Source organism: Procambarus clarkii, chromosome 84 (genome assembly GCF_040958095.1).
Source record: "Procambarus clarkii isolate CNS0578487 chromosome 84, FALCON_Pclarkii_2.0, whole genome shotgun sequence".
In the NCBI taxonomy this organism is placed as follows: Eukaryota; Metazoa; Arthropoda; class Malacostraca; order Decapoda; family Cambaridae; genus Procambarus; species Procambarus clarkii.
In genome coordinates this window covers 8,745,094-8,888,209 of record NC_091233.1, presented here as the reverse complement: position 1 = coordinate 8,888,209, position 143,116 = coordinate 8,745,094, and positions in this window count along the sequence as shown.

The window sequence follows — 143,116 nt, the reverse complement described above, 5'->3', positions numbered from 1 at the left end:
ATATTTAACACTTTGACATTCTATTAATTAATACAATATTTACCAAATTGAAAGGGGAGGGATCACCCACTCCATACACGCCCACACTATACATGGCTAAATGGTTCAGACTCCACTAGCTCGTCAACACTAAGACACCCAATTAAGACAATGCATTACTGACACTCTTACCTCACAACTCAGACGGATGCACCCTGAGGGTGCCGGGGGGTGTCACCCGTCAGGGTGAGGAAGACTGGCTGGTCACCTTCTCTCTGTCCAAGGCGGTCGCTAACTGAACCTACCAGCCATCCCCAACGTGGGGGAAGCTGTGTACTCTCTTCCTCATGCCCAAATAAGGCCTGATAAGCAAAACTAACCCTTATAGGACCCAGGCGGGTCCTGCAGTACACAAGGCTCTCTTTGTTGAAAGTACTGCCGTCAGCAAAGCTGTGCCGGCTCACTCTTCCACTACCGCACGCCTCTTCACCAACACACACACACACGCACGCACACATACACACACCCACCCACAATTATAATTCACAAATATACATGAAAGAGTGCAAAATACTTGCACTGTTACATGTCTCTCGACCTGAAGTGTATGATTATGGGGGCCCTGGACCTGCTGTGTATGGTTGTGGTTACCCTGGACCTTCTCTGTATGGTAGTGGTTGCCCTGAACCTGCTGTGTATGGTTGTTATGACCCTGGACCTGCTGTGTGTGGTTGTGGTGGCCCTGGACCTGCTGTGTATGGTTGTGGTGGCCCTGGACCTGCTGTGTTTGGTTGTGGTGGGCCTAGACCTGCTGTGTATGGTTGTGGTAGCCCTGGACCTGCTGTGTATTGTTGTGGTGGCCCTGGACCTGCTGTGTATGGTTGCGTTGGCCCGGGACCTGCTGTGTATATTTATGGTGGTTCTGGACCTCCTGTGTATGGTTGTTGTGGCTCTGGACCTGCTGTGTATAGTTGTGGTGGCCCTGGACCTGTTGTGTATGGTTGTGGAGGCCCTAGAGCTGCTGTGTATGGTTGCGTTGGCCCTGGACCTACTGTGTATGGTTGTGGTGGCCCTGGACCTGCTGTGTATGGTTGTGGTGGCCCTGGACCTGTTGTGTATGGTTGCTTTGGCCCTGGACCTGCTGTGTATTATTGTGATGGCCCTGGACCTACTGTGTATAGTTGTGGTCGCCCTGGTCCTGCTGTGTATGGTTCTGGTGGCCCTAGACCTACAATGTATGGTTGTGGTGGCCCTGGACCTGCTGTATATGGTTGTTGGGGCCCTGAACCTGCTGTGTATGGTTGTGGTGGCCCTGGACCTGCCGTGTATTGTTGTGGTGGCCATGGTCCTGCTGTGTATGGTTGTGGTGGTACTGGACCTGCCGTGTATGGTAGTGGTGGCCCTGGACCTGCTATGTATAGTTGTAGGGGCCATGGACTTGCTGTGCATGGTCGTGGTGGTCCTAGACCTACTGTGTATGGTTGTGTTGGCGTTAGACCTACAGTGTATGGTTGCTGTGTCCCTCGACGTGCAGTGTATGGTTGTGGTGGCCCTCGACCTGCTGAGTATGGTTGTGGTGTAACGGAGGGGTGGGGTAAATAGCTCTATCTTGTCCATTATTCCACCCCCCCAGTTAACTAACGAGGCCGGGGGAAACAGCTCTCTCTAGTCCGTCATCCCGTCCCCAGTTAGCTAACTATTCTAGAGCACTCCCAGAGTTCCTAAGGCAACCTCTCTCGTTCAACACCTTGTAACCTAAGTATTCGACTACCTAGGTGCTAAGACTACAAGGTGCCGTAACTGGATCAGCTACCCGAAACTCTAGAGAGAACTCTAGAATACATTTCACTGCCATAAACGTATAAGAGAAAACGAAAGGGAAGAAATGAATAGTGAAGTAATTAGTGAGGAGGGTCATTAGTTGATAGTGAGAGTTTAGAGAGGGGTGGAGGGAGAGGTGTAGATAGGTAGAAGTAGAAGAGTAGATAGTAGAAGTAGAAGAGTAGATAGTAGAAGACGAATTGCTGCCACCATCCATTCATGATCATTACATACAAGACAAGGAATGGAACTTGTCTGTATCACAATATTCTCAAAAGATGTTATTACCATGTATCAACTCCAAACATAGGGGACACAGTTAAAGGCCATTTAAATAATAAATTCAATTATATTTCACATACTAAGTATCATAATTTAAGCAATGTTCAAGATATATATATGTAAAGTGAGTCATCCTCCAAGAATCTGAGAACACTACAACTGACTGCCCCTGATCATCACACAACATATGTAAACACGACCAAGTCACCTTAATGTTCAACTCACCAAGTGCCTGCCTATAGCTGGATAGAGAGGGGGGGGGGGGGAGTCTGCAGATGTCAGGCAGCTTCACCCCCGTCCAGCGACAGCCTGTCTCGGCTGTTGTCGTCCTGCTCTGCTGCCTGGTCTTCTGTCTTGTTAATGCTAATGCTCTCGAATCGATAGCTCTCCGAGTTTATATTGGGAAACCTAGTAGCTAACTCCGCCCACAAGTAGATAGCCTCCGGCTCTCTACAAAGCCACTCCTTAAACGTCGGCATGATTGAAGGCTACCAGGCTCCAATTATGAGATTAGTAGAAGTAAGGTGAAATTCGCCTGATCTGACCTCAGGTCACTTGGGGTCATTAACTCTTAGAGGTGTGAGACTCAGGCCGAGCAAGCTGGCGCCTTCCCAAATTTTTGTATGTGACTCATGTATCTCTATGTATATTTTAAATAAACTAAACCAAACACTGTTACAGTGGTAGCCCTGGAACTGCTGTGGTTGCGTTGGCCCTGGACCTGCTGGGTATAGTTGTGGTGGCCCTGGACCTGATGTGTATTGTTGTGGAGGCTCTGGACCTGCTGTGTATGGTTATGGTGGCCCTGGACCTGCTGTGTATGGTTGTGGTGGCTCTGTACCTGCTGTGTTTGGTTGTGGTGGCCCTGGACCTGCTGTGTATTGTTGTGGTTGTCCTGGACCTGCTGTGTATGGTTGCGTTTGCCCTGGACCTTCTGTGTATGGTTGTGATGGCCCTGGACCTTCTGTGTAGGGTTGTGGTGGTCTTGGACCTGCTGTGTATGATTGCGTTTGCCCTGGACTTGCTGTGTATGGTTGTGGTTGCCCTGGACCTGCCGTGTATGGTTGTGGTGGCCCTGGACCTGCTGTGTATGGTTGTGGTGTCCCTGGACCTGCTGTGTATGGTTGTGGTGGATCTGGACCTGCTGTGTATAGTCGTGGAGGTCCTAGACCTACTGTGTATGGTTGTGTTTGCCTTGGACCTACAGTTTATGGTTGTTGTGTCCCTCGACCTGCAGTGTATGGTTGTGGTGGCACTCGACCTTCTGAGTAAGGTTGTGGTGGGCCTCGACCTGCTGTGTATGGTTGTGGTGGCCCTCGACCTGCTGTGTATGGTTGTGGTGCCCTGGACCTTCAGTGTATTGTTGCTGTGTCCCTGGATCTGCAGTGTATTGTTGTGGTGGCCCTGGACCTGCAGTGTTTGGTTGTGAGGGCACTGGACCTGCTGTGTATGGTTCTGGTTACCCTGGACCTGCTGTGTATAGTTGCTGTGGCCCTGGACCTGCTGTGTATGGTTATGGTGGCCCTGGCCGTGCTGTGTATGGTTGTGAAAAACCTTGACCTGTTGTGTATAGTTGCGTTGGCCCTGGACCTGCTGTGTATTGTTGTAGTCACTCTGTACCTGCTGTGTATGGTTGTGGTAGCCTTGGTCCTCCAGTGTATGGTTGTGGTGGCCCTGGACCTGCTGTGTATGGTTGTATTGGCCCTGGACCTACAATGTATGGCTTTGGTGGCCCTGGACCTTTTGTGTATGGTTTTGGCTGCCCTGGACCAGCTGTGTATTGTTGTGGAAACTCTGGACCTGCTGTGTATGGTTGTGGTGGCCCTGGACCTGCTATGTATGGTTGTGGTGGCCTTACACCTACAATGTATGGTTGTGGTGGCCCTGGTCTTGCTGTATATGGTTGTGGTGGCCCTGGACCTGCTGTGTATGGTTGTGGTGTCTCTGGACCTGCCGTGTATTGTTGTGGTGGCTCTGGACCTGCTGTGTATGGTTGTGGTGGCCCTGGACTGTGTTTGGTTGTGGTGGCCCTGGACCTGCTGTGTATGGTTGCCTTTGCCCTGGACCTGCTGTGTATGGTTTTGATGGCCCTGGACCTCCTGTGTATGGTTGTGGTGGCCCTAGACTTGCTGTGTATTGTTGTGGTGGCTCTGCACCTGCTGGGTATGGTTGTGGTGGCCCTGGACCTGCTGTGTATGGTTGTGGTGGCCCTGGACCTTCTGTGTATGGTTGCATTGGCCCTGGACCTGCTGTGTATGGTTGCGTTGGCCCTGGACCTGCTGTGTATAGTTGTGGTGGCCCTGCACCTGCTGTGTATTGTTGTGGTGGCTCTGGACCTGCTGTGTATGGTTGTGGTGGCTTTGGACTTGCTATGTATGGATGTGGAGGCCCTGGACCTGCAGTGTATGGTTGTGGTGTCTCTGAACCTGCCGTGTATTGTTGTGGTGGCCCTGGACCTGCTGTGTATTGTTGTGGTTGCTCTGGTCCTGCTGTGTATGGTTGTGGTGGCCCAGGACCTGCTAGGTATGGTTGCGGTGGCCCTGGACTGCTAGGTATGGTTGTGATGGCCCTGGACCTCCTGTGAATGGTTTTGATGGTTCTGGACCTGCTGTGTATGGTTGTGGTGGCCCTGGACCCGCTGTGGATTGTTGTGGTGACTCTGGACCTGCTGTGTATGGTTGTGGTGGCCCTGGACCTGCTGTGTATGGTTATGATGGCCCTGGACCTTCTGTGTATGGTTGCGTTGGCCCTGGACCTGCTGAGTATGGTTGTGATGGCCCTGGCTACAGTGTATGATTATGGTGGCCCTGGACCTGCTGTGTATAGTTGTGGTGGCCCTGGACCTTCTGTGTATGGTTGCATTGGCCCTGGACCTGCTGTGTATGGTTGCGTTGGCCCTGGACCTGCTGTGTATAGTTGTGGTGGCCCTGCACCTGCTGTGTATTGTTGTGGTGGCTCTGGACCTGCTGTGTATGGTTGTGGTGGCTTTGGACCTGCTATGTATGGATGTGGAGGCCCTGGACCTTCTGTGTATGGTTGCGTTGGTCCTGGACCTGCTGTTTATGGTTGTGGTGGCCCTAGACCTACAATGTATGGTTGTGGTGACCCTGGACCTGCTGTATATGGTTGTGGTGGCCCTGGACTTGCTGTGTATGGTTGTGGAGGCGCTGGACCTGCCGTGTATGATTGTGGTGGCACTGGACCTGCTATGTATGGTTGTGGTTACCCTGGACCTGCTGTGTATGGTTGTGGTGGCCCTGGACCTGCTGTGTATGGTTGCGTTTGCCCTGGACCTGCTGTGTATGGTTGCGTTGGCCCTGGATCTGCTGTGTATGGTTGTGATGGCCCTAGACGTACAGTGTATGCATATGGTGGCCCTGGACCTGCTGGTTATGGTAGTGGTGTCATTAGACCTACAATGTATCGTTGTGGTGGCCCTGGACCTGCTGTATATAGATGTGATGGCCCTGGACCTGCTGTGTATGGTTGTGGTGACCCTGGGAATCCCGTGTATTGTTGCGGTGGCCCTGGACCTGCTGTGTATGGTTGTGGTGGCCTTGGACCTGCTGTGCATAGTCGTGGTGGTCCTAGACCCACTGTGTATGGTTGTGTTAGCTTTGTACCTACAGTGTATGGTTGTTGTGTCCCTCGACCTGCAGTGTATGGTTGTGGTGGGCCTCGACCTGCTGTGTATGGTTGTGGTGGCCCTCGTCCTGCTGTGTATGGTTGTGGTGGCCCTGGACCTACAGTGTATGGTTGCTGTGTCCCTGGACCTGCAGTGTATTGTTGTGGTGGCCGTGGACCTGCAGTGTATTGTTATGAGGGTCCAGGACCTGCTGTGTATGGTTGTGGTTACCCTGGACCTGCTGTGTATGGTTGCGTTGGCCCTGGACCTGCTGTGTATTGATGTGATGGCCCTGGACCTACAGTGTATGGTTGTGGTGGCCCTGGACCTGCTTTGTATGGTTGTGGTGGCCCTAGACCTGCTGTGTATGGTTGTGGTGGCCCTCGACCTGCTGAGTATAGTTGTGGTGGGGTTCGACCTGCTGTGTATGGTTGTGGTGGAACTCAACCTGCTGTGTATAGTTGTGGTGGCCCTGGACCTGCTGTGTATGGTTGTGGTGGCCCTGGACCTGCCGTGTATGCTTGCGCTTGCCCTGGACCTGCTATGTATGGTTGTGATGGCCCTGGACCTGCAGTGTATGGTTGTGGTGTCTATGGACCTGCCGTGTATTGTTGTGGTGGCCCTGGACCTGCTGTGTATTGTTGTGGTTGCTCTGGTCCTGCTGTGTATGGTTGTGGTGGCCCAGGACCTGCTAGGTATGGTTGCGGTGGCCCTGGACTGCTAGGTATGGTTGTGATGGCCCTGGACCTCCTGTGTATGGTTTCGATGGTTCTGGACCTGCTGTGTATGGTTGTGGTGGCCCTGGACCCGCTGTGGATTGTTGTGGTGGCCCTAGACCTGCTGTGTATGGTTGTGGTGGCCCTCGACCTGCTGAGTATAGTTGTGGTGGGGTTCGACCTGCTGTGTATGGTTGTGGAGGAACTCAACCTGCTGTGAATAGTTGTGGTGGCCCTGGACCTGCTGTGTATGGTTGTGGTGGCCCTGGACCTGCTGTGTATGCTTGCGCTTACCCTGGACCTGCTATGTATGGTTGTGATGGCCCTGGACCTGCAGTGTATGGTTGTGGTGTCTATGGACCTGCCGTGTATTGTTGTGGTGGCCCTGGACCTGCTGTGTATTGTTGTGGTTGCTCTGGTCCTGCTGTGTATGGTTGTGGTGGCCCAGGACCTGCTAGGTATGGTTGCGGTGGCCCTGGACTGCTAGGTATGGTTGTGATGGCCCTGGACCTCCTGTGTATGGTTTCGATGGTTCTGGACCTGCTGTGTATGGTTGTGGTGGCCCTGGACCCGCTGTGGATTGTTGTGGTGACTCTGGACCTGCTGTGTATGGTTGTGGTGGCCCTGGACCTGCTGTGTATGGTTATGGTGGCCCTGGACCTTCTGTGTATGGTTGCGTTGGCCTTGGACCTGCTGAGTATGGTTGTGATGGCCCTAGCTACAGTGTATGGTTATGGTGGCCCTGGACCTGCTGTGTATGGTTGTGGTGGCCCTAAACCTACAATGTATGGTTGTGGTGGCCCTGGACCTGCTGTATATGGATGTGGTGGCCCTGGGCCTGCTGTGTATGGTTGTGGTGGCCCTGGGCCTGCCGTGTATGGTTGTGGTGGCCCTGGACCTGCTGTGTATAGTCGTGGTGGTCCTAGACCTACTGTGTATGCTTGTGTTACCCTTGGACCTACAGTGTATGGTTGTTGTGTCCGTAGACCTGCAGTGTATGGTTGTGGTGGCCCTCGACCTGCTGAGTATGGTTGTGGTAGGCCTCGACATGCTGTGTATGGTTGTGGTGGTCCTGGACCTGCCGTGTATGGTTGTGATTGCACTGGACCTGCCGTGTATGGTTGTGGTGGCCCCGGACCTGCTGTGTATGGTCGTGGTGGTCCTAGACCTACTGTGTATTGTTGTGTGGGCCTTGGACCTAAAGTGTATGGTTGTTGTGTCCCTCGACCTGCAATGTATGGTTGTGGTGGCCCTCGACCTACTGTGTATGGTTGTGGTGAAACTCAACCTGCTGTGTATAGTTGTGGTGGTCCTGGACCTGCTGTGTATGGTTGTGGTGGCCCTGGACCTGCTGTGTATGGTTGTGGTGGCCCTGGAAATGCTGTGTATGGTTGCGTTGGCCCTGAACCTGCTGTGTATGGTTGTGATTTCCCTGGACCTACAGTGTATGGTTGTGGTGGCCCTGGACCTGCTGTGCATTTTTGTGGTGGCCCTAGACCTACAAAGTATAGTTGTGGTGGCCCTGGACTTGATGTATATGGTTGTGGTGGCCCTGGACCTGCTGTGTATGGTTGTGGTGGCTCTGGACCTGCCGTGTATGGTTGTGGTGGCCCTGGACCTGCTGTGTATGGTTGTGGTGGCCCTGGACCTCCTGTGTATGGTTGCGTTGGCTCTGGACCTGCTGTGTATAGTTGTGGTGGCCCTGGACCTCCTGTGTATGGTTATGGTGGCCCTGGACCAGTTGTGTATGGTTGTGGTGGGCCTAAACCTGCTGTGTATGGTTGTGGTAGCCCTGGACCTGCTGTGTATTGTTGTGGTGGCCCTGGACCTGCTGTGTATGGTTGCGTTGGCCCTGGACCTGCTGTGTATATTTATGGTGGTTCTGGACCTCCTGTGTATGGTTGCTGTGGCTTTGGACCTGCTGTGTATAGTTGTGGTGGCCCTGGAGCTGCTGTGTATGGTTGTGGAGTCCCTAGAACTGCTGTGTATGGTTGCGTTGGCCCTGGACCTACTGTGTATTGTTGTGGTGGCCCTGGACCTGCTGTGTATGGTTGTGGTGGCCCTGGACCTGTTGTGTATGATTGCTTTGGCCCTGGACCTGCTGTGTATTATTGTGATGGCCCTGGACCTACTGTGTATGGTTGTGGTGGCCCTAGACCTACAATGTATGGTTGTGGTGGCCCTGGACCTGCTGTATATGGTTGTGGTGGCCCTGAACCTGCTGTGTATGGTTGTGGTGGCCCTGGACCTGCCGTGTATTGTTGTGGTGGCCATGGTCCTGCTGTGTATGGTTGTGGTGGTACTGGACCGGCCGTGTATGGTAGTGGTGGCCCAGGACCTGCTATGTATAGTTGTAGGGGCCATGGACTTGCTGTGCATGGCCGTGGTGGTCCTAGACCTACTGTGTATGGTTGTGTTGGCGTTAGACCTACAGTGTATGGTTGTTGTGTCCCTCGACGTGCAGTGTATGGTTGTGGTGGCCCTCGACCTGCTGAGTATGGCTGTGGTGTAACGGGGGGTGGGGGAAATAGCTCTATCTTGTCCATTATTCCACCCCCTAGGTAACTAACGAGGCCGGGGGAAACAGCTCTCTCTAGTCCGTCATCCCGTCCCCAGTTAGCTAACTATTCTAGAGCACTCCCAGAGTTCCTAAGGCAACCTCTCTCGTTCAACACCTTGTAACCTAAGTATTCGACTACCTAGGTGCTAAGACTACAAGGTGCCGTAACTGGATCAGCTACCCGAAACTCTAGAGAGAACTCTAGAATACATTTCACTGCCATAAACGTATAAGGGAAAACGAAAGGGATGAAATGAATAGTGAAGCAATTAGTGAGGGTTTGGGGTGAGAGGTAGGGAGGTGGGAGGACTGAGGAGGGTCATTAGATGAAAGTGAGAGTTTAGAGAGGGGTGGAGGGAGAAGTGTAGATAGGTAGAAGTAGAAGAGTAGATAGTAGAAGTAGAAGAGTAGATAGTAGAAGACGAATTGCTGCCACCATCCATTCATGATCATTACATACAAGACAAGGAATGGAACTTGTCTGTATCACAATATTCTCAAAAGATGTTATTACCATGTATCAACTCCAAACATAGGGGAAACAGTTAAAGGCCATTTAAATAATAAATTCAATTATATTTCACATACTAAGTATCATAATTTAAGCAATGTTCAAGATATATATATGTAAAGTGAGTCATCCTCCAAGAATCTGAGAACACTACAACTGACTGCCCCTGATCATCACACAACATATGTAAACACGACCAAGTCACCTTAATGTTCAACTCACCAAGTGCCTGCCTATAGCTGGATAGAGAGGGGGGGGGGGGAGTCTGCAGCTGTCAGGCAGCTTCACCCTCGTCCGACCGACAGGGTTTCTCGGCTGTTGTCGTCCTGCATAGCTGCCTGGTCTTCTGTCTTGTTAATGCTAATGCTCTCGAATCGATAGCTCTCCGAGTTTATATTGGGAAACCTAGTAGCTAACTCCGCCCACAAGTAGATAGCCTCCGGCTCTCTACCAAGCCACTCCTTAAACGTCGGCATGATTGAAGGCTACCATGCTCCAATTATGAGATTAGTAGAAGTAAGGTGAAATTCGCATGATCTGACCTCAGGTCTCTTGGGGTCATTAACTCTTAGAGGTGTGAGACTCAGGCCGAGCAAGCAAGCGCCTTCCCAAATCCTTGTATGTGACTCATGTATCTCTATGTATATTTTAAATAAACTAAACCAAACACTTTTACAGTGTTACAGTGGTAGCCCTGGAACTGCTGTGGTTGCATTGGCCCTGGACCTGCTGTGTATAGTTGTGGTGGCCCTGGACCTGATGTGTATTGTTGTGGAGGCTCTGGACCTGCTGTGTATGGTTGTGTGGCCCTGGACCTGCTGTGTATGGTTTTGGTGGCCCTGGACCTACAGTGTATGGTTGTGGTGACATTGGATCTGCTGTGTATGGTTATGGTGGCCCTGGACCTGCTGTGTATTATTGTGGTGGCTCTGGACCTGCTGTGTATGGTTGTGGTGGCCCTGGACCTGCTGTGTATGATTGTGGTTGCCCTGGACCTGCTGTGTATGGTTGCGTTTGCTCTGGACCTTCTCTGTATGGTTGTGATGGCCCTGGACCTCCTGTGTATGGTTGTAATGGTCTTGGACCTGCTGTGTATGATTGCGTTTGACCTGGACTTGCTGTGTATGATTGTGGTTGCCCTGGACCTGCCGTGTATGGTTGTGGTGGCCCTGAACCTGCTGTGTATGGTTGTGGTGGCCCTGGACCTGCTGTGTATGGTTGTGGTGGATCTGGACCTGCTGTGTATGGTTGTGGTGGATCTGGACCTGCTGTGTATAGTCGTGGTGGTCCTAGACCTACTGTGTATGGTTGTGTTTGCCTTGGACCTACTGTGTATGGTTGTGTTTGCCTTGGACCTACGGTTTATGGTTGTTGTGTCCCTCGACCTGCAGTGTATGGTTGTAGTGGCCCTCGACCTGCTGAGTATGGTTGTGGTGGGCCTCGACCTGCTGTGTATGGTTGTGGTGGCCCTCGACCTGCTGTGTATGGTTGTGGTGGCCCTGGACCTTCAGTGTATTGTTGTGGTGGCCATGGACCTGCAGTGTACGGTTGTGAGGGCACTGGACCTGCTGTGTATGGTTGTGGTTACCCTGGACCTGCTGTGTATGGTTGTGGTTACCCTGGACCTGCTGTGTATGGTTGTGGTTACCCTGGACCTGCTGTGTATAGTTGCGGTGGCCCTGGACCTGCTGTGTATTGTTTTGGTTACCCTGGACCTGCTGTGTATGGTTGTGGTGGCCCTGGCCGTGCTGTGTATGGTTGTGAAAAACCTTGACCTGCTGTGTATGGTTGTGAAAAACTTTGACCTGTTGTGTATAGTTGCGTTGGCCCTGGACCTGCTGTGTATTGTTGTGGTCACTCTGTACATGCTGTGTATGGTTGTGGTGGCCTTGGTCCTCCAGTGAATGGTTGTGGTTGTCCTGGACCTGCTGTGTATTGTTGTGGTCACTCTGTACCTGCTGTGTATGGTTTTGGTGGCCTTGGTCCTCTAGTGAATGGTTGTGGTGGCCCTGGACCTGCTGTGTATTGTTGTGGAAACTCTGGACCTGCTGTGTATGGTTGTGATAGCCCTGGACCTGGTATATATGGTTGTGGTGGCCCTACACCTACAATGTATGGTTGTGATGGCCCTGGACTTGCTGTATATGGTTTTGGTGGCCCTGGACCTGCTGTGTATGGTCGTGGTGGTCCTAGACCTTCTGTGTTTGGTTGTGTGGGCCTTGGACATAAAGTGTATGGTTGTGGTGGCCCTGGACCTGCTGTGTATGGTTGCGGTGGCCCTGGACGTACAGTGTATGATTGTATTGGCCCTGGACCTGCTGTGTATGGTTGTGGTGGCCCTGGACTTAACGTTTATGGTTGTGGTGGCCTTGGATCAGCAGTGTATGGTTGTGGTGGCCTTGAACGTGATGTGTATGGTTGTGGTTGCCTGGGACCTGCTGTGTATTGTTGTGGTCGCCCTGAACCTGCTGTGTATTATTCTTATGGTCCTGGACCGGCCGTGAATTGTTGCTGTGTCCGTGGACCTGCAGTGTATTGTTGTGGGGGCCGTAGACCTTCTCTGTATGGTTGTGGTTACCGTGGACCTGCTGTGTATGGTTGTGGTGGCCCTGGACCTTCCGCGTATGGTCGTGGAGGGCCTCGACCTGCTGTGTATGGTTGTGGTAGCCATCAACGTGATGTGTATGGTTGTGGTGGCTCTGGACATGCTGTGTATGGTTGTAGTGGCCTGGACCTGCTTTGTATGGTTGTGGTGGCCCTGGACCTGCTGTGTATGGTTGTGGAGGGCCTCGACCTGCTGTGTATGGTTGTGGTAGCCATCAACGTGATGTGTATGGTTGTGGTGGCTCTGGACATGCTGTGTATGGTTGTAGTGGCCTGGACCTGCTTTGTATGGTTGTGGTGGCCCTGGACCTGCTGTGTATGGTTGTGGTGGCCCTGGACCTGCTGTGTATTGTTATGGTGGCTCTGGACCTGCTGTGAATGGTTGTGGTGGCCCTGGACCTGCTGTGTATGGTTTTGGTGGCCCTGGACCTGCTGAGTATGGTTGTGGTGGCCCTGGACCTGCTGTGTATTGTTATGGTGGCTCTGGACCTGCTGTGAATGGTTGTGGTGGCCCTGGACCTGCTGTGTATGGTTGTGGTGGCCCTGTACTTGCTGTGTATGGTTGTGGTGGCCCTGGACCTGCTGTGTAAGGTTGTGGTTACCCTGGACCTGCTGTGTATGGTTGTGGTGGCTATGGACCTGATGTGTATGGTTGCGTTTGCCCTGGACCTGCTGTAAATGGTTTTGATCTCCCTGGACCTGCTGTGTATTGTTGTGGTGACTCTGGACCTTCTGTGTATGGTTGCGTTGGCCCTGGACCAGCTGTGTATGGTTGTGATTGCCCTGGACCTACAGTGTATGGTTATGGTGTCCTTGGACCTGCTGTGTATGGTTTTGGTGGCCCTAGACCTACAATGTATCGTTGTGTTTGCCCTGGACCTGCTGTATATGCTTGTGGTGGCCCTGGACCTGCTGTGTATGGTTGTGTTGGCCCTGGTCCTGCCGTGTATGGTTGTGGTGGCCATAGACTTGCTGTGTATAGTTGTGGTGGCCCTGGACCTGCCGTGTATGGTTGTGGTGGCCCTGGACCTGCTGTGTATGGTTGTGGTGGCCCTGGATCTAAAATGTATGGTTTTGTTGGCTCTCGACCTTCTGTGTATGGTTGATGTTTTCCTGGACCAGCTGTGTATTATTGTGGTAGCCCTGGACCTGCCGTGTATGGTTGCTGTGTCCCTGGACTTGCAGTGTATTGTTGTGGTGGCCCTGGACCTGCAGTGTATGGTTGTGGGGGCACCTGGAATAGCTGTGTATGGTTGTGGTTACCCTGGACCTGCTGTGTATTGTTGTGGAGGCTCTGCACCTACTGTGTATGGTTGTGGTAGCCTTGGATCTGCTGTGTATGCTTCTGTTGGCCCTGGACCTACAGTGTATGGTTGTGGAGGCCTTGGACCTGCTGTGTATGGTTGTGGTGGCCCTAAACCTACAATATATTGTTTTGGTGGCCCTGGACCTGCTGTATATGGTTGTGGTGGCCCAGGACTTGCTGTGTATGGTTGTGGTGGCCCTGGACCTACATTGTATGGTAGTGATGGCACTAAACCTACTGTGTATGGTTGTGGTGGCCCTGGACATGCAGTGTATGGTTCTTGTGATCCTCGACCTGCAGTGTATGGTTGTGGGGGCCCTGGACCTGCTGAGTATGGTTGTGGTTACCATGAACCTTCTGGGTATGGTTGTAGTGGCCCTGAACCTACTGTGTATGGTTGTGATGACCCTGGACCTGCTGTGTGAGGTTGTGGTGGCCCTGGAATTGCTGTGTATAGTTGTGGTGGCCCTGGACCTGCTGTGTATTGTTGTGCAGGCTATGAACCTGCTGTGTATGGTTGTGGTGGCCCTGGACCTGCTGTGTATGGTTGTGTTGGCTCTGGACCTACAGTGTATGGTTGTGATGGCCCTGGACCTGCTGTGTATGGTTCTGGTGGCCCTGGACCTACAGTTTATGGTTCTTGTGGCCTTGGATCTGCTGTGTATGGTTGTGGTGGCCTTGAACCTGCTGTGTATGGTTGTGGTGGCCTGGGACCTGCTGTGTATGATTGTGGTGGCCCTGGACCTGCTGTGTATTATTGTGGTGGCCCTGTACCTGCCGTGTATGGTTGCTGTGTCCGTGGACCTGCAGAGTATTGTTGTGGTGGCCTTGGACCTGCAGTGTATGGTTGTGTGGCCCTGGACCTGCTGTGTATGGTTGTAGTTATCATGGACCTGCTGAGTATAGTTGTGGTGGCCCTGGACCTGCCGTGTATGGTTGTGGTGGTCCTGGACCTGCTGTGTATATTTGTGGTTTCGAAGGAACCTGCTGTGTATGGTTGGGGTGGCCCTGGAGCTGCCGTGAATGATTGTGGTGGCCCTGGACCTGCTGTGTATGGTTGTGGTGGCCATGGACCTGCTGTGTATGGTTGTGATATCCCTGGACCTGCTGTGTATGGTCGTGGTGGTCCTAGACCTTCTGTGTTTGGTTGTGTGGGCCTTGGACATAAAGTGTATGGTTGTGGTGGCCCTGGACCTGCTGTGTATGGTTGTGGTGGCCCTCGACCTGCAGTGTATGGTTGTGGGCGCCCTGGACCTGCTGAGTATGGTTGTGGTTACCATGAACCTTCTGGGTATGGTTGTAGTGGCCCTGAACCTGCTGTGTATGGTTGTGATGACCCTGGACCTGCTGTGTGAGGTTGTGGTGGCCCTGGAATTGCTGTGTATAGTTGTGGTGGCCCTGGACCTGCTGTGGTTGCGTTGGCCCGGGACCTGCTGTGTATAGTTGTGGTGGCCCTGGACCTGCTGTGCATTGTTGTGTAGGCTATGAACCTGCTGTGTATGGTTGTGGTGGCCCTGGACCTGCTGTGTATGGTTGTGTTGGCTCTGGACCTACAGTGTATGGTTGTGGTGGCCCTGGACCTGCTGTGTATGGTTGTGGTGGCCCTGGACCTACAGTTTATGGTTGTGGTGGCCTTGGATCTGCTGTGTATGGTTGTAGTGGCCTTGAACCTGCAGTGTATGGTTGTGGTGGCCCGGGACCTGCTGTGTATGGTTGTGGTGGCCCTGGACCTGCTGTGTATTATTGTTGTGGCCCTGTACCTGCCGTGTATGGTTGCTGTGTCCGTGGACCTGCAGAGTATTGTTGTTGTGGCCTTGGACCTGCAATGTATGGTTGTGTGGCCCTGGACCTGCTGTGTATGGTTGTGGTTATCATGGACCTGCTGTGTATAGTTGTGGTATCCCTGGACCTGCCGTGTATGGTTGTGGTGGCCCTGGTCCTGCTATGTATGGTTGTGGTGGCCCTGGACCTGCTGTGAATGGTTGTGGTGGCCCTGGACCTGTTGTGTAAGGTTGCGCTTGCTCTGGACCTGCTGTGTATAGTTGTGATGACCCTGGACCTCTTGTGTATGGTTGTGGTGGCCCTGGACCTGCGGTGTATTATTGTGGTGGCTCTGGACCTGCTGTGTAGGGTTGTGATGGCCCTGGACCCGCTAGGTAATGTTGTGGTGGCCCTGGACGTGCTGTGTATGGTTGTGGTGGCCCTGGACCTTCCGTGTATGGTTGTGATTGCCCTTGGACCTGCTGTGTATTGTTGTGGTTACCCTGGATCTGTTGTGTATGGTTGTGGTGGCCCTGGACCTGCTGTGTATGGTTGTGATGGCCCAGGACCTGCTTTGTATGATTGTGGTGGCCCTGGATCTGCTGTGTATTGTTGTTGTGGCTCTGGACCTGCTGTGTATACTTGTGGTGGCGCCGGGCTTGCTGTGTATAGTTGTGGTGACTCTGGACTTGCTGTGTATGGTTGTGGTCGACCTGGACCTGCTGTGTATAGTTATGGTGGCCCTGGACCTTCTGTGTATGGTTGCGTTGGCCCTGGACCTGCTGTGTATGGTTGTGATGGCCCTGAACCTACAGTGTATGGTTATGGTGGCTCTGGACTTGCTGTGCATGGTTGTGGTGGCCCTAGACCTACAATGTATGGTTGTGGTAGCCCTGGACCTGCTGTATATTGTTTTGGTGGCCCTGGACGTGCTGTGTATGGTTGTGGGGGCCCAGGACCTGCTGTGTATGGCTGTGGTGGCCCTGGACCTGCCGTGTATGTTTCTGTTGGCTCTGGACCTGCTGTGTATTGTTGTGACGGCCCGGGACCTACTGTGTATGGTTGTGGTGGCCACTGGACCTGCTGTGTATGGTTGTGGTGGCCCTGGACCTACAGTTTATGGGAGTGGTTGCACTAAACCTACTGTGTATGGTTGTGGTGTCCTTGGATCTGCAGTGTATGGTTGTTGTGTCCCTCGACCTGCAGTGTATGGATGTTGTGATCCTCGACCTGCAATGTATGATTGTGGGGGCTCTGGACTTTGTGAGTATGGTTGTGGTTACCCTGAACCTTCTGTGCATGGTTGTGGTGGCCCTGAACCTGCTGTGTATGGTTGTGATGTCCCTGGACCTGCTGTGTGTGGTTGTGGTGGCTCTAGACCTGCTGTGTATGGTTGTTGTTACCCTGGACCTGCTGTGTATGGTTGTGGTCGCTCTGTACATGTTGTGTATGGTTGTGGTGGCCTTGGACCTACAGTGTATGGTTGTGGTGGCCCTTGACCTGATGTGTATGGTTTTATTGGCCCTGAACCTACAATGTAAGGTTTTGTTGGCCCTCGACATTCTGTGTATGGTTGTGGTGTCCCTGGACCTGCTGTGTATTATTGTAGTGGCCTTGGACCTGCCGTGTATGGTTGCTGTGTCCCTGGACCTGCAGTGTATTGTTGTGGTGGCCCTGGATTTGCAGGGTATAGTTGTGGGGGCCCCTGGAATAGCTGTGTATGGTTGTGGTACCCTGGACCTGCTGTGTAGGGTTGTGGTGGCCCTGAACCTGCTGTGTATTGTTGTGAACGCTCTGGAATTACTGTGTATGGTTGTGGTAGCACTGGACCTGATGTGTATATTTCTGTTGGCCCTGGACCTACAGTGTATGGTTGTGGTGGCCTTGGACCTGCTGTGTATGGTTGTGGTGGCCCTAAACCTACAATGTATTGTTGTGGTGGCAATGGACCTGCTGTATATGGTTGTGGTGGCCAAGGACTTGCTGTGTATGGTTGTGGTGGCCTTGGACCTACATTGTATGGTAGTGATGGCACTAGACCTACAGTGTATGGTAGCTATGGACCTGGACATGCAGTGTATGGTTGTTGTGTCCCTCGACCTGCAGTGTATGGTTGTGGGGGACCTGGACCAGCTGAGTATGGTTGTGGTTACCCTGAACCTTCTTGGTATGGTTGTAGTGGCCCTGAACCTTCTGTGTATGGTTGTGATGACCCTGGACCTGCTGTGTGAGGTTGTGGTGGCCCTGGAATTGCTGTGTATGGTTGTGGTGGCCCTGGACCTGCTGTGGTTGCGTTGGCCCTTGACCTGCTGTGTATAGTTTTGGTAGCCCTGGACCTGCTGTGTATTGTTGTGGAGGCTATGGACGTGCTGTGTATGGTTGTGGTTGCGCTGGACCTGCTGTGTATGGTTGTTGGCCCTGGACCTACAGTGTATGGTTGTGGTGGCCCTGGACCTGCTGTGAATGGTTGTAGTAGCCCTGGACCTACAGTTCATGGTTGTGGTGGCCTTGGATCTGCTTTGTATGGTTGTGGTGACCTTGAACCTGCTGTGTATGGTTGTGGTGGCCCGGGACCTGCTGTGTATGGTTGTGGTGGCCCTGGACCTGCTTTGTATTATTGTGGTGGCCCTGAACCTGCCGTGTATGGTTGCTGTGCCCGTGGACCTGCAGAGTATTGTTGTGATGGTCTTGGACCTGCAGTGTATGGTTGTGGGGGCCCTGGACCTGCTGTGTATGGTTGTGGTTAGCATGGACCTGCTGTGTATAGTTGTGGTGGCCCTGGACTTGCCGTGTATGGTTGTGGTGGCCCTGGACCTGCTGTGTATGGTTGTGGTTACCATGGACCTGCTGTGTATGGTTGTGGTGGCTCTGGACCTGCCGCGAATGATTGTGGTGGCCCTGGACCTGCTGTGAATGGTTGTGCTGGTCCTGAACCTGCTGTGTATGGTTGTGACGGCCCTGGACCTGCTGTGTATGGTCGTGGTCGTCCTACCTACTGTGTTTGGTTGTGTGGGCCTTGGACCTAAAGTGTATGGTTGTGGTGGCCCTGGACCTGCTGTACATGGTTTTGGTGGCCCTAGCCCTGCTGTGTATGGTTGTAGTGGCCCTGGACCTGCTGTGTATGGTTGTTGTGGCCCTGGACCTTCTGTGTATGGTTGCCCTTGCCCTGGACCTGCTGTGTATAGTTGTGATGACCCTGGACCTCTTGTGTATGGTCGTGGTGGCCCTGGACATGCTGTGTATGGTTGTGGTGGCCTTGGACCTGCTGTGTATTGTTGTGGTGGCTCTGGAGCTGCTGTGTAGTGTTGTGGTGGCTCTGGACCTGCTGGGTATGGTTGTGGTGGACCTGGACTTGCTGTGTATGGTTGTAGTGGCCTGGACCTGCTTTGTATGGTTGTGGTGGCCCTCAACGTGATGTGTATGGTTGTGGTGGCCCTGGACATGCTGCGTATGGTTGAAGTGGCCTGGACCTGCTTTGTATGGTTGTGGTGGCCCTGGACCTGCTGTGTATGGTTGTGGTGGCCCTGGACCTGCTGTGTATTGTTATGGTGGCTCTGGACCTGCTGTGAATGGTTGTGGTGGCCTTGGACCTGCTGTGTATGGTTTTGGTGGCCCTGGACCTGCTGTGTATGGTTGTGGTGGCCCAGGACCTGCTGTGTATTGTTATGGTGGCTCTGGACCTGCTGTGAATGGTTGTGGTGGCCCTGGACCTGCTGTGTATGGTTGTGGTGGCCCTGTACTTGCTGTGTATGGTTGTGGTGGCCCTGGACCTGCTGTGTAAGGTTTTGGTTACCCTGGACCTGCTGTGTATGGTTGTGGTGGCTATGGACCTGATGTGTATGGTTGCGTTTGCCCTGGACCTGCTGTAAATGGTTTTGATGGCCCTAGACCTGCTGTGTATTGTTGTGGTGACTCTGGACCTTCTGTGTATGGTTGCGTTGGCCCTGGACAAGCTGTGTATGGTTGTGATTGCCCTGGACCTACAGTGTATGGTTATGGTGTCCTTGGACCTGCTGTGTATGGTTTTGGTGGCCCTAGACCTACAACGTATCGTTGTGTTTGCCCTGGACCTGCTGTATATGGTTGTGGTGGCCATGAACCTGCTGTGTATGGTTGTGTTGGCCCTGGTCCTGCCGTGTATGGTTGTGGTGGCCATAGACCTGCTGTGTATAGTTGTGGTGGCCCTGGACCTGCCGTGTATAGTTGTGGTGGCCCTGGACCTGCTGTGTATGGTTGTGGTGGCCCTGGATCTACAATGTATGGTTTTCTTGGCTCTCGACCTTCTGTGTATGGTTGATGTTTCCCTGGGCCAGCTGTGTATTATTGTGGTAGCCCTGGACCTGCCGTGTATGGTTGCTGTGTCCCTGGACTTGCAGTGTATTGTTGTGGTGGCCCTGGACCTGCAGTGTATGGTTATGGGGGCACCTGGAATAGCTGTGTATGGTTGTGGTTACCCTGGACCTGCTGTGTATTGTTGTGGAGGCTCTGGACCTACTGTGTATGGTTGTGGTAGCCTTGGATCTGCTGTGTATGCTTCTGTTGGCCCTGGACCTACAGTGTATGGTTGTGGAGGCCTTGGACCTGCTGTGTATGGTTGTGGTGGCCCTAAACCTACAATATATTGTTTTGGTGGCCCTGGACCTGCTGTATATGGTTGTGGTGGCCCAGGACTTGCTGTGTATGGTTGTGGTGGCCCTGGACCTACATTGTATGGTAGTGATGGTACTAGACCTACTGTGTATGGTTGTGGTGGCACTGGACATGCAGTGTATGGTTCTTGTGTTCCTCGACCTGCAGTGTATGGTTGTGGGGGCCCTGGACCTGCTGAGTATGGTTGTGGTTACCATGAACCTTCTGGGTATGGTTGTAGTGGCCCTGAACCTGCTGTGTATGGTTGTGATGACCATGGACCTGCTGTGTGAGGTTGTGGTGGCCCTGGAATTGCTGTGTATAGTTGTGGTGGCCCTGGACCTGCTGTGGTTGCGTTGGCCCGGGACCTGCTGTGTATAGTTGTGGTGGCCCTGGACCTGCTGTGTATTGTTGTGCAAGCTATGAACCTGCTGTGTATGGTTCTGGTGGCCTTGGACCTGCTGTGTATGGTTGTGTTGGCTCTGGACCTACAGTGTATGGTTGTGGTGGCCCTGGACCTGCTGTGTATGGTTCTGGTGGCCCTGGACCTACAGTGTATGGTTGTGGTGGCCTTGGATCTGCTGTGTATGGTTGTGGTGGCCTTGAACCTGCTGTGTATGGTTGTGGTGGCCTGGGACCTGCTGTGTATGGTTGTGGTGGCCCTGGACCTGCTGTGTATTATTGTGGTGGCCCTGTACCTGCCGTGTATGGTTGCTGTGTCCGTGGACCTGCAGAGTATTGTTGTGGTGGCCTTGGACCTGCAGTGTATGGATGTGTGGCCCTGGACCTGCTGTGTATGGTTGTAGTTATCATGGACCTGCTGTGTATAGTTGTGGTGGCCCTGGACCTGCCGTGTATGGTTGTGGTGGTCCTGGACCTGCTGTGTATATTTGTGGTTTCGATGGAACCTGCTGTGTATGGTTGGAGTGGCCCTGGAGCTGCCGTGAAGGATTGTGGTGGCCCCGGACCTGCTGTGTATGGTTGTGGTGGCCATGGACCTGCTGTGTTTGGTTGTGATAGCCCTGGACCTGCTGTGTATGGTTGTGGTGGCCCTCGACCTGCAGTGTATGGTTGTGGGGGCCCCTGGACCTGCTGAGTATGGTTGTGGTTACCATGAACCTTCTGGGTATGGTTGTAGTGGCCCTGAACCTGCTGTGTATGGTTGTGATGACCCTGGACCTGCTGTGTGAGGTTGTGGTGGCGCTGGAATTGCTGTGTATTGTTGTGGTGGCCCTGGACCTGCTGTGGTTGCGTTGGCCCGGGACCTGCTGTGTATAGTTGTGGTGGCCCTGGACCTGCTGTGTATGGTTGTGTTGGCTCTGGACCTACAGTGTATGGTTGTGGTGGCCCTGGACCTGCTGTGTATGGTTGTGTTGGCTCTGGACCTACAGTGTATGGTTGTGGTGGCCCTGGACTTGCTGTGTATGGTTGTGGTGGCCCTGGACCTACAGTTTATGGTTGTGGTGGCCTTGGATCTGCTGTGTATGGTTGTGGTGGCCTTGAACCTGCAGTGTATGGTTGTGGTGGCCCGGGACCTGCTGTGTATGGTTGTGGTGGCCCTGGACCTGCTGTGTATTATTGTTGTGGCCCTGTACCTGCCGTGTATGGTTGCTGTGTCCGTGGACCTGCAGAGTATTGTTGTGGTGGCCTTGGACCTGCAGTGTATGGTTGTGTGGCACTGGACCTGCTGTGTATGGTTGTGGTTATCATGGACCTGCTGTGTATAGTTGTGGTGTCCCTGGACCTGCCGTGTATGGTTGTGGTGGCCCTGGTCCTGCTATGTATGGTTGTGGTGGCCCTGGACCTGCTGTGTATGGTTGTGGTGGCCCTGGACCTGTTGTGTATGGTTGCGCTTGGTCTGGACCTGCTGTGTATTGTTGTGATGACCCTGGACCTCTTGTGTATGGTTGTGGTGGCCCTGGACCTGCGGTGTATTATTGTGGTGGCTCTGGACCTGCTGTGTAGGGTTGTGGTGGCCCTAGACCCGCTAGGTATTGTTGTGGTGGCCCTGGACTTGCTGTGTATGGTTGTGGTGGCCCTGGACCTTCCGTGTATGGTTGTGATTACCCTTGGACCTGCTGTGTATTGTTGTGGTTACCCTGGATCTGTTGTGTATGGTTGTGGTGGCCCTGGACCTGCTGTGTATGGTTGTGATGGCCCAGGACCTGCTTTGTATGATTGTGGTGGCCCTGGATCTGCTGTGTATTGTTGTTGTGGCTCTGGACCTGCTGTGTATGGTTGTGGTGGCCCTGGGCTTGCTGTGTATAGTTGTGGTGACTCTGGACTTGCTGTGTATGGTTGTGGTCGCCCTGGACCTGCTGTGTATAGTTATGGTGGCCCTGGACCTTCTGTGTATGGTTGCGTTGGCCCTGGACCTGCTGTGTATGGTTGTGATGGCCCTGAACCTACAGTGTATGGTTATGGTGGCTCTGGACTTGCTGTGCATGGTTGTGGCGGCCCTAGACCTACAATGTATGGTTGTGGTGGCCCTGGACCTGCTGTATATTGTTTTGGTGGCCCTGGACGTGCTGTGTATGGTTGTGGGGGCCCAGGACCTGCTGTGTATGGCTGTGGTGGCCCTGGACCTGCCGTGTATGTTTTTGGTGGCCCTGGACCTGCTGTGTATGGTTGTGACGGCCCGGGACCTACAGTGTATGGTTGTGGTGGCCCTGGACCTGCTGTGTATGGTTGTGGTGGTTCTAAACCTACAATGTTTTGTTGTGGTGGCCCTGGACATGCTGTATATGGTTGTGGTGGCCGTGGACCTGCTGTGTATGGTTGTGGTAGCCTTGGACCTACAGTTTATGGGAGTGGTTGCACAAAACCTACTGTGTATGGTTGTGGTGTCCTTGGATCTGCAGTGTATGGTTGTTGTGTCCCTCGACCTGCAGTGTATGGATGTTGTGATCCTCGACCTGCAATGTATGATTGTGGGGGCCCTGGACTTTGTGAGTATGGTTGTGGTTACCCTGAACCTTCTGTGCATGGTTGTGGTGGCCCTGAACCTGCTGTGTATGGTTGTGATGTCCCTGGACCTGCTGTGTGTGGTTGTGGTGGCTCTGGACCTGCTGTGTATGGTTGTTGTTACCCTGGACCTGCTGTGTATGGTTGTGGTCGCTCTGTACATGTTGTGTATGGTTGTGGTGGCCTTGGACCTACAGTGTATGGTTGTGGTGGCCCTTGACCTGATGTGTATGGTTGTATTGGCTCTGAACCTACAATGTAAGGTTTTGTTGGCCCTCGACATTCTGTGTATGGTTGTGGTGTCCCTGGACCTGCTGTGTATTATTGTAGTGGCCTTGGACCTGCCGTGTATGGTTGCTGTGTCCCTGGACCTGCAGTGTATTGTTGTGGTGGCCCTAGACCTGCAGGGTATGGTTGTGGGGGCCCCTGGAATAGCTGTGTATGGTTGTGGTTACCCTGGACCTGCTGTGTAGGGTTGTGGTGGCCCTGAACCTGCTGTGTATTGTTGTGGACGCTCTGGAATTACTGTGTATGGTTGTGGTAGCACTGGACCTGATGTGTATATTTCTGTTGGCCCTGGACCTACAGTGTATGGTTGTGGTGGCCTTGGACCTGCTGTGTATGGTTGTGGTGGCCCTAAACCTACAATGTATTGTTGTGGTGGCAAAGGACCTGCTGTATATGGTTGTGGTGGCCAAGGACTTGCTGTGTATGGTTGTGGTGGCCTTGGACCTACATTGTATGGTAGTGATGGCACTAGACCTACAGTGTATGGTAGCTATGGCCCTGGACATGCAGTGTATGGTTGTTGTGTCCCTCGACCTGCAGTGTATGGTTGTGGGGGACCTGGACCAGCTGAGTATGGTTGTGGTTACCCTGAACATTTTTGGTATGGTTGTAGTGGCCCTGAACCTTCTGTGTATGGTTGTGATGACCCTGGACCTGCTGTGTGAGGTTGTGGTGGCCCTGGAATTGCTGTGTATGGTTGTGGTGGCCCTGGACCTGCTGTGGTTGCGTTGGCCCTTGACCTGCTGTGTATAGTTTTGGTAGCCCTGGACCTGCTGTGTATTGTTGTGGAGGCTATGGACGTGCTGTGTATGGTTGTGGTTGCGCTGGACCTGCTGTGTATGGTTGTTGGCCCTGGACCTACAGTGTATGGTTGTGGTGGCCCTGGACCTGCTGTGAATGGTTGTAGTAGCCCTGGACCTACAGTTCATGGTTGTGGTGGCCTTGGATCTGCTTTGTATGGTTGTGGTGGCCCGGGACCTGCTGTGTATGGTTGTGGTGGCCCTGGACCTGCTTTGTATTATTGTGGTGGCCCCGGACCTGCCGTGTATGGTTGCTGTGCCCGTGGACCTGCAGAGTATTGTTGTGATGGCCTTGGACCTTCAGTGTATGGTTGTGGGGGCCCTGGACCTGCTGTGTATGGTTGTGGTTAGCATGGACCTGCTGTGTATAGTTGTGGTGGCCCTGGACTTGCCGTGTATGGTTGTGGTGGTCCTGGACCTGCTGTGTATGGTTGTGGTTACCATGGACCTGCTGTGTATGGTTGTGGTGGCTCTGGACCTGCCGCGAATGATTGTGGTGGCCCTGGACCTGCTGTGTATGGTTGTGGTGGTCCTGAACCTGCTGTGTATGGTTGTGACGGCCCTGGACCTGCTGTGTATGGTCGTGGGCGTCCTAGACCTACTGTGTTTGGTTGTGTGGGCCTTGGACCTAAAGTGTATGGTTGTGGTGGCCCTGGACCTGCTGTACATGGTTGTGGTGGCCCTAGCCCTGCTGTGTATGGTTGTAGCGGCCCTGGACCTGCTGTGTATGGTTGTTGTGGCCCTGGACCTTCTGTGTATGGTTGCCCTTGCCCTGGACCTGCTGTGTATAGTTGTGATGACCCTGGACCTCTTGTGTATGGTCGTGGTGGCCCTGGACATGCTGTGTATGGTTGTGGTGGCCCTGGACCTGCTGTGTATATTTGTGGTGGCTCTGGAGCTGCTGTGTAGTGTTGTGGTGGCCCTGGACCTGCTGGGTATGGTTGTGGTGGCCCTGGACTTGCTGTGTATGGTTGTAGTGGCCTGGACCTGCTTTGTATGGTTGTGGTGGCCCTCAACGTGATGTGTATGGTTGTGGTGACCCTGGACATGCTGTGTATGGTTGTAGTGGCCTGGACCTGCTTTGTATGGTTGTGGTGGCCCTGGACCTGCTGTGTATGGTTGTGGTGGCCCTGGACCTGCTGTGTATTGTTATGGTAGCCCTGGACCTGCTGTGTATTGTTGTGGAGACTATGGACGTGCTGTGTATGGTTGTGGTTGCGCTGGACCTGCTGTGTATGGTTGTTGGCCCTGGACCTACAGTGTATGGTTGTGGTGGCCCTGGACCTGCTGTGAATGGTTGTAGTAGCCCTGGACCTACAGTTCATGGTTGTGGTGGCCTTGGATCTGCTTTGTATGGTTGTGGTGGCCTTGAACCTGCTGTGTATGGTTGTGGTGGCCCGGGACCTGCTGTGTATGGTTGTGGTGGCCCTGCACCTGCTTTGTATTATTGTGGTGGCCCTGGACCTGCCGTGTATGGTTGCTGTGCCCGTGGACCTGCAGAGTATTGTTGTGATGGCCTTGGACCTGTAGTGTATGGTTGTGGGGGCCCTGGACCTGCTGTGTATGGTTGTGGTTAGCATGGACCTGCTATGTATAGTTCTGGTGGCCCTAGACTTGCCGTGTATGGTTGTGGTGGCCCTGGACCTGCTGTGTATGGTTGTGGTTACCATGGACCTGCTGTGTATGGTTGTGGTGGCTCTGGACCTGCCGCGAATGATTGTGGTGGCCCTGGACCTGCTGTGTATGGTTTTGGTGGTCCTGAACCTGCTGTGTATGGTTGTGACGGCGCTGGACCTGCTGTGTATGGTTGTTGTGGCCCTGGACCTTCTGTGTATGGTTGCCCTTGCCCTGGACCTGCTGTGTATAGTTGTGATGACCCTGGACCTCTTGTGTATGGTCGTGGTGGCCCTGGACATGCTGTGTATGGTTGTGGTGGCCCTGGACCTGCTGTGTATTGTTGTGGTGGCTCTGGAGCTGCTGTGTAGTGTTGTGGTGGCCCTGGACTTGCTGGGTATGGTTGTGGTGGCCCTGGACTTGCTGTGTATGGTTGTGGTGGCCCCGGACCTTCCGTGTATGGTTGGGGTGGCCCCTGGACCTGCTGTGTATTGTTGTGGAAACTCTGGACCTGCTGTGTATGGTTGTGATAGCCCTGGACCTGCTATGTATGGTTGTGGTGGCCCTACACCTACAATGTATGGTTGTGGTGGCCCTGGTCTTGCTGTATATGGTTGTGGTGGCCCTGGACCTGCTGTGTATGGTTGTGGTGTCTCTGGACCTGCCGTGTATTGTTGTGGTGGCTCTGGACCTGCTGTGTATGGTTGTGGTGGCCCTGGACTGTGTTTGGTTGTGGTGGCCCTGGACCTGCTGTGTATGGTTTTGATGGCCCTGGACCTCCTGTGTATGGTTGTGGAGGCCCTGGACCTCCTGTGAATTATTGTGGTAGCCCTAGACTTGCTGTGTATTGTTGTGGTGGCTCTGCACCTTCTGTGTATGGTTGTGGTGGCCCTGCACCTGCTGTGTATGGTTGTGGTGGCCCAGGACCTTCTGTGTATGGTTGCATTGGCCCTGGACCTGCTGTGTATGGTTGCGTTGGCCCTGGACCTGCTGTGTATGGTTGTGGTGGCCCTGCACCTGCTGTGTATTGTTGTGGTGGCTCTGGACCTGCTGTGTATGGTTGTGGTGGCTTTGGACCTGCTTTGTATGGATGTGGAGGCCCTGGACCTTCTGTGTATGGTTGCGTTGGTCCTGGACCTGCTGTTTATGGTTGTGGTGGCCCTAGACCTACAATGTATGGTTGGGGTGACCCTGGACCTGCTGTATATGGTTGAGGTGGCCCTGGACTTGCTGTGTATGGTTGTGGAGGCCCTGGACCTGCTGTGTATGGTTGTGGTGGCCCTGAACCTGCTGTGTATGGTTGCGTTTGCCCTGGACCTGCTGTGTATGGTTGCGTTGGCCCTGGATCTGCTGTGTATGGTTGGGATGGCCCTAGACGTACAGTGTATGCATATGGTGGCCCTGGACCTGCTGTTTATGGTTGTGGTGGCATTAGACCTACAATGTATCGTTGTGGTGGCCCTGGACCTGCTGTATATAGATGTGATGGTCCTAGACCCACTGTGTATGGTTGTGTTAGCTTTGGACCTACAGTGTATGGCTGTTATGTCCCTCGACCTGCAGTGTATGGTTGTGGTGGGCCTCGACCTGCTGTGTATGGTTGTGGTGGCCCTCGTCCTGCTGTGTATGGTTGTGGTGGCCCTGGACCTACAGTGTATGGTTGCTGTGCCCCTGGACCTGCAGTGTATTGTTGTGGTGGCCGTGGACCTGCAGTGTATTGTTATGAGGGCCCAGGACCTGCTGTGTATGGTTGTGGTGGCCCTGGACCTGCTGTGTATAGTTGCGTTGGCCCTGGACCTGCTGTGTATTGATGTGATGGCCCTGGACCTACAGTGTATGGTTGTGGTGGCCCTGGACCTGCTTTGTATGGTTGTGGTGGCCCTAGACCTGCTGTGTATGGTTGTGGTGGCCCTCGACCTGCTGAGTATAGTTGTGGTGGGGTTCGACCTGCTGTGTATGGTTGTGGTGGAACTCAACCTGCTGTGTATAGTTGTGGTGGCCCTGGACCTGCTGTGTATGGTTGTAGTGGCCCTGAACCTGCTGTGTATAGTTGTGATGGCCCTGGACCTGCTGTGTATGGTTGTGGTGTCTCTGGACCTGCTGTGTATTGTTGTGGTGGCCCTGGACCTGCTGTGTATTGTTGTGGTTGCTCTGGTCCTGCTGTGTATGGTTGTGGTGGCCCAGGACCTGCTAGGTATAGTTGCGGTGGCCCTGGACTGCTAGGTATGGTTGTGATGGCCCTGGACCTCCTGTGTATGGTTTTGATGGTTCTGGACCTGCTGTGTATGGTTGTGGTGGCCCTGGACCCGCTGTGGATTGTTGTGGTGACTCTGGACCTGCTGTGTATGGTTATGGTGGCCCTGGACCTGCTGTGTATGGTTATGGTGGCCCTGGACCTTCTGTGTATGGTTGCGTTGGCTCTGGACCTGCTGAGTATGGTTGTGATGGATCTGGCTACAGTGTATGGTTACGGTGGCCCAGAACCTGCTGTGTATGGTTGAGTTGGCCCTAAACCTACAATGTATGGTTGTGGTGGCCCTGGACCTGCTGTATATGGTTGTGGTGGCCCTGGGCCTGCTGTGTATGGTTGTGGTGGCCCTGGGCCTGCCGTGTATGGTTGTGGTGGCCCTGGACCTGCTGTGTATAGTCGTGGTGGTCCTAGACCTACTGTGTATGGTTGTGTTACCCTTGGACCTACAGTGTATGGTTGTTGTGTCCCTCGACCTGCAGTGTATGGTTGTGGTGGCCCTCGACCTGCTGAGTATGGTTGTGGTAGGCCTCGACATGCTGTGTATGGTTGTGGTGGTCCTGGACCTGCCGTGTATGGTTGTGATTGCACTGGACCTGCCGTGTATGGCTGTGGTGGCCCCGGACCTGCTGTGTATGGTCGTGGTGGTCCTAGACCTACTGTGTATTGTTATGTGGGCCTTGGACCTAAAGTGTATGGTTGTTGTGTCCCTCGACCTGCAATGTATGGTTGTGGTGGCCCTCGACCTACTGTGTATGGTTGTGGTGAAACTCAACCTGCTGTGTATAGTTGTGGTGGTCCTGGACCTGCTGTGTATGGTTGTGGTGGCCCTGGACCTGCTGTGTTTGGTTGTGGTGGCCCTGGAAATGCTGTGTATGGTTGCGTTGGCCCTGAACCTGCTGTGTATGGTTGTAATTTCCCTGGACCTACAGTGTATGGTTGTGGTGGCCCTGGACCTGCTGTATATTGTTGTGGTGGCCCTAGACCTACAAAGTATAGTTGTGGTGGCCCTGGACCTGCTGTGTATGGTTGTGGTGGCCCTGGACCTGCTGTGTATGGTTGCGCTGGCTCTGGACCTGCTGTGTATAGTTGTGGTGGCCCTGGACCTCCTGTGTATGGTTATGGTGGCCCTGGACCAGTTGTGTATGGTTGTTGTGGGCCTAAACCTGCTGTGTATGGTTGTGGTAGCCCTGGACCTGCTGTGTATTGTTGTGGTGGCCCTGGACCTGCTGTGTATGGTTGCGTTGGCCCTGGACCTGCTGTGTATATTTATGGTGGTTCTGGACCTCCTGTGTATGGTGTCTGTGGCTCTGGACCTGCTGTGTATAGTTGTGGTGGCCCTGGAGCTGCTGTGTATGGTTGTGGAGGCCCTAGAACTGCTGTGTATGGTTGCGTTGGCCCTGGACCTACTGTGTATTGTTGTGGTGGCCCTGGACCTGCTGTGTATGGTTGTGGTGACCCTGGACCTGTTGTGTATGATTGCTTTGGCCCTGGACCTGCTGTGTATTATTGTGATGGCCCTGGACCTACTGTGTATGGTTGTGGTGGCCCTATACCTACAATGTATGGTTGTGGTGGCCCTGGACCTGCTGTATATGGTTGTGGTGGCCCTGAACCTGCTGTGTATGGTTGTGGTGGCCCTGGACCTGCCGTGTATTGTTGTGGTGGCCATGGTCCTGCTGTGTATGGTTGTGGTGGTACTGGACCTGCCGTGTATGGTAGTGGTGGCCCAGGACCTGCTATGTATAGTTGTAGGGGCCATGGACTTGCTGTGCATGGTCGTGGTGGTCCTAGACCTACTGTGTATGGTTGTGTTGGCGTTAGACCTACAGTGTATGGTTGTTGTGTCCCTCGACGTGCAGTGTATGGTTGTAGTGGCCCTCGACCTGCTGAGTATGGTTGTGGTGTAACGGGGGGTGGCGGAAATAGCTCTATCTTGTCCATTATTCCACCCCCCAGGTAACTAACGAGGCCGGGGGAAACAGCTCTCTCTAGTCCGTCATCCCGTCCCCAGTTAGCTAACTATTCTAGAGCACTCCCAGAGTTCCTAAGGCAACCTCTCTCGTTCAACACCTTGTAACCTAAGTATTCGACTACCTAGGTGCTAAGACTACAAGGTGCCGTAACTGGATCAGCTACCCGAAACTCTAGAGAGAACTCTAGAATACATTTCACTGCCATAAACGTATAAGGGAAAACGAAAGGGATGAAATGAATAGTGAAGCAATTAGTGAGGGTTTGGGGTGAGAGGTAGGGAGGTGGGAGGACTGAGGAGGGTCATTAGATGAAAGTGAGAGTTTAGAGAGGGGTGGAGGGAGAAGTGTAGATAGGTAGAAGTAGAAGAGTAGATAGTAGAAGTAGAAGAGTAGATAGTAGAAGACGAATTGCTGCCACCATCCATTCATGATCATTACATACAAGACAAGGAATGGAACTTGTCTGTATCACAATATTCTCAAAAGATGTTATTACCATGTATCAACTCCAAACATAGGGGAAACAGTTAAAGGCCATTTAAATAATAAATTCAATTATATTTCACATACTAAGTATCATAATTTAAGCAATGTTCAAGATATATATATGTAAAGTGAGTCATCCTCCAAGAATCTGAGAACACTACAACTGACTGCCCCTGATCATCACACAACATATGTAAACACGACCAAGTCACCTTAATGTTCAACTCACCAAGTGCCTGCCTATAGCTGGATAGAGAGGGGGGGGGGGAGTCTGCAGCTGTCAGGCAGCTTCACCCTCGTCCGACCGACAGGCTTTCTCGGCTGTTGTCGTCCTGCTCTGCTGCCTGGTCTTCTGTCTTGTTAATGCTAATGCTCTCGAATCGATAGCTCTCCAAGTATATATTGGGAAACCTAGTAGCTAACTCCGCCCAAAAGTAGATAGCCTCCGGCTCTCTACCAAGCCACTCCTTAAACGTCGGCATGATTAAAGGCTACCAGGCTCCAATTATGAGATTAGTAGAAGAAAGGTGAAATTCGCATGATCTGACCTCAGGTCTCTTGGGGTCATTAACTCTTAGAGGTGTGAGACTCAGGCCGACCAAGCTGGCGCCTTCCCAAATCCTTGTATGTGACTCATGTATCTCTATGTATATTTTAAATAAACTAAACCAAACACTTTTACAGTGTTACAGTGGTAGCCCTGGAACTGCTGTGGTTGCATTGGCCCTGGACCTGCTGTGTATAGTTGTGGTGGCCCTGGACCTGATGTGTATTGTTGTGGAGGCTCTGGACCTGCTGTGTATGGTTGTGGTGGCCCTGGACCTGCTGTGCATGGTTTTGGTGGCCCTGGACCTACAGTGTATGGTTGTGGTGACATTGGATCTGCTGTGTATGGTTATAGTGGCCCTGGACCTGCTGTGTATTGTTGTGGTGGCTCTGGACCTGCTGTGTATGGTTGTGGTGGCCCTGGACCTGCTGTGTATGGTTGTGGTTGCCCTAGACCTGCTGTGTATGGTTGCGTTTGCTCTGAACCTTCTGTGTATGGTTGTGATGGCCCTGGACCTCCTGTGTATGGTTGTAATGGTCTTGGACCTGCTGTGTATGATTGCGTTTGCCCTGGACTTGCTGTGTATGGTTGTGGTTGCCCTGGACCTGCCGTGTATGGTTGTGGTGGCCCTGAACCTGCTGTGTATGGTTGTGGTGGCCCTGGACCTGCTGTGTATGGTTGTGGTGGATCTGGACCTGCTGTGTATGGTTGTGGTGGATCTGGACCTGCTGTGTATAGTCGTGGTGGTCCTAGACCTACTGTGTATGGTTGTGTTTGCCTTGGACCTACGGTTTATGGTTGTTGTGTCCCTCGACCTGCAGTGTATGGTTGTAGTGGCCCTCGACCTGCTGAGTATGGTTGTGGTGGGCCTCGACCTGCTGTGTATGGTTGTGGTGGCCCTCGACCTGCTGTGTATGGTTGTGGTGGCCCTGGACCTTCAGTGTATTGTTGCTGTGTCCCTGGACCTGCAGTGTATTGTTGTGGTGGCCCTGGACCTGCAGTGTATGGTTGTGAGGGCACTGGACCTGCTGTGTATGGTTGTGGTTACCCTGGACCTGCTGTGTATAGTTGCGGTGGCCCTGGACCTGCTGTGTATTGTTTTGGTTACCCTGGACCTGCTGTGTATGGTTGTGGTGGCCCTGGCCGTGCTGTGTATGGTTATGAAAAACCTTGACCTGCTGTGTATGGTTGTGAAAAACTTTGACCTGTTGTGTATAGTTGCGTTGGCCCTGGACCTGCTGTGTATTGTTGTGGTCACTCTGTACCTGCTGTGTATGGTTGTGGTGGCCTTGGTCCTCCAGTGAATGGTTGTGGTTGCCCTGGACCTGCTGTGTATTGTTGTGGAAACTCTGGACCTGCTGTGTATGGTTGTGATAGCCCTGGACCTGCTATATATGGTTGTGGTGGCCCTACACCTACAATGTATGGTTGTGGTGGCCCTGGACTTGCTGTATATGGTTTTGGTGGCCCTGGACCTGCTGTGTATGGTCGTGGTGGTCCTAGACCTTCTGTGTTTGGTTGTGTGGGCCTTGGACATAAAGTGTATGGTTGTGGTGGCCCTGGACCTGCTGTGTATGGTTGCAGTGGCCCTGGACGTACAGTGTATGATTGTATTGGCCCTGGACCTGCTGTGTATGGTTGTGGTGGCCCTGGACTTAAAGTTTATGGTTGTGGTGGCCTTGGATCAGCTGTGTATGGTTGTGGTGGCCTTGAACCTGCTGTGTATGGTTGTGGTTGCCTGGGACCTGCTGTGTATTGTTGTGGTGGCCCTGAACCTGCTGTGTATTATTCTTATGGTCCTGGACCGGCCGTGAATTGTTGCTGTGTCCGTGGACCTGCAGTGTATTGTTGTGGGGGCCCTAGACCTTCTCTGTATGGTTGTGGTTACCGTGGACCTGCTGTGTATGGTTGTGGTGGCCCTGGACCTTCCGCGTATGGTTGTAGTGGCCCTGGACCTGCTGTGTATGGTTGCGATGGCCCTGGACCTGCTGTGTATGGTCGTGGTGGTCCTAGACCTACTGTGTATGGTTGTGGTGGCCCTAAACCTGATGTGTATGGTTGTGGAGGGCCTCGACCTGCTGTCTATGGTTGTGGTGGCCCTCAACGTGATGTGTATGGTTGTGGTGACCCTGGACATGCTGTGTATGGTTGTAGTGGCTAGGACCTGCTTTGTATGGTTGTGGTGGCCCCTGGACCTGCTGTGTATGGTTGTGGTGGCCCTGGACCTGCTGTGTATTCTTATGGTGGCTCTGGACCTGCTGTGAATGGTTGTGGTGGCCCTGGACCTGCTGTGTATGGTTTTGGTGGCCCTGGACCTGCTGTGTATGGTTGTGGTGGCCCTGGACCTGCTCTGTATTGTTATGGTGGCTCTGGACCTGCTGTGAATGGTTTTGGTGGCCCTGGACCTGCTGTGTATGGTTGTGGTGGCCCTGTACTTGCTGTGTATGGTTGTGGTGGCCCTGGACCTGCTGTGTATGGTTGTGGTTACCCTGGACCTGCTGTGTATGGTTGTGGTGGCTATGCACCTGATGTGTATGGTTGCGTTTGCCCTGGACCTGCTGTAAATGGTTTTAATGGCCCTGGACCTGCTGTGTATTGTTGTGGTGACTCTGGACCTTCTGTGTATGGTTGCGTTGGCCCTGGACCAGCTGTGTATGGTTGTGATTGCCCTGGACCTACAGTGTATGGTTATGGTGTCCTTGGACCTGCTGTGTATGGTTTTGGTGGCCCTAGACCTACAATGTATCGTTGTGTTTGCCCTGGACCTGCTGTATATGGTTGTGGTGGCCCTGGACCTGCTGTGTATGGTTGTGTGGGCCCTGGTCCTGCCGTGTATGGTTGTGGTGGCCATAGACCTGCTGTGTATAGTTGTGGTGGCCCTGGACCTGCCGTGTATGGTTGTGGTGGCCATGGTCCTGCTGTGTATGGTTGTGGTGGTACTGGACCTGCCGTGTATGGTAGTGGTGGCCCAGGACCTGCTATGTATAGTTGTAGGGGCCATGGACTTGCTGTGCATGGTCGTGGTGGTCCAAGACCTACTGTGTATGGTTGTGTTGGCGTTAGACCTACAGTGTATGGTTGTTGTGTCCCTCGACGTGCAGTGTATGGTTGTGGTGGCCCTCGACCTGCTGAGTATGGTTGTGGTGTAACGGGGGGTGGCGGAAATAGCTCTATCTTGTCCATTATTCCACCCCCCAGGTAACTAACGAGGCCGGGGGAAACAGCTCTCTCTAGTCCGTCATCCCGTCCCCAGTTAGCAAACTATTCTAGAGCACTCCCAGAGTTCCTAAGGCAACCTCTCTCGTTCAACACCTTGTAACCTAAGTATTCGACTACCTAGGTGCTAAGACTACAAGGTGCCGTAACTGGATCAGCTACCCGAAACTCTAGAGAGAACTCTAGAATACATTTCACTGCCATAAACGTATAAGAGAAAACGAAAGGGATGAAATGAATAGTGAAGTTATTAGTGAGGGTTTGGGGTGAGAGGTAGGGAGGTGGGAGGACTGAGGAGGGTCATTAGATGAAAGTGAGAGTTTAGAGAGGGGGTGGAGGGAGAAGTGTAGATAGGTAGAAGTAGAAGAGTAGATAGTAGAAGTAGAAGAGTAGATAGTAGAAGACGAATTGCTGCCACCATCCATTCATGATCATTACATACAAGGCAAGGAATGGAACTTGTCTGTATCACAATATTCTCATAAGATGTTATTACCATGTATCAACTCCAAACATAGGGGAAACAGTTAAAGGCCATTTAAATAATAAATTCAATTATATTTCACATACTAAGTATCATAATTTAAGCAATGTTCAAGATATATATATGTAAAGTGAGTCATCCTCCGAGAATCTGAGAACACTACAACTGACTGCCCCTGATCATCACACAACATATGTAAACACGACCAAGTCACCTTAATGTTCAACTCACCAAGTGCCTGCCTATAGCTGGATAGAGAGGGGGGGGGGGGGGAGTCTGCAGCTGTCAGGCAGCTTCACCCTCGTCCGACCGACAGGCTTTCTCGGCTGTTGTCGTCCTGCTCTGCTGCCTGGTCTTCTGTCTTGTTAATGCTAATGCTCTCGAATCGATAGCTCTCCGAGTTTATACTGGGAAACCTAGTAGCTAACTCCGCCCACAAGTAGATAGCCTCCGGCTCTCTACCAAGCCACTCCTTAAACGTCGGCATGATTAAAGGCTACCAGGCTCCAATTATGAGATTAGTAGAAGTAAGGTGAAATTCGCATGATCTGACCTCAGGTCTCTTGAGGTCTTTAACTCCTAGAGGTGTGAGACTCAGGCCGACCAAGCTGGCGCCTTCCCAAATCCTTGTATGTGACTCATGTATCTCTATGTATATTTTAAATAAACTAAACCAAACACTTTTACAGTGTTACAGTGGTAGCCCTGGAACTGCTGTGGTTGCATTGGCCCTGGACCTGCTGTGTATAGTTGTGGTGGCCCTGGACCTGATGTGTATTGTTGTGGAGGCTCTGGACCTGCTGTGTATGGTTGTGGTGGCCCTGGACCTGCTGTGTATGGTTTTGGTGGCCCTGGACCTACAGTGTATGGTTGTGGTGACATTGGATCTGCTGTGTATGGTTATGGTGGCCCTGCACCTGCTGTGTATTGTTGTGGTGGCTCTGGACCTGCTGTGTATGGTTGTGGTGGCCCTGGACCTGCTGTGTATGGTTGTGGTTGCCCTGGACCTGCTGTGTATGGTTGCGTTTGCTCTGGACCTTCTGTGTATGGTTGTGACGGCCCTGGACCTCCTGTGTATGGTTGTAATAGTCTTGGACCTGCTGTGTATGATTGCGTTTGCCCTGGACTTGCTGTGTATGGTTGTGGTTGCCCTGGACCTGCCGTGTATGGTTGTGGTGGCCCTGAACCTGCTGTGTATGGTTGTGGTGGCCCTGGACCTGCTGTGTATGGTTGTGGTGGATCTGGACCTGCTGTGTATGGTTGTGGTGGATCTGGACCTGCTGTGTATAGTCGTGGTGGTCCTTGACCTACTGTGTATGGTTGTGAAAAACCTTGACCTGTTGTGTATAGTTGCGTTGGCCCTGGACCTGCTGTGTATTGTTGTGGTCACTCTGTACCTGCTGTGTATGGTTGTGGTGGCCTTGGTCCTCCAGTGAATGGTTGTGGTTGCCCTGGACCTGCTGTGTATTGTTGTGGAATCTCTGGACCTGCTGTGTATGGTTGTGATAGCCCTGGACCTGCTATATATGGTTGTGGTGGCCCTACACCTTCAATGTATAGTTGTGGTGGCCCTGGACTTGCTGTATATGGTTTTGGTGGCCCTGGACCTGCTGTGTATGGTCGTGGTGGTCCTAGACCTTCTGTGTTTGGTTGTGTGGGCTTTGGACATAAAGTGTATGGTTGTGGTGGCCCTGGACCTGCTGTGTAAGTTTGCAGTGGCCCTGGACGTACAGTGTATGATTGTATTGGCTCTGGACCTGCTGTGTATGGTTGTGGTGGCCCTGGACTTAAAGTTTATGGTTGTGGTGGCCTTGGATCAGCTGTGTATGGTTGTGGTGGCCTTGAACCTGCTGTGTATGGTTGTGGTTGCCTGGGACCTGCTGTGTACTGTTGTGGTGGCCCTGAACCTGCTGTGTATTATTCTTATGGTCCTGGACCGGCCGTGAATTGTTGCTGTGTCCGTGGACCTGCAGTGTATTGTTGTGGGGGCCCTAGACCTTCTCTGTATGGTTGTGGTTACCGTACACCTGCTGTGTATGGTTGTGGTGGCCCTGGACCTTCCGCGTATGGTTGTAGTGACCCTGGACCTGCTGTGTATGGTTGCGATGGCCCTGGACCTGCTGTGTATGGTCGTGGTGGTCTTAGACCTACTGTGTATGGTTGTGGTGGCCCTAAACCTGATGTGTATGGTTGTGGAGGGCCTCGACCTGCTGTGTATGGTTGTGGAGGCCCTCAACGTGATGTGTATGGTTGTGGTGGCCCTGGACATGCTGTGTATGGTTGTAGTGGCCTGGACCTGCTTTGTATGGTTGTGGTGGCCCCTGGACCTGCTGTGTATGGTTGTGGTGGCCCTGTTCCTGCTGTGTATTGTTATGGTGGCTCTGGACCTGCTGTGAATGGTTGTGGTGGCCCTGGACCTGCTGTGTATGGTTTTGGTGGCCCTGGACCTGCTGTGTATGGTTGTGGTTGCCCTGGACCTGCTGTGTATTGTTATGGTGGCTCTGGACCTGCTGTGAATGGTTGTGGTGGCCCTGGACCTGCTGTGTATGGTTGTGGTGGCCCTGTACTTGCTGTGTATGGTTGTGGTGGCCCTGGACCTGCTGAGTATGGTTGAGGTTACCCTGGACCTGCCGTGTATGGTTGTGGTGGCCCTGAACCTGCTGTGTATGGTTGTGGTGGCCCTGGACCTGCTGTGTATGGTTGTGGTGGATCTGGACCTGCTGTGTATGGTTGTGGTGGATCTGGACCTGCTGTGTATAGTCGTGGTGGTCCTAGACCTACTGTGTATGGTTGTGTTTGCCTTGGACCTACGGTTTATGGTTGTTGTGTCCCTCGACCTGCAGTGTATGGTTGTAGTGGCCCTCCACCTGCTGAGTATGGTTGTGGTGGGCCTCGACCTGCTGTGTATGGTTGTGGTGGCCCTGGACCTTCAGAGTATTGTTGCTGTGTCCCTGGACCTGCAGTGTATTGTTGTGGTGGCCCTGGACCTGCAGTGTATGGTTGTGAGGGCACTGGACCTGCTGTGTATGGTTGTGGTTACCCTGGACCTGCTGTGTATAGTTGCGGTGGCCCTGGACCTGCTGTGTATTGTTTTGGTTACCCTGGACCTGCTGTGTATGGTTGTGTTGGCCCTGGCCGTGCTGTGTATGGTTATGAAAAACCTTGACCTGCTGTGTATGGTTGTGAAAAACCTTGACCTGTTGTGAATAGTTGCGTTGGCCCTGGACCTGCTGTGTATTGTTGTGGTCACTCTGTACCTGCTGTGTATGGTTGTGGTGGCCTTGGTCCTCCAGTGAATGGTTGTGGTTGCCCTGGACCTGCTGTGTATTGTTGTGGAATCTCTGGACCTTCTGTGTATGGTTGTGATAGCCCTGGACCTGCTATATATGGTTGTGGTGGCCCTACACCTACAATGTATGGTTGTGGTGGCCCTGGACTTGCTGTATATGGTTTTGGTGGCCCTGGACCTGCTGTGTATGGTCGTGGTGGTCCTAGACCTTCTGTGTTTGGTTGTGTGGGCCTTGGACATAAAGTGTATGGTTGTGGTGGCCCTGGACCTGCTGTGTATGTTTGCAGTGGCCCTGGACGTACAGTGTATGATTGTATTGGCCCTGGACCTGCTGTGTATGGTTGTGGTGGCCCTGGACTTTAAGTTTATGGTTGTGGTGGCCTTGTATCAGCTGTGTATGGTTGTGGTGGCCTTGAACCTGCTGTGTATGGTTGTGGTTGCCTGGGACCTGCTGTGTATTATTGTGGTGGCCCTGAACCTGCTGTGTATTATTCTTATGGTCCTGGACCGGCCGTGAAATGTTGCTGTGTCCGTGGACCTGCAGTGTATTGTTGTGGGGGCCCTAGACCTTCTCTGTATGGTTGTGGTTACCGTGGACCTGCTGTGTATGGTTGTGGTGGCCCTGGACCTTCCGCGTATGGTTGTAGTGGCCCTAGACCTGCTGTGTATGGTTGCGATGGCCCTGAACCTGCTGTGTATGGTCGTGGTGGTCCTAGACCTACTGTGTATGGTTGTGGTGGCCCTAAACCTGATGTGTATGGTTGTGGAGGGCCTCGACCTGCTGTGTATGGTTGTGGAGGCCCTCAACGTGATGTGTATGGTTGTGGTGGCCCTGGACATGCTGTGTATGGTTGTAGTGGCCTGGACCTGCTTTGTATGGTTGTGGTGGCCCCTGGACCTGCTGTGTATGGTTGTGGTGGCCCTGTTCCTGCTGTGTATTGTTATGGTGGCTCTGGACCTGCTGTGAATGGTTGTGGTGGCCCTGGACCTGCTGTGTATGGTTGTGGTGGCCCTGGACCTGCTGTGTATTGTTATGGTGGCTCTGGACCTGCTGTGAATGGTTGTGGTGGCCCTGGACCTGCTGTGTATGGTTGTGGTGGCCCTGTACTTGCTGTGTATGGTTGTGGTGGCCCTGGACCTGCTGTGTATGGTTGTGGTTACCCTGGACCTGCCGTGTATGGTTGTGGTGGCCCTGAACCTGCTGTGTATGGTTGTGGTGGCCCTGGACCTGCTGTGTATGGTTGTGGTGGATCTGGACCTGCTGTGTATGGTTGTGGTGGATCTGGACCTGCTGTGTATAGTCGTGGTGGTCCTGGACCTACTGTGTATGGTTGTGTTTGCCTTGGACCTACGGTTTATGGTTGTTGTGTCCCTCGACCTGCAGTGTATGGTTGTAGTGGCCCTCCACCTGCTGAGTATGGTTGTGGTGGGCCTCGACCTGCTGTGTATGGTTGTGGTGGCCCTGGACCTTCAGAGTATTGTTGCTGTGTCCCTGGACCTGCAGTGTATTGTTGTGGTGGCCCTGGACCTGCAGTGTATGGTTGTGAGGGCACTGGACCTGCTGTGTATGGTTGTGGTTACCCTGGACCTGCTGTGTATAGTTGCGGTGGCCCTGGACCTGCTGTGTATTGTTTTGGTTACCCTGGACCTGCTGTGTATGGTTGTGTTGGCCCTGGCCGTGCTGTGTATGGTTATGAAAAACCTTGACCTGCTGTGTATGGTTGTGAAAAACCTTGACCTGTTGTGAATAGTTGCGTTGGCCCTGGACCTGCTGTGTATTGTTGTGGTCACTCTGTACCTGCTGTGTATGGTTGTGGTGGCCTTGGTCCTCCAGTGAATGGTTGTGGTTGCCCTGGACCTGCTGTGTATTGTTGTGGAATCTCTGGACCTTCTGTGTATGGTTGTGATAGCCCTGGACCTGCTATATATGGTTGTGGTGGCCCTACACCTACAATGTATGGTTGTGGTGGCCCTGGACTTGCTGTATATGGTTTTGGTGGCCCTGGACCTGCTGTGTATGGTCGTGGTGGTCCTAGACCTTCTGTGTTTGGTTGTGTGGGCCTTGGACATAAAGTGTATGGTTGTGGTGGCCCTGGACCTGCTGTGTATGTTTGCAGTGGCCCTGGACGTACAGTGTATGATTGTATTGGCCCTGGACCTGCTGTGTATGGTTGTGGTGGCCCTGGACTTAAAGTTTATGGTTGTGGTGGCCTTGGATCAGCTGTGTATGGTTGTGGTGGCCTTGAACCTGCTGTGTATGGTTGTGGTTGCCTGGGACCTGCTGTGTATTATTGTGGTGGCCCTGAACCTGCTGTGTATTATTCTTATGGTCCTGGACCGGCCGTGAATTGTTGCTGTGTCCGTGGACCTGCAGTGTATTGTTGTGGGGGCCCTAGACCTTCTCTGTATGGTTGTGGTTACCGTGGACCTGCTGTGTATGGTTGTGGTGGCCCTGGACCTTCCGCGTATGGTTGTAGTGGCCCTAGACCTGCTGTGTATGGTTGCGATGGCCCTGAACCAGCTGTGTATGGTCGTGGTGGTCCTAGACCTACTGTGTATGGTTGTGGTGGCCCTAAACCTGATGTGTATGGTTGTGGAGGGCCTCGACCTGCTGTGTATGGTTGTGGAGGCCCTCAACGTGATGTGTATGGTTGTGGTGGCCCTGGACATGCTGTGTATGGTTGTAGTGGCCTGGACCTGCTTTGTATGGTTGTGGTGGCCCCTGGACCTGCTGTGTATGGTTGTGGTGGCCCTGGACCTGCTGTGTATTGTTATGGTGGCTCTGGACCTGCTGTGAATGGTTGTGGTGGCCCTGGACCTGCTGTGTATGGTTTTGGTGGCCCTGGACCTGCTGTGTATGGTTGTGGTGGCCCTGGACCTGCTGTGTATTGTTATGGTGGCTCTGGACCTGCTGTGAATGGTTGTGGTGGCCCTGGACCTGCTGTGTATGGTTGTGGTGGCCCTGTACTTGCTGTGTATGGTTGTGGTGGCCCTGGACCTGCTGTGTATGGTTGTAGTTGCCCTGGACCTGCTGTGTATGGTTGTGGTGGCTATGGAGCTGATGTGTATGGTTGCGTTTGCCCTGGACCTGCTGTATATTGTTGTGGTGACTCTGGACCTTCTGTGTATGGTTGCGTTGACCCTGGACCAGCTGTGTATGGTTGTGATTGCCCTGGACCTACAGTGTATGGTTATGGTGTCCTTGGACTTGCTGTGTATGGTTTTGGTGGCCCTAGACCTACAATGTATCGTTGTGTTTGCCCTGGACCTGCTGTATATGGTTGTGGTGGCCCTGGACCTGCTGTGTATGGTTATGGTGGCCCTGGAACTTCTGTGTATGGTTGCGTTGGCCCTGGACCAGCTGTGTATGGTTGTGATTGCCCTGGATCTACTGTGTATGGTTATGGTTTCCTTGGACCTGCTGTGTATGGTTGTGGTGGCCCTGGACCTGCTGTGTATGGTTGTGTGGCCCTGGACCTACAGTGTATGGTTGTTGAGTCCCTCGACCTGCAGTGTTTGGTATGGTGGCCCTCGACCTGCTGAGTATGATTGTGGTGGACCTTGCCCTGCTGTGTATGGTTCTGGTGGCCCTCGACCTGCTGTGTATCGTTGTGGTGGCCCTGGACCTACAGTGTATGGTTGTGGGGGCCCTGGACCTGCAGTGTATGGTTTTAGGGGCCTTGTACATGCTGTATAAATTTGTTGTTACCCTGGACCTGTTGTGTATAGTTGTGGTCGCTCTGTACCTGTTGTGTATGGTTGTGGTGGCCTTGGACGTACAGTGTATAGTTGTGGTGGCCCTTGATCTGCTGTGTATGGTTGTATTGGCCCTGAACCTACAATGTATGGTTTTGTTGGCTCTCGACCTTCTGTGTATGGTTGTGGTTTCCCTGGACCAGCTGTGTATTATTGTGGTGGCCCTGGACCTGCCGTGTATGGTTGCTGTGTCCCTGGACCTGCAGTGTATTGTTGTGGTGGCCCTGGACCTGCAGTGTATGGTTGTGGGGGCCCCTGGAATAGCTGTGTATGGTTGTGGTTACCCTGGACCTGCTGTGTAGGGTTGTGGTGCCCCTGGACCTGCTGTGTATTGTTGTGGAGGCTCTGTACCTACTGTGCATGGTTGTGGTAGCCCTGGACCTGCTGTGTATGCTTCTGTTGGCCCTGGACCTACTGTGTATGGTTGTGGTGGCCTTGGACCTGCTGTGTATGGTTGTGGTGGCCCTAATCCTACAATGTATTGTTGTGGTGGCCCTAATCCCACAATGTATTGTTGTGGTGGCCCTGGACCTGCTGTATATGGTTGTCGTGGCCCAGGGCTTGCTGTGTATGGTTGTGGTGGCCCTGGACCTACATTGTATGGTAGTGATGGCACTAAACATACTGTGTAGGGTTGTGGTAGCCCTGGACATGCAGTGTATGGTTGTTGTGTCCCTCGACCTGCAGTGTATGGTAGTTGGGGCCCTGGACCTGCTGTGTGAGATTCTGTTTGCCCTGGAATTGTTGTGTATAGTTGTGGTGGCCCTGGACCTGCTGTGGTTGCGTTGGCCCTGGACCTGCTGTGTATAGTTGTGGTGGCCCTGGACCTGCTGTGTGTTGTTGTGGAGGCTATGGACCTGCTGTGTATGGTTGTGGTGGCCCTGGACCTGCTGTGTATGGTTGTGTTGGCCCTGGACCTACAGTGTATGGTTGTGGTGGCCCTGGACCTGCTGTGTATGGTTGTAGTTACCATGAACCTGATGTGTATAGTTGTGGTGGCCCTGGACCTGCTGTGTATTATTGTGGTGGCTCTGGACCTGCCGTGTATGGTTGCTGTGTCCGTGGACCTGCAGAGTATTGTTGTGGTGGCCTTGGACCTGCAGTGTATGATTGTGGGGGCCCTGAACCTGCTGTGTATGGTTGTAGTTACTATGGACCTGCTGTGTATGGTTGTGGAGGCCCTGGACCTGCCGTGAATGATTGTGGTGGCCCTTGACCTGCTGTGTATGGTTCTGGTGGCGCTGGACCTGCTGTGTATGGTTGTGATAGCCTTGTACCTGAGGTGTATGGTCGTGGGGGTCCTAGACCTACTGTGTTTGGTTGTGTGGGCCTTGGACCTAAGGTGTATGGTTGTGGTGGCCCTGAACCTGTTGTGTATGGTTGTGGTGGCCCTGGCCCTGCTGTGTACGGTTGTGGTGGCCCTGGTCCTGCTGTGTATAGTTGTGGTGTCCCTGGACCTGCTGTGTATGGTTGCGCTTGCCCTGGACCTGCTGTGTATATATTTGTGATGACCCTGGACATCTTGTGTATGGTTGTGGTGGTCCTGGACCTGCTGTGTATGGTTGTGGTTGCCCTGGACCTGCTGTGTATTGTTGTGGCTGCTCTGGACCTGCTGTGTAGGGTTGTGGTGGCCCCTGGACCTGCTGGGTATGGTTGTTGTGGCCCTGGACTTGCTATGTATGGTTATTGTGGCCCTAGACCTTCCGTGTATGGTTGTGGTGGCCCCTTGACCTGCTGTGTATTGATGTGGTTACCCTGGATCTGTTGTGTATGGTTGTGGTGGCCCTGGACGTGCTGTGTATGGCTGTGGTGGCCCTGTACTTGCTGTGTATTTTTGTGGTGGCCCTGGACCTGCTGTGTATGGTTGTCGTTACCCTAGACCTGCTGTGTATGGTTGTAGTGGCTTTGGACCTGCTGTAAATGGTTTTGATGGCCCTGGACCTGCTGTGTATTGTTGTGGTGACTCTGGACCTGCTGTGTATGGTTGTGGTGGCCCTGGACCTTCTGTGTATTGTTGTGGTGACTCTGGACCTGCTGTGTACGGTTGTGGTGGCCCTGGACCTGCTGTGTATTGTTGTGGTGACTCTGGACCTGCTGTGTATAATTGTGGTGGCCCTGGACCTGCTGTGTATGGTTATGGTGGCCCTGGAACTTCTGTGTATGGTTGCGTTGGCCCTGGACCAGCTGTGTATGGTTGTGATTGCCCTGGATCTACAGTGTATGGTTATGGTTTCCTTGGACCTGCTGTGTATGGTTGTGGTGGCCCTGGACCTGCTGTGTATGGTTGTGTGGCCCTGGACCTACAGTGTATGGTTGTTGAGTCCCTCGACCTCTAGTGTTTGGTATGGTGGCCCTCGACCTGCTGAGTATGATTGTGGTGGGCCTTTCCCTGCTGTGTATGGTTCTGGTGGCCCTCGACCTGCTGTGTATGGTTGTGGTGGCCCTGGACCTACAGTGTATGGTTGTGGGGGCCCTGGACCTGCAGTGTATGGTTTTGGGGGCCTTGTACATGCTGTGTAAATTTGTTGTTACCCTGGACCTGCTGTGTATAGTTGTGGTCGCTCTGTACCTGTTGTGTATGGTTGTGGTGGCCTTGGACCTACAGTGTATGGTTGTGGTGGCCCTTGACCTGCTGTGTATGGTTGTATTGGCCCTGAACCTACAATGTATGGTTTTGTTGGCTCTCGACCTTCTGTGTATGGTTGTGGTTTCCCTGGACAAGCTGTGTATTATTGTGGTGGCCCTGGACCTGCCGTGTATGGTTGCTGTGTCCCTGGACCTGCAGTGTATTGTTGTGGTGGCCCTGGACCTGCAGTCTAGGGTTGTGGGGGCCCCTGGAATAGCTGTGTATGGTTGTGGTTACCCTGGACCTGCTGTGTAGGGTTGTGGTGCCCCTGGACCTGCTGTGTATTGTTGTGGAGGCTCTGTACCTACTGTGTATGGTTGTGGTAGCCCTGGACCTGCTGTGTATGCTTCTGTTGGCCCTGGACCTACTGTGTATGGTTGTGGTGGCCTTGGACCTGCTGTGTATGGTTGTGGTGGCCCTAATCCTACAAAGTATTATTGTGGTGGCCCTAATCCTACAATGTATTGTTGTGGTGGCCCTGGACCTGCTGTATATGGTTGTCGTGGCCCAGGGCTTGCTGTGTATGGTTGTGGTGGCCCTGGACCTACATTGTATGGTAGTGATGGCACTAAACCTACTGTGTAGGGTTGTGGTAGCCCTGGACATGCAGTGTATGGTTGTTGTGTCCCTCGACCTGCAGTGTATGGTAGTTGGGGCCCTGGACCTGCTGTGTGAGATTCTGGTTGCCCTGGAATTGTTGTGTATAGTTGTAGTGGCCCTGGACCTGCTGTGGTTGCGTTGGCCCTGGACCTGCTGTGTATAGTTGTGGTGGCCCTGGACCTGCTGTGTGTTGTTGTGGAGGCTATGGACCTGCTGTGTATGGTTGTGGTGGCCCTGGACCTGCTGTGTATGGTTGTGTTGGCCCTGGACCTACAGTGTATGGTTGTGGTGGCCCTGGACCTGCTGTGTATGGTTGTAGTTACCATGAACCTGATGTGTATAGTTGTGGTGGCCCTGGACCTGCTGTGTATTATTGTGGTGGCTCTGGACCTGCCGTGAATGGTTGCTGTGTCCGTGGACCTGCAGAGTATTGTTGTGGTGGCCTTGGACCTGCAGTGTATGATTGTGGGGGCCCTGAACCTGCTGTGTATGGTTGTAGTTACTATGGACCTGCTGTGTATGGTTGTGGTGGCCCTGGACCTGCCGTGAATGATTGTGGTGGCCCTTGACCTGCTGTGTGTGGTTCTGGTGGCGCTGGACCTGCTGTGTATGGTTGTGATAGCCTTGTACCTGAGGTGTATGGTCGTGGGGGTCCTAGACCTACTGTGTTTGGTTGTGTGGGCCTTGGACCTAAGGTGTATGGTTGTGGTGGCCCTGGACCTGTTGTGTATGGTTGTGGTGGCCCTGGCCCTGCTATGTACGGTTGTGGTGGCCCTGGTCCTGCTGTGTATAGTTGTGGTGTCCCTGGACCTGCTGTGTATGGTTGCGCTTGCCCTGGACCTGCTGTGTATATATTTGTGATGACCCTGGACCTCTTGTGTATGGTTGTGGTGGTCCTGGACCTGCTGTGTATGGTTGTTGTTGCCCTGGACCTGCTGTGTATTGTTGTGGCTGCTCTGGACCTGCTGTGTAGGGTTGTGGTGGCCCCTGGACCTGCTGGGTATGGTTGTTGTGGCCCTGGACTTGCTGTGTATGGTTATTGTGGCCCTAGACCTTCCGTGTATGGTTGTGGTGGCCCCTGGACCTGCTGTGTATTGATGTGGTTACCCTGGATCTATTGTGTATGGTTGTGGTGGCCCTGGACCTGCTGTGTATGGTTGTGGTGGCCCTGTACTTGCTGTGTATTGTTGTGGTGGCCCTGGACCTGCTGTGTATGGTTGTCGTTACCCTAGACCTGCTGTGTATGGTTGTAGTGGCTTTGGACCTGCTGTGTATGGTTGTAGTGGCTTTGGACCTGCTGTGTATGGTTGCGTTTGTCCTGGACCTGCTGTAAATGGTTTTGATGGCCCTGTTCCAGCTGTGTATTGTTGTGGTGACTCTGGACCTGCTGTGTATGGTTGTGGTGGCCCTGGAACTGCTGTGTATTGTTGTGGTGACTCTGGACCTGCTATGTATAATTGCGGTGGCCCTGGACCTGCTGTGTATGGTTATGGTGGCCCTGGAACGTCTGTGTATGGTTGCGTTGGCCCTGGACCAGCTGTGTATGGTTGTGATTGGCCTGGATCTACAGTGTATGGTTATGGTTTCCTTGGACCTGCTGTGTATGGTTGTGGTGGCCCTGGACCTGCTGTGTATGGTTGTGTGGCCCTGGACCTACAGTGTATGGTTGTTGAGTCCCTCGACCTGCAGTGTTTGGTATGGTGGCCCTCGACCTGCTGAGTATGATTGTGGTGGGCCTTGCCCTGCTGTGTATGGTTCTGGTGGCCCTCGACCTGCTGTGTATGGTTGTGGTGGCCCTGGACCTACAGTGTATGGTTGTGGGGGCCCTGGACCTGCAGTGTATGGTTTTGGGGGCCTTGTACATGCTGTGTAAATTTGTTGTTACCCTGGACCTGCTGTGTATAGTTGTGGTCGCTCTGTACCTGTTGTGTATGGTTGTGGTGGCCTTGGACCTAAAGTGTATGGTTGTGGTGGCCCTTGACCTGCTGTGTATGGTTGTATTGGCCCTGAACCTACAATGTATGGTTTTGTTGGCTCTCGACCTTCTGTGTATGGTTGTGGTTTCCCTGGACCAGCTGTGTATTATTGTGGTGGCCCTGGACCTGCCGTGTATGGTTGCTGTGTCCCTGGACCTGCAGTGTATTGTTGTGGTGGCCCTGGACCTGCCGTGTATGGTTGCTGTGTCCCTGGACCTGCAGTGTATTGTTGTGGTGGCCCTGGACCTGCTGTGTATGCTTCTGTTGGCCCTGGACCTACTGTGTATGGTTGTGGTGGCCTTGGACCTGCTGTGTATGGTTGTGGTGGCCCTAATCCTACAATGTATTGTTGTGGTGGCCCTAATCCTACAATGTATTGTTGTGGTGGCCCTGGACCTGCTGTATATGGTTGTCGTGGCCCAGGGCTTGCTGTGTATGGTTGTGGTGGCCCTGGACCTACATTGTATGGTAGTGATGGCACTAAACCTACTGTGTAGGGTTGTGGTAGCCCTGGACATGCAGTGTATGGTTGTTGTGTCCCTCGACCTGCAGTGTATGGTAGTTGGGGACCTGGACCTGCTGTGTGAGATTCTGGTTGCCCTGGAATTGTTGTGTATTGTTGTGGTGGCCCTGGACCTGCTGTGGTTGCATTGGCCCTGGACCTGCTGTGTATAGTTGTGGTGGCCCTGGACCTGCTGTGTGTTGTTGTGGAGGCTATGGACCTGCTGTGTATGGTTGTGGTGGCCCTGGACCTGCTGTGTATGGTTGTGTTGGCTCTGGACCTATAGTGTATGGGTGTGGTGGCCCTGGACCTGCTGTGTATGGTTGTAGTTACCATGAACCTGATGTGTATAGTTGTGGTGGCCCTGGACCTGCTGTGTATTATTGTGGTGGCTCTGGACCTGCCGTGTATGGTTGCTGTGTCCGTGGACCTGCAGAGTATTGTTGTGGTGGCCTTGGACCTGCAGTGTATGATTGTGGGGGCCCTGAACCTGCTGTGTATGGTTGTAGTTACTATGGACCTGCTGTGTATGGTTGTGGTGGCCCTGGACCTGCCGTGAATGATTGTGGTGGCCCTTGACCTGCTGTGTATGGTTCTGGTGGCGCTGGACCTGCTGTGTATGGTTGTGATAGGCTTGTACCTGAGGTGTATGGTCGTGGGGGTCCTAGACTTACTGTGTTTGGTTGTGTGGGCCTTGGACCTAAGGTGTGTGGTTGTGGTGGCCCTGGACCTGTTGTGTATGGTTGTGGTGGCCCTGGCCCTGCTGTGTACGGTTGTGGTGGCCCTGGTTCTGCTGTGTATAGTTGTGGTGTCCCTGGACCTGCTGTGTATGGTTGCGCTTGCCCTGGACCTGCTGTGTATATATTTGTGATGACCCTGGACCTCTTGTGTATGGTTGTGGTGGTCCTGGACCTGCTGTGTATTGTTGTGGTTGCCCTGGACCTGCTGTGTATTGTTGTGGCTGCTCTGGACCTGCTGTGTAGGGTTGTGGTGGCCCCTGGACCTGCTGGGTATGGTTGTTGTGGCCCTGGACTTGCTGTGTATGGTTATTGTGGCCCTAGACCTTCCGTGTATGGTTGTGGTGGCCCCTGGACCTGCTGTGTATTGATGTGGTTACCCTGGATCTGTTGTGTATGGTTGTGGTGGCCCTGGACCTGCTGTGTATGATTGCGTTTGCCCTAGACCTGCTGTGTATGGTTGCGATGACCCTGGACCTGCTGTGTGAGGTTTTGGTGGCCCTGGAATTGCTGTCTATGGTTGTGGTGGCCCTGGACCTGCTGTGGTTGCGTTGGCCCTGGACCTAATGTGTATAGTTGTGGTGGCTCTGTACTTGCTGTGTATTGTTGTGGAGGCTATGGACCTGCTGTGTGTGGTTGTTGTGGCTCTGGACCTGCTGTGTATGGTTGTGTTGGCCCTGGATATACAGTGTATGGTTGTAGTGGCCCTGGACCTGCTGTGTATGGTTGTGGTGGCCCTGGACCTACAGTTTATGGTTGTGGTGGCCTTGGATCTGCTGTGTATGGTTGTGGGGGCCCTGGACCTGCAGTGTATGGTTTTGGGGGCCTTGTACATGCTGTGTAAATTTGTTGTTACCCTGGACCTGCTGTGTATAGTTGTGGTCGCTGTGTACCTGTTGTGTATGGTTGTGGTGGCCTTGGACCAACGGTGTATGGTTGTGGTGGCCCTTGACCTGCTGTGTATGGTTGTATTGGCCCTGAACCTACAATGTATGCTTTTGTTGGCTCTCGACCTTCTGTGTATGGTTGTGGTTTCCCTGGACCTGCTGTGTATTATTGTGGTGGCCCTGGACCTGCCGTGTATGGTTGCTGTGTCCCTGGACCTGCAGTGTATTGTTGTGGTGGCCCTGGACCTGCAGTGTATGGTTGTGGGGGCCCCTGGAATAGCTGTGTATGGTTGTGGTTACCCTGGACCTGCTTTGTAGGGTTGTGGTGCCCCTGGACCTGCTGTGTATTGTTGTGGAGGCTCTGTACCTACTGTGTATTGTTGTGGTATCCCTGGACCTGCTGTGTATGCTTCTGTTGGCCCTGGACCTACTGTGTATGGTTGTGGTGGCCTTGGACCTGCTGTGTATGGTTGTGGTGGCCCTAATCCTACAATGTATTGTTGTGGTGGCCCTAATCCTACAATGTATTGTTGTGGTGGCCCTGGACCTGCTGTATATGGTTGTCGTGGCCCAGGGCTTGCTGTGTATGGTTGTGGTGGCCCTGGACCTACATTGTATGGTAGTGATGGCACTAAACCTACTGTGTAGGGTTGTGGTAGCCCTGGACATGCATTGTATGGTTGTTGTGTCCCTCGACCTGCAGTGTATGGTAGTTGGGGACCTGGACCTGCTGTGTGAGATTCTGGTTGCCCTGGAATTTTTGTGTATAGTTGTGGTGGCCCTGGACCTGCTGTGGCTGCGTTGGCCCTGGACCTGCTGTGTATAGTTGTGGTGGCCCTGGACCTGCTGTGTGTTGTTGTGGAGGCTATGGACCTGCTGTGTTTGGTTGTGGTGGCCCTGGACCTGCTGTGTATGGTTGTGTTGGCCCTGGACCTACAGTGTATGGTTGTGGTGGCCCTGGACCTGCTGTGTATGGTTGTAGTTACCATGAACCTGATGTGTATAGTTGTGGTGGCCCTGGACCTGCTGTGTATTATTGTGGTGGCTCTGGACCTGCCGTGTATGGTTGCTGTGTCCGTGGACCTGCAGAGTATTGTTGTGGTGGCCTTGGACCTGCAGTGTATGATTGTGGGGGCCCTGAACCTGCTGTGTATGGTTGTAGTTACTATGGACCTGCTGTGTATGGTTGTAGTTACTATGGACCTTCTGTGTATGGTTGTGGTGGCCCTGGACCTACCGTGAATGATTGTGGTGGCCCTTGACTTGCTGTGTATGGTTCTGGTGGCGCTGGACCTGCTGTGTATGGTTGTGATAGCCTTGTACCTGAGGTGTATGGTCGTGGGGGTCCTAGACCTACTGTGTTTGGTTGTGTGGGCCTTGGACCTAAGGTGTATGGTTGTGGTGGCCCTGGACCTGTTGTGTATGGTTGTGGCGGCCCTGGCCCTGCTGTGTACGGTTATGGTGGCCCTGGTCCTGCTGTGTATAGTTGTGGTGTCCCTGGACCTGCTGTGTATGGTTGCGCTTGCCCTGGACCTGCTGTGTATATATTTGTGATGACCCTGGACCTCTTGTGTATGGTTGTGGTGGTCCTGGACCTGCTGTGTATGGTTGTGGTTGCCCTGGACCTGCTGTGTATTGTTGTGGCTGCTCTGGACCTGCTGTGTAGGGTTGTGGTGGCCTCTGGACCTGCTGGGTATGGTTGTTGTGGCCCTGGACTTGCTGTGTATGGTTGTGGTGGCCCTGGACCTACAGTGTATGGTTGTGGGGGCCCTGGACCTGCAGTGTATGGTTTTGGGGGCCTTGTACATGCTGTGTAAATTTGTTGTTACCCTGGACCTGCTGTGTATAGTTGTGGTCGCTCTGTACCTGTTGTGTATGGTTGTGGTGGCCTTGGACCTACAGTGTATGGTTGTGGTGGCCCTTGACCTGCTGTGTATGGTTGTATTGGCCCTGAACCTACAATGTATGGTTTTGTTGGCTCTCGACCTTCTGTGTATGGTTGTGGTTTCCCTGGACCAGCTGTGTATTATTGTGGTGGCCCTGGACCTGCCGTGTATGGTTGCTGTGTCTCTGGACCTGCAGTGTATTGTTGTGGTGGCCCTGGACCTGCAGTGTATGGTTGTGGGGGCCCCTGGAATAGCTGTGTATGGTTGTGGTTACCCTGGACCTGCTGTGTAGGGTTGTGGTGCCCCTGGACCTGCTGTGTATTGTTGTGGAGGCTCTGTACCTACTGTGTATGGTTGTGGTAGCCCTGGACCTGCTGTGTATGCTTCTCTTGGCCCTGGACCTACTGTGTATGGTTGTGGTGGCCTTGGACCTGCTGTGTATGGTTGTGGTGGCCCTAATCCTACAATGTATTGTTGTGGTGGCCCTAATCCTACAATGTATTGTTGTGGTGGCCCTGGACCTGCTGTATATGGTTGTCGTGGCCCAGGGCTTGCTGTGTATGGTTGTGGTGGCCCTGGACCTACATTGTATGGTAGTGACGGCACTAAACCTACTGTGTAGGGTTGTGGTAGCCCTGGACATGCAGTGTATGGTTGTTGTGTCACTCGACGTGCAGTGTATGGTAGTTGGGGCCCTGGACCTGCTGTGTGAGATTCTGGTTGCCCTGGAATTGTTGTGTATAGTTGTGGTGGCCCTGGACCTGCTGTGGTTGCGTTGGCCCTGGACCTGCTGTGTATAGTTGTGGTGGCCCTGAACCTGCTGTGTGTTGTTGTGGAGGCTATGGACCTGCTGTGTATGGTTGTGGTGGCCCTGGACCTGCTGTGTATGGTTGTGTTGGCCCTGGACCTACAGTGTATGGTTGTGGTGGCCCTGGACCTGCTGTGTATGGTTGTAGTTACCATGAACCTGATGTGTATAGTTGTGGTGGCCCTGGACCTGCTGTGTATTATTGTGGTGGCTCTGGACCTGCCGTGTATGGTTGCTGTGTCCGTGGACCTGCAGAGTATTGTTGTGGTGGCCTTGGACCTGCAGTGTATGATTGTGGGGGCCCTGAACCTGCTGTGTATGGTTGTAGTTACTATGGACCTGCTGTGTATGGTTGTAGTTACTATGGACCTTCTGTGTATGGTTGTGGTGGCCCTGGACCTACCGTGAATGATTGTGGTGGCCCTTGACTTGATTTGTATGGTTCTGGTGGCGCTGGACCTGCTGTGTATGGTTGTGATAGCCTTGTACCTGAAGTGTATGGTCGTGGGGGTCCTAGACCTACTGTGTTTTGTTGTGTGGGCCTTGGACCTAAGGTGTATGGTTGTGGTGGCCCTGGACCTGTTGTGTATGGTTGTGGTGGCCCTGGCCCTGCTGTGTACGGTTATGGTATCCCTGGTCCTGCTGTGTATAGTTGCGGTGTCCCTGGACCTGCTGTGTATGGTTGCGCTTGCCCTGGACCTGCTGTGTATATATTTGTGATGACCCGGGACCTCTTGTGTATGGTTGTGGTGGTCCTGGACCTGCTGTATATGGTTGTGGTTGCCCTGGACCTGCTGTGTATTGTTGTGGCTGCTCTGGACCTGCTGTGTAGGGTTGTGGTGGCCCCTGGACCTGCTGGGTATGGTTGTTGTGGCCCTGGACTTGCTGTGTATGGTTATTGTGGCCCTAGACCTTCCGTGTATGATTGTGGTGGCCCCTGGACCTGCTGTGTATTGATGTGGTCACCCTGGATCTGTTGTGTATGGTTGTGGTGGCCCTGGACCTGCTGTGTATGATTGCGTTTGCCCTAGACCTGCTGTGTATGGTTGTGATGACCCTGGACCAACTGTGTGAGGTTTTGGTGGCCCTGGAATTGCTGTCTATGGTTGTGGTGGCCCTGGACCTGCTGTGGTTGCGTTGGCCCTGGACCTAATGTGTATAGTTGTGGTGGCTCTGTACTTGCTGTGTATTGTTGTGGAGGCTATGGACCTGCTGTGTGTGGTTGTTGTGGCCCTGGACCTGCTGTGTATGGTTGTGTTGGCCCTGGACATACAGTGTATGGTTGTGGTGGCCCTGGACCTGCTGTGTATGGTTGTGGTGGCCCTGGACCTACAGTTTATGGTTGTGGTGTCCTTGGTTCTGCTGTGTATGGTTGTGGTGGCCTTGAACCTGCTGTGTATGGTTGTGGTGGCCCGGGACCTGCTGTGAATAGTTGTGGTGGCCCTGGACCTGCTTTGTATTATTGTGGTGGCCCTGGACCTGCCGTGTATGGTTGCTGTATCCGTGGACCTGCAGAGTATTGTTGTGGTGTCCTTGGACCTGCAGTGTATGGTTGTGGGGGCCCTGGACCTGCTGTGTATGGTTGTGGTTACCATGGACCTGCTGTGTATAGTTGTGGTGGCCCTGGACCTGCCATGTATGGTTGTGGTGGCCCTGTACCTGCTGTGTAGGGTTGTGGTTACCATGGACCTGCTGTGTATGGTTGTGGTGGCCCTGGACCTGCCGTGAATGATTGTGGTGGCTTTGGAAATGCTGTGTATGGTTGTGGTGACCCTGGACCTGCTGTGTATACTTGTGATGGCCCTGGCCCTGCTGTGTATGGTCGTGGTGGTCCTAGACCTACTGTGTTTGGTTGTGTGGGCCTTGGACCTAAAGTGTATGGTTGTGATGGCCCTGGACCTCTTGTGTATGGTTGTGGTGGCCCTGGACCTGCTGTGTATGGTTGTGGTGGCCCTGGCCCTACTGTGTATGGTTGTGAAAAACCCGGACTTGCTGTGTATGGTTGCGTTGGCCCTGGACCTTCTGTGTATTGTCATGGTCGCTCTGTACCTGCTGTGTATGGTTGTGCTGGCCCTGGACCTACAGTGTATTGTTGTGGTGGCCCTGGACCTGTTGTGTATTGTTGTGGTGGCTCTGGACCTGCTGGGTATGGTTTTGGTGGCCCTGGTCTTACTGTGTATGGTTGTGGTGGCCCAGAACCTTCCGTGTATGGTTATGATGGCCCCTGGACCTGCTGTATATTGTTGTGGTTAACCAGGATCTGTTGTGTATGGTTGTGGTGGCCCTGGACCTGCTGTGTATGGTTGCGTTTGCCCTAGACCTGCTGTGTATGGTTGTGAGGGCTCTGGACCTCTTGTGTATGGATGTGGTGGTTCTGGACCTGCTTTGTATGATTGTGGTGGCCCTGGACCTGCTGTGTATTGTTGGTGTGGCTCTGGACCTGCTGTGTATGGTTGTGGTGGCCCTGGACCTTCTGTGTATTGTTGTGGTTAACCTGGATCTGTTGTGTATGGTTGTGGTGGCCCTGGACCTGCTGTGTATGGTTGTGGTGGCCCTTGCTCTGCTGTGTATGGTTGTGAAAAACCTGGACCTGCTGTGTATGGTTGCGTTGGCTCTGGACCTGCAGTGTATGGTTGTTGTGTCCCTGGACCTGCAGTGTTTGGTTTTGGGGGCCCGTGTCCTGCTGAGTATGGTTGTGGTTACCCTGAACCTTCTGGGTATGGTTGTGATGACCCTGGACCTCCTGTGTATGGTTGTGGTGGTTCTGGACCTGCTTTGTATGATTGTGGTGGCCCTAGACCTGCTGTGTATGGTTGTGGTGGCCCTGGATCTGCTGTGTATGGTTGTGGTGGCCCTGGTCCTGCTGTGTATGTTTGTGTTTACCATGGACCTGCTGTGTATAGTTGTGGTGGCCCTGGAACTGCTGTGTATTATTGTGGTGGCTCTGGACCTGCCGTGTATGGTTGCTGTGTCCGTGGACCTGCAGAGTATTGTTGTGGTGGCCTTGGACCTGCAGTGTATGATTGTGGGGGCCCTGAACCTGCTGTGTATGGTTGTAGTTACTATGGACCTGCTGTGTATGGTTGTAGTTACTATGGACCTTCTGTGTATGATTGTGGTGGCCCTGGACCTACCGTGAATGATTGTGGTGGCCCTTGACTTGCTGTGTATGGTTCTGGTGGCGCTGGACCTGCTGTGTATGGTTGTGATAGCCTTGTACCTGAGGTGTATGGTCGTGGGGGTCCTAGACCTACTGTGTTTTGTTGTGTGGGCCTTGGACCTAAGGTGTATGGTTGTGGTGGCCCTGGACCTGTTGTGTATGGTTGTGGTGGCCCTGGCCCTGCTGTGTACGGTTATGGTGGCCCTGGTCCTGCTGTGTATAGTTGTGGTGTCCCTGGACCTGCTGTGTATGGTTGCGCTTGCCCTGGACCTGCTGTGTATATATTTGTGATGACCCTGGACCTCTTGTGTATGGTTGTGGTGGTCCTGGACCTGCTGTATATGGTTGTGGTTGCCCTGGACCTGCTGTGTATTGTTGTGGCTGCTCTGGACCTGCTGTGTAGGGTTGTGGTGGCCCCTGGACCTGCTGGGTATGGTTGTTTTGGCCCTGGACTTGCTGTGTATGGTTATTGTGGCCCTAGACCTTCCGTGTATGGTTGTGGTGGCCCCTGGACCTGCTGTGTATTGATGTGGTTACCCTGGATCTGTTGTGTATGGTTGTGGTGGCCCTGGACCTGCTGTGTATGATTGCGTTTGCCCTAGACCTGCTGTGTATGGTTGTGATGACCCTGGACCAACTGTGTGAGGTTTTGGTGGCCCTGGAATTGCTGTCTATGGTTGTGGTGGCCCTGGACCTGCTGTGGTTGCGTTGGCCCTGGACCTAATGTGTATAGTTGTGGTGGCTCTGTACTTGCTGTGTATTGTTGTGGAGGCTATGGACCTGCTGTGTGTGGTTGTTGTGGCCCTGGACCTGCTGTGTATGGTTGTGTTGGCCCTGGACATACAGTGTATGGTTGTGGTGGCCCTGGACCTGCTGTGTATGGTTGTGGTGGCCCTGGACCTACAGTTTATGGTTGTGGTGTCCTTGGTTCTGCTGTGTATGGTTGTGGTGGCCTTGAACCTGCTGTGTATGGTTGTGGTGGCCCGGGACCTGCTGTGAATAGTTGTGGTGGCCCTGGACCTGCTTTGTATTATTGTGGTGGCCCTGGACCTGCCGTGTATGGTTGCTGTGTCCGTGGACCTGCAGAGTATTGTTGTGGTGTCCTTGGACCTGCAGTGTATGGTTGTGGGGGCCCTGGACCTGCTGTGTATGGTTGTGGTTACCATGGACCTGCTGTGTATAGTTGTGGTGGCCCTGGACCTGCCATGTATGGTTGTGGTGGCCCTGTACCTGCTGTGTAGGGTTGTGGTTACCATGGACCTGCTGTGTATGGTTGTGGTGGCCCTGGACCTGCCGTGAATGATTGTGGTGGCTTTGGAAATGCTGTGTATGGTTGTGGTGGCCCTGGACCTGCTGTGTATACTTGTGATGGCCCTGGCCCTGCTGTGTATGGTCGTGGTGGTCCTAGACCTACTGTGTTTGGTTGTGTGGGCCTTGGACCTAAAGTGTATGGTTGTGATGGCCCTGGACCTCTTGTGTATGGTTGTGGTGGCCCTGGACCTGCTGTGTATGGTTGTGGTGGCCCTGGCCCTACTGTGTATGGTTGTGAAAAACCCGGACTTGCTGTGTATGGTTGCGTTGGCCCTGGACCTTCTGTGTATTGTCATGGTCGCTCTGTACCTGCTGTGTATGGTTGTGCTGGCCCTGGACCTACAGTGTATTGTTGTGGTGGCCCTGGACCTGTTGTGTATTGTTGTGGTGGCTCTGGACCTGCTGGGTATGGTTTTGGTGGCCCTGGTCTTACTGTGTATGGTTGTGGTGGCCCAGAACCTTCCGTGTATGGTTATGATGGCCCCTGGACCTGCTGTGTATTGTTGTGGTTAACCAGGATCTGTTGTGTATGGTTGTGGTGGCCCTGGACCTGCTGTGTATGGTTGCGTTTGCCCTAGACCTGCTGTGTATGGTTGTGAGGGCTCTGGACCTCTTGTGTATGGATGTGGTGGTTCTGTACCTGCTTTGTATGATTGTGGTGGCCCTGGACCTGCTGTGTATTGTTGGTGTGGCTCTGGACCTGCTGTGTATGGTTGTGGTGGCCCTGGACCTTCTGTGTATTGTTGTGGTTAACCTGGATCTGTTGTGTATGGTTGTGGTGGCCCTGGACCTGCTGTGTATGGTTGTGGTGGCCCTTGCTCTGCTGTGTATGGTTGTGAAAAACCTGGACCTGCTGTGTATGGTTGCGTTGGCTCTGGACCTGCAGTGTATGGTTGTTGTGTCCCTGGACCTGCAGTGTTTGGTTTTGGGGGCCCGTGTCCTGCTGAGTATGGTTGTGGTTACCCTGAACCTTCTGGGTATGGTTGTGATGACCCTGGACCTCCTGTGTATGGTTGTGGTGGTTCTGGACCTGCTTTGTATGATTGTGGTGGCCCTAGACCTGCTGTGTATGGTTGTGGTGGCCCTGGATCTGCTGTGTATGGTTGTGGTGGCCCTGGTCCTGCTGTGTATGTTTGTGTTTACCATGGACCTGCTGTGTATAGTTGTGGTGGCCCTGGAACTGCTGTGTATTATTGTGGTGGCTCTGGACCTGCCGTGTATGGTTGCTGTGTCCGTGGACCTGCAGAGTATTGTTGTGGTGGCCTTGGACCTGCAGTGTATGATTGTGGGGGCCCTGAACCTGCTGTGTATGGTTGTAGTTACTATGGACCTGCTGTGTATGGTTGTAGTTACTATGGACCTTCTGTGTATGATTGTGGTGGCCCTGGACCTACCGTGAATGATTGTGGTGGCCCTTGACTTGCTGTGTATGGTTCTGGTGGCGCTGGACCTGCTGTGTATGGTTGTGATAGCCTTGTACCTGAGGTGTATGGTCGTGGGGGTCCTAGACCTACTGTGTTTTGTTGTGTGGGCCTTGGACCTAAGGTGTATGGTTGTGGTGGCCCTGGACCTGTTGTGTATGGTTGTGGTGGCCCTGGCCCTGCTGTGTACGGTTATGGTGGCCCTGGTCCTGCTGTGTATAGTTGTGGTGTCCCTGGACCTGCTGTGTATGGTTGCGCTTGCCCTGGACCTGCTGTGTATATATTTGTGATGACCCTGGACCTCTTGTGTATGGTTGTGGTGGTCCTGGACCTGCTGTATATGGTTGTGGTTGCCCTGGACCTGCTGTGTATTGTTGTGGCTGCTCTGGACCTGCTGTGTAGGGTTGTGGTGGCCCCTGGACCTGCTGGGTATGGTTGTTTTGGCCCTGGACTTGCTGTGTATGGTTATTGTGGCCCTAGACCTTCCGTGTATGGTTGTGGTGGCCCCTGGACCTGCTGTGTATTGATGTGGTTACCCTGGATCTGTTGTGTATGGTTGTGGTGGCCCTGGACCTGCTGTGTATGATTGCGTTTGCCCTAGACCTGCTGTGTATGGTTGTGATGACCCTGGACCAACTGTGTGAGGTTTTGGTGGCCCTGGAATTGCTGTCTATGGTTGTGGTGGCCCTGGACCTGCTGTGGTTGCGTTGGCCCTGGACCTAATGTGTATAGTTGTGGTGGCTCTGTACTTGCTGTGTATTGTTGTGGAGGCTATGGACCTGCTGTGTGTGGTTGTTGTGGCCCTGGACCTGCTGTGTATGGTTGTGTTGGCCCTGGACATACAGTGTATGGTTGTGGTGGCCCTGGACCTGCTGTGTATGGTTGTGGTGGCCCTGGACCTACAGTTTATGGTTGTGGTGGCCTTGGATCTGCTGTGTATGGTTGTGGTGGCCTTGAACCTGCTGTGTATGGTTGTGGTGGCCCGGGACCTGCTGTGAATGGTTGTGGTGGCCCTGGACCTGCTTTGTATTATTGTGGTGGCCCTGGACCTGCCGTGTATGGTTGCTGTGTCCGTGGACCTGCAGAGTATTGTTGTGGTGTCCTTGGACCTGCAGTGTATGGTTGTGGGGGCCCTGGACCTACTGTGTATGGTTGTGGTTACCATGGACCTGCTGTGTATAGTTGTGGTGGCCCTGGACCTGCCATGTATGGTTGTGGTGGCCCTGTACCTGCTGTGTAGGGTTGTGGTTACCATGGACCTGCTGTGTATGGTTGTGGTGGCCCTGGACCTGCCGTGAATGATTGTGGTGGCCCTGGAAATGCTGTGTATGGTTGTGGTGGCCCTGGACCTGCTGTGTATACTTGTGATGGCCCTGGCCCTGCTGTGTATGGTCGTGGTGGTCCTAGACCTACTGTGTTTGGTTGTGTGGGCCTTGGACCTAAAGTGTATGGTTGTGATGGCCCTGGACCTCTTGTGTATGGTTGTGGTGGCCCTGGACCTGCTGTGTATGGTTGTGGTGGCCCTGGCCCTACTGTGTATGGTTGTGAAAAACCCGGACTTGCTGTGTATGGTTGCGTTGGCCCTGGACCTTCTGTGTATTGTCATGGTCGCTCTGTACCTGCTGTGTATGGTTGTGCTGGCCCTGGACCTACAGTGTATTGTTGTGGTGGCCCTGGACCTGTTGTGTATTGTTGTGGTGGCTCTGGACCTGCTGGGTATGGTTTTGGTGGCCCTGGTCTTACTGTGTATGGTTGTGGTGGCCCAGAACCTTCCGTGTATGGTTATGATGGCCCCTGGACCTGCTGTGTATTGTTGTGGTTAACCAGGATCTGTTGTGTATGGTTGTGGTGGCCCTGGACCTGCTGTGTATGGTTGCGTTTGCCCTAGACCTGCTGTGTATGGTTGTGAGGGCTCTGGACCTCCTGTGTATGGATGTGGTGGTTCTGGACCTGCTTTGTATGATTGTGGTGGCCCTGGACCTGCTGTGTATTGTTGTTGTGGCTCTGGACCTGCTGTGTATGGTTGTGGTGGCCCTGGACCTTCTGTGTATTGTTGTGGTTACCCTGGATCTGTTGTGTATGGTTGTGGTGGCCCTGGACCTGCTGTGTATGGTTGCGTTTGCCCTAGACCTGCTGTGTATGGTTGTGATGGCCCTGGACGTCCTGTGTATGGATGATGTGGTTCTGGACCTGATTGTATGATTGTGGTGGCCCTGGACCTGCTGTGTATTGTTGTTGTGGCTCTGGATCTGCTGTGTATGGTTGTGGTGGCCGTGGACCTGCTGTGTATTGTTGTGATGACTCTGGACCTGCTGTGTATGGTTGTGGTCGCCCAGGACCTGCTGTGTATGGTTGTGATAGCCCTGAACCTACAGTGTACGCTTATAGTGGCTCTGGACTTACTGTGTATAATTGTTGTGGCTCTAGACCTACAATGTATGGTTGTGGTGGCCTTGGACCTGTTGTATATTGTTGTGGTGGCCCTGGACCTGCTGTGTATTGTTGTGGTTGCCCTGGACCTGCCGTGTATGGTTGTGGTGCCCTGGACCTGCTGTGTATGGCTGTGGTGGTCCTGGACCTGCCGTGTATGTTTCTGTTGGCCCTGGACGTGCTGCGTATATCTGTGGTGGCCCTGGACCTGCCGTGTATGTTTCTGTTGGCCCTGGACGTGCTGCGTATGGTTGTGGTGGCCCTGGACCTGCTGTGTATGGTTGTGGTGGCCCTGGACCTGCCGTGTATGGTTGGTGTAGCCCTGGACCTGCTGTGTATAGTCGTGGTGGTCCTAGACCTACTGTGTATGGTTCTGAGGGCCGTGGACCTAAAGTGTATGATTGTGTGGGCCTTGGACCTAAAGTGTATGGTTGTTGTGTCCCTCGACCTGCAGTGTATGGTTATGGGGAACCTCGACCTGCTGAGTATAGATATGGTGGTCCTCGACCTGCTGTGTATGGTTGTGGTGATTCTGGACCAGCTGTGTATGGTTTTGATTGCCCTGGACCTACAGTGTATGGTTATGGTGTCCTTGGACCTGCTGTGTATGGTTGTGGTGGCCCTAGACCTGCATTGTGTAGTTGTGTTTGCCCTGGACCTGCTGTATATGGTTGTGGTGGCCCTGGACCTGCTGTGTATGGTTGAGTTGGCCCTGGACCTGCCGTGTATGGTTGTTGTCGCCATGGACCTGCTCTGTATGGTTGTGGTGGCTCTGGACCTGCCGTGTATGGTTGTAGTGGCCCTGGACCTGCTGTGTATGTTTGTGGTGGCCCTGGACCTACAGTGTATGGTTGTGGGAGCCCTGGACCTGCAGTGTTTGGTTGTATGGGCCCTGGACCTGCTGTGTATTGTTTTGCTTACCCTGGACCTGCTGTGAATGGTTGTGGTGGCCCTTGCTCTGCTGTGTATGGTTGTGAAAAACCCGGACCTGCTGTGTATGGTTGCGTTGGCTCTGGACCTGCAGTGTATGGTTGTTGTGTCCCTGGACCTGCAGTGTTTGGTTTTGGGGGCCCATGTCCTGCTGAGTATGGTTGTGGTTACCCTGAACCTTCTGGGTATGGTTGTGATGACCCTGGACCTCCTGTGTATGGTTGTGGTGGTTCTGGACCTGCTTTGTATGATTGTGGTGGCCCTAGACCTGCTGTGTATTGTTGTGGTGGCCCTGAATCTGCTGTGTATGGTTGTGGTGGCCCTGGTCCTGCTGTGTATGTTTGTGTTTACCATGGACCTGCTGTGTATAGTTGTGGTGGCCCTGGACCTGCTGTGTATTATTGTGGTGGCTCTGGACCTGCCGTGTATGGTTGCTGTGTCCGTGGACCTGCAGAGTATTGTTGTGGTGGCCTTGGACCTGCAGTGTATGATTGTGGGGGCCCTGAACCTGCTGTGTATGGTTGTAGTTACTATGGACCTGCTGTGTATGGTTGTAGTTACTATGGACCTTCTGTGTATGGTTGTGGTGGCCCTGGACCTACCGTGAATGATTGTGGTGGCCCTTGACTTGCTGTGTATGGTTCTGGTGGCGCTGGACCTGCTGTGTATGGTTGTGATAGCCTTGTACCTGAGGTGTATGGTCGTGGGGGTCCTAGACCTACTGTGTTTTGTTGTGTGGGCCTTGGACCTAAGGTGTATGGTTGTGGTGGCCCTGGACCTGTTGTGTATGGTTGTGGTGGCCCTGGCCCTGCTGTGTACGGTTATGGTGGCCCTGGTCCTGCTGTGTATAGTTGTGGTGGCCCTGGACCTGCTGTGTATTGTTGTGGCTGCTCTGGACCTGCTGTGTAGGGTTGTGGTGGCCCCTGGACCTGTTGGGTATGGTTGTTTTGGCCCTGGACTTGCTGTGTATGGTTATTGTGGCCCTAGACCTTCCGTGTATGGTTGTGGTGGCCCCTGGACCTGCTGTGTATTGATGTGGTTACCCTGGATCTGTTGTGTATGGTTGTGGTGGCCCTGGACCTGCTGTGTATGATTGCGTTTGCCCTAGACCTGCTGTGTATGGTTGTGATGACCCTGGACCAACTGTGTGAGGTTTTGGTGGCCCTGGAATTGCTGTCTATGGTTGTGGTGGCCCTGGACCTGCTGTGGTTGCGTTGGCCCTGGACCTAATGTGTATAGTTGTGGTGGCTCTGTACTTGCTGTGTATTGTTGTGGAGGCTATGGACCTGCTGTGTGTGGTTGTTGTGGCCCTGGACCTGCTGTGTATGGTTGTGTTGGCCCTGGACATACAGTGTATGGTTGTGGTGGCCCTGGACCTGCTGTGTATGGTTGTGGTGGCCCTGGACCTACAGTTTATGGTTGTGGTGGCCTTGGATCTGCTGTGTATGGTTGTGGTGGCCTTGAACCTGCTGAGTATGGTTGTGGTGCCCCGGGACCTGCTGTGAATGGTTGTGGTGGCCCTGGACCTGCTTTGTATTATTGTGGTGGCCCTGGACCTGCCGTGTATGGTTGCTGTGTCCGTGGACCTGCAGAATATTGTTGTGGTGTCCTTGGACCTGCAGTGTATGGTTGTGGGGGCCCTGGACCTGCTGTGTATGGTTGTGGTTACCATGGACCTGCTGTGTATAGTTGTGGTGGCCCTGGACCTGCCATGTATGGTTGTGGTGGCCCTGTACCTGCTGTGTAGGGTTGTGGTTACCATGGACCTGCTGTGTATGGTTGTGGTGGCCCTGGACCTGCCGTGAATGATTGTGGTGGCCCTGGAAATGCTGTGTATTATTATAGACTCGTGGGTTGGTTGGTGTTGTCGTCGTCGATCCTTCTCTATGGACAACCCAACCCACAACTCGGCAGAGTGCTTATACTAGGAGATCACCCTTGGCGCTTCTGGCTCTTGGAGAGGGGCTCAACGTCACACGTTTAGGGGATGCGGCTCCAACACTTAGCCTCGTTGTCACGTGCACACACCCACTTGAGCCGCTGTGACTCCCCACTCTCTCCTTATGAGATATGATCTCAATCCCCTATGACTTACTAGTATTACCTCTTACCCTGTCCACAGCAGTGGTTCTTGGTTCTTTCTCTCTCCTTCTTTACTACCTCCTGGGAAGCCTCACTAGGACAAGGGCAAACACCAGCAAATTGTGACACATTTACTGGACAAAGCACATACACGATACATACACACATATAATAATAATGAATCCTATACTCGATAATCACAATCAGGTTGCACTCCAACACCATCAGAACTCTATTATCAGCTTATCCAGTGGTATCCTATCTCCTGGTTCACCACCTGATACTATTAACCTCCTCAAGTTGGTCAAGCCTACATACACTGTTGCACTATCAGCAAGATAATGTATATATAGAATACCAGCATTTGAATGCAATAACATATATCAGTATAAATGTTCATTGATACACAACAATGATTAATCGATCACTGTCAGTTCTCGAGCACATACATCTGTAGGTAATCAAGCCTACGACTGCAACTCTAAGCTTCAGACTAAATCACTCCTTGACATGAGAATGCAAACAGTCACTCACCTCTCACTGCGTCTTGCACGCTAATGACAACCAAACACTATCAACTCCCTATAAGTAATCCACCAGAACTTCCCCTTCCACCTCTGGAAGTTCACAACCCTAATATCTTTAGGTTCTGCCGGGCTTCACTACCAGGATCCTCTGCAGCTCCTCCAGGCTGCTATCATGAAGTTTCCTTGTGCAACTACGGTGCTTCACCCTTCTGTTAGGTTCTTCCACAGCTCTCTTGGCTGCTACACCACCTCTACAGAAGCACGTGACACTCCTCCTCACTGCTGCTTCTCCTCACAGCTCGAGGTCCTCTGCTCCACTACCTTGGAGTCTCATCAGCTACATCATCTGCTGGCTTCGAAGTTCTCAGCAACTTCTTCCCCAAAGAACAAACCTGCAACCCATCGACACTCCAATAAAATGTTCCCCTTTAACACATAAACAAAAATAACCACACAATATGCTTGCCTCAAACCTCTATCTGTCCTCTACATACAGTGAGAGTGGACTCCCCCGTTTTGGGCGGGTCCATACTCCACCTCGCCTGGCGGCGGTCCTCACTCACTGGGAGGGTCTTCCTCCATCCGGAGCCAGGCTCCCTCAGTCGTCCGCCAGCGCTCAGAGGGGGCGGACGTCGCTCCGTGTTCCTCCCTCTCCACTCTCTTATTTCAGGCTTTCTGCCTTATTAAAACATGCCTAACTTATAAATAAACATTGCTACTGTCGCTGGGCACACGACCAACTACAAGTGATCACTATGAACTGGCGTATATCGTGCTTACCACAGATTAATTGGTCGAGGGCGCTTTCCCTCTGACGGCGTCTGGTCAGGGCGCTCCCACGGCCCACAATAATGCCTCCGGGCGGCTTAATATTCACTAATTATCGTCCACGACTTGAGACCACACGTCCCCAGCTCGATTCCACAGCTGGCACGTCTGCACACTTCTCTTCTCTTAGAGATATATCACTAGGGGTTCCCTTCTGACGGGAGCTCAACGGAGCGCGGCTTCCCCCTGCGATGTCTGGCACTCAAGTGAGGTCAAGGTCCTCCAGAAGCGAGCCTCACGCCTCCAGCAAAATGTCCACATCTCCTAGCCCGTCATTTATCTATTTTCTTCTGTATTGCCCATAATCTTAAACTGTTACACATATTCAACCAACTATTTTACATATGCGTTATCACCTCAATACTTGCTAGACCTTCTAGTTAGGTCAGGCTTGCTGAATAACTCTCAAGAAGGGAGACTCGTTTCTCCTGCAGGCTGAGATCATAACACTCCCCTCCCCTTATTTTTGAGAGTTATTCCAGTGGCAAAGCTCGGGATAATACATCCGCCACTAGACTGTCTCTTTCTTCAACCGATTGATTCGAACGGTTGATCTGCTTACGTACTCCCTTAGGAGTCTACAATTAGTTCGTTGCTCCTTGCAACATCCGGCTCACAACTCTCCAGAAACATGGTCTTCTCATAAACGATTTGACTTCTCTGGCACCTCTTGGCTAGGCTGTCCTCCTTGGACGCCTGCACTCCATCGGTCAACTCTACTTATTGTTTCCACCCTCCGTTTCCTCGTCTTCCTCTCTTCACATCCAGAGTCAGACGTCTACTCTCTGTACCTCCTCTGTCGTCTTCACACTTCCATCTACTGCCGTTATATTTCCGTCTCCTGTCATCATAGTTCACTCCCTCGTCTTCACCGACGATTCTCCCTTTCGTCTCCTCATTTATCCAAGACATCGTCCTGTTTGACTTCCATCGAGTCCTCGGCTTTCTTCTATTCATCCATGCTTGTATCATCATCCTCTTCCCACACTTTTCACCTCTATACCACTCCATATCTTCTCCTTCAACTCTTCTTCGTTCCCTAAAAGTTTCTTCGAGCACTGCACTACATCCAACAGCACTCGACCATACATGTCGCTTTGCCTCTCCCAAAGTGCTCGTAAGCATCTCTCCACACATACTGTCTCTTCTCCTTTCATTTTCTCGGCTATTACTCTTCTTCATTATTTCTCCTCCACGTTGTCTGTGAAACATGCCAACTCTTGACATCTCAAACAACTTAACTCCACTATCCCTATGCCTCTGTGCTCGTGGACCACTTGACGCTCTATTTCCGTCCTCAGTCTGTCCACATCTTTCCTCATTCCCACTCAGCACAGTTGCATTCGCCTTCCGACTCTTAATTCCAGCAGTCTGGACTCTACTCAGGTCCGCTCTCTTCACCTGATTCTTCTTCGGCTGGGCCATCTTCACTTTCGACCTCACCGAGACTTCATTCTCCTGGGCTGGACCTTCATCAAACAGCCATGCTATATCTATGTCGATATCTTCCACCGGTTTAATCGACACTGTCTCACCTTCTCCAGTGTCTTCCTCGTCGGCCACCTCTGCCTTCATCACTACCGAGACAGGGTACTCAATGGCTTGGCGGTCTCCTGACTCATCTCCTCGGATGTCAGTCAGGTTCACACTCTCAGGTGTCCCACACGTGCCGTGGCCTTCTGGGCACTCCTCTGGCACAGTCTCCGCTATGACTCTTGTCAACACCTTTGTCCCGCACAAGTCATTCCCCAGGATCACTTGGACTCCTGGAATAGGTATGTCGGGGCACACTCCCAACATCACCTCTGCCGACACATATTCCGACCTTAGCTGGACAGTGCATACGGGCATGTCACTCTCAGACAATAACCCATATACCCTCATCTTACTCCTGCCAGCTAACCGTCGATCATTCCCAATCAGGCTTCTCGTAATCAAGCTCTGATTAGCTCCGGTATCTCTTAAGATACCAACTTCTACCTCAGGTTGGCCTCCTACACTGATCCAACCTTTGCTCATGAACGGCCTATACCTCTCGTTCACTAAGTTCGCTCTCTGTGGTTTGTCTTGGAACACATTGATATATTTGCTTCGGGGGTCACACATGGCCAGGGTCACAACTCTCTTGCCCTGCCGACAATCTCGCATCACGTGACCCAATCCGTTACAATTGTAACATCTCATCTGGGAGAAATCTCTCCTATACGTACCAAAGCGGCTCTGACTTTGTCCACTCACATGAGAGTTCCTCGGGCCAGACGTACTACTCGCACTCTGTGGACCTTTACTGGACCCTTGATTTCCTGGATAACGATCAGTTTCTCGTTTTGCTCCTCCATCCTCACTTTCAGATGAAGTGCGCGACCTACTCTTCTGAGTTTTAGGGTACTTACTTTTATCTGCCCATTTATCAAAATTTTTCTCACCCCAGACTCTTCTGGGTCTCTCATAATTTCTTCCTCCCCAGACTCCATTGGGTCTGCCATTGCTGCGTCTCGCCTCGCTTCTCACTCTGTTCTCCCTTAAGCTCTTATACGCTTCAGTAATCATATCCGCCCTATCTGCGGCATCTTTCACCTCCATTATCCCTGCTTCTTGGATCTTGAACTTTGTTTCGGGATGCATCATCTCCAAGAACTTCTCCATGACCATCAGTTGCTTCAGGTCAGCGTAAGATCCAACTCCAGCAGCCTCAATCCACTTCTGGAATCGTCTTTCCAGATCTCTTGCTGTCTCAGCAAACGTACATGCTCCAACTTTGATCATCTCTCTGAAGCGCTTCCTATAAGCTTCTGGGGTTAACTGAAACGAGCGCAATATGCTGCTCTTTACTGTGGCGTAATCCTGGCACTCTTCCAGTGACAATTGGGTGTATGCCTCCCTGGCTGCACCGGTTAATCTTAACTGGACCAGCTGGGCCCATTCCTCCTGTGGCCACTCCTTGATGGTGGCTACTTTTTCAAAGTGCTCGAAAAAGCTCTCTGCCTCTTCGGGAACAAACAAGGGAATGTCCTTCTCCCTAACCCTAACATCTGGTGGGTGTGATACCTGGGTGGTGCTCTCTGGCAACCCATGTTCAATCCTTTGCTCAGCCAAGGTTCTATTCGCTTCTATCTGCATTTGTTTTGTTCTCTCTTTTTCTTTTTCGACCTGGGCTTTTTCTTTTTCTTGTTCCAACTCCAGTTCTCTTACTCTGGTTTTCTCTTTTTCTACTTCCAACCTGGTTTTCTCTTTTTCTACTTCCAGCCTGGTTTTCTCTTTTTCTACTTCCAGCCTGGTTTTCTCTTTTTCCTTCTCGGCTTCATTTTTCATCTGGAGTTCTAATTTCATCTTTTCCAGCTGGAACTGTCTCTCCTTGTCCTCACGCTGCATCTGGAGCTCTAACTGGAATCTCTCCAAGCTCCTATTCCGGCTACTCCTGCTACTGCGGCTACTCTTGCTGCTCCTACTCGATCCCTGGGATCTCACGTCATCCTGCCCATCATCCTCCTTTCTACTTTCAGCTCCTTCCTGGGCTCCTTGTTCTGCCGCTTCACTTCTGGCTCTCAACTGCCTCAGGATCTCATCCTTCATCCCAGCTACTTTAGATGCTTTCAACCTGATGCCACATTTTTCTGCTATTTGTTTCAATTGATCCCTCGTGCAACCTTCTAAATCCTCAGGCTTGCCTGACTCCACAAACGCTTGCACCTTATCCATCTTTGTCCTGTGAGTCTTCCCAAGAGAGAATATACACCTGCGGTCACACAGTTTATCTCAGCAGGGGTGTACAAATCCACTCTTGGACAGGGTGTGGGTGTGTCAGTTCACTCTCCCGGACACAGGCCCCCAATTTTTATTATAGACTCGTGGGTTGGTTGGTGTTGTCGTCGTCGATCCTTCTCTATGGACAACCCAACCCACAACTCGGCAGAGTGCTTATACTAGGAGATCACCCTTGGCGCTTCTGGCTCTTGGAGAGGGGCTCAACGTCACACGTTTAGGGGATGCGGCTCCAACACTTAGCCTCGTTGTCACGTGCACACACCCACTTGAGCCGCTGTGACTCCCCCACTCTCTCCTTATGAGATATGATCTCAATCCCCTATGACTTACTAGTATTACCTCTTACCCTGTCCACAGCAGTGGTTCTTGGTTCTTTCTCTCTCCTTCTTTACTACCTCCTGGGAAGCCTCACTAGGACAAGGGCAAACACCAGCAAATTGTGACACATTTACTGGACAAAGCACATACACGATACATACACACATATAATAATAATGAATCCTATACTCGATAATCACAATCAGGTTGCACTCCAACACCATCAGAACTCTATTATCAGCTTATCCAGTGGTATCCTATCTCCTGGTTCACCACCTGATACTATTAACCTCCTCAAGTTGGTCAAGCCTACATACACTGTTGCACTATCAGCAAGATAATGTATATATAGAATACCAGCATTTGAATGCAATACCATATATCAGTATAAATGTTCATTGATACACAACAATGATTAATCGATCACTGTCAGTCCTCGAGCACATACATCTGTAGGTAATCAAGCCTACGACTGCAACTCTAAGCTTCAGACTAAATCACTCCTTGACATGAGAATGCAAACAGTCACTCACCTCTCACTGCGTCTTGCACGCTAATGACAACCAAACACTATCAACTCCCTATAAGTAATCCACCAGAACTTCCCCTTCCACCTCTGGAAGTTCACAACCCTAATATCTTTAGGTTCTGCCGGGCTTCACTACCAGGATCCTCTGCAGCTCCTCCAGGCTGCTATCATGAAGTTTCCTTGTGCAACTACGGTGCTTCACCCTTCTGTTAGGTTCTTCCACAGCTCTCTTGGCTGCTACACCACCTCTACAGAAGCACGTGACACTCCTCCTCACTGCTGCTTCTCCTCACAGCTCGAGGTCCTCTGCTCCACTACCTTGGAGTCTCATCAGCTACATCATCTGCTGGCTTCGAAGTTCTCAGCAACTTCTTCCCCAAAGAACAAACCTGCAACCCATCGACACTCCAATAAAATGTTCCCCTTTAACACATAAACAAAAATAACCACACAATATGCTTGCCTCAAACCTCTATCTGTCCTCTACATACAGTGAGAGTGGACTCCCCCGTTTTGGGCGGGTCCATACTCCACCTCGCCTGGCGGCGGTCCTCACTCACTGGGAGGGTCTTCCTCCATCCGGAGCCAGGCTCCCTCAGTCGTCCGCCAGCGCTCAGAGGGGGCGGACGTCGCTCCGTGTTCCTCCCTCTCCACTCTCTTATTTCAGGCTTTCTGCCTTATTAAAACATGCCTAACTTATAAATAAACATTGCTACTGTCGCTGGGCACACGACCAACTACAAGTGATCACTATGAACTGGCGTATATCGTGCTTACCACAGATTAATTGGTCGAGGGCGCTTTCCCTCTGACGGCGTCTGGTCAGGGCGCTCCCACGGCCCACAATAATGCCTCCGGGCGGCTTAATATTCACTAATTATCGTCCACGACTTGAGACCACACGTCCCCAGCTCGATTCCACAGCTGGCACGTCTGCACACTTCTCTTCTCTTAGAGATATATCACTAGGGGTTCCCTTCTGACGGGAGCTCAACGGAGCGCGGCTTCCCCCTGCGATGTCTGGCACTCAAGTGAGGTCAAGGTCCTCCAGAAGCGAGCCTCACGCCTCCAGCAAAATGTCCACATCTCCTAGCCCGTCATTTATCTATTTTCTTCTGTATTGCCCATAATCTCAAACTGTTACACATATCCAACCAACTATTTTACATATGCGTTATCACCTCAATACTTTCTAGACCTTCTAGTTAGGTCAGGCTTGCTGAATAACTCTCAAGAAGGGAGACTCGTTTCTCCTGAAGGCTGAGATCATAACAGTATGGTTGTGGTGGCCCTGGACCTGCTGTGTATACTTGTGATGGCCCTGGCCCTGCTGTGTATGGTCGTGGTGGTCCTAGACCTACTGTGTTTGGTTGTGTGGGCCTTGGACCTAAAGTGTATGGTTGTGATGGCCCTGGACCTCTTGTGTATGGTTGTGGTGGCCCTGGACCTGCTGTGTATGGTTGTGGTGGCCCTGGCCCTACTGTGTATGGTTGTGAAAAACCCGGACTTGCTGTGTATGGTTGCGTTGGCCCTGGACCTTCTGTGTATTGTCATGGTCGCACTGTACCTGCTGTGTATGGTTGTGCTGGCCCTGGACCTACAGTGTATTGTTGTGGTGGCAATGGACCTGTTGTGTATTGTTATGGTGGCTCTGGACCTGCTGGGTATGGTTTTGGTGGCCCTGGTCTTACTGTGTATGGTTGTGGTGGCCCAGAACCTTCCGTGTATGGTTATGATGGCCCCTGGACCTGCTGTGTATTGTTGTGGTTAACCAGGATCTGTTGTGTATGGTTGTGGTGGCCCTGGACCTGCTGTGTATGGTTGCGTTTGCCCTAGACCTGCTGTGTATGGTTGTGAGGGCTCTGGACCTCCTGTGTATGGATGTGGTGGTTCTGGACCTGCTTTGTATGATTGTGGTGGCCCTGGACCTGCTGTGTATTGTTGTTGTGGCTCTGGACCTGCTGTGTATGGTTGTGGTGGCCCTGGACCTTCTGTGTATTGTTGTGGTTACCCTGGATCTGTTGTGTATGGTTGTGGTGGCCCTGGACCTGCTGTGTATGGTTGTGGTGGCCCTTGCTCTGCTGTGTATGGTTGTGAAAAACCTGGACCTGCTGTGTATGGTTGCGTTGGCTCTGGACCTGCAGTGTATGGTTGTTGTGTCCCTGGACCTGCAGTGTTTGGTTTTGGGGGCCCGTGTCCTGCTGAGTATGGTTGTGGTTACCCTGAACCTTCTGGGTATGGTTGTGATGACCCTGGACCTCCTGTGTATGGTTGTGGTGGTTCTGGACCTGCTTTGTATGATTGTGGTGGCCCTAGACCTGCTGTGTATTGTTGTGGTGGCCCTGGATCTGCTGTGTATGGTTGTGGTGGCCCTGGTCCTGCTGTGTATGTTTGTGTTTACCATGGACCTGCTGTGTATAGTTGTGGTGGCCCTGGACCTGCTGTGTATTATTGTGGTGGCTCTGGACCTGCCGTGTATGGTTGCTGTGTCCGTGGACCTGCAAAGTATTGTTGTGGTGGCCTTGGACCTGCAGTGTATGATTGTGGGGGCCCTGAACCTGCTGTGTATGGTTGTAGTTACTATGGACCTGCTGTGTATGGTTGTAGTTACTATGGACCTTCTGTGTATGGTTGTGGTGGCCCTGGACCTACCGTGAATGATTGTGGTGGCCCTTGACTTGCTGTGTATGGTTCTGGTGGCGCTGGACCTGCTGTGTATGGTTGTGATAGCCTTGTACCTGAGGTGTATGGTCGTGGGGGTCCTAGACCTACTGTGTTTTGTTGTGTGGGCCTTGGACCTAAGGTGTATGGTTGTGGTGGCCCTGGACCTGTTGTGTATGGTTGTGGTGGCCCTGGCCCTGCTGTGTACGGTTATGGTGGCCCTGGTCCTGCTGTGTATAGTTGTGGTGTCCCTGGACCTGCTGTGTATGGTTGCGCTTGCCCTGGACCTGCTGTGTATATATTTGCGATGACCCTGGACCTCTTGTGTATGGTTGTGGTGGTCCTGGACCTGCTGTATATGGTTGTGGTTGCCCTGGACCTGCTGTGTATTGTTGTGGCTGCTCTGGACCTGCTGTGTAGGGTTGTGGTGGCCCCTGGACCTGCTGGGTATGGTTGTTTTGGCCCTGGACTTGCTGTGTATGGTTATTGTGGCCCTAGACCTTCCGTGTATGGTTGTGGTGGCCCCTGGACCTGCTGTGTATTGATGTGGTTACCCTGGATCTGTTGTGTATGGTTGTGGTGGCCCTGGACCTGCTGTATATGATTGCGTTTGCCCTAGACCTGCTGTGTATGGTTGTGATGACCCTGGACCAACTGTGTGAGGTTTTGGTGGCCCTGGAATTGCTGTCTATGGTTGTGGTGGCCCTGGACCTGCTGTGGTTGCGTTGGCCCTGGACCTAATGTGTATAGTTGTGGTGGCTCTGTACTTGCTGTGTATTGTTGTGGAGGCTATGGACCTGCTGTGTGTGGTTGTTGTGGCCCTGGACCTGCTGTGTATGGTTGTGTTGGCCCTGGACATACAGTGTATGGTTGTGGTGGCCCTGGACCTGCTGTGTATGGTTGCGTTTGCCCTAGACCTGCTGTGTATGGTTGTGAGGGCTCTGGACCTCCTGTGTATGGATGTGGTGGTTCTGGACCTGCTTTGTATGATTGTGGTGGCCCTGGACCTGCTGTGTATTGTTGTTGTGGCTCTGGACCTGCTGTGTATGGTTGTGGTGGCCCTGGACCTTCTGTGTATTGTTGTGGTTACCCTGGATCTGTTGTGTATGGTTGTGGTGGCCCTGGACCTGCTGTGTATGGTTGTGGTGGCCCTTGCTCTGCTGTGTATGGTTGTGAAAAACCTGGACCTGCTGTGTATGGTTGCGTTGGCTCTGGACCTGCAGTGTATGGTTGTTGTGTCCCTGGACCTGCAGTGTTTGGTTTTGGGGGCCCGTGTCCTGCTGAGTATGGTTGTGGTTACCCTGAACCTTCTGGGTATGGTTGTGATGACCCTGGACCTCCTGTGTATGGTTGTGGTGGTTCTGGACCTGCTTTGTATGATTGTGGTGACCCTAGACCTGCTGTGTATTGTTGTGGTGGCCCTGGATCTGCTGTGTATGGTTGTGGTGGCCCTGGTCCTGCTGTGTATGTTTGTGTTTACCATGGACCTGCTGTGTATAGTTGTGGTGGCCCTGGACCTGCTGTGTATTATTGTGGTGGCTCTGGACCTGCCGTGTATGGTTGCTGTGTCCGTGGACCTGCAAAGTATTGTTGTGGTGGCCTTGGACCTGCAGTGTATGATTGTGGGGGCCCTGAACCTGCTGTGTATGGTTGTAGTTACTATGGACCTGCTGTGTATGGTTGTAGTTACTATGGACCTTCTGTGTATGGTTGTGGTGGCCCTGGACCTACCGTGAATGATTGTGGTGGCCCTTGACTTGCTGTGTATGGTTCTGGTGGCGCTGGACCTGCTGTGTATGGTTGTGATAGCCTTGTACCTGAGGTGTATGGTCGTGGGGGTCCTAGACCTACTGTGTTTTGTTGTGTGGGCCTTGGACCTAAGGTGTATGGTTGTGGTGGCCCTGGACCTGTTGTGTATGGTTGTGGTGGCCCTGGCCCTGCTGTGTACGGTTATGGTGGCCCTGGTCCTGCTGTGTATAGTTGTGGTGTCCCTGGACCTGCTGTGTATGGTTGCGCTTGCCCTGGACCTGCTGTGTATATATTTGTGATGACCCTGGACCTCTTGTGTATGGTTGTGGTGGTCCTGGACCTGCTGTATATGGTTGTGGTTGCCCTGGACCTGCTGTGTATTGTTGTGGCTGCTCTGGACCTGCTGTGTAGGGTTGTGGTGGCCCCTGGACCTGCTGGGTATGGTTGTTTTGGCCCTGGACTTGCTGTGTATGGTTATTGTGGCCCTAGACCTTCCGTGTATGGTTGTGGTGGCCCCTGGACCTGCTGTGTATTGATGTGGTTACCCTGGATCTGTTGTGTATGGTTGTGGTGGCCCTGGACCTGCTGTATATGATTGCGTTTGCCCTAGACCTGCTGTGTATGGTTGTGATGACCCTGGACCAACTGTGTGAGGTTTTGGTGGCCCTGGAATTGCTGTCTATGGTTGTGGTGGCCCTGGACCTGCTGTGGTTGCGTTGGCCCTGGACCTAATGTGTATAGTTGTGGTGGCTCTGTACTTGCTGTGTATTGTTGTGGAGGCTATGGACCTGCTGTGTGTGGTTGTTGTGGCCCTGGACCTGCTGTGTATGGTTGTGTTGGCCCTGGACATACAGTGTATGGTTGTGGTGGCCCTGGACCTGCTGTGTATGGTTGTGGTGGCCCTGGACCTACAGTTTATGGTTGTGGTGGCCTTGGATCTGCTGTGTATGGTTGTGGTGGCCTTGAACCTGCTGTGTATGGTTGTGGTGGCCCGGGACCTGCTGTGAATGGTTGTGGTGGCCCTGGACCTGCTTTGTATTATTGTGGTGGCCCTGGACCTGCCATGTATGGTTGCTGTGTCCGTGGACCTGCAGAGTATTGTTGTGGTGTCCTGGACCTGCAGTGTATGGTTGTGGGGGCCCTGGACCTGCTGTGTATGGTTGTGGTTACCATGGACCTGCTGTGTATAGTTGTGGTGGCCCTGGACCTGCCATGTATGGTTGTGGTGGCCCTGTACCTGCTGTGTAGGGTTGTGGTTACCATGGACCTGCTGTGTATGGTTGTGGTGGCCCTGGACCTGCCGTGAATGATTGTGGTGGCCCTGGAAATGCTGTGTATGGTTGTGGTGGCCCTGGACCTGCTGTGTATACTTGTGATGGCCCTGGCCCTGCTGTGTATGGTCGTGGTGGTCCTAGACCTACTGTGTTTGGTTGTGTGGGCCTTGGACCTAAAGTGTATGGTTGTGATGGCCCTGGACCTGCTGTGTATGGTTGTGGTGGCCCTGGCCCTACTGTGTATGGTTGTGAAAAACCCGGACTTGCTGTGTATGGTTGCGTTGGCCCTGGACCTTCTGTGTATTGTCATGGTCGCTCTGTACCTGCTGTGTATGGTTGTGCTGGCCCTGGACCTACAGTGTATTGTTGTGGTGGCCCTGGACCTGTTGTGTATTGTTGTGGTGGCTCTGGACCTGCTGGGTATGGTTTTGGTGGCCCTGGTCCTACTGTGTATGGTTGTGAAAAATCCGGACTTGCTGTGTATGGTTGCGTTGGCCCTGGACCTTCTGTGTATTGTCATGGTCGCTCTGTACCTGCTGTGTATGGTTGTGCTGGCCCTGGACCTACAGTGTATTGTTGTGGTGGCCCTGGACCTGTTGTGTATTGTTGTGGTGGCTCTGGACCTGCTGGGTATGGTTTTGGTGGCCCTGGTCTTACTGTGTATGGTTGTGGTGGCCCAGAACCTTCCGTGTATGGTTATGATGGCCCCTGGACCTGCTGTGTATTGTTGTGGTTAACCAGGATCTGTTGTGTATGGTTGTGGTGGCCCTGGACCTGCTGTGTATGGTTGCGTTTGCCCTAGACCTGCTGTGTATGGTTGTGAGGGCTCTGGACCTCCTGTGTATGGATGTGGTGGTTCTGGACCTGCTTTGTATGATTGTGGTGGCCCTGGACCTGCTGTGTATTGTTGTTGGGGATCTGGACCTGCTGTGTATGGTTGTGGTGGCCCTGGACCTTCTGTGTATTGTTGTGGTTACCCTGGATCTGTTGTGTATGGTTGTGGTGGCCCTGGACCTGCTGTGTATGGTTGCGTTTGCCCTAGACCTGCTGTGTATGGTTGTGGTTACCATGGACCTGCTGTGTATAGTTGTGGTGGCCCTGGACCTGCCATGTATGGTTGTGGTGGCCCTGTACCTGCTGTGTAGGGTTGTGGTTACCATGGACCTGCTGTGTATGGTTGTGGTGGCCCTGGACCTGCCGTGAATGATTGTGGTGGCCCTGGAAATGCTGTGTATGGTTGTGGTGGCCCTGGACCTGCTGTGTATACTTGTGATGGCCCTGGCCCTGCTGTGTATGGTCGTGGTGGTCCTAGACCTACTGTGTTTGGTTGTGTGGGCCTTGGACCTAAAGTGTATGGTTGTGATGGCCCTGGACCTGCTGTGTATGGTTGTGGTGGCCCTGGCCCTACTGTGTATGGTTGTGAAAAACCCGGACTTGCTGTGTATGGTTGCGTTGGCCCTGGACCTTCTGTGTATTGTCATGGTCGCTCTGTACCTGCTGTGTATGGTTGTGCTGGCCCTGGACCTACAGTGTATTGTTGTGGTGGCCCTGGACCTGTTGTGTATTGTTGTGGTGGCTCTGGACCTGCTGGGTATGGTTTTGGTGGCCCTGGTCCTACTGTGTATGGTTGTGAAAAACCCGGACTTGCTGTGTATGGTTGCGTTGGCCCTGGACCTTCTGTGTATTGTCATGGTCGCTCTGTACCTGCTGTGTATGGTTGTGCTGGCCCTGGACCTACAGTGTATTGTTGTGGTGGCCCTGGACCTGTTGTGTATTGTTGTGGTGGCTCTGGACCTGCTGGGTATGGTTTTGGTGGCCCTGGTCTTACTGTGTATGGTTGTGGTGGCCCAGAACCTTCTGTGTATTGTTGTGGTTACCCTGGATCTGTTGTGTATGGTTGTGGTGGCCCTGGACCTGCTGTGTATGGTTGCGTTTGCCCTAGACCTGCTGTGTATGGTTGTAATGGCCCTGGACGTCCTGTGTATGGATGATGTGGTTCTGGACCTGCTTTGTATGATTGTGGTGGCCCTGGACCTGCTGTGTATTGTTGTTGTGGCTCTGGATCTGCTGTGTATGGTTGTGGTGGCCGTGGACCTGCTGTGTATTGTTGTGATGACTCTGGACTTGCTGTGTATGGTTGTGGTCGCCCAGGACCTGCTGTGTATGGTTGTGATAGCCCTGAACCTACAGTGTACGCTTATATTGGCTCTGGACTTACTGTGTATAATTGTTGTGGCTCTAGACCTACAATGTATGGTTGTGGTGGCCCTGGACCTGTTGTATATTGTTGTGGTGGCCCTGGACCTGCTGTGTATTGTTGTGGTTGCCCTGGACCTGCCGTGTATGGTTGTGGTGCCCTGGACCTGCTGTGTATGGCTGTGGTGGTCCTGGACCTGCCGTGTATGTTTCTGTTGGCCCTGGACGTGCTGCGTATATCTGTGGTGGCCCTGGACCTGCCGTGTATGTTTCTGTTGGCCCTGGACGTGCTGCGTATGGTTGTGGGGGCCCTGGACTTTGTGAGTATGGTTGTGGTTACCCTGAACCTTCTGTGCATGGTTGTGGTGGCGCTGAACATGCTGTGTATGGTTGTAATGTCCAAGGACCTGCTTTGTGTGTTTGTGGTGGCCCTGGACCTGCTGTGTATGGTTGTGATGGCCCTGGACCTGCTGTTGTTCCGTTGGCCCTGGACCTGCTGTGTATGGTTGTGGTGGCCCTGGACCTGCTGTGTATGATTGCGTTTGCCCTAGACCTGCTGTGTATGGTTGTGATGACCCTGGACCAACTGTGTGAGGTTTTGGTGGCCCTGGAATTGCTGTCTATGGTTGTGGTGGCCCTGGACCTGCTGTGGTTGCGTTGGCCCTGGACCTAATGTGTATAGTTGTGGTGGCTCTGTACTTGCTGTGTATTGTTGTGGAGGCTATGGACCTGCTGTGTGTGGTTGTTGTGGCCCTGGACCTGCTGTGTATGGTTGTGTTGGCCCTGGACATACAGTGTATGGTTGTGGTGGCCCTGGACCTGCTGTGTATGGTTGTGGTGGCCCTGGACCTACAGTTTATGGTTGTGGTGGCCTTGGATCTGCTGTGTATGGTTGTGGTGGCCTTGAACCTGCTGTGTATGGTTGTGGTGGCCCGGGACCTGCTGTGAATGGTTGTGGTGGCCCTGGACCTGCTTTGTATTATTGTGGTGGCCCTGGACCTGCCATGTATGGTTGCTGTGTCCGTGGACCTGCAGAGTATTGTTGTGGTGTCCTGGACCTGCAGTGTATGGTTGTGGGGGCCCTGGACCTGCTGTGTATGGTTGTGGTTACCATGGACCTGCTGTGTATAGTTGTGGTGGCCCTGGACCTGCCATGTATGGTTGTGGTGGCCCTGTACCTGCTGTGTAGGGTTGTGGTTACCATGGACCTGCTGTGTATGGTTGTGGTGGCCCTGGACCTGCCGTGAATGATTGTGGTGGCCCTGGAAATGCTGTGTATGGTTGTGGTGGCCCTGGACCTGCTGTGTATACTTGTGATGGCCCTGGCCCTGCTGTGTATGGTCGTGGTGGTCCTAGACCTACTGTGTTTGGTTGTGTGGGCCTTGGACCTAAAGTGTATGGTTGTGATGGCCCTGGACCTGCTGTGTATGGTTGTGGTGGCCCTGGCCCTACTGTGTATGGTTGTGAAAAACCCGGACTTGCTGTGTATGGTTGCGTTGGCCCTGGACCTTCTGTGTATTGTCATGGTCGCTCTGTACCTGCTGTGTATGGTTGTGCTGGCCCTGGACCTACAGTGTATTGTTGTGGTGGCCCTGGACCTGTTGTGTATTGTTGTGGTGGCTCTGGACCTGCTGGGTATGGTTTTGGTGGCCCTGGTCCTACTGTGTATGGTTGTGAAAAACCCGGACTTGCTGTGTATGGTTGCGTTGGCCCTGGACCTTCTGTGTATTGTCATGGTCGCTCTGTACCTGCTGTGTATGGTTGTGCTGGCCCTGGACCTACAGTGTATTGTTGTGGTGGCCCTGGACCTGTTGTGTATTGTTGTGGTGGCTCTGGACCTGCTGGGTATGGTTTTGGTGGCCCTGGTCTTACTGTGTATGGTTGTGGTGGCCCAGAACCTTCCGTGTATGGTTATGATGGCCCCTGGACCTGCTGTGTATTGTTGTGGTTAACCAGGATCTGTTGTGTATGGTTGTGGTGGCCCTGGACCTGCTGTGTATGGTTGCGTTTGCCCTAGACCTGCTGTGTATGGTTGTGAGGGCTCTGGACCTCCTGTGAATGGATGTGGTGGTTCTGGACCTGCTTTGTATGATTGTGGTGGCCCTGGACCTGCTGTGTATTGTTGTTGGGGATCTGGACCTGCTGTGTATGGTTGTGGTGGCCCTGGACCTTCTGTGTATTGTTGTGGTTACCCTGGATCTGTTGTGTATGGTTGTGGTGGCCCTGGACCTGCTGTGTATGGTTGCGTTTGCCCTAGACCTGCTGTGTATGGTTGTGGTTACCATGGACCTGCTGTGTATAGTTGTGGTGGCCCTGGACCTGCCATGTATGGTTGTGGTGGCCCTGTACCTGCTGTGTAGGGTTGTGGTTACCATGGACCTGCTGTGTATGGTTGTGGTGGCCCTGGACCTGCCGTGAATGATTGTGGTGGCCCTGGAAATGCTGTGTATGGTTGTGGTGGCCCTGGACCTGCTGTGTATACTTGTGATGGCCCTGGCCCTGCTGTGTATGGTCGTGGTGGTCCTAGACCTACTGTGTTTGGTTGTGTGGGCCTTGGACCTAAAGTGTATGGTTGTGATGGCCCTGGACCTGCTGTGTATGGTTGTGGTGGCCCTGGCCCTACTGTGTATGGTTGTGAAAAACCCGGACTTGCTGTGTATGGTTGCGTTGGCCCTGGACCTTCTGTGTATTGTCATGGTCGCTCTGTACCTGCTGTGTATGGTTGTGCTGGCCCTGGACCTACAGTGTATTGTTGTGGTGGCCCTGGACCTGTTGTGTATTGTTGTGGTGGCTCTGGACCTGCTGGGTATGGTTTTGGTGGCCCTGGTCCTACTGTGTATGGTTGTGAAAAACCCGGACTTGCTGTGTATGGTTGCGTTGGCCCTGGACCTTCTGTGTATTGTCATGGTCGCTCTGTACCTGCTGTGTATGGTTGTGCTGGCCCTGGACCTACAGTGTATTGTTGTGGTGGCCCTGGACCTGTTGTGTATTGTTGTGGTGGCTCTGGACCTGCTGGGTATGGTTTTGGTGGCCCTGGTCTTACTGTGTATGGTTGTGGTGGCCCAGAACCTTCTGTGTATTGTTGTGGTTACCCTGGATCTGTTGTGTATGGTTGTGGTGGCCCTGGACCTGCTGTGTATGGTTGCGTTTGCCCTAGACCTGCTGTGTATGGTTGTAATGGCCCTGGACGTCCTGTGTATGGATGATGTGGTTCTGGACCTGCTTTGTATGATTGTGGTGGCCCTGGACCTGCTGTGTATTGTTGTTGTGGCTCTGGATCTGCTGTGTATGGTTGTGGTGGCCGTGGACCTGCTGTGTATTGTTGTGATGACTCTGGACTTGCTGTGTATGGTTGTGGTCGCCCAGGACCTGCTGTGTATGGTTGTGATAGCCCTGAACCTACAGTGTACGCTTATATTGGCTCTGGACTTACTGTGTATAATTGTTGTGGCTCTAGACCTACAATGTATGGTTGTGGTGGCCCTGGACCTGTTGTATATTGTTGTGGTGGCCCTGGACCTGCTGTGTATTGTTGTGGTTGCCCTGGACCTGCCGTGTATGGTTGTGGTGCCCTGGACCTGCTGTGTATGGCTGTGGTGGTCCTGGACCTGCCGTGTATGTTTCTGTTGGCCCTGGACGTGCTGCGTATATCTGTGGTGGCCCTGGACCTGCCGTGTATGTTTCTGTTGGCCCTGGACGTGCTGCGTATGGTTGTGGGGGCCCTGGACTTTGTGAGTATGGTTGTGGTTACCCTGAACCTTCTGTGCATGGTTGTGGTGGCGCTGAACATGCTGTGTATGGTTGTAATGTCCAAGGACCTGCTTTGTGTGTTTGTGGTGGCCCTGGACCTGCTGTGTATGGTTGTGATGGCCCTGGACCTGCTGTTGTTCCGTTGGCCCTGGACCTGCTGTGTATGGTTGTGGTGGCCCTGGACCTGCTGTGTATTGTTGTGGAGGCCCTGCACCTACAGTGTATAGTTGTGGTGGCCCTGGACCTACAGTGTATGATTGCGGTGGCCCTGGACTTGTTGTGTATGGTTGTAGTGGCAATGGACCTGCTATGTATGGTTGTGGTGGCCTTTGATCTGCTGTGTATGGTTGTGGTGGCCTTGAACCTACTGTGTATGGTTGTGGTTGCCCGGGACCTGCTGTGTATGGTTGTATTGGCCCTGGACCTGCTGCGTATTATTGTGGTGGCCCTGGACCTGCCGTGTATGGTTGCTGTGTCCATGGACCTGCTGTGTATAGTTGTGGTGGCCCTGGACCTGCCGTGTATGGTTGAGGTGGCCCTGGACTTGCCGTGTATGGTTGTGGTGGCACTGGACCTGCTGTATAAGGTTGTGGTGGCCTTAGACCTGCCGTGTATGGTTGTGGTGGCCCTGGACCTGCCGTGTATGGTTGTGGTGGCCCTGGACCTGCTGTGTATGTTTGTGGTGGCCCTGGACCTGCCGTGTATGGTTGTGGTTGCCCTGGACCTACTGTGTATGGTTGGTGTAGCCCTGGACCAGCTGTGTATAGTCGTGATGGTCCTAGACCTACTGTGTATGGTTCTGTGGGCCTAGGACCTAAAGTGTATGGTTGTGTGGGCCTTAGACCTAAAGTGTATGGTTGTTGTGTCCCTCGACCTGCAGTGTATGGTTATGGTGGCCCTCGACCTGCTGAGTATGGATATGGTGGTCCTCGACCTGCTGTGTATGGTTGTGGTGATTCTGGACCTGCTGTGTATGGTTGTGATGGCCCTGGACCTGCTGTGTATGGTTATGGTGGCCCTGGACTTTCTGTGTATGGTTGCGTTGGCCCTGGACCAGCTGTGTATGGTTGTGATTGCCCTGGACCTACAATGTATGGTTATGGTGTCCATGGACCTGCTGTGTATTGTTGTGGTGGCCCTGCACCTACAGTGTATGGTTGTGGTGGCTCTGGACGTGCTGTGTATGGTTGTGGTGGCCCTGGACCTACAGTGTATGATTGCGGTGGCCCTGGACCTGTTGTTTACGGTTGTGGTGGCAATGGACCTGCTGTGTATGGTTGTGGTGGCCTTTGATCTGCTGTGTATGGTTGTGGTGGCCTTGAACCTACTGTGTATGGTTGTGGTGGCCCGGGACCTGCTGTGTATGGTTGTATTGGCCCTGGACCAGCTGCGTATTATTGTGGTGGCCCTGGACCTGCCGTGAATGGTTGCTGTGTAACTGGACCTGCTGTGTATAGTTGTGGTGGCCCTGGACCTGCCGTGTATGGTTGAGGTGGCCCTGGACTTGCCGTGTATGGTTGTGGTGGCCCTGGACCTGCTGTATAAGGTTGTGGTGGTCCGAGACCTGCGTGTATGGTTGTGGTTGCCCTGGACCTGCCGTGTATGGTTGTGGTGGCCCTGGACCTGCTGTGTATGGTTGTGGTGGCCCTGGACCTGCCGTGTATGATGGTGTAGCCCTGGACCTGCAGTGTATAGTCGTGGTGGTCCTAGACCTACTGTGTATGGTTCTGAGGGTCGTGGACCTAAAGTGTATGATTGTGTGGGCCTTGGACCTAAAGTGTATGGTTGTTGTGTCCCTCGACCTGCAGTGTATGGTTATGGCGGCCCTCGACCTGCTGAGTATAGATATGGTGGTCCTCGACCTGCTGTGTATGGTTGTGGTGATTCTGGACCAGCTGTGTATGGTTTTGATTGCCCTGGACCTACAGTGTATGGTTATGGTGTCCTTGGACCTGCTGTGTATGGTTGTGGTGGCCCTAGACCTGCATTGTATAGTTGTGTTTGCCCTGGACCTGCTGTATATGGTTGTGGTGGCCCTGGACCTGCTGTGTATGGTTGAGTTGGCCCTGGACCTGCCGTGTATGGTTGTTGTGGCCATGGACCTGCTCTGTATGGTTGTGGTGGATCTGGACCTGCCGTGTATGGTTGTAGAGGCCCTGGACCTGTTGTGTATGGTTGTGGTGGCCCTGGACCTACAGTGTATGTTTGTTGTGTCCCTCGACCTGCAGTGTGTGGTTATGGTAACCCTCGACCTGCTGAGTATGGTTGTGGCGGGCCTCGACCTGCTGTGTATGGTTCTGGTGGCCCTCGACCTGCTGTGTATGTTTGTGGTGGCCCTGGACCTACAGTGTATGGTTGTGGGAGCCCTGGACCTGCAGTGTTTGGTTGTATGGGCCCTGGACCTGCTGTGTATTGTTTTGCTTACCCTGGACCTGCTGTGAATGGTTGTGGTGGCCCTTGCTCTGCTGTGTATGGTTGTGAAAAACCTGGACCTGCTGTGTATGGTTGCGTTGGCTCTGGACCTGCAGTGTATGGTTGTTGTGTCCCTGGACCTGCAGTGTTTGGTTTTGGGGGCCCGTGTCCTGCTGAGTATGGTTGTGGTTACCCTGAACCTTCTGGGTATGGTTGTGATGACCCTGGACCTCCTGTGTATGGTTGTGGTGGTTCTGGACCTGCTTTGTATGATTGTGGTGGCCCTAGACCTGCTGTGTATTGTTGTGGTGGCCCTGGATCTGCTGTGTATGGTTGTGGTGGCCCTGGTCCTGCTGTGTATGTTTGTGGTTACCATGGACCTGCTGTGTATGGTTGTGGTGGCTCTGGACCTGCCGTGTACGGTTGTGGGGGCCCTGGACCTGCTGTGTATGGTTGTGGTGGCCCTAGACCTGCTGTGTATGGTTGTGATGGCCCTGGACCTGCTGTGTATGGTCGTTGAGGTCCTAGACCTACTGTGTATCGTTGTGTGGGCCTTGGACCTAAAGTGTATGGTTGTGGTGGCCCTCAACCTGCTGTGTATAGTTGTGGTGGCTCTGGACCGGCTGTGTATGGTTGTGGTGGCCCTGGACCTGCTGTGTATGGTTGTGATGACCCTGGACTTCCTGTTTATGGTTGTGGTGGCCCTGGACCTGCTGTGTATGAATGTGGTGGCCCTAGACCTGCTGTGTATTGTTGTGGTGGCTCTGGACCGGCTGTGTATGGTTGTGGTGGCCCTGGACCTGCTGTGTATGGTTGTGATGACCCTGGACTTCCTGTTTATGGTTGTGGTGGCCCTGGACCTGCTGTGTATGAATGTGGTGGCCCTAGACCTGCTGTGTATTGTTGTGGTTGCTCTGGACCTGCTGTGTATGGTTGTATTGGCCCAGGACCTGCAGGGTATGGTTGTGGTGGCCGTGGACTTGTCGTGTATTGTTGTGGTGGCCCAGGACCTGCCGTGTATGGTTGTGGTGGCCCTGGACCTGTTGTGTATTGTTGTGGTTACCCTGGATCTGCTGTGTATGGTTGTGGTGGCCATGGACCTGCTGTGTATGGTTGCGTATGCCCTGGACCTTCAGTTTATAGTTGTGATGTCCCTGGATCTCCTGTGTATGGTTGTGGTGGTTCTGGACCTATTTTGTATGATTGTGGTGGCCCTGGACCTTCTGTGTATTGTTGTGGTGGTTCTGGACCTATTTTGTATGATTGTGGTGGCCCTGGACCTGCTGTGTATTGTTGTGGTGGCCCTGGACCTGCTGTGTATTGTTGTGGTGGCCCTGGACCTGCTGTGTATGTTATGGTGGCCCTGGACCTTCTGTGTATGGTTGCGTTGGCCCTGGACCTGCTGTGTATGGTTGTGATGGCCCTGGACCTACAGTGTATAGTTATGGTGGCCCTGGACCTGCTGTGTATGGTTGTGGTGGCCGATAGACCTACAATATATTGTTGTGGTGGCCCTGGACCTGCTGTATATTGTTGTGGTGGCCCTGGACCTGCTGTGTATGGTTGTGGTTATCCTGGACCTGCCGTGTATGGTTGTGGTGGCCCTGGACCTGCTGTGTATGGTTGTGATGGCCCTGGACCTGCCGTGTATGTTTCTGTTGGCCCTGGACCTGCTGTGTATGGTTGTGACGGCCCGGGACCTACAGTGTAAGGTCGTGGTGGCCCTGGACCTGCTGTGTATGGTTGTGGTGGTCCTAAACCTACAATGTATTTTTGTGGTGGCCCTGGACATGCTGTATATGGTTGTGGTGGCCGTGAACCTGCTGTGTATGGTTGTGGTGGCCCTGGACCTACAGTTTATGGGAGTGGTAGCACTAGACCTACTGTGTATGGTTGTGGTGGCCCTGGACATGCAGTGTATGGTTGTTGTGTCATTCGACCTGCAGTGTATGGTTGTTTTGTCCCTCGACCTGCAGTGTATGGTTGTGGGGGCCCTGGACTTGCTGAGTAGGCTTGTGGTTACCCTGATCCTTCTGTGCATGGTTGTGGTGGCCCTGAACCTGCCGTGTATGGTTGTGATGACCCTGGACCTGCTGTGTATTGTTGTTGTGGCTCTGGACCTGCTGTGTATGGTTGTGGTGGCCCTGGACCTTCTGTGTATTGTTGTGGTTACCCTGGATCTGTTGTGTATGGTTGTGGTGGCCCTGGACCTGCTGTGTATGGTTGTGGTGGCCCTTGCTCTGCTGTGTATGGTTGTGAAAAACCTGGACCTGCTGTGTATGGTTGCGTTGGCTCTGGACCTGCAGTGTATGGTTGTTGTGTCCCTGGACCTGCAGTGTTTGGTTTTGGGGGCCCGTGTCCTGCTGAGTATGGTTGTGGTTACCCTGAACCTTCTGGGTATGGTTGTGATGACCCTGGACCTCCTGTGTATGGTTGTGGTGGTTCTGGACCTGCTTTGTATGATTGTGGTGGCCCTAGACCTGCTGTGTATTGTTGTGGTGGCCCTGGATCTGCTGTGTATGGTTGTGGTGGCCCTGGTCCTGCTGTGTATGTTTGTGTTTACCATGGACCTGCTGTGTATAGTTGTGGTGGCCCTGGACCTGCTGTGTATTATTGTGGTGGCTCTGGACCTGCCGTGTATGGTTGCTGTGTCCGTGGACCTGCAAAGTATTGTTGTGGTGGCCTTGGACCTGCAGTGTATGATTGTGGGGGCCCTGAACCTGCTGTGTATGGTTGTAGTTACTATGGACCTGCTGTGTATGGTTGTAGTTACTATGGACCTTCTGTGTATGGTTGTGGTGGCCCTGGACCTACCGTGAATGATTGTGGTGGCCCTTGACTTGCTGTGTATGGTTCTGGTGGCGCTGGACCTGCTGTGTTTGGTTGTGATAGCCTTGTACCTGAGGTGTATGGTCGTGGGGGTCCTAGACCTACTGTGTTTTGTTGTGTGGGCCTTGGACCTAAGGTGTATGGTTGTGGTGGCCCTGGACCTGTTGTGTATGGTTGTGGTGGCCCTGGCCCTGCTGTGTACGGTTATGGTGGCCCTGGTCCTGCTGTGTATAGTTGTGGTGTCCCTGGACCTGCTGTGTATGGTTTCGCTTGCCCTGGACCTGCTGTGTATATATTTGTGATGACCCTGGACCTCTTGTGTATGGTTGTGGTGGTCCTGGACCTGCTGTATATGGTTGTGGTTGCCCTGGACCTGCTGTGTATTGTTGTGGCTGCTCTGGACCTGCTGTGTAGGGTTGTGGTGGCCCCTGGACCTGCTGGGTATGGTTGTTTTGGCCCTGGACTTGCTGTGTATGGTTATTGTGGCCCTAGACCTTCCGTGTATGGTTGTGGTGGCCCCTGGACCTGCTGTGTATTGATGTGGTTACCCTGGATCTGTTGTGTATGGTTGTGGTGGCCCTGGACCTGCTGTATATGATTGCGTTTGCCCTAGACCTGCTGTGTATGGTTGTGATGACCCTGGACCAACTGTGTGAGGTTTTGGTGGCCCTGGAATTGCTGTCTATGGTTGTGGTGGCCCTGGACCTGCTGTGGTTGCGTTGGCCCTGGACCTAATGTGTATAGTTGTGGTGGCTCTGTACTTGCTGTGTATTGTTGTGGAGGCTATGGACCTGCTGTGTGTGGTTGTTGTGGCCCTGGACCTGCTGTGTATGGTTGTGTTGGCCCTGGACATACAGTGTATGGTTGTGGTGGCCCTGGACCTGCTGTGTATGGTTGTGGTGGCCCTGGACCTACAGTTTATGGTTGTGGTGGCCTTGGATCTGCTGTGTATGGTTGTGGTGGCCTTGAACCTGCTGTGTATGGTTGTGGTGGCCCGGGACCTGCTGTGAATGGTTGTGGTGGCCCTGGACCTGCTTTGTATTATTGTGGTGGCCCTGGACCTGCCATGTATGGTTGCTGTGTCCGTGGACCTGCAGAGTATTGTTGTGGTGTCATGGACCTGCAGTGTATGGTTGTGGGGGCCCTGGACCTGCTGTGTATGGTTGTGGTTACCATGGACCTGCTGTGTATAGTTGTGGTGGCCCTGGACCTGCCATGTATGGTTGTGGTGGCCCTGTACCTGCTGTGTAGGGTTGTGGTTACCATGGACCTGCTGTGTATGGTTGTGGTGGCCCTGGACCTGCCGTGAATGATTGTGGTGGCCCTGGAAATGCTGTGTATGGTTGTGGTGGCCCTGGACCTGCTGTGTATACTTGTGATGGCCCTGGCCCTGCTGTGTATGGTCGTGGTGGTCCTAGACCTACTGTGTTTGGTTGTGTGGGCCTTGGACCTAAAGTGTATGGTTGTGATGGCCCTGGACCTGCTGTGTATGGTTGTGGTGGCCCTGGCCCTACTGTGTATGGTTGTGAAAAACCCGGACTTGCTGTGTATGGTTGCGTTGGCCCTGGACCTTCTGTGTATTGTCATGGTCGCTCTGTACCTGCTGTGTATGGTTGTGCTGGCCCTGGACCTACAGTGTATTGTTGTGGTGGCCCTGGACCTGTTGTGTATTGTTGTGGTGGCTCTGGACCTGCTGGGTATGGTTTTGGTGGCCCTGGTCCTACTGTGTATGGTTGTGAAAAACCCGGACTTGCTGTGTATGGTTGCGTTGGCCCTGGACCTTCTGTGTATTGTCATGGTCGCTCTGTACCTGCTGTGTATGGTTGTGCTGGCCCTGGACCTACAGTGTATTGTTGTGGTGGCCCTGGACCTGTTGTGTATTGTTGTGGTGGCTCTGGACCTGCTGGGTATGGTTTTGGTGGCCCTGGTCTTACTGTGTATGGTTGTGGTGGCCCAGAACCTTCCGTGTATGGTTATGATGGCCCCTGGACCTGCTGTGTATTGTTGTGGTTAACCAGGATCTGTTGTGTATGGTTGTGGTGGCCCTGGACCTGCTGTGTATGGTTGCGTTTGCCCTAGACCTGCTGTGTATGGTTGTGAGGGCTCTGGACCTCCTGTGTATGGATGTGGTGGTTCTGGACCTGCTTTGTATGATTGTGGTGGCCCTGGACCTGCTGTGTATTGTTGTTGGGGCTCTGGACCTGCTGTGTATGGTTGTGGTGGCCCTGGACCTTCTGTGTATTGTTGTGGTTACCCTGGATCTGTTGTGTATGGTTGTGGTGGCCCTGGACCTGCTGTGTATGGTTGCGTTTGCCCTAGACCTGCTGTGTATGGTTGTGGTTACCATGGACCTGCTGTGTATAGTTGTGGTGGCCCTGGACCTGCCATGTATGGTTGTGGTGGCCCTGTACCTGCTGTGTAGGGTTGTGGTTACCATGGACCTGCTGTGTATGGTTGTGGTGGCCCTGGACCTGCCGTGAATGATTGTGGTGGCCCTGGAAATGCTGTGTATGGTTGTGGTGGCCCTGGACCTGCTGTGTATACTTGTGATGGCCCTGGCCCTGCTGTGTATGGTCGTGGTGGTCCTAGACCTACTGTGTTTGGTTGTGTGGGCCTTGGACCTAAAGTGTATGGTTGTGATGGCCCTGGACCTGCTGTGTATGGTTGTGGTGGCCCTGGCCCTACTGTGTATGGTTGTGAAAAACCCGGACTTGCTGTGTATGGTTGCGTTGGCCCTGGACCTTCTGTGTATTGTCATGGTCGCTCTGTACCTGCTGTGTATGGTTGTGCTGGCCCTGGACCTACAGTGTATTGTTGTGGTGGCCCTGGACCTGTTGTGTATTGTTGTGGTGGCTCTGGACCTGCTGGGTATGGTTTTGGTGGCCCTGGTCCTACTGTGTATGGTTGTGAAAAACCCGGACTTGCTGTGTATGGTTCCGTTGGCCCTGGACCTTCTGTGTATTGTCATGGTCGCTCTGTACCTGCTGTGTATGGTTGTGCTGGCCCTGGACCTACAGTGTATTGTTGTGGTGGCCCTGGACCTGTTGTGTATTGTTGTGGTGGCTCTGGACCTGCTGGGTATGGTTTTGGTGGCCCTGGTCTTACTGTGTATGGTTGTGGTGGCCCAGAACCTTCCGTGTATGGTTATGATGGCCCCTGGACCTGCTGTGTATTGTTGTGGTTAACCAGGATCTGTTGTGTATGGTTGTGGTGGCCCTGGACCTGCTGTGTATGGTTGCGTTTGCCCTAGACCTGCTGTGTATGGTTGTGAGGGCTCTGGACCTCCTTTGTATGGATGTGGTGGTTCTGGACCTGCTTTGTATGATTGTGGTGGCCCTGGACCTGCTGTGTATTGTTGTTGGGGCTCTGGACCTGCTGTGTATGGTTGTGGTGGCCCTGGACCTTCTGTGTATTGTTGTGGTTACCCTGGATCTGTTGTGTATGGTTGTGGTGGCCCTGGACCTGCTGTGTATGGTTGCGTTTGCCCTAGACCTGCTGTGTATGGTTGTGATGGCCCTGGACGTCCTGTGTATGGATGATGTGGTTCTGGACCTGCTTTGTATGATTGTGGTGGCCCTGGACCTGCTGTGTATTGTTGTTGTGGCTCTGGATCTGCTGTGTATGGTTGTGGTGGCCGTGGACCTGCTGTGTATTGTTGTGATGACTCTGGACTTGCTGTGTATGGTTGTGGTCGCCCAGGACCTGCTGTGTATGGTTGTGATAGCCCTGAACCTACAGTGTACGCTTATAGTGGCTCTGGACTTACTGTGTATAATTGTTGTGGCTCTAGACCTACAATGTATGGTTGTGGTGGCCCTGGACCTGTTGTATATTGTTGTGGTGGCCCTGGACCTGCTGTGTATTGTTGTGGTTGCCCTGGACCTGCCGTGTATGGTTGAGGTGCACTGGACCTGCTGTGTATGGCTGTGGTGGTCCTGGACCTGCCGTGTATGTTTCTGTTGGCCCTGGACGTGCTGCGTATATCTGTGGTGGCCCTGGACCTGCCGTGTATGTTTCTGTTGGCCCTGGACGTGCTGCGTATGGTTGTGGGGGCCCTGGACTTTGTGAGTATGGTTGTGGTTACCCTGAACCTTCTGTGCATGGTTGTGGTGGCGCTGAACATGCTGTGTATGGTTGTAATGTCCAAGGACCTGCTTTGTGTGTTTGTGGTGGCCCTGGACCTGCTGTGTATGGTTGTGATGGCCCTGGACCTGCTGTTGTTCCGTTGGCCCTGGACCTGCTGTGTATGGTTGTGGTGGCCCTGGACCTGCTGTGTATTGTTGTGGAGGCCCTGCACCTAAAGTGTATAGTTGTGGTGGCCCTGGACCTACAGTGTATGATTGCGGTGGCCCTGGACTTGTTGTGTATGGTTGTAGTGGCAATGGACCTGCTATGTATGGTTGTGGTGGCCTTTGATCTGCTGTGTATGGTTGTGGTGGCCTTGAACCTACTGTGTATGGTTGTGGTTGCCCGGGACCTGCTGTGTATGGTTGTATTGGCCCTGGACCTGCTGCGTATTATTGTGGTGGCCCTGGACCTGCCGTGTATGGTTGCTGTGTCCATGGACCTGCTGTGTATAGTTGTGGTGGCCCTGGACCTGCCGTGTATGGTTGAGGTGGCCCTGGACTTGCCGTGTATGGTTGTGGTGGCCCTGGACCTGCTGTATAAGGTTGTGGTGGCCTTAGACCTGCCGTGTATGGTTGTGGTGGCCCTGGACCTGCCGTGTATGGTTGTGGTGGCCCTGGACCTGCTGTGTATGTTTGTGGTGGCCCTGGACCTGCCGTGTATGGTTGTGGTTGCCCTGGACCTACTGTGTATGGTTGGTGTAGCCCTGGACCAGCTGTGTATAGTCGTGATGGTCCTAGACCTACTGTGTATGGTTCTGTGGGCCTAGGACCTAAAGTGTATGGTTGTGTGGGCCTTAGACCTAAAGTGTATGGTTGTTTTGTCCCTCGACCTGCAGTGTATGGTTATGGTGGCCCTCGACCTGCTGAGTATGGATATGGTGGTCCTCGACCTGCTGTGTATGGTTGTGGTGATTCTGGACCTGCTGTGTATGGTTGTGATGGCCCTGGACCTGCTGTGTATGGTTATGGTGGCCCTGGACTTTCTGTGTATGGTTGCGTTGGCCCTGGACCAGCTGTGTATGGTTGAGATTGCCCTGGACCTACAATGTATGGTTATGGTGTCCATGGACCTGCTGTGTATTGTTGTGGTGGCCCTGCACCTACAGTGTATGGTTGTGGTGGCTCTGGACGTGCTGTGTATGGTTGTGGTGGCCCTGGACCTACAGTGTATGATTGCGGTGGCCCTGGACCTGTTGTTTACGGTTGTGGTGGCAATGGACCTGCTGTGTATGGTTGTGGTGGCCTTTGATCTGCTGTGTATGGTTGTGGTGGCCTTGAACCTACTGTGTATGGTTGTGGTGGCCCGGGACCTGCTGTGTATGGTTGTATTGGCCCTGGACCAGCTGCGTATTATTGTGGTGGCCCTGGACCTGCCGTGAATGGTTGCTGTGTAACTGGACCTGCTGTGTATAGTTGTGGTGGCCCTGGACCTGCCGTGTATGGTTGAGGTGGCCCTGGACTTGCCGTGTATGGTTGTGGTGGCCCTGGACCTGCTGTATAAGGTTGTGGTGGTCCGAGACCTGCGTGTATGGTTGTGGTTGCCCTGGACCTGCCGTGTATGGTTGTGGTGGCCCTGGACCTGCTGTGTATGGTTGTGGTGGCCCTGGACCTGCCGTGTATGATGGTGTAGCCATGGACCTGCTGTGTATAGTCGTGGTGGTCCTAGACCTACTGTGTATGGTTCTGAGGGTCGTGGACCTAAAGTGTATGATTGTGTGGGCCTTGGACCTAAAGTGTATGGTTGTTGTGTCCCTCGACCTGCAGTGTATGGTTATGGCGGCCCTCGACCTGCTGAGTATAGATATGGTGGTCCTCGACCTGCTGTGTATGGTTGTGGTGATTCTGGACCAGCTGTGTATGGTTTTGATTGCCCTGGACCTACAGTGTATGGTTATGGTGTCCTTGGACCTGCTGTGTATGGTTGTGGTGGCCCTAGACCTGCATTGTATAGTTGTGTTTGCCCTGGACCTGCTGTATATGGTTGTGGTGGCCCTGGACCTGCTGTGTATGGTTGAGTTGGCCCTGGACCTGCCGTGTATGGTTGTTGTGGCCATGGACCTGCTCTGTATGGTTGTGGTGGATCTGGACCTGCCGTGTATGGTTGTAGAGGCCCTGGACCTGTTGTGTATGGTTGTGGTGGCCCTGGACCTACAGTGTATGTTTGTTGTGTCCCTCGACCTGCAGTGTGTGGTTATGGTAACCCTCGACCTGCTGAGTATGGTTGTGGTGGGCCTCGGCCTGCTGTGTATGGTTCTGGTGGCCCTCGACCTGCTGTGTATGTTTGTGGTGGCCCTGGACCTACAGTGTATGGTTGTGGGAGCCCTGGACCTGCAGTGTTTGGTTGTATGGGCCCTGGACCTGCTGTGTATTGTTTTGCTTACCCTGGACCTGCTGTGAATGGTTGTGGTGGCCCTTGCTCTGCTGTGTATGGTTGTGAAAAACCTGGACCTGCTGTGTATGGTTGCGTTGGCTCTGGACCTGCAGTGTATGGTTGTTGTGTCCCTGGACCTGCAGTGTTTGGTTTTGGGGGCCCGTGTCCTGCTGAGTATGGTTGTGGTTACCCTGAACCTTCTGGGTATGGTTGTGATGACCCTGGACCTCCTGTGTATGGTTGTGGTGGTTCTGGACCTGCTTTGTATGATTGTGGTGGCCCTAGACCTGCTGTGTATTGTTGTGGTGGCCCTGGATCTGCTGTGTATGGTTGTGGTGGCCCTGGTCCTGCTGTGTATGTTTGTGGTTACCATGGACCTGCTGTGTATGGTTGTGGTGGCTCTGGACCTGCCGTGTACGGTTGTGGGGGCCCTGGACCTGCTGTGTATGGTTGTGGTGGCCCTAGACCTGCTGTGTATGGTTGTGATGGCCCTGGACCTGCTGTGTATGGTCGTTGAGGTCCTAGACCTACTGTGTATCGTTGTGTGGGCCTTGGACCTAAAGTGTATGGTTGTGGTGGCCCTCAACCTGCTGTGTATAGTTGTGGTGGCTCTGGACCGGCTGTGTATGGTTGTGGTGGCCCTGGACCTGCTGTGTATGGTTGTGATGACCCTGGACTTCCTGTTTATGGTTGTGGTGGCCCTGGACCTGCTGTGAATGAATGTGGTGGCCCTAGACCTGCTGTGTATTGTTGTGGTGGCTCTGGACCGGCTGTGTATGGTTGTGGTGGCCCTGGACCTGCTGTGTATGGTTGTGATGACCCTGGACTTCCTGTTTATGGTTGTGGTGGCCCTGGACCTGCTGTGTATGAATGTGGTGGCCCTAGACCTGCTGTGTATTGTTGTGGTGGCTCTGGACCTGCTGTGTATGGTTGTATTGACCCAGGACCTGCAGGGTATGGTTGTGGTGGCCGTGGACTTGTCGTGTATTGTTGTGGTGGCCCAGGACCTGCCGTGTATGGTTGTGGTGGCCCTGGACCTGTTGTGTATTGTTGTGGTTACCCTGGATCTGCTGTGTATGGTTGTGGTGGCCATGGACCTGCTGTGTATGGTTGCGTATGCCCTGGACCTTCAGTTTATAGTTGTGATGTCCCTGGATCTCCTGTGTATGGTTGTGGTGGTTCTGGACCTATTTTGTATGATTGTGGTGGCCCTGGACCTTCTGTGTATTGTTGTGGTGGTTCTGGACCTATTTTGTATGATTGTGGTGGCCCTGGACCTGCTGTGTATTGTTGTGGTGGCCCTGGACCTGCTGTGTATTGTTGTGGTGGCCCTGGACCTGCTGTGTATGTTATGGTGGCCCTGGACCTTCTGTGTATGGTTGCGTTGGCCCTGGACCTGCTGTGTATGGTTGTGATGGCCCTGGACCTACAGTGTATAGTTATGGTGGCCCTGGACCTGCTGTGTATGGTTGTGGTGGCCGATAGACCTACAATATATTGTTGTGGTGGCCCTGGACCTGCTGTATATTGTTGTGGTGGCCCTGGACCTGCTGTGTATGGTTGTGGTTATCCTGGACCTGCCGTGTATGGTTGTGGTGGCCCTGGACCTGCTGTGTATGGTTGTGATGGCCCTGGACCTGCCGTGTATGTTTCTGTTGGCCCTGGACCTGCTGTGTATGGTTGTGACGGCCCGGGACCTACAGTGTAAGGTCGTGGTGGCCCTGGACCTGCTGTGTATGGTTGTGGTGGTCCTAAACCTACAATGTATTTTTGTGGTGGCCCTGGACATGCTGTATATGGTTGTGGTGGCCGTGAACCTGCTGTGTATGGTTGTGGTGGCCCTGGACCTACAGTTTATGGGAGTGGTAGCACTAGACCTACTGTGTATGGTTGTGGTGGCCCTGGACATGCAGTGTATGGTTGTTGTGTCATTCGACCTGCAGTGTATGGTTGTTTTGTCCCTCGACCTGCAGTGTATGGTTGTGGGGGCCCTGGACTTGCTGAGTAGGCTTGTGGTTACCCTGATCCTTCTGTGCATGGTTGTGGTGGCCCTGAACCTGCCGTGTATGGTTGTGATGACCCTGGACCTGCTGTGTGTGGTTGTGGTGGCCCTGGACCTGCTGTGTATGATTGTGGTGGCCCTGGACCTACAGTTTATGGGAGTGGTAGCACTAGACCTACTGTGTATGGTTGTGGTGGCCCTGGACATGCAGTGTATGGTTGTTGTATCATTCGACCTGCAGTGTATGGTTGTTTTGTCCCTCGACCTGCAGTGTATGGTTGTGGGGGCCCTGGACTTGCTGAGTAGGGTTGTGGTTACCCTGAACCTTCTGTGCATGGTTGTGGTGGCCCTGAACCTGCTGTGTATGGTTGTGATGAACCTGGACCTGCTGTGTGTGGTTGTGGTGGCCCTGGACCTTCTGTGTATAGTTGTGGTGGGCCTGGACCTGCTGTGTATTGTTGTGGAGGCTCTAGACCTGCTCTGTATGGTTGTGGTGGCCCTGGACCTGCTGTGTATGGTTGTGGTGGCCCTGGACATATGGTGTATGGTGTGGTGGCTCTGGACCTGCTGTGTATGGTTGTAGTGGCCCTGGACCTACAGTGTATGATTGTGGTGGCCCAGGACCTGCTGTGATTGGTTGTGGTGGCCTTGGATCAGCTGTGTATGGTTGTGGTGGCATTGCACCTGCTGTGTATGGTTGTTGTGGCCCGGGACCTGCTGTGTATTATTGTGGTGGCCCAGGACCTGCCGTGTATGGTTGCTGTGTCCCTGGACCTGCAGTGTATTGTTGTGGTGGCCCTGGACCTGCAGTGTATGGTTGTGGGGGCTCTGGACCTGCTGTGTATGGTTGTGGTTACCGTGGACCTGCTGTGTATATTTGTGGTGGCCCTGGACCTGCCGTGTATGGTTGTGGTTGCCCTGGATCTGCTGTATAAGGTTGTGGTGGCCCTATACCTGCCGTGTATGGTTGTGGTTGCCTTGGACCTGCCGTGTATGGTTGTGGTGGCCCTGGACCTGCCGTGTATGGTTGTGGTGGCCCTGGACCTGCTGTGTAAGGTTGTGGTGGCCCTGGGCCTGCTATGTATGGTTGTAGTGGCCCTGGACCTGCTGTGTATAGACGTGGTGGTCCTAGACCTACTGTGTATGGTTGTGTGGGCCTTGGACCTAAAGTGTATGGTTGTTGTATCCCTCGACCTGTAGTGTATGCTTATGGTGGCCCTTGACCTGCTGAGTATGGATGTGGTGGTCCTCGACCTGCTGTGTATGGTTGTGGTGGCCCTCGACCTGCTGTGTATGGTTGTGGTGGCCCTGGACCTACAGTGTATGGTTGTGGGAGCCCTGGACCTGCAGTGTTTGGTTGTATGGGCCCTGGACCTGCTGTGTATTGTTTTGCTTACCCTGGACCTGCTGTGAATGGTTGTGGTGGCCCTTGCTCTGCTGTGTATGGTTGTGAAAAACCTGGACCTGCTGTGTATGGTTGCGTTGGCTCTGGACCTGCAGTGTATGGTTGTTGTGTCCCTGGACCTGCAGTGTTTGGTTTTGGGGGCCCGTGTCCTGCTGAGTATGGTTGTGGTTACCCTGAACCTTCTGGGTATGGTTGTGATGACCCTGGACCTCCTGTGTATGGTTGTGGTGGTTCTGGACCTGCTTTGTATGATTGTGGTGGCCCTAGACCTGCTGTGTATTGTTGTGGTGGCCCTGGATCTGCTGTGTATGGTTGTGGTGGCCCTGGTCCTGCTGTGTATGTTTGTGGTTACCATGGACCTGCTGTGTATGGTTGTGGTGGCTCTGGACCTGCCGTGTACGGTTGTGGGGGCCCTGGACCTGCTGTGTATGGTTGTGGTGGCCCTAGACCTGCTGTGTATGGTTGTGATGGCCCTGGACCTGCTGTGTATGGTCGTTGAGGTCCTAGACCTACTGTGTATCGTTGTGTGGGCCTTGGACCTAAAGTGTATGGTTGTGGTGGCCCTCAACCTGCTGTGTATAGTTGTGGTGGCTCTGGACCGGCTGTGTATGGTTGTGGTGGCCCTGGACCTGCTGTGTATGGTTGTGATGACCCTGGACTTCCTGTTTATGGTTGTGGTGGCCCTGGACCTGCTGTGAATGAATGTGGTGGCCCTAGACCTGCTGTGTATTGTTGTGGTGGCTCTGGACCGGCTGTGTATGGTTGTGGTGGCCCTGGACCTGCTGTGTATGGTTGTGATGACCCTGGACTTCCTGTTTATGGTTGTGGTGGCCCTGGACCTGCTGTGTATGAATGTGGTGGCCCTAGACCTGCTGTGTATTGTTGTGGTGGCTCTGGACCTGCTGTGTATGGTTGTATTGACCCAGGACCTGCAGGGTATGGTTGTGGTGGCCGTGGACTTGTCGTGTATTGTTGTGGTGGCCCAGGACCTGCCGTGTATGGTTGTGGTGGCCCTGGACCTGTTGTGTATTGTTGTGGTTACCCTGGATCTGCTGTGTATGGTTGTGGTGGCCATGGACCTGCTGTGTATGGTTGCGTATGCCCTGGACCTTCAGTTTATAGTTGTGATGTCCCTGGATCTCCTGTGTATGGTTGTGGTGGTTCTGGACCTATTTTGTATGATTGTGGTGGCCCTGGACCTTCTGTGTATTGTTGTGGTGGTTCTGGACCTATTTTGTATGATTGTGGTGGCCCTGGACCTGCTGTGTATTGTTGTGGTGGCCCTGGACCTGCTGTGTATTGTTGTGGTGGCCCTGGACCTGCTGTGTATGTTATGGTGGCCCTGGACCTTCTGTGTATGGTTGCGTTGGCCCTGGACCTGCTGTGTATGGTTGTGATGGCCCTGGACCTACAGTGTATAGTTATGGTGGCCCTGGACCTGCTGTGTATGGTTGTGGTGGCCGATAGACCTACAATATATTGTTGTGGTGGCCCTGGACCTGCTGTATATTGTTGTGGTGGCCCTGGACCTGCTGTGTATGGTTGTGGTTATCCTGGACCTGCCGTGTATGGTTGTGGTGGCCCTGGACCTGCTGTGTATGGTTGTGATGGCCCTGGACCTGCCGTGTATGTTTCTGTTGGCCCTGGACCTGCTGTGTATGGTTGTGACGGCCCGGGACCTACAGTGTAAGGTCGTGGTGGCCCTGGACCTGCTGTGTATGGTTGTGGTGGTCCTAAACCTACAATGTATTTTTGTGGTGGCCCTGGACATGCTGTATATGGTTGTGGTGGCCGTGAACCTGCTGTGTATGGTTGTGGTGGCCCTGGACCTACAGTTTATGGGAGTGGTAGCACTAGACCTACTGTGTATGGTTGTGGTGGCCCTGGACATGCAGTGTATGGTTGTTGTGTCATTCGACCTGCAGTGTATGGTTGTTTTGTCCCTCGACCTGCAGTGTATGGTTGTGGGGGCCCTGGACTTGCTGAGTAGGCTTGTGGTTACCCTGATCCTTCTGTGCATGGTTGTGGTGGCCCTGAACCTGCCGTGTATGGTTGTGATGACCCTGGACCTGCTGTGTGTGGTTGTGGTGGCCCTGGACCTGCTGTGTATGATTGTGGTGGCCCTGGACCTACAGTTTATGGGAGTGGTAGCACTAGACCTACTGTGTATGGTTGTGGTGGCCCTGGACATGCAGTGTATGGTTGTTGTATCATTCGACCTGCAGTGTATGGTTGTTTTGTCCCTCGACCTGCAGTGTATGGTTGTGGGGGCCCTGGACTTGCTGAGTAGGGTTGTGGTTACCCTGAACCTTCTGTGCATGGTTGTGGTGGCCCTGAACCTGCTGTGTATGGTTGTGATGAACCTGGACCTGCTGTGTGTGGTTGTGGTGGCCCTGGACCTTCTGTGTATAGTTGTGGTGGGCCTGGACCTGCTGTGTATTGTTGTGGAGGCTCTAGACCTGCTCTGTATGGTTGTGGTGGCCCTGGACCTGCTGTGTATGGTTGTGGTGGCCCTGGACATATGGTGTATGGTGTGGTGGCTCTGGACCTGCTGTGTATGGTTGTAGTGGCCCTGGACCTACAGTGTATGATTGTGGTGGCCCAGGACCTGCTGTGATTGGTTGTGGTGGCCTTGGATCAGCTGTGTATGGTTGTGGTGGCATTGCACCTGCTGTGTATGGTTGTTGTGGCCCGGGACCTGCTGTGTATTATTGTGGTGGCCCAGGACCTGCCGTGTATGGTTGCTGTGTCCCTGGACCTGCAGTGTATTGTTGTGGTGGCCCTGGACCTGCAGTGTATGGTTGTGGGGGCTCTGGACCTGCTGTGTATGGTTGTGGTTACCGTGGACCTGCTGTGTATATTTGTGGTGGCCCTGGACCTGCCGTGTATGGTTGTGGTTGCCCTGGATCTGCTGTATAAGGTTGTGGTGGCCCTATACCTGCCGTGTATGGTTGTGGTTGCCTTGGACCTGCCGTGTATGGTTGTGGTGGCCCTGGACCTGCCGTGTATGGTTGTGGTGGCCCTGGACCTGCTGTGTAAGGTTGTGGTGGCCCTGGGCCTGCTATGTATGGTTGTAGTGGCCCTGGACCTGCTGTGTATAGACGTGGTGGTCCTAGACCTACTGTGTATGGTTGTGTGGGCCTTGGACCTAAAGTGTATGGTTGTTGTATCCCTCGACCTGTAGTGTATGCTTATGGTGGCCCTTGACCTGCTGAGTATGGATGTGGTGGTCCTCGACCTGCTGTGTATGGTTGTGGTGGCCCTCGACCTGCTGTGTATGGTTGTGGTGGCCCTGGACCTACAGTGTATGGTTGTGGGGGCCCTGGACCTCTTGTGTAAGTTTGTGGTTACCCTGGACCTGCTGTGTATGGTTGTTGTGGTCGTGGACCTGCTGTGTATTGTTTTGGTTACCCCGGACCTGCTTTGTATGGTTGTGGTGGCCCTGGACCTGTTGTGTATGGTTGTGTTGGCCCTGGACCTATGGTGTATGGTTGTGGTGGCTCTGGACCTGATGTGTTTGGTTGTAGTGGCCCTGGACCTACAGTGTATGATTGTGGTGGCCCAGAACCTGCTGTGATTGGTTGTGGTGGCCTTGGATCAGCTGTGTATGGTTGTGGTGGCCCGGGACCTGCTGTGTATTATTGTGGTGGCCCAGGACCTGAAGTGTATGGCATCTGTGTCCCTGGACCTGCAGTGTATTGTTGTGGTGGCCCTGGACCTGCAGTGTATGGTTGGGGGGGCTCTGGACCTGCTGTGTATGGTTGTGGTTACCGTGGACCTGCTGTGTATATTTGTGGTGGCCCTGGACCTGCCGTGTATGGTTGTGGTGGCCCTCGACCTGCTGTGTATGGTTGTGGTGGCCCTGGACCTACAGTGTATGGTTGTGGGGGACCTGGACCTCTTGTGTAAGTTTGTGGTTACAATGGACCTGCTGTGTATGGTTGTTGTGGTCGTGGACCTGTTGTGTATTGTTTTGGTTACCCCGGACCTGCTTTGTATGGTTGTAGTGGCCCTGGCCCTGCTGTGTATGGTTGTGAAAAATCCGGACCTGCTGTGTATGGTTGCGTTGGCCCTGGACCTTCTGTGTATTGTCGTGGTCGCTCTGTACCTGCTGTGTATGGTTGTGCTGGCCCTGGACCTACAGTGTATTGTTGTGGTGGCACTGGACCTGCTGTGTATGGTTGTATTGGCCCTGGACCTACAATGTATGGTTTTGTAGGCCCTCGACCTTCTGTGTATGGTTGTGGTGTCCCCGGACCTGCTGTGTATTATTGTGGTGGCCCTGGACCAGCCGTGTTTGGTTGCTGTGTCCCAGGACCTGAAGTGTATTGTTGTGGTGGCCCGGGACCTGCAGTGTATGGTTGTGGGGGCCCTGGAATAGCTGTGAATGGTTGTGGTTAAACTGGACCTGCTGTGTATGGTTGTGGTGGCTCTGGACTTGCTGTATAAGGTTGTGGTAGCCCTGGACCTGCTGTGTATGTTTCTGTTGGCCCTTGACCTGCTGTGTATAGTTGTGACGGCGTGGACCTACAGTGTATGGTTGTGGATGCCCTGGACCTGCTGTGTATGGTTGTGGTGGCCCAAAACCTACAAGGTATTGTTGTGGTGGCCCTGGACCTGCTGTGAATGGTTGTGGTGGCCCTGGACCTGCTGTGTATAGTTGTGGTGGCCCTGGATCTGCAGTGAATGGTAGTGGTGGCACTAGACCTACTGTGTATAGTTGTGGTGGCCCAGGACCTGCAGTGTATGGTTGTTGTGTCCCTCGACCTGCAGTGTATGGTTGTTGTGTCCCTCGAACTGCACTATATGATTATGGGGGCCTTGGACCTGTTGCGTATGGTTGTGGTTACCCTGAACCTTCTTTGTATGGTTTTGGAGGCCCTGAACCTGCTGTGTATGGTTGTGATGACCCTGGACCTGCTGTGTGTGGTTGTGGTGGCCCTGGACCTGCTGTGTATTTTTGTTGTAGTCCTGGTCGTGCTGTGGTTGCGCTTGCCCTGAACCTGCTGTGTATAGTTGTGGTGGGCCCTTGACCTGCTGTGTATTGTTGTGGAAGCTCTGGACCTGCTGTGTATGGTTGTGGTGGCCCTCGACCTGCTGTGTATGGTTGTGGTGGCCTGGACCTACAGTGTATGGTTGTGGTGGTCATGGACCTGCTGTGTATGGTTGTATTGGCCCCGGACCTACAGTTTATAGTTGTGGTGGCCTTGGATCTGCGGGAATCGAACCCGCGCCACAGAATTACGAGTCCTGTGCGCTATCCACCAGGCTACGAGGCCCTCTGTACCTGTGTATGGTTGCGTTTGCCCTGGACGTGCTGTGTATGGTTGTGATGGCCCTGGGCCTTCTGTGTATGGTTGTGGTGACCCTAGACCTGCTATGTATGGTTGTGGTGGCCCTGGATCTGCTGTGTATTGATTTGGAACTCTGGACCTGCTGTGTATGGTTGTGGTGGCCCTGTACCTGCTTTGTAAGGTTGTGGTGGCCCTGGACTTTCTGTGTATGGTTGCGTTGGCCGTGGACGTGCTGTGTATTGTTGTGGTCGCTCTGTGCCTGCTGTGCATTGTTGCTTTGGCCATGGACCTACAATGTATGGTTTTCGTGGCCCTCGACATTCTGTGTATGGTTGTGGTGTCCCTGGACCTGCTGTGTATAATTGTGGTGGCCCTGGACCTGCTGTGTATGGTTGCTGTGTTCCTAGACCTACAGTGTATTGTTTTGTGGCCCTGGACCTGCATTGTATGGTTGTTGGGTCCTTGGACCTGCTGTGTATGGTTGTGGTTACCCTGGACCTGCTGTGTATTTTTGTGGTGGCCTTGGACCTGCTGTGTATTGTTGAAGAGGATCTGGACCTGCTATGTATGGTTGTGGTAGCCCTGGACCTGCTGTGTATGTTTCTGTTGGCCCTGGACCTGGTGTGTATATTTGTGACGGCCTTGGACCTACAGTGTATGGTTGTGGTGGCCCTGGAACTGCTGTGTATGGTTGTAGTGGCCCTAAACCTACAATGTATTTTTGTGGTGGCCCTGGACCTGCTGTGTATGGTTGTGGTGGCCTTCGACCTGCCGTGTATGGTTGTGGTGGCCCTGGACCTGCTGTATATGGTTGTGGTGACCCTGAACCTGCTGTGTATGGTTGTGGTTGCCCTGGACCTGCCGTGTATGGTTGAGGTGTCACTGGACCTGCTGTGCATGGTTGTTGTGGCCCTGGACCTGCCGTGTATGGTTGTTGTGGCCCTGGACCTGCTGTGTATAGTCGTGGTGGTCCTAGACCTACTGTGTATGGTTGTGTTGGCCTTGTACCTACAGTGTATGGTTGTTGTGTCCCTCGACCTGCAGTGTATGGTTGCGTTGGCCGTGGACGTGCTGTGTATTGTTGTGGTCGCTCTGTGCCTGCTGTGCATTGTTGCATTGGCCCTGGACCTACAATGTATGGTTTTCGTGGCCCTCGACCTTCTGTGTATGGTTGTGGTTTCCCTTGACCTGCTGTGTATTTTTGAGGTGACCCTGGTCCTGCCGTGTATGGTTGCTGTGTCCCTAGACCTACAGTGTATTGTTTTGGTGGCCCTGGACCTGCAGTGTATGGTTGTGGGGTCTTTGGACCTTATTTGTGACGGCCTTGGACCTACAGTGTATGGTTGTGGTTACCCTGGACCTGCTGTGTATGGTTGTGGTGGCCCTGGGCCTGCTGTGTATTGTTGTGGAGGCAATGGATCTGCTGTGTATGGTTGTGGTGGCCCTGGACCTGCAGTGTATGATTGCGGTGGCCCTGGACCTGTTGTGTACGGTTGTGGTGGCAATGTACCTGCTGTGTATGGTTGTGGTGGCCTTTGATCTGCTGTGTATGGTTGTGGTGGCCTTGAACCTACTGTGTATGGTTGTGGTGGCCCGGGACCTGCTGTGTATGGTTGTATTGGCCCTGGACCTGCTGCGTATTATTGTGGTGGCCCTGGACCTGCCGTGTATGGTTGCTGTGTAACTGGACCTGCTGTGAATAGTTGTGGTGGCCCTGGACCTGCCGTGTATGGTTGAGGTGGCCCTGGACTTGCCGTGTATGGTTGTGGTGGCCCTGGACCTGCTGTATAAGGTTGTGGTGGTCCGAGACCTGCGTGTATGGTTGTGGTGGCCCTGGACCTGCCGTGTATGGTTGTGGTGGCCCTGGACCTGCTGTGTATGGTTGTGGTGGCCCTGGACCTGCCGTGTATGGTTGGTGTAGCCCTGGACCTGCTGTGTATAGTCGTGGTGGTCCTAGACCTACTGTGTATGGTTCTGAGGGCCGTGGACCTAAAGTGTATGATTGTGTGGGCCTTGGACCTAAAGTGTATGGTTGTTGTGTCCCTCGACTCGCAGTGTATGGTTATGGTGGCCCTCGACCTGCTGAGTATAGATATGGTGGTCCTCGACCTGCTGTGTATGGTTGTGGTGATTCTGGACCAGCTGTGTATGGTTTTGATTGCCCTGGACCTACAGTGTATGGTTATGGTGTCCTTGGACCTGCTGTGTATGGTTGTGGTGGCCCTAGACCTGCATTGTATAGTTGTGTTTGCCCTGGACCTGCTGTATATGGTTGTGGTGGCCCTGGACCTGCTGTGTATGGTTGAGTTAACCCTGGAACTGCCGTGTATGGTTGTTGTGGCCATGGACCTGCTCTGTATGGTTGTGGTGGCTCTGGACCTGCCGTGTATGGTTGTAGTGGCCCTGGACCTGCTGTGTATGGTTGTGGTGGCCCTGGACCTACAGTGTATGTTTGTTGTGTCCCTCGACCTGCAGTGTGTGGTTATGGTAACCCTCGACCTGCTGAGTATGGTTGTGGTGGGCCTCGACCTGCTGTGTATGGTTCTGGTGGCCCTCGACCTGCTGTGTATGTTTGTGGTGGCCCTGGACCTACAGTGTATGGTTGTGGGAGCCCTGGACCTGCAGTGTTTGGTTGTACTGACCCTGGACCTGCTGTGTATTGTTTTGCTTACCCTGGACCTGCTGTGAATGGTTGTGGTGGCCCTTGCTCTGCTGTGTATGGTTGTGAAAAACCTGGACCTGCTGTGTATGGTTGCGTTGGCTCTGGACCTGCAGTGTATGGTTGTTGTGTCCCTGGACCTGCAGTGTTTGGTTTTGGGGGCCCGTGTCCTGCTGAGTATGGTTGTGGTTACCCTGAACCTTCTGGGTATGGTTATGATGACCCTGGACCTCCTGTGTATGGTTCTAGTGGTTCTGGACATGCTTTGTATGATTGTGGTGGCCCTAGACCTGCTGTGTATTGTTGTGGTGGCCCTGGATCTGCTGTGTATGGTTGTGGGGTCCCTGGTCCTGCTGTGTATGTTTGTGGTTACCATGGACCTGCTGTGTATGGTTGTGGTGGCTCTGGACCTGCCGTGTATGGTTGTGGGGGCCCTGGACCTGCTGTGTATGGTTGTGGTGGCCCTAGACCTGCTGTGTATGGTTGTGATGGCCCTGGACCTGCTGTGTATGGTCGTTGAGGTCCTAGACCTACTGTGAATCTTTGTGTGGGCCTTGGACCTAAAGTGTATGGTTGTGGTGGCCCTCAACCTGCTGTGTATAGTTGTGGTGGCTCTGGACCGGCTGTGTATGGTTGTGGTGGCCCTGGACCTGCTGTGTTTGGTTGTGATGACCCTGGACTTCCTGTTTATGGTTGTGGTGGCCCTGGACCTGCTGCGCATGAATGTGGTGGCCCTAGACCTGCTGTGTATTGTTGTGGTGGCTCTGGACCTGCTGTGTATGGTTGTGGTGGCCCAGGACCTGCAGGGTATGGTTGTGGTGGCCGTGGACTTGTCGTGTATTGTTGTGGTGGCCCTGGACCTGCCGTGTATGGTTGTGGTTGCCCTGGACCTGTTGTGTATTTTTGTGGTTACCCTGGATCTGCTGTGTATGGTTGTGGTGGCCCTGGACCTGCTGTGTATGGTTGCGTATGCCCTGGACCTTCAGTTTATAGTTGTGATGTCCCTGGATCTCCTGTGTATGGTTGTGGTGGTTCTGGACCTATTTTGTATGATTGTGGTGGCCCTGGACCTGCTGTGTATTGTTGTGGTGGCCCTGGACCTGCTGTGTATGTTATGGTGGCCCTGGACCTTCTGTGTATGGTTGCATTGGCCCTGGACCTGCTGTGTATGGTTGTGGTGGCCGATAGACCTACAATATATTGTTGTGGTGGCCCTGGACCTGCTGTATATTGTTGTGGTGGCCCTGGACCTGCTGTGTATGGTTGTGGTTATCCTGGACCAGCCGTGTATGGTTGTGGTGGCCCTGGACCTGCTGTGTATGGTTGTGATGGCCCTGGACCTGCCGTGTATGTTTCTGTTGGCCCTGGACCTGCAGTGTATGGTTGTGACGGCCCGGGACCTACAGTGTAAGGTCGTGGTGGCCCTGGACCTGCTGTGTATGGTTGTGGTGGTCCTAAACCTACAATGTATTTTTGTGGTGGCCCTGGACATGCTGAATATGGTTGTGGTGGCCGTGAACCTGCTGTGTATGGTTGTGGTGGCCCTGGACCTACAGTTTATGGGAGTGGTAGCACTAGACCTACTGTGTATGGTTGTGGTGGCCCTGGACATGCAGTGTATGGTTGTTGTGTCATTCGACCTGCAGTGTATGGTTGTTTTGTCCCTCGACCTGCAGTGTATGGTTGTGGGGGCCCTGGACTTGCTGAGTAGGCTTGTGGTTACCCTCATCCTTCTGTGCATGGTTGTGGTGGCCCTGAACCTGCTGTGTATGGTTGTGATGACCCTGGACCTGCTGTGTGTGGTTGTGGTGGCCCTGGACCTGCTGTGTATGGTTGTGGTGGCCCTGGACCTACAGTTTATTGGAGTGGTAGCACTAGACCTACTGTGTATGGTTGTGGTGGCCCTGGACATGCAGTATATGGTTGTTGTGTCATTCGACCTGCAGTGTATGGTTGTTTTGTCCCTCGACCTGCAGTGTATGGTTGTGGGGGCCCTGGACTTGCTGAGTAGGGTTGTGGTTACCCTGAACCTTCTGTGCATGGTTGTGGTGGCCCTGAACCTGCTGTGTATGGTTGTGATGAACCTGGACCTGCTGTGTGTGGTTGTGGTGGCCCTGGACCTTCTGTGTATAGTTGTGGTGGTCCTGGACCTGCTGTGTATTGTTGTGGAGGCTCTAGACCTGCTCTGTATGGTTGTGGTGGCCCTGGACCTGTTGTGTATGGTTGTGGTGGCCCTGGACATATTGTGTATGGTGTGGTGGCTCTGGACCTGCTGTGTATGGTTGTAGTGGCCCTGGACCTACAGTGTATGATTGTGGTGGCCCAGGACCTGCTGTGATTGGTTGTGGTGGCCTTGGATCAGCTGTGTATGGTTGTGGTGGCCTTGCACCTGCTGTGTATGGTTGTTGTGGCCCGGGACCTGCTGTGTATTATTGTGGTGGCCCAGGACCTGCCGTGTATGGTTGCTGTGTCCCTGGACCTGCAGTGTATTGTTGTGGTGGCCCTGGACCTGCAGTGTATGGTTGTGGGGGCTCTGGACCTGCTGTGTATGGTTGTGTTTACCGTGGACCTGCTGTGTATATTTGTGGTGGCCCTGGACCTGCCGTGTATGGTTGTGGTGGCCCTGGATCTGCTGTATAAGGTTGTGGTGGCCCTATACCTGCCGTGTATGGTTGTGGTTGCCTTGGACCTGCCGTGTATGGTTGTGGTGGCCCTGGACCTGCCGTGTATGGTTGTGGTGGCCCTGGACCCGCTGTGTAAGGTTGTGGTGGCCCTGGGCCTGCTATGTATGGTTGTAGTGGCCCTGGACCTGCTGTGTATAGACGTGGTGGTCCTAGACCTACTGTGTATGGTTGTGTGGGCCTTGGACCTAAAGTGTATGGTTGTTGTATCCCTCGACCTGCAGTGTATGGTTATGGTGGCCCTTGACCTGCTGAGTATGGATGTGGTGGTCCTCGACCTGCTGTGTATGGTTGTGGTGGCCCTCGACCTGCTGTGTATGGTTGTGGTGGCCCTGGACCTACAGTGTATGGTTGTGGGGGCCCTGGACCTCTTGTGTAAGTTTGTGGTTACCCTGGACCTGCTGTGTATGGTTGTTGTGGTCGTGGACCTGCTGTGTATTGTTTTGGTTACCCCGGACCTGCTTTGTATGGTTGTGGTGGCCCTGGACCTGTTGTGTATGGTTGTGTTGGCCCTGGACCTATGGTGTATGGTTGTGGTGGCTCTGGACCTGATGTGTTTGGTTGTAGTGGCCCTGGACCTACAGTGTATGATTGTGGTGGCCCAGGACCTGCTGTGATTGGTTGTGGTGGCCTTGGATCAGCTGTGTATGGTTGTGGTGGCCCGGGACCTGCTGTGTAATTTTTTGGTGGCCCAGGACCTGAAGTGTATGGCATCTGTGTCCCTGGACCTGCAGTGTATTGTTGTGGTGGCCCTGGACCTGCAGTGTATGGTTGTGGGGGCTCTGGACCTGCTGTGTATGGTTGTGGTTACCGTGGACCTGCTGTGTATATTTGTGGTGGCCCTGGACCTGCCGTGTATGGTTGTGGTGGCCCTCGACCTGCTGTGTATGGTTGTGGTGGCCCTGGACCTACAGTGTATGGTTGTGGGGGACCTGGACCTCTTGTGTAAGTTTGTGGTTACAATGGACCTGCTGTGTATGGTTGTTGTGGTCGTGGACCTGTTGTGTATTGTTTTGGTTACCCCGGACCTGCTTTGTATGGTTGTAGTGGCCCTGGCCCTGCTGTGTATGGTTGTGAAAAATCCGGACCTGCTGTGTATGGTTGCGTTGGCCCTGGACCTTCTGTGTATTGTCGTGGTCGCTCTGTACCTGCTGTGTATGGTTGTGCTGGCCCTGGACCTACAGTGTATTGTTGTGGTGGCACTGGACCTGCTGTGTATGGTTGTATTGGCCCTGGACCTACAATGTATGGTTTTGTAGGCCCTCGACCTTCTGTGTATGGTTGTGGTGTCCCCGGACCTGCTGTGTATTATTGTGGTGGCCCTGGACCAGCCGTGTATGGTTGCTGTGTCCCAGGACCTGAAGTGTATTGTTGTGGTGGCCCGGGACCTGCAGTGTATGGTTGTGGGGGCCCTGGAATAGCTGTGAATGGTTGTGGTTAAACTGGACCTGCTGTGTATGGTTGTGGTGGCTCTAGACCTGCTGTATAAGGTTGTGGTAGCCCTGGACCTGCTGTGTATGTTTCTGTTGGCCCTTGACCTGCTGTGTATAGTTGTGACGGCCCTGGACCTTCAGTGTATGGTTGTGGATGCCCTGGACCTGCTGTGTATGGTTGTGGTGGCCCAAAACCTACAAGGTATTGTTGTGGTGGCCCTGGACCTGCTGTGAATGGTTGTGGTGGCCCTGGACCTGCTGTGTATAGTTCTGGTGGCCCTGGATCTGCAGTGAATGGTAGTGGTGGCACTAGACCTACTGTGTATAGTTGTGGTGGCCCAGGACCTGCAGTGTATGGTTGTTGTGTCCCTCGACCTGCAGTGTATGGTTGTTGTGTCCCTCGAACTGCACTATATGATTATGGGGGCCTTGGACCTGTTGCGTATGGTTGTGGTTACCCTGAACCTTCTTTGTATGGTTTTGGAGGCCCTGAACCTGCTGTGTATGGTTGTGATGACCCTGGACCTGCTGTGTGTGGTTGTAGTGGCCCTGGACCTGCTGTGTATTTTTGTTGTAGTCCTGGTCGTGCTGTGGTTGCGCTTGCCCTGACCCTGCTGTGTATAGTTGTGGTGGACCCTTGACCTGCTGTGTATTGTTGTGGAGGCTCTGGACCTGCTGTGTATGGTTGTGGTGGCCCTCGACCTGCTGTGTATGGTTGTGGTGGCCTGGACCTACAGTGTATGGTTGTGGTGGTCATGGACCTGCTGTGTATGGTTGTATTGGCCCCGGACCTACAGTTTATAGTTGTGGTGGCCTTGGATCTGTGGGAATCGAACCCGCGCCACAGAATTACGAGTCCTGTGCGCTATCCACCAGGCTACGAGGCCCCCTGTACCTGTGTATGGTTGCGTTTGCCCTGGACGTGCTGTGTATGGTTGTGATGGCCCTGGGCCTTCTGTGTATGGTTGTGGTGACCCTAGACCTGCTATGTATGGTTGTGGTGGCCCTGGATCTGCTGTGTATTGTTTTGGAACTCTGGACCTGCTGTGTATGGTTGTGGTGGCCCTGTACCTGCTTTGTAAGGTTGTGGTGGCCCTGGACTTTCTGTGTATGGTTGCGTTGGCAGTGGACGTGCTGTGTATTGTTGTGGTCGCTCTGTGCCTGCTGTGCATTGTTGCTTTGGCCCTGGACCTACAATGTATGGTTTTCGTGGCCCTCGATATTCTGTGTATGGTTGTGGTGTCTATGGACCTGCTGTGTATAATTGTGGTGGCCCTGGACCTGCTGTGTATGGTTGCTGTGTCACTAGACCTACAGTGTATTGTTTTGTGGCCCTGGACCTGCATTGTATGGTTGTGGGGTCCTTGGACCTGCTGTGTATGGTTGTGGTTACCCTGGACCTGCTGTGTATTTTTGTGGTGGCCTTGGACCTGCTGTGTATTGTTGAAGAGGATCTGGACCTGCTATGTATGGTTGTGGTAGCCCTGGACCTGCTGTGTATGTTTCTGTTGGCCCTGGACCTGGTGTGAATATTTGTGACGGCCTTGGACCTACAGTGTATGGTTGTGGTGGCCCTGGACCTGCTGTGTATGGTTGTGGTGGCCCTAAACCTACAATGTATTTTTGTGGTGGCCCTGGACCTGCTGTGTATGGTTGTGGTGGCCTTCGACCTGCCGTGTATGGTTGTGGTGGCCCTGGACCTGCTGTATATGGTTGTGGTGACCCTGAACCTGCTGTGTATGGTTGTGGTTGCCCTGGACCTGCCGTGTATGGTTGAGGTGTCACTGGACCTGCTGTGCATGGTTGTTGTAGCCCTGGACCTGCCGTGTATGGTTGTGGTGGCCCTGGACCTGCTGTGTATAGTCGTGGTGGTCCAAGACCTACTGTGTATGGTTGTGTTGGCCTTGTACCTACAGTGTATGGTTGTTGTGTCCCTCGACCTGCAGTGTATGGTTGCGTTGGCCGTGGACGTGCTGTGTATTGTTGTGGTCGCTCTGTGCCTGCTGTGCATTGTTGCATTGGCCCTGGACCAACAATGTATGGTTTTCGTGGCCCTCGACCTTCTGTGTATGGTTGTGGTGGCCCGGGACCTGCTGTGTATGGTTGCGTTTGCCCTGGACTTGCTGTGTATGGTTGTGATGGCCCAGGACCTCCTGTGTATGGTTGTGGTGGCCCTGGACCTACACCTACAGTGTATGATTATGGTGGCCCTGGACCTGCTGTATTTGGTTGTGGTGGCCCTGAACCTGCTGTGCATGGTTGTGGTTGCCATGGACCTGTCGTGTATAATTGTGGTGTCCCTTGACCTGCTGTGTATGGTTGTGGTGGCCCTGAACCTGCTGTGTATGGTTGTGGTTGCCCTGGACCTGCCGTGTATGGTTGTGGTGGCACTGGACCTGCTGTGCATGGTTGTTGTGGCCCTGGACCTGCTGTGTATGGTTGTGGTGGCCCTGGACCTGCTGTGTATAGTCGTGGTGGTCCTAGACCTACTGTGTATGGTTGTGTTGGCCTTGTACCTACAGTGTATGGTTGTTGTGTCCCTCGACTTGCAGTGTATGGTTGCGTTGGCCGTGGACGTGCTGTGTATTGTTGTGGTCGCTCTGTGCCTGCTGTGCATTGTTGCATTGGCCCTGGACCTACAATGTATGGTTTTCGTGGCCCTCGACCTTCTGTGTATGGTTGTGGTGTCCCTGGACCTGCTGTGTATTTTTGAGGTGACCCTGGACCGGCCGTGTATGGTTGCTGTGTCTCTAGACCTACAGTGTATTGTTTTGGTGGCCCTGGACCTGCAGTGTATGGTTGTGGGGTCTTTGGACCTGCTGTGTATGGTTGTGGTTACCCTGGACCTGCTGTGTATGGTTGTGGTGGCCCTGGGCCTGCTGTGTATTGTTGTGGAGGCAATGGATCTGCTGTGTATGGTTGTGGTAGCCTTGGACCTGCTGTGTATATTTCTGTTGGCCTTGGACCTGCTGTGTATGGTTGCGACGGCGCTGGACCTACAGTGTATGGTTGTGGTGGCCCTGTCCCTGCTGTGTATGGTTGTGGTGGCCCTCGACCTGCAGTGTATGGTTGTTGTCTCCCTCGACCTGCAGTGTATGGTTGTGGTGGCCCTGAACCTGCTGTGTATGGTTTTGATGACCATGGACCTGCTGTGTGTGGTTGTGGTGGCCCTGGACCTGCTGTGTATGGTTGGTGTGATCCTGGACCTGCTGGTTTTGCGTTGGCCCGGAACCTGCTGTGTATAGTTGTGGTGGCCCTGGACCTGCTGTGTATTGTTTTGTTGGCCCTTGACCTCTGTGTATTATTGCGTTGGCTTTGGACCTGCTGCGTATGGTTGTGGTGGTCCTAGACCTACAATGTATGGTTGTGGTGACCCTGGACCTGCTGTAAATGGTTGTGGTGACCCTGGCCCTGCTGTATATGGTTGTGGTGTCTTTGGACCTGCCGTGTATGGTTGTGGTGGCCCTGGACCTAGTGTGAATGGTTGCATTTCCCCTGGACCTGCTGTGTATGGTTGTGATTACCCTGGACCTCCTGTGTATGGTTGTGGTGGCCCAGGACCTGCTGTGTATGGTTGTGGTGGCCCTGGACCTGCTGTGTATTGTTGTTTTGGCTCTGCACCTGCTGTGTATGGTCCTGGTGGTCCTGGACCTGCTGTGTATGGTTGTGGTGGCCCTTGACCTTCTGTGTATGGTTGCGTTTGCCTGGACCTGCTGCGTATGGTTGTTAAAAACCCGGACCTGCTGTGTATTGTTGTGATCGCTCTGTACCTGCTGTGTATGGTTGTGGTGGCCCTGGACCTACATTGTATGGTTGTGGTGGCCCCGGACCTGCTGTGTATGGTTGTATTGGCCCTGGACCTACAATGTATGGTTTTGGTTGCCCTCGACCTTCTGTGTATTAATGTGGTGGCCCTGGACATGCCGGTTATGGTTGCTGTGTCTCTGGACCTGCAGTACATTGTTGTGGTTACCCTGGACCTGCTGTGTATGGTTGTGGTGGCTCTGGACCTGCTGTGTATTGTTGTGGAGGCAATGGACCTGCTGTGTATGGTTGTGGTAACAATGGACATGCTGTGTATGTTTCTGACGGCCCTGGACCTGCTGTGTATGGTTGCGACGGCCCTGGACCTACAGTGTATGGTTGTGGTGGCCCTGGACCTGCTGTGTATGGTTCTGGTGGCCCTAAAAATACAATGTATTGTTATGGTGGCCCTGAACCTGCTGTATATGGTTGTGGTGGCCCTAGATCTGCTGTGTATGGTTATGGTGGCCCTGGATCTACAGTTTATGGTTATGGTGGCACTAAACCTACGGTGTATGGTTGTGGTGGCCCTGGACCTGCAGTGTATGGTTGTTGTGTACCTAGACCTGCAGTGTATGGTTGTTGGGTCCCTCGACCTGCAGTGTATGGTTGTGGGGGCCCTGGACCTGCTGAGTATGGTTGTGGTTATCTTTTAACCTTCTGTGAATGGTTGTGGTGGCCCTGAACCTGCTGTGTATGGTTGGTGTGGCCCTGGAACTGCTGTGGTTGCGGTGGCCCGGGACCTGCTGTGTATAGTTGTGGTGGCCCTGGACCTGTTGCGTAGGGTTGTGTTTCCCCTGGTCCTGCTGTGTATGGTTGTGATGGCCCTGGACCTGCCATGTACGGTTGCGTTGGCCCTGGACCTGCTGTGTATGGTTGTGGTGGCCCTGGACCTGCTGTGTATGGTTGTGGTGTCCCTGGACCTACAATGAATGGTTGTGGTGACCCCGGACCTGCTGTATATGGTTGTGGTGTCCCTGGACCTGCCATGTATGGTTGCGGTGGCCCTGGACCTGCTGTGTATGGTTGTGGTGGCCCTGGACCTGCTGTGTAGGGTTGTTTTTCCCCTGGTCCTGCTGTGTATGGTTGTGATGGCCCTGGACCTCCTGTGTATAGTTGTGGTGGCCCAAGACCTGCTGTGTATGGTTGTGGTGGCCCTGGACCTGCTGTGTATGGTTGTGGTGGCCCTGGACCTGCTGTGTATGTTTGTGATGGCCCAGGAACTACACCTACAGTGTATGGTTATGGTGGCCCTGGACCTGCTGTGTATGATTATGGAGGCCCTGGACCTGCTGTGTATGATTGTGATGGCCCTATACCTACAATGTATGGTTGTGGTTGCCCTGGACCTGCTGTATATGGTTGTGGTGGCCTTGGACCTGCTGTATATGGCTGTGGTGGCCCTGGACCTGCTTTGTATTGTTGTAGTGGCCCTGGACCTGCCGTGTATGGTTGTTGTGGCCCTGGACCTGCTGTGTATGCTTGTGGTGGCTCTCGACCTGCCGTGTATGGTGTGCTGACCTTGGACCTGCTGTGTATGATTGTGGTGGCCCTGGACCTGCCGTGTATGGTTGCTGTGTCCGTGGACCTGCAGAGCATTGTTGTGGTGGCCTTGGACCTGCAGTGTATGGTTGTGGGGGCCCTGGACCTGCGGTGTATGGTTGTGGTTACCATGGACCTGCTGTGTATAGTTGTGGTGGCCCTGGACCTGCCGTGTATGGTTGTAGTGGCCCCTGTACCTGCTGTGTATGGTTGTGGTTACCATGGACCTGCTGTGTATGGTTGTGGTGGCCCTGGACCTGCCGTGAATGGTTGTGGTGGCCCTGGACCTGCTGTGTATGGTTATGGTGGCCCTGGACCTGCTGTGTATGGTTGTGATGGCAGTGGATCTGCTGTGTATGGTCGTGGTGGTCCTAGACCTACTGTGTTTGGTTGTGTGGGCCTTGGACCTAAAGTGTATGGTTGTGGTGGCCCTGGACCTGCTGTGTATGGTTGTGGTGGCCCTGGACCTGCTGTGTATGGTTGTGCTTGCCCTGGACCTGCTGTGTATAGTTGTGATGACCCTGGACCTCTTGTGTATGGTTGTGGTGGCCCTGGACCTGCTGTGTATGGTTGTGGTGGCCCTGGATCTGCTGTGTATGGTTGTGGTGGCCCTGGCCGTGCTGTCTATGGTTGTGAAAAACCCGGAGCTGCTGTGTATGGTTTCGTTGGCACTGGACCTTCTGTGTATTGTCATTGTCGCTCTGTACCTGCTGTGTATGGTTGTGCTGGCCCTGGACCTACAGTGTATTGTTGTGGTTGCTCTGGACCTGCTGGGTTTGGTTTTGGTGGCCCTGGTCTTGCTGTGTATTGTTGTGGTTACCCTGGATCTGTTGTGTATGGTTGTGGTGGCCCTGGACCTGCTGTGTATGGTTGCGTTTGCCCTAGACCTGCTGTGTATGGTTGCGAGGGCTCTGGACCTCCTGTGTATGGATGTGGTGGTTCTGGACCTGCTTTGTATGATTGTGGTGGCCCTGGACTTGCTGTGTATTGTTGTTGTGGCTCTGGACCTGCTGTGTATGGTTATGGTGGCCCTGGACCTGCTGTGTATTGTTGTGGTTACCCTGGATCTGTTGTGTATGGTTGTGGTGGCCCTGGACCTGCTGTGTATTACTGCGTTTGCCCTAAACCTGCTGTGTATGGTTGTGATGGCTCTGGACGTCCTGTGTATGGATGTGGTGGTTCTGGACCAGCTTTTTATGATTGTGGTGGCCCTGGACATGCTGTGTATTGTTGTTGTGGCTCTGGACCTGCTGTGTATGGTTGTGGTCGCCCTGGACCTGCTGTGTATGGTTCTGATGGCCCTGAACCTACAGTGTATGGTTATAGTGGCTCTGGACTTGCTGTGTATAGTTGTTGTGGCTCTAGACCTACAATGTATGATTGTGGTTGCCCTGGACCTGTTGTATATTGTTGTGGTGGCCCTGGACCTGCTGTGTATGGTTGTGGTTGCCCTGGACCTGCCGTGTATGGTTGTGGTGGCCCTGGACCTGCTGTGTATGACTGCGGTGGCCCTGGACCTGCCGTGTATGTTTCTGTTGACCCTGGACGTGCTGCGTATGGTTGTGACGACCCGGAACCTACAGTGTATGGTTGTGGTGGCCCTGGACCTGCTGTGTATTGTTGTGGTTGTTCTAAACCTACAATGTATTGTTGTGGTGGCCCTGGACATGCTGTATATGGTTGTGGTGGCAATGGACCTGCTGTGTATGGTTGTGGTGTCCTTGGACCTACAGGTTATATGAGTGGTTGCACTAGACCTACTGTGTATAGTTGTGGTGGCCTTGGACCTGCAGTGCATGGTTGTTGTGTCCCTCGACCTGCAGTGTATGGTTGTTGTGTCCCTCGACCTGCAATGTATGGTTGTGGGGGCCCTGGACTTTGTGAGTATGGTTGTGGTTACCCTGAACCTTCTGTGCGTGGTTGTGGTGGCGCTGAACCTGCTGTGTATGGTTGTGATGTCCATGGACCTGCTGTGTGTGGGTGTGGTGGCCCTGGACCTGCTGTGTATGGTTGTGATGGCCCTGGACCTGCTGTTGTTGCGTTGGCCCTGGACCTGCTGTGTATGGTTGTGGTGGCCCTGGACCTGCTGTGTATTGTTGTGGTGGCCCTGCACCTACATTGTATGGTTGTGGTGGCTCTGGACGTGCTGTGTATGGTTGTGGTGGCCCTGGACCTACAGTGTATGATTGCGGTGGCCCTGGACCTGCTGTGTATGGTTGTGGTGGCCCTGGACCTGCTGTGTAGGGTTGTTTTTCCCCTGGTCCTGCTGTGTATGGTTGTGATGGCCCTGGACCTCCTGTGTATAGTTGTGGTGGCCCAGGACCTGCTGTGTATGGTTGTGGTGGCCCTGGACCTGCTGTGTATGGTTGTGGTGGCCCTGGACCTGCTGTGTATGTTTGTGATGGCCCAGGAACTACACCTACAGTGTATGGTTATGGTGGCCCTGGACCTGCTGTGTATGATTATGGAGGCCCTGGACCTGCTGTGTATGATTGTGATGGCCCTATACCTACAATGTATGGTTGTGGTTGCCCTGGACCTGCTGTATATGGTTGTGGTGGCCTTGGACCTGCTGTATATGGCTGTGGTGGCCCTGGACCTGCTTTGTATTGTTGTAGTGGCCCTGGACCTGCCGTGTATGGTTGTTGTGGCCCTGGACCTGCTGTGTATGCTTGTGGTGGCTCTCGACCTGCCGTGTATGGTGTGCTGACCTTGGACCTGCTGTGTATGATTGTGGTGGCCCTGGACCTGCCGTGTATGGTTGCTGTGTCCGTGGACCTGCAGAGCATTGTTGTGGTGGCCTTGGACCTGCAGTGTATGGTTGTGGGGGCCCTGGACCTGCGGTGTATGGTTGTGGTTACCATGGACCTGCTGTGTATAGTTGTGGTGGCCCTGGACCTGCCGTGTATGGTTGTAGTGGCCCCTGTACCTGCTGTGTATGGTTGCGGTTACCATGGACCTGCTGTGTATGGTTGTGGTGGCCCTGGACCTGCCGTGAATGGTTGTGGTGGCCCTGGACCTGCTGTGTATGGTTATGGTGGCCCTGGACCTGCTGTGTATGGTTGTGATGGCAGTGGATCTGCTGTGTATGGTCGTGGTGGTCCTAGACCTACTGTGTTTGGTTGTGTGGGCCTTGGACCTAAAGTGTATGGTTGTGGTGGCCCTGGACCTGCTGTGTATGGTTGTGGTGGCCCTGGACCTGCTGTGTATGGTTGTGCTTGCCCTGGACCTGCTGTGTATAGTTGTGATGACCCTGGACCTCTTGTGTATGGTTGTGGTGGCCCTGGACCTGCTGTGTATGGTTGTGGTGGCCCTGGATCTGCTGTGTATGGTTGTGGTGGCCCTGGCCGTGCTGTCTATGGTTGTGAAAAACCCGGAGCTGCTGTGTATGGTTTCGTTGGCACTGGACCTTCTGTGTATTGTCATGGTCGCTCTGTACCTGCTGTGTATGGTTGTGCTGGCCCTGGACCTACAGTGTATTGTTGTGGTTGCTCTGGACCTGCTGGGTTTGGTTTTGGTGGCCCTGGTCTTGCTGTGTATTGTTGTGGTTACCCTGGATCTGTTGTGTATGGTTGTGGTGGCCCTGGACCTGCTGTGTATGGTTGCGTTTGCCCTAGACCTGCTGTGTATGGTTGCGAGGGCTCTGGACCTCCTGTGTATGGATGTGGTGGTTCTGGACCTGCTTTGTATGATTGTGGTGGCCCTGGACTTGCTGTGTATTGTTGTTGTGGCTCTGGACCTGCTGTGTATGGTTGTGGTGGCCCTGGACCTGCTGTGTATTGTTGTGGTTACCCTGGATCTGTTGTGTATGGTTGTGGTGGCCCTGGACCTGCTGTGTATTACTGCGTTTGCCCTAAACCTGCTGTGTATGGTTGTGATGGCTCTGGACGTCCTGTGTATGGATGTGGTGGTTCTGGACCAGCTTTTTATGATTGTGGTGGCCCTGGACATGCTGTGTATTGTTGTTGTGGCTCTGGACCTGCTGTGTATGGTTGTGGTGGCCCTGGACCTGCTGTGTATTGTTGTGGTTACCCTGGATCTGTTGTGTATGGTTGTGGTGGCCCTGGACCTGCTGTGTATTACTGCGTTTGCCCTAAACCTGCTGTGTATTACTGCGTTTGCCCTAAACCTGCTGTGTATGGTTGTGATGGCTCTGGACGTCCTGTGTATGGATGTGGTGGTTCTGGACCAGCTTTTTATGATTGTGGTGGCCCTGGACATGCTGTGTACAGTTGTGGTGGCCCAGGACCTGCTGTGTATGGTTGTGGTGGCCCTGGACCTGCTGTGTATGGTTGTGGTGGCCCTGGACCTGCTGTGTATGTTTGTGATGGCCCAGGAACTACACCTACAGTGTATGGTTATGGTGGCCCTGGACCTGCTGTGTATGATTATGGAGGCCCTGGACCTGCTGTGTATGATTGTGATGGCCCTATACCTACAATGTATGGTTGTGGTTGCCCTGGACCTGCTGTATATGGTTGTGGTGGCCTTGGACCTGCTGTATATGGCTGTGGTGGCCCTGGACCTGCTTTGTATTGTTGTAGTGGCCCTGGACCTGCCGTGTATGGTTGTTGTGGCCCTGGACCTACTGTGTATGCTTGTGGTGGCTCTCGACCTGCCGTGTATGGTGTGCTGACCTTGGACCTGCTGTGTATGATTGTGGTGGCCCTGGACCTGCCGTGTATGGTTGCTGTGTCCGTGGACCTGCAGAGCATTGTTGTGGTGGCCTTGGACCTGCAGTGTATGGTTGTGGGGGCCCTGGACCTGCGGTGTATGGTTGTGGTTACCATGGACCTGCTGTGTATAGTTGTGGTGGCCCTGGACCTGCCGTGTATGGTTGTAGTGGCCCCTGTACCTGCTGTGTATGGTTGCGGTTACCATGGACCTGCTGTGTATGGTTGTGGTGGCCCTGGACCTGCCGTGAATGGTTGTGGTGGCCCTGGACCTGCTGTGTATGGTTATGGTGGCCCTGGACCTGCTGTGTATGGTTGTGATGGCAGTGGATCTGCTGTGTATGGTCGTGGTGGTCCTAGACCTACTGTGTTTGGTTGTGTGGGCCTTGGACCTAAAGTGTATGGTTGTGGTGGCCCTGGACCTGCTGTGTATGGTTGTGCTTGCCCTGGACCTGCTGTGTATAGTTGTGATGACCCTGGACCTCTTGTGTATGGTTGTGGTGGCCCTGGACCTGCTGTGTATGGTTGTGGTGGCCCTGGATCTGCTGTGTATGGTTGTGGTGGCCCTGGCCGTGCTGTCTATGGTTGTGAAAAACCCGGAGCTGCTGTGTATGGTTTCGTTGGCACTGGACCTTCTGTGTATTGTCATGGTCGCTCTGTACCTGCTGTGTATGGTTGTGCTGGCCCTGGACCTACAGTGTATTGTTGTGGTTGCTCTGGACCTGCTGGGTTTGGTTTTGGTGGCCCTGGTCTTGCTGTGTATTGTTGTGGTTACCCTGGATCTGTTGTGTATGGTTGTGGTGGCCCTGGACCTGCTGTGTATGGTTGCGTTTGCCCTAGACCTGCTGTGTATGGTTGCGAGGGCTCTGGACCTCCTGTGTATGGATGTGGTGGTTCTGGACCTGCTTTGTATGATTGTGGTGGCCCTGGACTTGCTGTGTATTGTTGTTGTGGCTCTGGACCTGCTGTGTATGGTTGTGGTGGCCCTGGACCTGCTGTGTATTGTTGTGGTTACCCTGGATCTGTTGTGTATGGTTGTGGTGGCCCTGGACCTGCTGTGTATTACTGCGTTTGCCCTAAACCTGCTGTGTATGGTTGTGATGGCTCTGGACGTCCTGTGTATGGATGTGGTGGTTCTGGACCAGCTTTTTATGATTGTGGTGGCCCTGGACATGCTGTGTATTGTTGTTGTGGCTCTGGACCTGCTGTGTATGGTTGTGGTCGCCCTGGACCTGCTGTGTATGGTTCTGATGGCCCTGAACCTACAGTGTATGGTTATAGTGGCTCTGGACTTGCTGTGTATAGTTGTTGTGGCTCTAGACCTACAATGTATGGTTGTGGTTGCCCTGGACCTGTTGTATATTGATGTGGTGGCCCTGGACCTGCTGTGTATGGTTGTGGTTGCCCTGGACCTGCCGTGTATGGTTGTGGTGGCCATGGACCTGCTGTGTATGACTGCGGTGGCCCTGGACCTGCCGTGTATGTTTCTGTTGGCCCTGGACGTGCTGCGTATGGTTGTGACGACCCGGAACCTACAGTGTATGGTTGTGGTGGCCCTGGACCTGCTGTGTATTGTTGTGGTTGTTCTAAACCTACAATGTATTGTTGTGGTGGCCCTGGACATGCTGTATATGGTTGTGGTGGCAATGGACCTGCTCTGTATGGTTGTGGTGTCCTTGGACCTACAGGTTATATGAGTGGTTGCACTAGACCTACTGTGTATAGTTGTGGTGGCCTTGGACCTGCAGTGCATGGTTGTTGTGTCCCTCGACCTGCAGTGTATGGTTGTTGTGTCCCTCGACCTGCAATGTATGGTTGTGGGGGCCCTGGACTTTGTGAGTATGGTTGTGGTTACCCTGAACCTTCTGTGCGTGGTTGTGGTGGCGCTGAACCTGCTGTGTATGGTTGTGATGTCCATGGACCTGCTGTGTGTGGGTGTGGTGGCCCTGGACCTGCTGTGTGTGGTTGTGATGGCCCTGGACCTGCTGTTGTTGCGTTGGCCCTGGACCTGCTGTGTATGGTTGTGGTGGCCCTGGACCTGCTGTGTATTGTTGTGGTGGCCCTGCACCTACATTGTATGGTTGTGGTGGCTCTGGACGTGCTGTGTATGGTTGTGGTGGCCCTGGACCTACAGTGTATGATTGCGGTGGCCCTGGACCTGTTGTGTATGATTGTGGTGGCAATGGACCTGCTGTGTATGGTTGTGGTGGCCTTTGATCTGCTGTGTATGGTTGTGGTTGCCTTGAACCTACTGTGTATGGCTGTGGTGGCCCTGGACCTTCTGTGTATGGTTGCGTTGGCCCTGGACCAACTGTATATGGTTGTGATTGACCTGGACCTACAGTGTATGGTTATGGTGTCCTTGGACCTGCTGTGTATGGTTGTGGTGGCCCTAGACCTACATTGTATGGTTGTGTTTGCCCTGGACCTGCTGTATATGGTTGTGGTGGCCCTGGACGTGCTGTGTATGGTTGAGTTGGCCCTGGATCTGCCTTGTATGGTTGTTGTGGCCATGGACCTGCTCTGTATGGTTGTGGTGGCCCTGGACCTACAGTGTATGGTTCTTGTGTCCCTCGACCTACAGTGTGTGGTTATGGTAACCCTCGACCTGCTGAATATGGGTGTGGTGGGCCTCGACCTGCTGTGTATGGTTCTGGTGGCCCTCGACCTGCTGTGTATGTTTGTGGTGGCCCTGGACCTACAGTGTATGGTTGTGGGGGCCCTGGACCTGTTGTGTAAGTTTGTGGTTACCCTGGACCTGCTGTGTATGGTTGTGGTGGTCCTGGACCTGCTGTGTATTGTTTTGGTTACCCCCGGACCTGCTTTGTATGGTTGTGGTGGCCCTGGCTCTGCTGTGTATGGTTGTGAAAAACCCGGACCTGCTGTGTATGGTTGCGTTGGCCCTGGACCTTCTGTGTATTGTTGTGGTCGCTCTGTTCCTGCTGTGTATGGTTGTGCTGGCCCTGGACCTACAGTGTATTGTTGTGGTGGCCCTGGACCTGCTGTGTATGGTTGTATTCGCCCTGGACCTACAATGTATGGTTTTGTTTGCCCTCGAACTTCTGTGTATGGTTGTGGTGTCCCTGGACCTGCTGTGTATTATTGTGGTGGCCCTGGACCAGCCGTGTATAGTTGTGGTGGCCCAGGACTAGCAGTGTATAATTGTGGTGGCCCGGGACCTGCAGTGTATGGTTGTTGTGTCCCTCGACCTGCAGTATATGATTATGGGGACCCTGGACCTGTTGAGTATGGTTGTGGTTACCCTGAACCTTCTTTGTATGGTTTTGGAGGCCCTGAACCTGCTGTGTATGGTTGTGATGACCCTGGACCTGCTGTTTGTGGTTGTGGTGGCCCTGGACCTGCTGTGTATTTTTGTGGTAGTCCTGGTCCTGCTGTGGTTGCGTTGGCCCTGGACCTGCTGTTTATAGTTGTGGTGGGCCCTTGACCTTCTGTGTATTGTTGTGGAGGCTCTGGACCTGCTGTGTATGGTTGTGGTGGCCCTGGACCTGCTGTGTATGGTTGTGGTGGCCTGGACCTACAGTGTATGGTTGTGGTGGTCATGGACCTGCTGTGTATGGTTGTATTGGCCCTGGACCTACAGTTTATAGTTGTGGTGGCCTTGGATCTGCTGTGTATGGTAGTGTTGGCCCTGAACATGCTGTTTATGGTTGTTGTGGCCCGGGATCTGCTGTGTATGGTTGTGTTTGCCCTGGACCTGCTGTGTATGGTTGCGTTGGCCCTGGACCTTCTGTGTACAGTTGTGGTGGCCCTGGACCTCCTGTGTATGGTTGTGGTGGCTCTGGATCTGCAGTGTATAGTTGTGGTGGCCCTGAACATGCTGTGTATGGTTGTGGTGGCCCTGGGCTTCCTGTGTATGGTTGTGGTGACCCTAGACCTGCTGTGTATGGTTGTGGTGGCCCTGGGTCTGCTGTGTATTGTTTTGGAACTCTGGACCTGCTATGTATGGTTGTGGTGGCCCTGTACCTGCTATGTATGGTTGTGGTGACCCTGGACTTTCTGTGTATGGTTGCGTTGGCCCTGGACCTGCTGTGTATGGTTGTGGTGAACCCTGGACCTGCTGCATATGGTTGTGGTGTCCCTGGACCTGCCGTGTATGGTTGTGGTGGCCCAGGACCTGCTGTGTATGGTTATGGTGGCCCTGTACCTGCTGTGTACGGTTGTGGTGGCCCTGGAGCTGCTGTGTATGGTTGCGTTTGCCCTGGACTTGCTGTGTATGGTTGTGATGGCCCTGGACCTCCTGTGTATGGTTGTGGTGGCCCTGGACCTACACCTACAGTGTATGATTATGGTGGCCCTGGACCTGCTGTATATGGTTGTGGTGGCCCTGAACATGCTGTGAATGGTTGTGGTTGCCATGGACCTGCCGTGTGTAATTGTGGTGTCCCTGGACCTGCTGTGTATGGTTGTGGTGGCCCTGGACCTGCTGAATATGGTTGTGGTGACCCTGAACCTGCTGTGTATGGTTGTGGTGGCCCTGGACCTGACGTGTATGGTTGTGGTGTCACTGGACCTGCTGTGCATGGTTGTTGTGGCCCTGGACCTGCCTTGTATGGTTGTGGTGGCAATGGACCTGCTGTGTATAGTCGTGGTGGTCCTAGACCTACTGTGTATGGTTGTGGTGGCCCTGGATCTGCAGTGTATGGTTGATTTGTCCCTCGACCTGCAGTGTATGTTTGTTGTGTCCCTCGACCTGAAGTGTATGGTTGTGGGGGGCCCTGGACCTGCTGTGTATGGTTTTGGTTACCCTGGACCTTCTGTGTATGGTTGTGGTGGCCCTGGATCTGTTGTGTATGGTTGCGTTGGCCCTGAACCTGCTGTGTATAGTTGTGGTGGCCCTGGACCTCCTGTGTATGGTTGTGGTGGGCCTAGACCTGCTGTTTATGATTGAGGTGGCCCTACACCTGCTGTGTATTGTTGCAGGGTCCCGCGACCAGCTCTGTATGGTTGTGATATCCCTAGACATGCTGTGTATGGTTGCAGTGGCCCTGGACATGCTGTGTATAGTTGTGGTGGCCCTGGACCTGCTGTGTACTTTTGTGGTGGCCGTAGACCTGCTGTGTATGGTTGTGGTGGCCCTGGACCTTCTGTGTTTGGTTGTGGTGTCCCTAGACCTGCTGTGTAATATTATGGAGACCCTGAACCTGCTGTGTATGGTTATGGTGGCCCTGAACCTTCAGTGTATGGTTGCTGTGTCCTTGGACCTGGTGTGTATGGTTTTGGTTACCCTGGACCTTCTGTGTATGGTTGTGGTGGCCCTAGATCTGCTGTGTATTGTTGCGTTGGCCCTGAACCTGCTGTGTATAGTAATGGTGGCCCTGGACCTCCTGTGTATGGTTGTGGTGGCCCTAGACCTGCTGTGTATGGTTGTGGTGGGCCTAGACCTGCTGTGTATGGTTGTGGGGGCCCGGGACCAGCTCTTTATGGTTGTGATGGCCCTGGACCTGCTGTGTATGGTTGTGGTGGCCCTGGACATGCTGTGTATGGTTGTGGTGGCCCTGGACCTGCTGTGTATGGTTGTGGTGGCCCTAGACCTGCTGTGTATGGTTGTGGTGGCCCTGGACCTTCTGTGTATGGTTGTGGTGTCCCTAGACCTGCTGTGTAATATTATGGAGACCCTGAATTTGCTGTGTATGGTTATGGTGGCCCTGAACCTACAGTGTATGGCCTCACAGTGGCCCTGAACCTACAGTGTCCCTCGACCTGTAGTGTTTGGTTGTGGTGGTCCTAGACCTGCAGTGTATGGTTGTGGTAACTCTGGACCTGCAGTGTATGGTTGTGGTGGCCTTGGACCTGCAGTGTATGGTTGTGGTGGCCCTGGACCTGCTGTGTATGGTTGTGGTATCCTTGGACCTGCAGTGTATGGTTGTGGTGGCCCTGGACCTGCAGTGTATGGTTGTGGTATCTTTGGACCTGCCGTGTATGGTTTTCGGTGGCCCTAGACCTGCTGTGTATTGTTGTGGTAGCCCTGGACCTGCCGTGTATGGTTGTGGTGGCCCTGGACCTGCTGTGTATTGTTGTGGTGGCCCTGGACCTACTGAGTATGGTAGTGGTGACCCTAGACCTACTGTGTATGGTTGTGGTGGCCCTGGACCTGCAGTGTATGGTTGTTTTATCCCTCGACCTGCAGTGTATGTTTGTTTTGTCACTCGTCCTGTAGTGTATGGTTCTGGTGGTCCTGGACCTGCAGTGTATGGTTGTGGTAACTCTGGACCTGGAGTGTATGGTTGTGTTGGCCCTGGACCTGCAGTGTATGGTTGTGGTGGCTCTGGACCTGCAGTGTATGGTTGTGGTGGCTCTGGACCTACAGTGTATGGTTGTGGTATCCTTGGACCTGCAGTGTATGGTTGTGGTGGCCCTGGACCTGCAGTGTATGGTTGTGGTAACTCTGGACCTGGAGTGTATGGTTGTGTTGGCCCTGGACCTGCAGTGTATGGTTGTGGTGGCTCTGGACCTACAGTGTATGGTTGTGGTATCCTTGGACCTGCAGTGTATGGTTGTGGTGGCCCTGGACCTGCAGTGTATGGTTGTGGTGGCCCTGGACCTACAGTGTATGGTTGTGGTATCCTTGGACCTGCAGTGTATGGTTGTGGTGGCCCTGGACCTGCAGTGTATGAATAATGTTGCTAGATTTAAAGTATACAGCACGCTATACTTGAGAAGTGTTAACCATCAGGTAGGTTTAACAGAGGAAGTAGATCCCTATACAGCCTTTGAAGCTTGTGGGAAGCTTTTGAATTTAATCGTATCCCTTTTGGGGTCACTAATGGAGTGACCAGTTTTCAAATGGTAATTGATGGCATCCTTGAGAAAGAAGGAGTGGAGGGTACCTTCGCTTACGTAGATGATGTCTGTGTGTGTGAAGATGCTGAGGAAGACCATGATAAAAATCTGAAACATTTTATGGACGTTGCGAGAAGGTATAACCTGACCCTGAACCTTGAAAAGTGTAGTTTTCGACTCAAGTCTATAAAGCTGTTGGGATATCTTATACAAGAAGGAGAAATTAGACCTGACCCGGAACGCCTCGAGCCACTGTTAAAACTTCCACTACCAAGTAACACAGGTTCTTTACGCAGAACAGTGGGAATGCTTGCACATTACTCCCGTTGGGTGCTGGGTTTTTCTGAGATCCGTCCTCTCTCTCATGCCAATGATTTTCCCTTATCTGCTGCCGCTGCAAAAGCTTTTGAAGGATTGAAACAAGACATTGCTGAGGCAGTGGTTCGAGCAATCGACCCAATAGCTCCTTTCGCTGTGGAAACCGATGCTTCAGAACATGCTATTGCCGCTACCCTAACCCAGAATTAACAACCAGTAGCTTTCTTCTCCCGAACACTTTCAAATAGTGAACAAAGGCACTCATCAGTGGAGAAAGAAGCTTATGCCATTGTGGAAGCCCTAAGGAAGTGGCGACACTATCTCATTGGACGCCATTTTCGGCTTGTGACTGACCAGCGCTGTGTTACTTTTATGTTTAACTCAAAATCAGCTGGTAAGATTAAAAATGATAAAATTGCTAGATGGCGAGTTGAACTCTCCTGTTACCACTATGATATTGTATATCACACAGGTAAACAGAACATACCAGCTGATGCATTCTCACGTGTATGTGGTGCCACCAGTGTGGATGAATTAAAGGAATTGTATGACAATCTGTGTCACCCTGGAGTGTCTCGTATGGCTCATTTGGTCCGATGTCGAAATCTGCCTTATTCTGTGGAAGAAGTGAAGAAGATGACTATTTCTAGCTCTACATGTTCTGAACTTAAACCTCGGTTTTGCAAGTTTGACTCTGGGCATTTGATTAAAGCTACTCAGCCATTTGAAAGACTCAACATAGATTTTTAAGGACCACTTCCATCACATTCAAGGAATAAATATATCCTTACTGTTGTAGATGAATTCTCTAGATTCCCTTTTGCATTCCCTTGTTCAGATATGACTACTGGTACAGTAATTCAGTGCCTGGTGCAGTTGTTTGCAATCTTTGGTATGCCTGCATATATACACTCTGATAAGGAAACTTCCTTTATGTCTGAGGAGTTGAAAGATTTTCTACTAAAAAAAGGGGTAGCAACTAGCCGTACGACTCCTTACAACCCCTAGAGGAAATGGCCAGGCTGAGAAGTACAATGGGATTATTTGGAAGACAGTGCTGCTAGCTCTTAGGACGAGAGGCTTAGATGTATCCCAATGGGAAGTTGTTCTTCCTGATGCACCCCACTCTATTCGATCACTGTTGTGTACCTCTACAAATTGTACACTACATGAACGATTCTTCTGGCATACAGGAAAATAAACTTCAGGGCAAACACTACCTACGTGGCTTGCTTGCAGAGGCCCTGTCCTCCTAAAATGTCCGGTGCGGCAAAGCAAAAATGATCCTCTAGTTGATGCGGTTGAGGTCGTAGACGTCAATCCGGAATATACCCATAACAAGTTCCCGGATGGCAGGATTACTACGGTATCATTAAGACACCTCGCACCCATAGCTACAGAGGGCTGCGAGAGTTTTGACCCTAATCTCAATATTCAACAGCAACACCCAGCGATTGTGAAAGCTGAGGTAAACCCCAGGCCGCCTCATCCTGAACTACTTCGTTCCGAACCACCTAACGTAGAAACACCTAATTGGAAACCTTTCTCTGACGTAACACTCCCTCGAGAAGGTGGTATGCAGGAACCGACTGGAACACTAGAGGCTTCAACTTTGGAGGAGTCCCTTCGACGATCTGGAAGGACGAGCATTACCGCTACTCATCTTCGGGACTGTGTCACTTAAAGCTAGATGGGGTGAATGTAGTAAAAGTGTTATTATATTATTGTACCCGGATGGATGCTCGCTTGACTATTTCATTTGGATGCTCGCTTGACTGTTTTGTTGTTGTCAGATCAGCTGTGTCGTGCCTGTGTACAGGTTAGTTTATGTTAACTCCTAGTTTAATTTCTTTTTGTTCTGCGCGTTAGTCATGTGCAATTTGCTTATTATCATATATATCTTAAGTACTGTTAGTCTTTATAAGTATTGTATATTATATGGCTTGTGTTATTGCAGGATGTAACCGTACTGTAATCATTTGTTCAATAAAACCACATGTCTTGCAATGCTTCTCCTTTACTTCAATTTATTGAACAAATAATTCAGCCAGTGAACATGGAGCGGTTACTACGGCCCGAGCGGTTTGCTACTGACCCAAACGCTAGCAACGCCGCTCAGGAATGGCGTCACTGGCTCAAGACGTTCCAAAACTTCACTCTCGCAGTAGAAGAAAATACTCCCACCGTGGACAAGCTGCATCTCTTAATAAACTACGTTGCTCCACGTGTGTTCGACTACATAGCTGACTGCACTATGTATGATGCTGCTGAAAAATCCCTAACAGAACTGTCTGTGAAGCCCAAGAATGAAGTATTCGCAAGGTATGTGCTTGCAACACGACGCCAAGAACCTGGTGAGTCGCTAAACCAGTTTCTTCAGCCATTAAAGTTATTTGCTAAAGATTGCCGGTTCAAAGCAGTGACTGCTGTAGAAGTTTGTGATAACAATGTGAGAGATGCTTTCATTAATGGGCTAGGTTCTGCCACAATAAGGAAGCGATTACTTGAAAATATAACTTTCGACTTATTGTCAGCCGTTGACCAGGCTCACACTCACGCTTATTATTATATATATCATAAGTACTGTTAGTCTTTATAAGTATTGTATATTATATTATATATTATATTATATATTATATTATATATTATATTATATATTATATTATATATTATATTATATTATATTATATATTATATGTGTTATTATATGAGAAGTGGTTATTACAGGATGTAACTGTACTGTGATTATTTGTTCAATAAAGCCACATGTCTGGCAATGCTTCTCCTTTACCTCAAATATGAAGTCCGCCGTATGTCCAGGCAGAAAGTAGATACAGGGAAGCTACTGGCCATAGGGTCAGAGAGTACATTGGCTAGTGCCAGCGTGAGAGAGACGACAGCGAGGCGACTGACCTCTGGGGTCAGCCTCAACCGGCGCGATGGAGAATAACAACTGTGACGTGTTCATGAAGTCACCTCTGCTACTGATCAGGGAACGATCAATATGATTGCTTCCCACTCATTTGCTGCAATGCTATTGGTCAAATTGTAATCCCTTGTGTGTGTGTCCCACGAGATGCCCTTAGCCCCAGGCAAGAGCATTCACGTGAGGAAGCCCTTGCATAGAAGATGTGTCCTGTTCTGTCTATCGGCCAATAGACAGAAGAACACCGTCTATTCCTCACCGTCAAGTTAAACTCAGCGGCTTTTCGATATACTAACACTTGCTCGGAATCGCGACTGTGACTATATTGTTCAGAAGCCTAAGCGACAAGTGATCAGAGCGAAACAGACTGGTATCAGGTAACCCCTGGTGATAATGATCGTTGTGAGTGACCTAGAGTGAACTAAGGAGTGCTGCTGCCTAAGTAATCTGTGTGTGACTTTACCACAAGTGTACCTGCATGGTACCATATAACCTGCAGCCGCCAGCCGCCACTCTGTCCCGAGCGGTACCTTCGAGCCGCCCTCACTGTACCACGTGACATCACCACCCTTACTCACCGCCAGTGCCATCAGTGTGTGTGTGCGTGTGTCTGTTGACATACAGTGCGCCCTCCTGCGAGTACTTTCCGTGTCAAATACCATTTGTGGGAAAGCCTGTCGCCAATGGTCTCACGTCAGAACGAGCTCCGAGCTGCCAGGCCACCTACGAGTTCTTGCATAAATTTGCCTGAGTGAGTGAGTGGATATGAGAGGTACCCTACCTGTAAGTACAAGATCTTGTCATTGTTTTATTGTGTCTGTCTGTGTTGATCTGAGGTATCAACCACAGTTCTCACCTTCTCATACCTGACACAGGTATAGGTGAAGACACCCCGACGGTGTATGCGTGTTTATCTGTGTGGTACCACGACATTACACTCGTCTGTGAATGTGAGCTTCACATACACGACACATTTAGTATTGTGTGATATTATTATTGTGCATGTTATTGCCTGTCCCATTGACAGTGCCATTGTGTTTATTACATATCATTATTACCCGAGTATCCGGTTGGAACTCTTGTGATCCCTTTGCATACCAGCAGTTAGGTTGCCGTGTTAATGATTGGCTGTCAATTGTGTTAAGTTAGGTGTTACTCCACGAGTGGATCCGAGTCGATTAGCCAGACGTCAAGAGTTTTGATAATGCAACTATAGCCTTTCTGACGCCAATCTAAAGTAAATCAAGCACCTTTGTATTAGTCTCTAAGTTAGTAAATAAACTACTGTTAAGCTTTATGCAGTGTTTCCGTTGAACCACTTCTGAATACTGCCAACTATTTACTCAAGCCTTCAGCTCTAGGTGTTTTCAACACCGAGTTGCTTATATTCACTAAACTATAAATGTGATGAGGACCCTAGGAGTCCCTTAAAGTGTTTCAATCATTGAGGAGATACCAACGATCAACGTGGACTAGGACCAGGTGAGGCTAGTCTTAGAAGAGACCCTCAAGGACTCTAACTCGACCTTGCTCCCAGGCCCTGTACGGTTGCTCTCGTATTTTCTCTGCTAATTCCGACAGCTTCGTGAAGAGTCTGCCACATGTATATCGGCGACGTACGCATTGCAGTCGGGAAAGCAAAATAGAAAACCCCCACACTGACCCATGATTTACCGAGAAAGGTGGACTCGCCGGCGTGAGTACCCGAGAAGATATTCTCAGGGAAGGTACCTTGAGTGCTGTACAATAGAAAACAGAAATAGACTCGCCGGGATAGAAGAGCATAGTTCTTTTGTAGTGTCCTGTGTGAAAGTGACATATGCAGTGTTATATGTTGTACATATGTAATATGTGTATAACGTTAAGAAGTACATGTGGTGATGGTGTTGTTTACCCCCATTCCCGTTGGATTGACTATTACTGCTCTGTTCTTAATAACTTACCTACGAATCTGGGTTGGATGTGATGAGAAGAGGCACTAAAGCCCGAAGCAAGTTAGAATTAAGAGAACCCGGTTACTGGTAATCGAGGCCGTACCAATAATAAATGACTAATAGGGCATGAACGCATCTGGAGTCACCACACACAGTGTGCAGCTGGAGGTGGTCTGGGCGGGAGGCTGTTGCCACACGCTACCACCACCACTCTTCCCGTCTCCGTTACACAGCACGTCATCCTCCGGTGCTGATCTCCAAGTCCGCCACTTCCTTGCAGTGTCACATGTAACAGGACGATGAAATATTATTGCTAACAGTTGTGACCTGCGTGTGTGGAGGAAAGTACTGAGTGTCAGACACCAGCCAGTAGCAACTTGCAGGGATCACTCGGGCAACACGGAGAGACAACATCGCCCCGACGAAGTAAGCCCACATTCATCCTCTGTTTAATTCATATTTTGCACTAGCAACGAAACATCACCTTCACTAGCAATAAGACATCACCTTCACTAACAATAAGACATCACCTTCACTAACAATAAGACATCACCTTCACTAACAATAAGACATCACCTTCACTAACAATAAGACATCACCTTCACTAACAATAAGACATCACCTTCACTAACAATAAGACATCACCTTCACTAACAATAAGACATCACCTTCACTAGCAATAAGACATCACCTTCACTAACAATAAGACATCACATTCACTAACAATAGCGCATCACCTTAATTAAAAATAAAACATCACCTTCACTAACAATAGAGCATCACCTTCACTAACAATAGAGCATCACCTTCATTAAGAAAAACGACATAATTCACTATCACTATTATAAAACTTACATTATATATAATATTCACTCCACACACTTTGAAGAATCTAACCCATTCATTATGCAGTAATGTAGTAACTAATTAGTCATAAATATTTTAAAATAATTAGTAATTGTGACTAATAAGTCATAAATATTTATGACTCGTTGTGAGTTGCGTCCCATATGTGTTGAGAAGCAATCCACAACATCTTGTCTCAGGGTTTCAGTCAGGAGCCGGTAGGAAATCCACCAGACGCTGCCAGAAATGCTTTGGGAACAGAGTAATAGGATCCCAAGATTAATATATGCCTAACCTCGCTAAAACGTAACTATAATATTATTCACATTATGTAATGGTAATGTCTTTTCACCGATAAAATAATCCGGGATAAAAAACAACAACACTAATTTGTGAATTTTATGTATAGATTTACACCAAGTCTTTTGTACTCTCCTGAGTGCTCTGTCAAGGTCTGAGAGTGAGGCTAGGACGAGACGTACATCTCAACGACTTATCAACTACTAGTCGAAATGCGAAATTACTAATATACGAACAAGACGGAATAATAAATACGAGTTTAGCTAAAAAACACAAATTCATTACGAGTTGGTTCTAATATCCCTTGTTATTTTATCCGTGTAAAGACATTACGGGTGAAGCAGTGTGTTGGGTGAGCAATTCGGGAAGGGTTAATGGCGCAGCCGAATGTCGTAATGAATGACGCCTAGCAGCTGAAACTAATGTGCATCACGGTAATGAATACACAGACAGGCAGATGATTGTCCCTCAGGGTGACAAGCACCGGCCGAGGGCACACCAGGAGCCCCCACGGCTGAGGGCACACCAGGAGCCCACCACGGCTGAGGGGCACACCAGGAGCCCACCACGGCTGAGGGCACACCAGGAGCCCACCACGTCTGAGGACACACCAGGAGCCCACCACGGCTGAGGGGCACACCAGGAGCCCTCCACGGCTGAGGGGCACACCAGGAGCCCTCCACGGCTGAGGGGCACACCAGGAGCCCTCCATGGTTGAGGGGCACACCAGGAGCCCACCACGGCTGAGGGCACACCAGGAGCCCACCACGTCTGAGGACACACCAGGAGCCCACCACGGCTGAGGGGCACACCAGGAGCCCTCCACGGCTGAGGGGCACACCAGGGGCCCTCCATGGTTGAGGGGCACACCAGGAGCCCACCACGGCTGAGGGCACACCAGGAGCCCACCACGTCTGAGGACACACCAGGAGCCCACCACGGCTGAGGGGCACACCAGGAGCCCTCCATGGTTGAGGGGCACACCAGGAGCCCACCACGGCTGAGGGCACACCAGGAGCCCACCACGTCTGAGGACACACCAGGAGCCCACCACGGCTGAGGGGCACACCAGGAGCCCTCCACGGCTGAGGGGCACACCAGGAGCCCTCCACGGCTGAGGGGCACATCAGGAGCCCACCAAGACCCACCTCTCTACCAAACCGGCGCCGGACACTGCGTCCGCCGTCACTATCAACTATGCTGTAACTCAAGGCGATATGTACGCCTGGCGTCTTAATTATCCGGATCGTGGAATAGAAATGCCAAACAAACATTAAATGCAAAATCGCGAAACAGAAGGTGACCCTGCAGCTTCCAGACGGAAGAGGTGTCCAAACGTCCGCTCGTCGTCAAGGTTGAACCAGGACGTATAGCAGGTATCGTGTTGCAATAGGGTGTTGACAACACTTACAGACTCACCTGGAAGGCTCGCCAAATAATAGCATCTCCCGCATGAATTCTAAGCAGTGTGTCGTTCCTGTTTACATTCAGTAAGAACTCGTGTTTATATGCAACCTCGCTGTCTCTTGCTATATATATCTCTCGCTATATATGTCCCTCGCTTCTCCCCGTCCCCCCCACCCTTTCCCCACACTACGCTTCTACCTTTCCTCCCATCCTTCCCCCACGCTACAAGCGCTCTGGTAAAACAGCTACCGCAAGGTTATGTTCAAGTTCTCGGTGAACCTTGACAGGGAAACATGCCACAAGTACACAGAATATCTTGTGGGAAGAACCTGCGAAGTATCAACTTCAAGATAAGATACAATGCAAGAGGATATCCAGTACTCACAATAAAGAACCTGGAAGCAACTAAATTACTGATAAAGAAATATAAATTCCTGAACCAGCAGCACAAACTAGTCAAACTCGACAACAGCTAGAATGATTCGAAGCCAGTTCTTCTGGACTAAACTTAAGATCACCCACTGATTATTGTGAAAAAGTTACCGTAAGTTATTCCAGCTGCAAGATAAGATGCTCAATAGGACAGGAACACGTCCTCTGCAACGAAGTCATCCTCCAGTGGCAGGGATAAATCCCTGTACGCGTAAAGTTTTGCCAGTGGCCGGGGGAGTTGCAGATACCAGGTATTCATCGAGGCTCTTGTCTGATACCCTGTGTGCACGTTAATGCCTCATGCGTTCTCAGAGGAAAATGTGAAGTGAATTCCCAACAACGCTCAACGTCACACTGCATGAGAAAGTTAACAAAGAAGTGGTCAGTGTCTCATGTCTCGATAACGTTCATTGAACGACGACACGTTGATTCAACGTTTGATTACGTTAGTTGAATGTTACTAGAGTATCTTTTGCCTACTGGGAGAGAGAACGGGGGGGGGGGGGGGGGTCAAAGGGAGAGAATGAGGATGAGCGAAGGCAGAGAGAATGGACGATGAGAGAGGCAGAGGGAACATGAGGGAGGGAGAGAGGCAGAGAGAATGGTAGGGAGGGAGAGATGGGAGAGAAGTATAAAATCTGAAATTGTAAAGTTCTCCCAGCCTCTGCTTAGATATCAGGCATTTACTGCTCCACGCACACGTCATATACATATCTTTCCATGATGGTATGGTTGTGAATAATAGTGAACAAGATGTGTCTGTTTAGTGTTTACATTGCGGCCCCGACACATAAAGTGCATACCGTGTATATATAGTGTCATAGTGATATATACATCTCAAAGTGCCAACTCCGATATACAGTGCCATACATACCACAAAGTGTCAACCACAGTTTACAGTGTCATGTCACAAAGAACCAAACCTCAAGTGTCTCAGTGTCATACATACCCTGGTGTATATATATGAATGTAAAAAGTATGTCATATGTATAACCCAACCAGTACTCCCACCTCCCCTCAACGGAATCCATCCCTCCAACCCCCTCAAGGGCACCCTCACCAATCAGCCCACCTCACTACCTGAGTTGACCCTCACCTCCCAACCTCCACAACCAGCCGCGGCTCCCACACCCACCAGATACTGGTGCCCCCACACCCACCTGTTGCTGGTGCCCCCACACCCACCTGTTGCTGGTGCCCCCACACCCACCTCTTGCTGGTGCCCCCACACCCACCTCTTGCTGGTGCCCCCACACCCAACTCTTGCTGGTGCCCCCACACCCACCTGTTGCTGGTGCCCCCACACCCACCAGATACTGGTTCCCCCACACCCACCTGATGCTGGTGCCCCCACACCCACCTGTTGCTGGTGCCCCCACACCCACCTGTTGCTGGTGCACCCACACCCACCTGATGCCCCCCACACCCACCTTTTGCTGATGCCCCCACACCCACCGGATACTGGTGCCCCCACACCCACCTGATGCTGGTGCCCCCACACCCACCTGTTGCTGGTCCCCACCACACCCACCTGTTGCAGGTGCCCCCACACCCACCTGATGCAGGTGCCCCCCACTCCCACGTGTTGATGGTGCCCACACACCCACCTGATGCTCGTGCACCTACACCCACCTGTTGCTGGTGCCCCCCACATCCACCTGACGCTGGTGCCCCACACCCACCTGTTGCTGGTGCCCCCACACCCACCTGTTGCTAGTGCCCCCACACCCACCTGATGCTGGTGCCCCCACACTCACCTGTTGCTGGTGGCCCCACAGCCAACAGTTGCTGGTACCCCCAAACCCACCTGATGCTGGTGCCACCACACCCACCTGTTGCTGGTAATTCCACGCCCACCTGTTGCTGGCGCCCCAACGCCCACCTGTTGCTGGTGCCCCCACGCCCACCTGTTGCTGGTGCCTTCACACACATCTTTTGCTGGTACCTCCACACCCACCTGTTACTGGTGTCCCCACACCCACCTGTTGCTGGTGCCCCCACACCCACCTGTTGCGGGTGCCCCCACACCCACCTGTTGCTGGTGTCCCCACACCCACCTGTTGCTGGTGCCCCCACACCCATCTGTTGCTGGTACCCCCACACCCACCTCTTGCTGGTGCCCCCACACTCACCTGTTGCTGGTGCCCCCACACCCACCTGTTGCTGGTGCCCCCACACCCACCAGATACTGGTGCCCCCACACCCACCTGATGCTGGTGCCCCCACACCCACCTGTTGCTGGTGCCCCCACACCCACCTGTTGCTGGTGCACCCACACCCACCTGATGCCCCCCACACCCACCTTTGCTGATGCCCCCACACCCACCGGATACTGGTGCCCCCACACCCACCTGATGCTGGTGCCCCCACACCCACCTGTTGCTGGTCCCCCCCACACCCACCTGTTGCTGCTGCCCCCACACCCACCTTTTGAACCCACACCCACCTTTTGAACCCACACCCACCTGATGCAGGTGCCCCCCACACCCACCGGTTGATGGTGCCCCCACACCCACCTGATGCTCGTGCACCCACACCCACCTGTTGCTGGTGCCCCCCACACCCACCTGACGCTGGTGCCCCACACCCACCTATTGCTGGTGCCCCCACACCCACCTGTTGCTGGTGACCCCACACCCACCTGATGCTGGTGCCCACACACCCACCTGTTGCTGGTGGCCCCACAGCCAACAGTTGCTGGTACCCCCAAACCCACCTGATGCTGGTACCCCCACACCCACCTGTTGCTGGTGCCTCCACACTCACCTGTTGCTGGTAATTCCACGCCCACCTGTTGCTGGCGCCCCAACGCCCACCTGTTGCTGGTGCCCCCACGCCCACCTGTTGCTGGTGCCTTCACACACATCTTTTGCTGGTACCTCCACACCCACCTGTTACTGGTGTCCCCACACCCACCTGTTGCTGGTGCTCCCACACCCACCGGATACTGGTGCCCCAACACCCACCTGATGCTGGAGCCCCCACACCCACCTGTTGCTGGTGCCCCCCCCACACCCACCTGTTGCTGGTGCCCCCCACACCCACCTGTTGCTGGTGCCCCCACACCCACCTGAATCTGGTGCCCCCACACCCACCTGTTGCTGATGCCCCCACACCCACCTGTTGCTGGTGCCCCCACACCCACCTGTTGCTGGTGTCCCCACACCCACCTGTTGCTGGTGCCTCCACACATACCTGTTGCTGGTGCCTCCACACCCACCTGTTGCTGGTGCCCCCACACCCACCTGTTGCTGGTGCCTCCACACCCACCTGTTGCTGGTGCCTCCACACCCACCTATTGCTGGTGCACCCACATCCATCTGTTGCTGGTGACCCCAGACCCACCTGTTGTTGGTGACCCCACACCCACCTGTTGCCCCCACATCCACCTTTTGCTGGTGCCCACATATCCACCTGATGATGGCACACCCACACCCACCTGTTGCTGGTGCCCCCACACCCACCTATTGCTGGTGCCCCCACACCCACCTATTGCTGGTGCCCCCACGCCCACCTGTTGCTGGTGCCCCGACACCCACTTGTTGCTGGTGCCCCCACACCCACCTGTTCCTGGTGCCCCCACACCCACCGGTAGCTGGTGCCCCAACACCCACCTGTTGCTGATGCCCCCACACTCACCTGTTGCTGGTGCCTACACACCCGCCCGTTGCTGAAGCCCTTAAACCCACCTGTTACTGGTGCCCCCACACCCTGTTGCTGGTGCCTCCTCAGCCAACTGTGGCTGGTGCCCCCACACCCTTTTGCTGGTGCCTCCACACCCACCTGTTGCTGATACCCCCCACACCCACCTGATGCTGGTGCCTCCACACCTAGCTGGTGCCTCCACATCCACCTGTTGCTGGGGCTCCCACACCCATCTGTTGCTGGTGCTCCCACACCCACCTGTTGCTGGTGCCTCCACACCTAGCTGGTGCCTCCACACCTAGCTGGTGCCTCCACATCCACTGTTGCTGGGGCCCCCACACCCACCTGTTGCTGGTGCCTCCACACCCACCTGTTGCTGGTGCACCCACACCCATCTGTTGCTGGTGACCCCACTCCCACCTGTTGCTGGTGCAACCACACCCACCTGTTGCCCCCATATCCACCTGATGCTGGCACCCCCACACGCACCTATTACTGGTGCCCCCACACCCACCTATTGCTAGTGCCCCCACACCCACCTATTGCTGGTGCCCCCAAGCCCACCTGTTGCTAGCGCCCCCACACCCACCTGTTGCTGGTGCCCCCACACCCACCAGTTGCTAGTGCCCCCACACCCACCTGTTCCTGGTGCCCCAACACCCACCGGTTGCTGGTGCCACCACACCCACCTGTTGCTGTTGCCCCCACACTCACCTGTTGCCTCTACCCCCACCTGTTGCTGGTGCCTACACACTCACCCGTTGCTAGTGCCCCTAAACCCACCTGTTACTGGTGCCACCACACCCTGTTGCAGGTGCCTCCTCACCCACCTGTTTCTGGTGCCCCCACACCCTGTTGCTGGTGCCTCCACACCCACCTGTTGCTGGTGCCCCCACACCCACCTGTTGCTGGGGCCTCCACACCCAGCTGGTGCCTCCACATCCACCTGTTGCTGGGGCCCCCACACCCACCTGTTGCTGGTGCCTGCACACTCACCTGTTGCTGGTGCCTCCACACCCACCTGTTGCTGGTGACTCCAAACCCACCTTTTCTGGTGCCCACACACCCACCTGTTGTTGGTGCCCCCACACCCACCTGTTGCTGGTGCCCCCATATCCACCTGATGCTGGAACCCCCACCCCACCTGTTGCTGGTTCCCCCCACTCACCTGTTGCTGGTGCCCCCACACCCACCTGTTGCTGGTGACCCCACACCCACCTGTTGCTGGTGCCCCCACACCCACCTATTGCTGATGCCCCCACACCCACCTGTTGCTGGTGCCTCCACACCCACCTGTTGCTGGTGACTCCAAACCCACCTTTTCTGGTGCCCACACACCCACCTGTTGCTGGTGACCCCACACCCACCTGTTGCTGGTGCCCCCACACCCACCTGTTGCTGGTGCCCCCATATCCACCTGATGCTTGAACCCCCACCCCACCTGTTGCTGGTGCCCCCCACTCACCTGTTGCTGATGCCCCCACACCCACCTGTTGCTAGTGACCCCACACCCACCTGTTGCTGGTGCCCCCACGCCCACATGTTGCTGATGCCCCCACACCCACCTGTTCCTGGAGCCTCCACACCCACCTGTTGCTGGTGCCCCTACACTAACCTGTTGCCTCTACCCCTACCTGTTGCTGGTGCCTACACACCCACCTGTTGCTGGTGCCCCCACACCCTGTTGCCGGTGCCTTCACACCCACCTGTTGCTAGTGCCCCCACACCCACCTGTTGCCTCCACACCCAGCTGGTGCCTCCACATTCACCTGTTGCTGGGGCCCGCACACCCACCTGTTGCTGGTGCCTCCACACTCACCTGTTGCTGGTGTCCCCACACCCACCTGTTACTGGTGCCCCCACACCCTGTTGCTGGTGCCTCCACACCCACCTGTTGCTGGTGCCCCCACACCCTGTTGCCTCCACACCCACCTGTTGCTAGTGCCCCCTACACCCACCTGTTGCCTCCACACCCAGCTGGTGCCTCCACATCCACCTGTTGCTGGGTCCCCCACACCCACCTGTTGCTGGTGCCTCCACACTCACATGTTGCTGGTGTCCCCACACCCACCTGTTGCTGGTGCCTCCACATACACCTGTTGCTGGTGCCTCCACACCCTCCTGCTGCTGGTGCTCCCACACCCACCTGTTGCTGTTGCCCCCACACTCACCTGTTGCTGGTGCCTCCACACCCACCTGTTGCTGGTGCCTCCACACCCTCCTGCTGCTGGTGCCCCCACACCCACCAGTTGATGGTGCCCCCACACTCACCTGTTGCTGGTGCCTCCACACCCACCTGTTGCTGGTGACCCCACACCCACCTGTTGCTGGTGCCCCCACACCCACCTATTGCTGGTGCCCCCATAGCCACCTGATGCTGGAACCCCCACCCCACCTGTTGCTGGTGCCCCCCACTCACCTGTTGCTGGTGCCCCCACACCCACCTGTTGCTGGTGACCCCACACCCACCTGTTGCTGGTGCTCCCACACCCACCTATTGCTGGTGCCCCCACACCCACCAGTTGCTGGTGCCTCCACACCCACCTGTTGCTGGTGACTCCAAACCCACCTTTTCTGGTGCCCACACACCCACCTGTTGCTGGTGCCTCCACACCCACCTGTTGCTGATGCCCCCACACCCACCTGTTGCTGGTGCCCCCACACCCACCTGTTGCTTGTGCCCCCACACCCACCTGTTGCTGGTAACTCCAAGCCCACCTGTTGCTGGCGTCCCCACGCCCACCTGTTGCTGGTGTCCCCACACCCACCTGTTGCTGGTGCCTCCACACATACCTGTTGCTGGTGCCTCCACACCCACCTGTTGCTGGTGCCCCCACACCCACCTGTTGCTGGTGCCTCCACACCCACCTGTTGCTGGTGCCTCCACACCCACCTGTTGCTGGTGCCTCCACGCACACCTGTTGCTGGTGCACCCACATCCATCTGTTGCTGGTGACCCCAGACCCACCTGTTGTTGGTGACCCCACACCCACCTGTTGCCCCCATATCCACCTTTTGCTGGTGCCCACATATCCACCTGATGATGGCACACCCACACCCACCTGTTGCTGGTGCCCCCACACCCACCTATTGCTGGTGCCCCCACACCCACCTATTGCTGGTGCCCCCACGCCCACCTGTTGCTGGTGCCCCCACACCCACTTGTTGCTGGTGCCCCCACACCCACCTGTTCCTGTTGCCCCCACACCCACCGGTTGCTGATGCCCCCACACTCACCTGTTGCTGGTGCCTACACACCCGCCCGTTGCTGAAGCCCTTAAACCCACCTGTTACTGGTGCCCCCACACCCTGTTGCTGGTGCCTCCTCACCCAACTGTGGCTGGTGCCCCCACACCCTTTTGCTGGTGCCTCCACACCCACCTGTTGCTGATACCCCCCACACCCACCTGTTGCTGGTGCCTCCACACCTAGCTGGTGCCTCCACATCCACCTGTTGCTGGGGCCCCCACACCCATCTGTTGCTGGTGCTCCCATACCCACCTGTTGCTGGTGCCTCCACACCTAGCTGGTGCCTCCACATCCACTGTTGCTGGGGCCCCCACACCCACCTGTTGCTGGTGCCTCCACACCCACCTGTTGCTGGTGCACCCACACCCATCTGTTGCTGGTGACCCCACACCCACCTGTTGCTGGTGCAACCACACCCACCTGTTGCCCCCTTATCCACCTGATGCTGGCACCCCCACACGCACCTATTACTGGTGCCCCCACACCCACCTATTGCTAGTGCCCCCACACCCACCTATTGCTGGTGCCCCCAAGCCCACCTGGTGCTAGCGCCCCCACACCCACCTGTTGCTGGTGCCCCCACACCCACCAGTTGCTAGTGCCCCCACACCCACCTGTTCCTGGTGCCCCAACACCCACCGGTTGCTGGTGCCACCACACCCACCTGTTGCTGCTGCCCCCACACTCACCTGTTGCTGGTGCCTCCACACCCACCTGTTGCTGGTGACCCCACACCCACCTGTTGCTGGTGCCCCCACACCCACCTGTTGCTGGTGCCCCCATATCCACCTGATGCTGGAACTCCCACCCCACCTTTTGCTGGTGCCCCCACACTCACCTGTTGCTGGTGCCCCCAGGCCCACCTGTTGCTGGTGCCTCCACACCCACCTGTTGCTGGTGCTCCCACACCCACCTGTTGCTGGTGCCACCACACCCACCTGTTCCTAATGCCTCCACACCCACCGGTTGTTGTTGCCCCCACACCCACCTGTTGCTGGTGCCCCCACACCCACCTGTTGCTGGTGACCCCACACACACCTGTTGCTGGTGCTCCCACACCCACCTGTTCCTGGTGCCCCCACACCCACCGGTTGCTGGTGCCCCAACACCCACCTGTTGCTGATGCCCCCACACTCACCTGTTGCTGGTGCCTACACACCCACCCGTTGCTGAAGCCCCTAAACCCACCTGTTACTGGTGCCCCCACACCCTGTTGCTGGTGCCTCCTCACCCACCTGTGGCTAGTGACCCCACACCCTTTTGCTGGTGCCTCCACACCCACCTGTTGCTGATACCCCCCACACCCACCTGTTGCTGGTGCCTCCACACCTAGCTGGTGCCTCCACATCCACCTGTTGCTGGGGCTCCCACACCCATCTGTTGCTCCCACACCCACCTGTTGCTGGTGCCTCCACACCTAGCTGGTGCCTCCACATCCACTGTTGCTGGGGCCCCCACACCCACCTGTTGCTGGTGCCTCCACACCCACCTGTTGCTGGTGCACCCACACCCATCTGTTGCTGGTGACCCCACACCCACCTGTTGCTGGTACAACCACACCCACCTGTTGCCCCCACATCCACCTGATGCTGGCACCCCCACACGCACCTATTACTGGTGCCCCCACACCCACCTATTGCTAGTGCCCCAACACCCACCTATTGCTGGTGCCCCCAAGCCCACCTGTTGCTAGCGCCCCCACACCCACCTGTTGCTGGTGCCCCCACACCCACCAGTTGCTAGTGCCCCCACACCCACCTGTTCCTTGTGCCCCAACACCCACCGGTTGCTGGTGCCACCACACTAACCTGTTGCCTCTACCCCCACCTGTTGCTGGTGCCTACACACTCACCCGTTGCTAGTGCCCCTAAACCCACCTGTTACTGGTGCCACCACACCCTGTTGCAGGTGCCTCCTCACCCACCTGTTGCTGGTGCCCCCACACCCTGTTGCTGGTGCCTCCACACCCACCTGTTGCTGGTGCCCCCACACCCACCTGTTGCTGGGGCCTCCACACCCAGCTGGTGCCTCCACATCCACCTGTTGCTGGGGCCCCCACACCCACCTGTTGCTGGTGCCTGCACACTCACCTGTTGCTAATGCCCCCACACACACCTGTTGCTGGTGCCTCCACACCCACCTATTGCTGATGCCCCCACACCCACCTGTTGCTGGTTACTCCAAACCCACCTTTTCTGGTGCCCACACACCCACCTGTTGCTGGTGCCCCCACACCCACCTGTTGCTGGTGCCCCCATATCCACCTGATGCTGGAACCCCCACCCCACCTGTTGCTGGTGCCCCCCACTCACCTATTGCTGGTGCCCCCACACCCACCTGTTGCTGGTGACCCCACACCCACCTGTTGCTGGTGCCCCCACACCCACCTATTGCTGATGCCCCCACACCCACCTGTTGCTGGTGCCTCCCCACCCACATGTTGCTGGTGACTCCAAACCCACCTTTTCTGGTGCCCACACACCCACCTGTTGCTGGTGACCCCACACCCACCTGTTGCTGGTGCCCTTACACCCACCTGTTGCTGGTGCCCCCATATCCACCTGATGCTGGAACCCCCACCCCACCTGTTGCTGGTGCCCCCCACTCACCTGTTGCTGGTGCCCCCACACCCACCTGTTGCTGGTGACCCCACACCCACCTGTTGCTGGTGCCCCCACGCCCACATGTTGCTGATGCCCCCACACCCACCTGTTCCTGGAGCCTCCACACCCACCTGTTGATGGTGCCCCTACACTCACCTGTTGCCTCTACCCCCACCTGTTGCTGGTGCCTACACACCCACCTGTTGCTGGTGCCCCCACACCCTGTTGCTGGTGCCTTCACACCCACCTGTTGCTAGTGCCCCCCACACCCACCTGTTGCCTCCACACCCAGCTGGTGCCTCCACATTCACCTGTTGCTGGTGCCCCCACGCCCACATGTTGCTGATGCCCCCACACCCACCTGTTCCTGGAGCCTCCACACCCACCTGTTGATGGTGCCCCTACACTCACCTGTTGCCTCTACCCCCACCTGTTGCTGGTGCCTACACACCCACCTGTTGCTGGTGCCCCCACACCCTGTTGCTGGTGCCTTCACACCCACCTGTTGCTGGTGCTCCCACACCCACCGGATACTGGTGCCCCAACACCCACCTGATGCTGGAGCCCCCACACCCACCTGTTGCTGGTGCCCCCCCCACACCCACCTGTTGCTGGTGCCCCCCACACCCACCTGTTGCTGGTGCCCCCACACCCACCTGAATCTGGTGCCCCCACACCCACCTGTTGCTGATGCCCCCACACCCACCTGTTGCTGGTGCCCCCACACCCACCTGTTGCTTGTGCCCCCACACCCACCTGTTGCTGGTAACTCCACGCCCACCTGTTGCTGGCGTCCCCACGCCCACCTGTTGCTGGTGTCCCCACACCCACCTGTTGCTGGTGCCTCCACACATACCTGTTGCTGGTGCCTCCACACCCACCTGTTGCTGGTGCCTCCACGCACACCTGTTGCTGGTGCATCCCACATCCATCTGTTGCTGGTGACCCCAGACCCACCTGTTGTTGGTGACCCCACACCCACCTGTTGCCCCCACATCCACCTTTTGC